Here is a 120,040-nt window from a genome sequence, read left to right as displayed (position 1 = left end):
TGATAGACTTGAGTTTGGCCAGTAATCAAGTCAAGGGAATATGTACCTTTCATGGAAAACAACATTTTTTGTGAAATTCTCTTTATATTTTCTACTGTTTTCAATACCCTACATATGTGACATGGGTAGATCCATAAAATAGGGACCCACTTTGTGACTTGCCTATTTTGCCAATAAAATCAGAAAATCAGATTTTTGTTCAACATAACTTTAAAAAACATTCATATTGAGTAAGTCCCTTGAAAACTGACTAACAATTAACATTCTAAACTGAAATTGAAGGAAGTCCGCATACCAAATTGCAGTGTATGGGGAAAAACTGGCTCATTATTGTAAACGGGACACCATTGGTGTCCCCCTTATACGGTATTTCAAACTAGTTTTATGTTTGTTTCAATAGAAGTGATTATTTTGAAATAAGAAATTAACTATACTATTGAAAAAATGACACAACCCTTATTTTTGGTCAGGAAAAAGATTCTTCAGTGTTTCGCGTGTAAGGGGGACACCAAATATTATTTTTGCATTCTTTTTTTTTCTTCAAATTAATAGAGTGGTCAATTTTTGATACCTGTTACAAAGAAACCACAGCTACATTGTAAAATATGCCAATGAGGAGCAATTATTGTTGTGATAAGACACAAAATATTAGCTATCACCGTGCCCCGACGTAATATTTAGGGGGACGCCAAAGCCACGTGTGTGAAAATTATAATTTTGTCTTTTTTTTCAAATTTATTTATTTTACCCCAATTTTCTCTTGAAATCTTTTAAACTATGTGATTGCTACCAAAATAACAACAAACAGTTCAACACTGGTCCTTAAAGGGACTGTACAGTACTGATTGAGGTGGGGATTCATGTTTTGAACATTCCTAAGTGAGATAATGAAAAGCCTCTTATCATATGAAAGAGCATGTAATTTTAAGAAGGATTCAACGTTTATTTTTATGAAAATTGGTTTTCAAATGGCTGAGATATCCAAAAAAGTGAAAAATAGAAGGCGACATGCCACAACTTTATTAGGATCTCTTTGTTTCACCTTGTTTTTGGATATCTCAGCCATTTCAAAACCGATTTTCATCGAATAAAGTTTTGATACCCCTTAGAACTGCATGCTCTTTGACATCTCATAGAGTGGTTTCTGAATATCTTGCAAAACATTAAAAGCTAAATCCTCACCTTGACCAGAACTGTACATACCCTTTAATATGGATTCCACACTCATTTAAGGTTTCTCGGTTAAAATTGTAATTATGGGGACACCAAAACCTACACGTGAAACGTCTTTCTTGGGATTTGTACGTGCAGAAAAATGTGTATCAATTGATGCATGAATTATAAATAGTGTTCAAAATTTGCTTGTCTTTTATTATTTTTGACCCCTTAAAACAGAGTTTAATCCACAAACAAGCTGTAAATCTGTCTATCTGGTGTTACAATAAAATGTCACAATTTTGCCCAAAGACGTTGTGATTTTGCACTTTTTGTCAAAATTCATGTGAAACTTTGAAGAAGCGATTTCTATATTTTACTTTGAAAAGGAAGATACTTACTTACCTGAATAAGAGTATTCAGAAGTAAAATTGATTTCGGGTATGTAATCTTTAAGCAATGGCAATATGAAGCAAATAGGCATTTAGACTGGGACCCTTTTTAATGGAATTACCCATATACAATGTACATTTATCACAAATTGTAGTGGTCTTGGTATCCAGTGATGGCTGCACCAAAACTTTACAAAGTCAAACTTTTCAATGCATCATCTAATTTTCTACAAATAGACACTGCATTGATGTGCATACATGTACCTGGGTTTAATTCCCTTTTTCATAACTCCTGCAAGATATTATCTGAAATATTGTTTAACTGAGAATGACCGGTAAGTATTATTTGACTAAATATATGCACAGCTGCAAACACCTCCATTGCCAATGAATTGTTTACACTTTTGTAGTGTGGAAACTTGAGCCAAAAATACATAAGGGCTACATACTTTTTCATTGTCTAGATGTATTTTAAAAATATTTTATTACTACTGTATGCTGTATCTTGTGTGTATTTTTGATATTCATGGTCCTTTGTTAACAATGTCTGTAATTCAGCCTCCGGGCTGCAATGGTTATATGGATCAATAAAACACCTTTTCAATTTCCTTTTCAACTTGAATTTCAATACTAAAATTATGCATTGACTGTACAAACTAGTTGTTGAGCACACAATCAGAATGAAATCAGGTACTGCCAGAGAAGTACTACAGTAGCTGCAGAAGGTACAGTGCATACAGATGTAACACCACACAGACAAACTGGCAATCAGAGCAATGCTTCCGCATCTGGTTCTTCTGGTATACAGTGCTCTGTATGTACAATACATGGATGGTGTATGCTGTGATGGCAACAATAATTTGAACTGATCACAGGATGAGTTCCCCTCAGCCTCAACCAATTCTCCCACTATCATGCTCTGACTATTAATTGCCACCCTAATGTATATATTTAATGCATGTTTTGTGTGTTTTTGCTGATTTTAACTACATGAAAATGTAAACAGGCAGATGCACACAAAACATCCAATATCATCTTAGTCTTACTCTTTTATCCCCATTCATACACCCATATCATACATTATACACTGTGTGCAAACTTGGAGACTGCTCATGCTGAATACAATTACCGGTACACAGTGGGGCTGAACAAATACAAATCCTCACGGCAAACACAGAACCAAGCATTGGTTCTTCCCTGCTCAAGTCGTAATACAAACAGAGATATAAGCTCATTTCCTATTCTCTCTCCTAAACAGCCTACAAATTTTTCTGGTGCTAGTCATGGCTTGATGAGCATCACATCCATGCTATAGATATTAATTTGCTGACTGCATTAAATTCAGCATTTGGGATATTTTTTTTTTTTTTTCGTGATATTCCACGTTGGCACTGTTATCTTTCTTTCTCAAATTCTGTTTCCAGTATTTAATACCTTGGGCATATCAAGTTCTCTAGGTGACACAGATTGCCAGATATATGCAGCTGTACGTTGATATTTTGCAAAAACCCACAGGTAGTACTGTAAAAGTGGACATTTTCAAGCGACTAATTTTTCGTGCTCGGCCAGGTAAGAAGAGTTGAACTCATGTTTTTAATTAGGTGTAACCAAGACACCAGCTACTGGAACATATGGCAAGCAAAAATATTTGCCTGCTTTTAATTTTGGGCTAGTTTCTCATTGCGCGAAAATTTCTACACCGTAAAAATTTCCACTTTTACAGAACAAAGTTCACTGGCTCAGCTGTATTAAATAATATTGTGCAGTACTTAGAGAATGCTTATAAAGTGCATTACTTCTCTAGATACCGGTACTATATTTTTCTTCATTGTGATAAGATACATTTCTTGATGATCACACACGAACCCATACTGTATGTGTAATTGCACAAGTTACGCATGCATGCATGCATTACAATACTGTATGGACGTGCAATTGCAACCAATAGGCCTACTACTATTTACAAATTATATGCTGCATTTATTAAAATCCCCAAAATTTGTACATGAAAGTATTGAAAATTAATGTTTTTGTAACAAACTTATTAAAAATCTGGCCAGTTAATTGTTATGTTTCACTCCATCATCCCTACACAGCTGTAAAATTACATAGCAGGAGCCACAGAACGTTTTTCAGTTTGGGGGGGGGGGGAGAGGGGTATCAAGGTCACCCCCCCCCCCCCCCCCCCCCCTTAGACGCACCGGCGTAGCCTGGATAATGATCTTCTGATCTTGGGAGGGTGGTGGTTACTATACGAGGGAGCCAAGCGACCGAGCCCGAGTGAGCAGAGGGAACAAGGGGAGGGTGTGGGAGGAGGGTGTTCCCCCTCCCACGGTGGTGAGAACTTTTTGCATTTTTATGTTGTAAATGGTGCAATTTGATGCATGTTTTTCCATCTTTTATCGACTTGAAACAGCCCCACTTGTTTAAGGTAGCAGGATATTTTGATGTGGATTATTATCGAACAATTTGCCTATAAAGTGGTAGCATGCATATAAATAAACTTCTTATATTAATTTATTGTTACAATTAATTTCATGAACGTTGTCTGTTAAGCAATCAAACCGAAAAGGCATGCTCACAAGGGTGTATAAAGGGATATTTCTCCTCCCACATGAAGGTGATTTTACATTTTCAGACCTGAAATTCAGCGATCTGGTGCAAACTTTTGGTGCAATACTTGGATTATTTTCTAGCTCCCCCAGCCCCCCCCCCAAAAAAAAAATATTTATGGAAATAATTTAGACTTTTTTCAGGAAAGTGTCAATAGCAAAATCACGGCATTTAGCTCGTATGCCGCGTGTGCATCATGTGTGTGTATGTACACAGTCTAATGAGGTAGAGGGGGAAGGTGTGGGAGGGGGATGCCCCCTCCCACTCGACGGAGCTTTTGCGTTTTTAAAATCAAGATAAAGTGATCTGAAGCATACTTTTTGTGAGAAATTCGGGTAGTGTGATTTTCCCCCGATTTTTCTTTCTTTCTTTCTTTCTTTCTTTCACGATCCAAAAGTGTGGGGGGGGGGCTGCAGCCCCCCCCCCCCCCCCCCGTTTCGCGGCCCCTGCATAGTGTAGATTCTACACTGTAGTCTTCTATTAACTCACTTTGTATGGACATGGCTCTTTTGATGAATGACATCCATAAATTTGTATTTATTTTAGATCTACAAAATGTAGATTAATGGCTTCATCAACACTTTGGTTGTTCTCCCTTTTTTTTCAACTACACTGTATAGTAATGGTGAGATTAATCTAATTCTTTATTGTTCATTTATCTAACAATAACATTAACAGACAAAAAAAAAGATAATGGATTTCGAATACAGCTCAGGTGGCATCCAATTCAAGGTGCACAACGAACATTCACCCTAAACAAAACACTGTTGTAAACTTACCAGGTAAATCATCTAGTTTTGCCTTGACTTGTGTAACAGTTTTACAGAAAAATTCATGTGGCTACTAGTACTAGTGCTAGCTACAAAGTAGGCCTACATGTACTACAACTAGACCTCTGCTCGCATGCTCTCATCTACTGTCTCCATGTCTAGCACTCTGCTCCACCGGTACACGGTTGACAGCCAGTGGACGTGGCCCGTGGGTGGGCTTGCGCAAGTTGATGAGAAGAGAACCAAGTTGGATTACTCACCTGTAGTATTGAACAATGTCAATGCATGTACGCAAGTTGTATTCCCCGCATCATCAAGACGACGGCATACTTCTCCTACAAGACGATAAACAGTACGCTGAAATCGACCTCCACCTCCAGCTCTTGTCGATGACTCTAATAGTGAAGTTGGGAAGGAAGCAGGCAGGCACACCGTCGAAATAGCGGTAAACGTTGGGAAGTAGTTTGGATATCGATAGAATGCCCAGCAGTGCCTTCCATGAACGACTTTTCACTTGATGCACCGCCTGCACTCACCCGTGTGTTGGAGCTCAGCAGCTAGCAGCGTAGGCAGCGCAAGCGTGTGTATGGTCGCACAACGCGTGCACATACCGCACGGTTTCTCGCTTGCCACATCAACAAGCCAAAAAGCGAAGTCCGGTCAATGCGTAGGCTTAAAAACTAGCGCAGATGTGCACTGGTTACCCGAGTCTTTCAATTTTATACACGGACTATGTGATCTATTATGATGGTACTCCAAACCCATAACAATAACGACAATTTATATCGTAATGACTCACTGTCAAACTTCACACTAACCATTATCTAGCAAATCTACCGAAACTTTACTCGACCCCATATTTGTAATGTGTCTGAGAAATAAAGACTATGCAAAGATCAACTGCAGTACTGTACTGGTACGAATGAAAGCTAGTATTTGTCGGCCCCACCCATATGGAAGAGTAAACTTTGAAGGGATTTAGTACTTTCTACTCTATTAAATAAAACACTCTGATAAACTCTTATAAGTATGTCCTTGACATCACTACAAAAACCATTTATCTGTGTCATGTCGTGCAAACAAACGGCAACTCGAGCTCAAAATAAAAGAATGGGGGAATTGAAGCGAAACTTTCAGTGAGGTTTATTGGCCATCCATCGCCAGTAGTGCATCAAACAATACCAGTATTTGAGCCTATTAGAAAATTGAAAAAGTTCACCTTGGATATTACTCCTTTTTTTTTCATTCTGTTACGACCAAAATCACTCCGAGAATGATCGCACAAAAGAAACAATCAACTGATGTTCAGGCGGTTTATTAACAGTGATATTGTGGGTACAGACGGGTAATCGGCGTCATATCAGTACAACAATGATCAATAGAAACAATTACAAATCGGTAATGGAATCATTTACATGCGTCCAAACTATCACAAAGTCGCTACAGTTCCCTGATAGTGTCCAGATACGATGTTCGATGCACAAATGAATGATCCGCGATGCACCGATGAATGATTCCTGCGACGTAAATCCAGAGGCACAGGTTACAATAGTCCGCGTTATAATTCCAGGGTATGTCCACAATAGATCCACAGTATAATGTTCCCAGCAAAATGTGCAGAATCCAACGACCACGTCCAGTCGATGCGTTGAATGATGATTCACTTTATATTGTCCAGCTAGGAATCCAGCCCGTCACAGCTTTGCCGTAGCAATGTCCGTTGACATTAAAATATGGAGTCCAATGAAGGCACATTAATTCTCTGCAGGCAAAATGTCTCCCAGGCCTTATCTCCACAAACATAACCGGTCAGCAGGTAACACAGGACTGACTATAACAAGTCGCTTCAGAGCCAGAAGTGACGTAACTCTCAGAGCAGAGGTGTTGGGTACTCTGCCTACTGCAGAATTTCTCTAGCTTATATACTATCTATTCACCCCTTCTAGCACATTCTATAACTCTCTCCAACCTACTAGCCAGTCTAAGTTCCAGGAAACCTGGATGACTCACTGCCTAACTATGTACAAAACATCACTGCCAAGAATAACTACCAATCACATTGGGCTACAGGGACAGTGCCTCACTCAGCCAAATATGTTAGCACTTCCCAGAACTTTCTAGAATGGGTGAAATCATTCTAGATTGAGTGAGCTATAATGTATTTCCTGTTACATGCATGTACTGTATAGCTACATTGTATACCACCTAGAAAATTCTCCACTTATCTGGTCAGCCTGTATGTACTATATCTATACCACATAGAATGTTCTCCATTAATCTGGTCCACCTGTGTACATACACATTAAAACAGCCAGGCATACAGTACATCATACATGTATGTGTATATAACTACTTGTGTGTACATTTGTGACACCATCCCCCATGGGAAAAAGAAAGCCTTGCTGTAGCAAGGGTTTCTTTTACCTTCACAATTTCTCATTGTTATTTACAATGAATGTGAGGTAAAATCCAAGTCAAGCTACAATAATCACATACTATCACATGCCTTTTGGATAGCTGTATTAATTCCATGTTCTCTTTTTATGGATACCATTTACAATGATATAGCTTGGATGCTCGGAGCTTATACAATCATGTCAAACTGTTTTACATACATTAATGGATATGCTAAACACATACACTGGAAATGATATGCGGTGAAAACTTTTCACCCTTAAATTCTACTGTGCTATCCACTATCTATGTCACACCAACTGACTTTCTGTCATAGCATTCTTTCAACAGGTTGACATGACACACCCTCTGATCTTTGCATCTGTCTAGCGTACTGATCACATAGTTCACATCATTGAGTTTCTTTTTGACACAGTATGGGCCACTGAACATGGCTTTCAGTGGTTCACCTTGTATGGGCAGCAGTACAAGAACTTTGTCACCTGGTTTGAAAGTTCGGGCTTTGGCATTTTTGTCTGCCTTTCTCTTCATAGAGTCTTGTGACACTTTCAAGTGTTCCCTAGCTACCTCACAAGCCTTTGAAAGCCTTTCACGAAACTTTGACACGTAGTCAAGTAGGTGGACCTCATCATCCTCAGTCATGAATTTCTCTTTGATGAGCTTCAGTGGGCCCCTGACTTCATGACCGTACACCAACTCAAATGGGCTGAAACCCGTCGACTCATTTGGGGAGTCCCTCGTTGCAAACAGCAGGAAAGGGATGCCCTTATCCCAATCCTCGGGATACTCCTCACAAAACGCCCTAATCATTGTCTTTAGGGTCTGGTGGTAGCGCTCCAACGCACCTTGGGATTGGGGATGATAAGCTGACGACTTCAGCTGCTTCACACCCAAACGATACATCACCTCTTGAAATATGCCTGACATGAAATTTGACCCTTGGTCAGACTGCACTTCCTTGGGCAACCCATACCTAGTGAAAAACTGCACTAGAGCATCTACCACAGTCTTAGCAGTGATATTTCTTAATGGGACAGCCTCTGGAAACCGTGTAGACATATCCATGATTGTCAAGAGGTACTTATGACCTGACCTAGTCCTAGGCAAAGGTCCAACACAGTCGACTAGAACCCGACTGAACGGTTCTTCAAACGCAGGAATCGGAATCAATGGCGCCGGTTTCACTGAATGCTGTGGTTTACCAGCCACCTGACATGTGTGACAAGTCTTACAAAACTCAGCCACATCCACATTCAACCCTGGCCAATAAAAATGCCTCATGATCCGATCCTTTGTCTTTCTGACGCCTAAATGGCCGCCAACTGGTAACTCGTGAGCAATCCTCAAGATCTCACCGCGGTAACTAGGAGGGACAACAACTTGACGGACCACCGTCCAATCCTCATCAGCTGGCCTATGGGGAGGTCTCCACTTCCTCATCAAAATGCCATCTTTGACATAATAGCACTCAGGGACCTTTTCAGCCTCAGCCTCAGAACACGCCGTCTGAGACAAGCCATTCAACTCAGAGTCTGCCTGCTGTGCTTCAACCAAGGAAGACTTGCTAAACAGCCCATCACTGTTAGCCTCGGAGCCTAATACAGCAACCCCATCATTCAAATCCTTGAAAAAGGTTTCTGCCAACCAAACACCGGAATTCTCCTCCACATCAACAGAATCCGCATCATCTTGAACAGCTCTACGAGCCTGAGACCTAGTCACAACACAATCTGGGAAAATCCCAGGAAACTCCTCCTGCAACTGCTCAGTTTCAGCAACCACCACTGGTTTATCCGAAACAACTGGAGACGCAACCACCTTGTCCCCAGCCAAGTCATTCCCCAACAGGAAATCAATCCCTGCCATTGGCAACTCAGGAACAACTCCAACAGTAACAGGACCAGAAACTAGGTCACACTTCAAATCCACTCTATACAGTGGCACTGACATATAACTGCCATCAACAGTCTGAATCAAGACTTTTGCATTCACTGCACTATCTGGTGGAAAAATCATAGGTATACCACCATCCACCATCAACGACTGAGAGGCCCCCGTATCCCGCAGGATGACTACTGGCTTACCTGCCTCACCAGAAGTACATGGGGTCACCTCACCATCAAACAAAAAGCTACGATAGCTCTCATCCACCTGCTTCAGCCTATCTTTGAATTTGGGAGACTGACTTTCAATGGCCTGTGTTTCACTGAACGGGACACTGTTTTCTGGTAGGACACTTTTTGACATGACAAATCCCAAGTCCTTCTTTGTTTTGTTTTGCAACTTCCAACACTGTGACTTTACATGCCCTGTCTTGTTACAGTGAAAACATTTGATGACATTTGCACTTGTACTGGACCCTTTGTCAGATTGAGGCTTTGGTGCCGATGAACTTTCAGAACTCGTGCCTTTTTCAGGACCAGCATTCTTTGGATTGCTCGACTGATTTTTGTCTCTCTTATTTCCAGAGAAATTCCTGAAAGGTGGTCTGTTGTCATTTCTGTGGGTCAGCTCATACTCATCAGCCATCAAGGCTGCTTTATGCAAACTTGTCACTTTGTGATCATCCAAATGCGACCTCACACTGAAAGCAACACTCTTTTTGAATTCTTCCAAGAGAACAACCTCACGTAGGTTATCAAAATCCTGATCCACTTTCAGGGACCTGTACCACCTATCAAACATCATTTCTTTATCACGAGCAAACTCAACATGTGTCTGGCCTGGTTTACGGTACGAATTTCTGAACTTATGTCTGTACGCCTCTGGCACCAACTCATAAGCATTCAACACTGCCTTCTTGACTGTAGCATAGTCACGTGATTGCTCTTTTGAGAGAGATGAGTACACATCGGCTGCTTTGCCGACAAACACACTTTAAAGGAGCATGGGCCAAAATTCCTGTGGCCAGTTCAAACTGTCAGCCACCTTCTCAAATGACACAAAATATGCATCAACTCTGTTTTCTTCAAACTTTGGCACCAATCGAATGTTCTTGGCCAAATCAAATTCAGATGGAGCCCTTTCCTGAGTTCTTACAGTCTGTGCATGAGTCAATTCCATCTCACGCAATTTCAGTTGTTGCTCCATTTCCTTTTCAATTCTCTTCATTTCTATTCTTTCCTTCATTTCTAATCTCATCTTCTCTTTCTCCATTTCCAATCTAGCAAGTTCAAGCCGTGTTTGATCAGAAATTTGAGCTTGATCTGGAGTGTCAATTTCTTCTTTGAGCTCCATGTGACCAGCTACTAAGTCAAGAATCTCTGCCTTTCTTGCACCTTGTGGAACATCTACATTCAAATGCTGTGCAACAGCAGTCAAATCACATTTGCGTAACCTTTGCAAATCTTTGAGGGACAAATCTGTCCTCTGAACAAATGCCTGAACATCCATTGTACTGATTGACATTGTTACAATGTATAACACACAATATACAATTGAACAATCAACTCAACTGGTATTTTGTCTGTACCAATATTCTGGATTCCGGAACGTTCCAAATTCTATATTTTGGCTTTAAATTCAATTCCCGGACAAGCCCCCAATTTTGTTACGACCAAAATCACTCCGAGAATGATCGCACAAAAGAAACAATCAACTGATGTTCAGGCGGTTTATTAACAGTGATATTGTGGGTACAGACGGGTAATCGGCGTCATATCAGTACAACAATGATCAATAGAAACAATTACAAATCGGTAATGGAATCACTTACATGCGTCCAAACTATCACAAAGTCGCTACAGTTCCCTGATAGTGTCCAGATACGATGTTCGATGCACAAATGAATGATCCGCGATGCACCGATGAATGATTCCTGCGACGTAAATCCAGAGGCACAGGTTACAATAGTCCGCGTTATAATTCCAGGGTATGTCCACAATAGATCCACAGTATAATGTTCCCAGCAAAATGTGCAGAATCCAACGACCACGTCCAGTCGATGCGTTGAATGATGATTCACTTTATATTGTCCAGCTAGGAATCCAGCCCGTCACAGCTTTGCCGTAGCAATGTCCGTTGACATTAAAATATGGAGTCCAATGAAGGCACATTAATTCTCTGCAGGCAAAATGTCTCCCAGGCCTTATCTCCACAAACATAACCGGTCAGCAGGTAACACAGGACTGACTATAACAAGTCGCTTCAGAGCCAGAAGTGACGTAACTCTCAGAGCAGAGGTGTTGGGTACTCTGCCTACTGCAGAATTTCTCTAGCTTATATACTATCTATTCACCCCTTCTAGCACATTCTATAACTCTCTCCAACCTACTAGCCAGTCTAAGTTCCAGGAAACCTGGATGACTCACTGCCTAACTATGTACAAAACATCACTGCCAAGAATAACTACCAATCACATTGGGCTACAGGGACAGTGCCTCACTCAGCCAAATATGTTAGCACTTCCCAGAACTTTCTAGAATGGGTGAAATCATTCTAGATTGAGTGAGCTATAATGTATTTCCTGTTACATGCATGTACTGTATAGCTACATTGTATACCACCTAGAAAATTCTCCACTTATCTGGTCAGCCTGTATGTACTATATCTATACCACATAGAATGTTCTCCATTAATCTGGTCCACCTGTGTACATACACATTAAAACAGCCAGGCATACAGTACATCATACATGTATGTGTATATAACTACTTGTGTGTACATTTGTGACAATTCTGTAAAAAACACAATGCGATGATAAGAAGCTGTTGTTTGTGTGATACCAACTCGGTCTCCGAATTGTATTCGCAAGTTTAGGAATCTATGATCAATGCCAAATAAAGGAAGAGGAACTGTTTGACAGAAAAGATCGACGTAATGCATAATAGGGACTGACAGGTGGATGATAGAAATTCGGAAGACTATATACATAAATTATGTGTGAAACAAAAGCAGTCCTATCACTTACATCCGTACAGAACGTGAAAGGAACAGCAGTACACCGTGTCGCGTAAAACCGACAGGCCCCTATACTGCACTTCCCAGGATTAATGGAATTCATTTTACGTATTAACTGCTAATTATTGTGACTGGAGGCACGCTGGATGATTTTAAAACGGGTGAAAAGCCATTTTTTTAAACATAAGTCTAGATCTTAGATAGAGCACCAATATTTTCAGTGATACCTCACTTATTGGTAACACCGGGGTATTCTTGAGGTTACGACTGAAAATGTTTTTATCATTCTCTGCTTTAGGAAGCTTTAATCGCAAATAATAACACGAATTGAGTTAACGCTTCATTTAGGCCTATATGCTGGAACATTTCTGGAAGAGGGGTTTTTCTTTTTCCATGGGAGATGTCACTGTTGACCCACGTGTATGAATGCAGTGGGTATACCTGGGAATGCTGCTATGGGGCAGACGAGGTGACCCCCCTTGCTATAGGGTAATGTAATGGCAGGGGTCCTCTGGAAGAGCATGCAGTGATAAGACCGAATAGACTATACTGTATTGCAATTATCATTACTGTTATTATTATTAGATAGGATCATTATAATTACTCGGAAGACCAAAGAGAGTATATAGGGGGCCCGGACGGTGTTATCTCCATAGGGGACGCTTCACTTGCTCAAAAGCCAATTACCGAGAGTGTTGTGTTGAAGGGCGTCGGTGATCACTTTATTACATTAATACACATATTACATTTTCTGACTGAATGGGGTATAGAGGAGGAACGTGAAAATCATCAATTAAAAGCACATTTCATATGCCTTAAAAGGATGGTACAGTATTGGTAGAGATTAGATTTGGGCTTTTAACTTTTTGCGAGATAGGGCCAAAGAAAACACCATTAAATAGTACAGAGCATATGCCATTTTAAGAGGAAATCGAAGTGTATTTGATGAAAATCGAGTTTGGAATGACTGAAACATCCAAAAACAAAGTAAAACAAAGCGATCGTAATAAAGTGTGTGTTTTTCTTTGATATCTCAGCCATTTCAAAACCAAGTTTCATCAAATTAATGTTGAATTCCTCACAGAATTACATGTTCTTTCATATTTCATAAGAGGTTTCTCACTTTATCTCGCCAAAAATGTTAGAAAGCTGAAATTAGGTCTCAACCAAAACTATACGATTCCTTTAAGCTAAGAGGGGGCATTTAAGCTTCTCACGTTTTCATGAAACACAAATGTCACAATTACATAACAGATCAGGATGGGATGATTATGACGCTATATATCCGCATACATATACCCACTTTGCAAACCAATTAGGCTTGTATAGTTCACTTCACATATTCAGAATTCATTCAAAGAGAAAACAAAATATGTTCTTCCTTTAATGGCCATGCAATAATTCAACAACACGGTGACTATACATGGTATGTAATGATATGGTAATTAATGCTTTTGAAAAAAAAATAAGCAAAACTGCAAATCTATAACCAGCCCTCTATCTGTAAGTAAAACTTTATACGACATGATAATGTGCACTCGAATGTGATGCACATATCAGCTAACTTTAACTCGTAACAGATCAGTTTAGCCATCTCCACTTAAGTGGGTGGATAGGCAATAATAATGTACACCCATTCATACGGTGACAATGAAGAAAAAGCAAACAAACAAAAAACAGCTGAGAGAGAGCTTTTTTGAAATAACAAAAAGATTCGCACCTCTCACATAATATAGGAGAGCTATAAGCTATAAGATTGTTAAAATAATAACGTGTAATGAATGACACAAAACTCATGGAGGACAATTTACTTTTTACTTTCAATAAACGCTGTCCCGTTAAAAATTTGCACATCAAAGAGGAATTGATAGCCAAAAAGAATGAAAATACCCTAAATTTGCAAGTACAATAGTGAGGATTTGATGAAAATCGGATGAAATTCGGAAAGCTATGAAATCGCTAAATTTTACGAAACAATTCTTGAATATTTTAGTCAATAATTATGATAATTCAAAATAGGAATTTATATACAGTGAGTTGATGATATCATTACCTCACAACTTGCCATTTATTTGTACATGAAATCTTGAAATATTGAGGGTTTGTTTGTGTTTTTTACGCAATATGGCCAAGTCTCCAATACTCTAAATAAATATGACTGTACTGTAACTTGATTTATTCAGCCGGGAAAAACATTATCTTTTACAGTTTTTACAGCGGAAGAACTGATTTTGTACACCATTTATGGAAAACACTTGTGAGGTCACGGCACATCAGCTCAATTATTCGCAGATTTATATTTATTCTTCGAGAACTGTTTGCAAAAATTAGCAAGTCAAGTTAAACATATAACTATACCGGTATCTTACTTGATTTTATTTTGACCAAACTTCCACGCACGTTTTGGCAAATTGTTGGTCGTAGCCTATATAGGCGCAAGTCTTATCATTGGAAGCAGTTTGCTACGTCAAACCTACTACATGAGAGAATACCAAACAAATCGCCTAATCATTATAGTAAAACCAGGGGAGGTGGAATTTCCATCTCCCTGATAAAACAGTGAGATACAATGTATGTAATACGAGAGACGATAGTTACGTCAATGCTAACGACAATAGCGTGTATGGAAAGTGGGGATAGTCATTCAAAACGTTTGCTGGATATCTTTATGTATCTATTTGTGTCTGTAGAAGAAGGAAGAGTTGAAGCAAAGCGTGATTATGAGGGCAAACTCGCTGTGAGTTAATAAGCAACGGAAACCGCGCATTACGTGTCAGGTGTTGAGCAGAGATTCGCCGTCATAAAAATAACGATTCCAGTGGCGGATCCAGAGGAGCGCACTGGGCGCCCCTACCCCCTTTATTTATTTATTTTTCTTGGTTAAAACAAAAGAAATAAAATGGAAAAAATGGGGGGGGGGGGGGGGTCGCTGGCACCCCCTTTACGTAATTCCTGGATCCGCCCCTGGATTCTACAGGAAAGTGGATGGAAGTTAAGTGTAATGCTGCCAAAAAATCAGACACGGATCTTATTGAGAGGCAGCTTCCGCTCCTTTCTGATCAGAAAAGCTTGATGATGTGTGCTACCTCGCGTAGCTTCGATTTTTTTTCAATTATGTTTCAGAGGAGTTAATGTACAAAAACACAGGACGCAAAGCTTGTACTTTCGACTTTACTTTCGACTTGTGAGTTGTATAATGATAGGCACTACTTTGCAAAACGTGTCCAGACATTACTTCGTTTTAAGACGAAATCAGGAATCCTCGAAATCCGTGACGAATTCTTGCTGCAGTTTGCTATACAGGGGCGTCACCAGCTTTTTTTCAAGGGGGGTGCGTTTTGACACTAAATGTTTACGAGATTTTTTTGACAGACATTTGGAATATAGGAAGCTCTCAATCCCCAGACTTTTACTGTTTTTTTAGGGAAACCAAGCGGGGAAAGGGCACCGGCGTAGCTAGGATTTCATCTTGGGGGGGGGGGGGGGGGGGGTTAGTATGCGAAGGAGCGAGCAAGGGTGGGGGGAGGGTGTGGAAGTGCCGGAGGGGGTTGTATACCCCTATAAATGGATTATGGAATGACGGTGTGAAACGACAAATTACTGGCAGCGATATCAGGAGAATGGCATAACGACTACATGCGAGCGAGGGGAGCGAGCGAGCTTGAAAATTTTGACATTTTACAGTCCAAAAACTGCCGTTTGTAGCCATATTCTTTTGCTTTGTAAATTAAGGGGGGCGCACCGGGCGCAACTGCTGGCAATTACTGGCAGCAACATCAGGTGAACTGCATAGTAATTAAATGCGAGCGAGCAAAGAGAGCGAGTTCGGAAATTTTGACATTTTACAGTCCCAAAACTGCCATTTGGAGCCATATTTTTTCGCTTTGGAAATAAAGGAGGCGTGGGGGCGCAACGGGCGCAACTGCCGGTAATTACTGGTAGCAACATCAGGAGAATTGCATAACAATTAAATGCGATCGAGCGAGCGAGCGAGCTTGAAAATTTTGACATTTTACAGTCCAAAAACTGCCGTTTGTAGCCATATCTATTTGCTTTGGAAATTAAGGGGGGGGGGCGCACCGGGCGCAACTGCTGGCAATTACTTGCAGCAACATCAGGTGAATGGCATAGCAATTAAATGCGAGCGAGCGAAGAGAGCGAGCTTGAATATTTTTGACATTATTTTTACAGTCCAAAAACTGCCATTTGGAGCCATATTTCTTCGCTTTGGAAATAAAGGAGGGGTGGGGCGTAACGGGGCGCAACTGTCGGTAATTACTGGCAGCAACATCAGGAGAATTGCATAACAATTAAATGCGAGCGAGCGAGCGAGCGAGCTTGAAAATGTTGACATTTTACAGTCCAAAAACTGCCATTTGTAGCCACATTTTTTTTTTTTTTTTTTTTTTTTTTTTTTGCTTTGGAAATTAAGGGGGGCGCACCGGGCGCAACTGCTGGCAATTTTACTGGCAGCAACATCAGGTGAATGGCATAACAATTAAATGCGAGCGAGCGAAGAGAGCGAGCTTGAAAATTTTGACATTTTACAGTCCAAAAACTGCCATTTGGAGCCATATTTTTTCGGGGGGGGGGGGTGGCGCACCGGGCGCAACTGCCGGCAATTACTGGCAGCAACATCAGGAGAATTGCGTAACAATTAAAATAATGCGAGCGAGCGAGCGAGCGAGCTTGAAATTGTTGACATTTTACAGTAAAAAACAAACAAACTGCCGTTTGTAGCTATATTTCTTCGCTTTAGAATTTAAGGGGCGCATCGGGCGCAATTGCTGGCAAATACTGGCAGCAATATCAAGAGAGCATAATGATTACATTCGAGCGAGCGGAATGAGCGAGCTTGAAAATTTTGCATTTTACAGTCCAAAAACTGCCGTTTGTAGCTATATTTTTTCGCAGCAACATTAGAAGAATGGCATAAAGATTAAATGCGAGCGAGCGAAGAGAGCGAGCTTGAACATTTTACATTTTACAGTCCAAAAACTGCCGTTCTTAGCCATTTTCGCTTTGGAAATTAAGGGGGGGCGCACTGGGCGCAACTGCCGGCAATTACTGGCAGCAACATCAGAAGAATGACATAAAGATTAAATGCGAGCGAACGGAGCGAGCGAGCTTGAAAATTTTGACATTTTACAGTCCCCAAACTGCCGTTTGTAGCTATATTTTTTCGCTTTGGAAATTAAGGGGGGGGCGCACCAGGCGCAACTGCCGGCAATTACTGGCAGCAACATCAGAAGAATGGCATAAAGATTAAATGCGAGTGAGTGAAGAGAGCGAGCTTGAAAATTTTACATTTTACAGTCCAAAAACTGCCGTTCTTATCCATATTTTTTCGCTTTGGAAATTAAAGGGGGGGGGGGGGGCGCACCGGGCGCAACTGCAGGCAATTACTGGCAGCAACATCAGAAGAATGGCATAAAGATTAAATGCGAGCGAACAGAGCGAGCGAGCTTGAAAATTTTGACATTTTACAGTCCCCAAACTGCCGTTTGTAGCTACAAGTATATTTTTTCGCTTTGGGTACACTGCGCACATCCTGCTTATATGCAGAATGCCAACCAGGAATCACAATCTTTTGTCGGGTCCGGGCTTTTTGAACAATGTTTCACACTATATACCTATTTAATTATGGTTAAAAGAAATCATAGAAAGATATCTTATTTCTGGATCACCCTTTCATTCAAAAGCAGTTTACTAACACTTGAACCACTATTTCGGGAAATCCTTCTGTTTTTTTAACCAGCGGATTGGGAGGGGCGCACCCCCCCCCCCCTCTCCGTAGTTACGCCATTGCTTTTGGGTGAAATAATTGGACAGATTTCTTGAATTCTAACAAAAAAGCAAGAAAATCTTTTCATCGCGGGAATTATGATTATGTGGGGTGGGGCAAATGGTGCGCTTGCCTTCCAATATTTTCATGGGGGCAACATTTTTGTTTTCTTTCAAAAGCAAGAAAATCTTCTCATTTCGGGAATTATTAATTACGGGGGGGGGGGCAATTAATATGCTTGCCCCTCCATTTTTTTTTTTTTTTTTAATGAGGCTAAGGCTCGCTCTTGGGCTGGCAATATGGATTGGTCAGAAGTAACGTACATAGACCCTACATACTTGTAAGTAGCACACGTACATGCAAACGTGAATAAGTGCTCCGTATCGTACGGATGTACAGTACGGTCGATAAATAGTAAACACTGTAGAATACCAATAGATATGTATAAAATCAGTGCTGCCAGAACCAGGGGTGCGAATTGTTTTTGCCAACGAGTTGTGCGAGTGTGTGTGTGTGTGTGTGTGTGTGTGTGTGTGTGTGTGTGTGTGTCCCTGGTGCAAAATATATTAAAAAAAGTAGAAAAGAATAATTATTTAGCGTCCGACGTTGAGGTCGCTCGCAGACTGATTTTTTTTTTTTTTTTTTTTTTTAAGGATCTGAAGGGGGGTGCGTTCGCACCCAACGCACCCCCCCTGGTGACGCCCATGCTATAAAATATGGACACACTCCTCGAGCTCTCATCCATCCCTTTGCAGATCAACAGATAAAAAGACGCATAGGACAGTGGGCGAGGGGGAGGGGCTAGCTCTAGGAGCCTCGAAAAAAAAAAGAGGAAAAAAAAAAGGAGAGAGAGAACTCCATCAATGCAAGACAGATGAATGGATTCAAAAGAATTGTTGTACCCAGACGCGTGAATGGATGTACACTGTATTTCGATTTCTTTTGTCATAACGATACTGTGTATGTTGTGTTCAATTAGAAGCCACCCGAGAGTGCAGTGATTGGGATTCAGCTGAATGCTTCAATTCTATTCTGTCTTTGATGAAGCCCCTCTAGATCTCCTCTCAAAGTTTCCGGTCCTTATGGAAGTTCCCCCGTTAAACTCTCTGACTTGCAATCAATCATTCTTATCATGTCCATCGGCAAAATGTTCATCGATGTTCACGTAAAATCTCGATTAAATATCACATTCGAACATCGTGGTTTCGATCTTTATCGTATACTTGATGTTGGTCTTTCCAAGGCTATTCTTATACAACATTTTTTACCCATGCAGCCTAAGATGTTTCACTATTGATGTCTTCATGCAGATCATTGATCGACATTACAAACATATACAGTTTATAACGTATATTGCAAACATATACAGTTTATGACGTCTTAATTTGCGCGATCGTGCCGCGATGCAATATTGATGTACACTTTATGTATTTGGAACTCATTACACTATTCGTCTGCCCTTGTTCAGTTTGAACTATACACACAGCCCTGTCGTTGCACGGCGTCTGGTCGGGCTACCGCTGTTGTATATAGCCTAATTGACACAACAATGGGAGTAAATTGCATGATTGAAGACTTACCCCGGTCGAAGAACTGAATCTCACAAGTCACAAGCTCTATACATCTGCATAGATAACAAAAACAAACAAACAATGTCCTCAAGTGCTCCAATCTTTTATTCAACTTTTACCAAATCCCCGGAGACACGCAAAAGAAGAGGTTTTATGTACGCAAAAATTTCTAGAATGTGTGAAATTTTAACTCCATGGGGAAAATATCATAATCAACGTAATGATGATCATAATGGTGATGAATTGCTCTTTTCTGTTCAGAGTAAACCTCTTCAGTGTCAGCACTGCTCTTCCGAAGGTTCGTTAATCCAAGAATGATACATGTATATAATAATCTACTAGTAATGTTAGTTATTCCAAAGGTTCGTTAATCCGAAAATGAAATGAAGTTTGTTATTCCAAATGTATTATACGTTCATCCGAAAATGAAAATAGGTTCGTCATTCCCTTTATAGGCTGGCTAATCTAGATATGAAATAAGGTTCGTAATTCCGAAGGTTCGAACTTATATTAATACGGACCTTCTTTTCATTTTTGGATTAACGAGCCTTCGGAATAACGAATTATGTACTAGTTTCACCTTCGGATAAACGAGCTTTTGGAATATCGAACCTATTTCATTTTCGGATAGACGAACCTTCGGAATTACGAACCTTCGCAATAACACCACAAATTTATGTTCGGATTAATGAACCCTATTTCATTTTTGGATTAACGAGAACATCTATGTATGGATAATTTGTGTTTCGGAACAACGAATCTTCGGAATAATGAAGGACATCACCCTCGTTTATACTCCAGCACGGGCAGGTATCAATTTTACATTTTGGTCGAGAGGGATATGATGCCTACAAACACCCCGTCCTGGGACGTAAGCATGTTTATTATAATCGGTAGGATTCGAACCTGAGACCTCCGTTCGAAAATCAAGAATATCATATCCACTAAACCACTATTACCATAGTGCGCTCAAAGTGATTCAAGCTCATACACACAATCGAGATTAATTTTGTCGCTAACTCGCAGGGCGGCATTTTTCACAAACATGTATTATGATATATCGATAGATTAGTAGTAACAATGACTACCTGGTACACAGTTTCACCTAGGCCAATATCTTATTCGCAATATAGGATCACTTATGTAAAGTGACGTGATCCAATCTTGAATGCAATGAAAGATGTACAAATCTGAATGAAGTCCAAGGACTCTGCCAGTTAAATTGTTTGTACGTTTGTCTTTTGCGTATTTTGTATTCGTATCAGGCTTCGTTATTGATTCGTACTCAGCTATTCCCCGTTTTCCATGACAAACTTTCATATCCACATAGGCCACACCCTGGGACTTTGTTCGTAAAAGTTGTTGTTGTTGTTGTTGTTGTTGTTGCTGTTGTTGTTGTTGTTGCAGTAGTAGTAGTAGTAGTAAAGGGGCCATCCAATGATTGCCAAATATTTTACCTTCCATCCATCCCTTGTGATGCAGGGGGTGTTTCATCAACGTTTGTCAGCGCTGACAATTTCAGCAAAATCCTTGGTTTTGATTGGATGAGATGCTCTGGTCACTGACTGTTACTATGGTGATTGTCAGCGCTGACAACTTGTTAGCGCTGACAAACGTTGATGAAACACCCCCCAGGATTTTGTACAGCAATGGTGTCATCCACGCAAACCTCATGATAATCGCACATCAGTTGTTTAATAATGTCACTATTCACTGAAAACGTGAGAAAAATCCAAAATTCTTTTATTTTGATGCCTGATTTGATGAAACTTTGGCCACCGTGTTCCTCAGATTTCATATTAGAGTCAATGCTGCCTAAGTTTAATCCAAAGGGAAGAGAGAAAATCCTTCGGCTTATGTGAAATTTAACTTACATAACATGATTATGTTCATATCCAACTGCCTTTCACGTCGTGCAAGACTAGGCTAAATTAGCTGTATTTATCAAAACCCAACTTGAACTTGCTCATTAACCAGGCTTATGATTAAATCATTATTACACCAACACAAATGGACATGCAAACAGAATCATTGCAAGATTTATTCATAATTCATATGAACATTTATTGTACTGTTTCCAGGTTCAATAGAACAAACGTTGATAAAAACGGATACTACTCCCGTGCATACATCCAAAATATTTTGTTTAACTCCTCCTGTCTAAACCTGAATACCTTGTGAAACACTACTTAACCCCTTTGAGTGCTTGAAGTGCCGACTGGCACAGAATGCCCCATAGCATTGTACACACTGTCCACAGTCCCTGGCAAAGATAGAGTTAAATATCTTTCTGTCCCAGATAGTATAACACATCATAATATTGACTTTGTTGTTTCATCTATGAATAAACAAGCGTGGTGTAGATTCTTTGTTTTCTCTCTGCAGAAATGTGTGCACACTGGTGCAGATGACATGATGAACACACTGAGCTAACCCTTTCTGAATGAGATTGCCTCTCTACACTGAATTTTTCAAGAGTTCTATGGTTAATCTTTTAAGAGTTTCCATGGCAAAGTCTATAATGCTCTCCAGATTTAATTACATCCGTGCATTAGATGCACTTAACAAAAGATGTCACAAGGTAACACACTTGATTAAAGGCAATGAACAGTACAGGTAGCCTTTCCTCACAGACAGCAGTAGTGTAATGCATATAAAAACTGGGACAAAGACGAGAAGCAGTTTCTTCGTCGTAATACAGATGGCAAGCACAAGGTCTGAAAAGCACAATGTAACAAAGTCTACTGACAGGCTACATGATGGGAACATACATTGTACTTAAAATGTGCACATAATTGATTACAATCTTTAAATATGACGGGATCAGAAATTAAAGTAGTCACTGGTTAGGTTTTTATGCATGATCATGTGTACATGCCCCACATTGATTACACCAGACATTAAAAAGGATGTTTGTTACAAAATGGTTGCTATGTGCATGGACCTACTACACAATGGACTAGAAACGAAGGTCTTTCTTTGATCCCATCATCACCGCCGCCACCCGATTATGTGCATCTTAATGAGTACATTCAGGTGCTTGGATAATGATGATTGTGCAATCGTACATCGTCACTGACAAAAGACCAATTTCCCTCATTGCGGTCTTATTTTGCTGATGTGTCTTTTCACACTCAACTGCCCTTGAATAAACACCGATGACAGGGAGCAGCAAATGCGAAAATATGACAGTTTTCCTGTCACAAAATTTGAAATTACTGAAGTGGACACTTGTGGACAAGCATGTAACATGGCTTAATGATAGGACATACTTGCCATCTACGGTTACTGCCCATGTTTCCTCTGGAACAATGAGCGAAAAATGGGGAAAATTAGATTACAAATCACAACCAACCTGTCAAAATAATTGCTTTCTCTCGTAAAGTACTTGCATTTCGCAAATGAAATTACCTGAAAATGAAAAAAGAATACACACCACCAATCATATTAGGGCACTAATATCTACAGTGATTTAGAAATAGGATTCACAAGATAGTAGAATATAAAAAAAGAGTACGTGGTATTCCTTTTTGCATTACCTGGTACTGTATACGCCATATATTTCGCGAGTCTAATTTTCGCGAATCGGGAGTTCCCGACGATTTCGCGAATGATTAAATTCGCGATCATGGAGTCCTGTACTGAACGGAGAAATGTACACGCGTACGTCACAACAACATCGGGATCAGAGTCAATATTTTCGCGTGTCTTTAATTTCGCTAAGAGCACCTGACTCGCGAAATTCGCGAAAATAAAAACCTCGTAAAATATTCGGTGTACACAGTACTTATCGTAACTGTCAGCACTACATAGTTACAAGCACTATGAAAGAGTAAAATCAAACTGTGCGTAGAATCATAAGCACATAATGAATGTAGTATCTCACATTTATTCTGGGCACACTCAGATGGCATCAGATGACACTAGAACCCCCAAGTGAAACACAAACAGAACAAAAAAAAAAAAGAAAGAAGAAAAGCAGGAGCTGCTTAGCACCTATATTTGGCCAGCATCATTAACAAACCACACAGACCTCTACACTACAACACAATCCACAAACATAAATATACATATACTCTACTCATTCCAACAGCTTCTTTAAGGCGTTTAAATTCACAGGTGAAAGCTTGTTGTATAGGTTGATGGGTCAGATTTTTCATTCCATTGGACACATATCATATCATGAAATTATTTAAAACCCTCAAATAATGTATATATGATAGTCGAGAATTGAGAATACAATCCATTGAGTCAAGAACATACTGTGCTTTCCTATAGTTGCCACAAAGGCAAGTACAATGTACAGTAATTTGAAATATGAAGCATAAATTTCTGTGTAGTTAGATGGCTTATTATAGATATAATATATATCTATATAAATATATCATTAGTGAACTATGCATGGGAGTCCTAAAAGACTAAAGTTGACCTCGCCCAGCAAGTCAACCTTGCACAAGTTGAAAAATTGGCTAAGTTAAAGTGAAATTCTGCCTTTGATTGATGCAAACAAGTGTTAATTCTATTGTGTATGTCAACGTTCACCTGAGTCAAGATATTTTCCTGTCTCTTTGGATTCAATGGTTGACTGTTTTATTCTAGGTAGAAAACAAGCTGCCGAAAACTGCTCCGCCAATAGTAATGAGCCAAAGGAGTGAAATGGAGTCAAAAGGGGGCTGAGCTGACACCCCTCTTGACTGTTTGATTCTTTCTCAGTTGAGCTGCACTAAATGGGCCGAATGCATAAACGCTAGCAATTGCTTGTGCTAGCCTTTTACTCGAATCCGTATGCATAAAAACAAGCAATTGCTTGCGAGCAGAAGCTTTTGCTAGCAAGCACAAGCAATTGCTTGCTGCCCTCAAGCATTTGCTGAGAGACCAAGCATGTGCTTAAAAACGTATGCATAAAGCATACCTTTTGCTAGTTCTTGCTAGCAATTGCTTACGATTTTCCAAGCTCTGTAAAATGAGCTTGAGCTTTTGCTTAACCGGAACGTTCCCTTTTTTAATCATTTTCATATTCATGAAAGAAAGACCACACTTGTGAAGGAGTGGTATAAATCTACAAGAAATTACTCCTGAGTAGTGTAAGACACTTTTTCACTTCAACAACGGGAATGTTCAGTGGTTAGCTGAAATGTGATGAAAATCAGGTAGGATGTCTGACTTCGGTGGAGAGCAAGGAGACCTCAGCTCTCCGTGTGCGATCTGGCAGATCCGGGCTACTATAAGCTGCAGTGATGGGAATCAGCCAGTAATACGTGTGTGTGTATGGATGTGTGTGTATGTGTCTGTGTGTGCATTTCATAGCTCTTCTGCTATGTCAGGAAATGTTTCCACACACACATGCCCTTTCAAATGCATGCTGTCACACTCGCCTTTGTTCTTGTGTTCGCACAGGCGTGAAGTCCCTTTTGTTGAAAACGCAAGCAATTGCTTGACGAGACGAGACGAGCTTGTGCTTTTGCTTGAAGCAATTGCTTACAAGCAATTGCTTTTTTTATGCATTCGGCCCAATATCTTCAGTCCTTTACAAGACCTCATACACGGCGTGCTGATTTTCTTTCCTTTAGATATTAAATGCCGCATCAGTCCATGCAATGAATAAAACAAAATATACAACACACATGTTGTCAAGTCAGACCACTTATTTGTTCTTCAAATTGTGCACATGTCAATGATAACAAATATTAGTAGTGGCATGAGGCAAGTGCACCAATGATATAAACATCGCTTAAACTAGCCCTTAAACTCATGTAACACTTGAACACTTCCACATGATAACAATGGATAAGTGTCTTTGATGTGAAAATGTTTGTTTTTCTTTTAGATATTGTGCAAATGGTCAAAAAGCCTTTCCCAGCCTCCTTGCAGTAATTCTAGAATGCAGAAAAGAAAAAAAAATCTCGGTGCCTTGATGTCACTAACTCAAAAACAAAACTATTGACAACACAAATACACAATACTAGTTAGACAGAAAACAAATTCAAAATATACACATCCATATCTCATCTACACACTTTTCCTAATCTTCCAAAATGTTTACCGAGCATCAACATGTCATAAGCTATGGACAACATATACCGTAAATTCCACATTGCACCACACATATGTACACATTTCAAGGTTGATGGTTTATAATAATGCGTGTTGATGACATAAATAAATCTTATTATGTATACAAACTGAGCATGTTGTGAATCGAAGCTACACTGATCTTGAAAGTGTACCAAAAAATATATATATATATTCTACTGTATTGGTTTAACACAAGGGCATTTCACTGATTAAGCAGGGTAACTAAAGGTAAATCTACACCACAGAGAACACTTATTGTTATTTTTCCACTTTAACATGGATTAGCCAAATTTGAGAGAAAATCAGACATTATGGGAAGGTAAAGGCCATTTGAATGTTGGTAAATCATCACACATGTTATCAAGCTGGTGCCCAAAATCAACAGATTTTTTGGTCAAGTGACTGTGACATTTGTCAGGTGACTTTGATATTTGTCAGGTGACCAAGCTAACATGAGTAACCTAAACCCTCTCAAGAGCTCTTTCTCAGAATTGCACGTCATTGTACAGGGGAACCTTGTTATAAATGAGCTATATAGGGCTACATAAATTTCCTCGTTATACAGTGCACTCCAGTTATAAGGAACACGGTTATAACGAAATTCTGGTTACCACGAAGTAAAAAATTAGGCTGCAACATTATCTGCTCTATGTTTTTATCGATATTTGTTCGGTTATAACAAAATTTTGATATAAAGGGTCGGTCGGGCGGATTTTTTTTTTTTTTTTTTTTTTTTTTGCTACCTGCATTTTACGTGTAAAACTCGTGCTCAGCTCAGTAAACAGTTACAACTGCTGCACCGAATGTGCTGTGTTCATCTATTCTACAAATCATTTATGAGGCCGATATTACTGGAATTATACCCCTTCACAGAATTTAAAGATGTTGAAATCCCTATCCTGAATGTTTTCACTTCATATTTTACTATTTTGACTTCGATAAGATAGATGCAAATTGACCCATATGTACGATCTTTTCATCGCACACGGCGATCTCTATTACAGTCCCACATATACAGATTCGTGTAAGTTCTCCACACAAGAAACCTATGGCAAAACTGTGCACAATACATCGCAGTCTGAATGCTACGTATACACTGAATAAATCTTGTTAGAGTACGTGTCCGTGTTGGAAACAGATGACGTACTGATCAAGGAAGGCTTATGCGAGGCGCTAGATCTCTCCCTCGTACATCCGAAAGAAAACTGCCAGTCCCGAGAACTTTGTTGTAATGGGAATCAACTGTATCGCTTATCTCATTATATCGTGGATAAAAACAAAAGAATATAAAAAGAAAAGGGACCTGGAATATTGTCTTGTCATATCAGGTATCTAACCACATCCAACCTCATTATAACAAGGTTCCACTGTATGTAACCAGCTTGCGAATGAGCATGACAGGTTTACATGAATGAAACAACAACAAAAAGCAGTTGAAGGGCATGAAAGTAATGGTAGCCCATTCAAAGACCTTCAAGAGTCTTATTAAATGAAAACGTAGCCAATGACAACAACCAAAATGTCTCGATATTTCAATCAAGACATTGCAGTGACATGGACAGGACTCTAACGTTCCAAACACATGTCTGATTTCACTCAAACTTTGCTAAACTCATTGCTTTTTGCATCAGTACTTTACTGATCTTGATAGTACCATCTCCTGACATAAAACGCACACACTTACGACGAACTTCTTGCTTGCCACATTCATACTGCATTATTGCCGGCATGTCATGTGCATCTAAGTCTACATCCTGTAGAACTGTATCTACATCAAGTGAGAACTACACTACAATTTGCATACTACTTGTAAAATATTAAGTGCTTTGTCCCAATGGCAACAGATATGAATAAAGTTAGTTCTAAACTAGGATCCCTCTTACAATCTCATATAGATTAATATTGTATGGGTTTTATGTCTAGCTTGTTTGCTTTATTCTTTAGCTCCACATAACAACAATAGGGAGAATGACACAAAGTTTCCATTATATGCGACATAGCAATGCCCATGTTCAGACAACTATGAAATCTAAAAAAATTGGTACTTCAGTGAAATATGCAGAAAAGAAGATTAATTTGTCCCTTGGTGATCTCTTCTGCTGGTGATCATTAGCAAAACAAACTGTTTGAGATGTCGGGGTTAAGAATGTCTGCTGTAGTTAGGCATTCAAACTGTTCTGTCACATAGCCAGTCAGAAAAATGATTTTGCAAAACTTTTGTATAAAGAAGCCTTATGTACATACATATACATTGTGACTGTCTGTGAAATATAGTGATAATATAAAATACCTCTTATATATCTGGCAATGTCAGTCATTGTCACCTATCTTGGTTCTCTCTTAAATTTACACACACCAGTACTTAATGACTACAGCATTATACATCAATCTAGACCAGATCAAAAGGGAATGTACAGAAAGTGTGCTATAGACTACAATATTTGAAACAAATTATCATTGAAGTAAAAAATCTTGGTTTGTGGTACTCAAACACACTATACCTACAGTGTTGTAGCATAAAGAGTACACATTACCTAAAGTTCTGGCCAAACCATGATCTATAAGCAGAATTATTAGTGACATAAATCTTTAGAAATGAAACAGAAGTCTTGACAACATTGACCACAGTCACATATAAACTTATCCATCTAACAGTGCAGTTAGACCCGACTTACCCAGCGTTCACATTGGACCCCGCATTGCTGGGACAGTCACTAGAGATCTCAAATCTTTTTTACGACTGACCGTCCACATTGCTATAGCATCTGTCCCCGAGCTGTGAGGGCAATTGAGGCTTGGGGCCAGCTCTACCACTTGAAACCAGGCACAGCGCATGGGCAGATTTCATGAATACGGCTGGATGCTATCAATTGTGCTCTAAGGTCACTCTCCCCCTCCAAATCTTGCCCCCGGACTCAACTTGTTTTGAGGGGACAAGGGGACAAGTCCCAGCGAGTGTTCACATTATGGTTTTTGAGGAGAAAGTCCCACAGCATGGGATTTTCCCCGCTTTGTGGGGACTTATGTGAACGCGGGTTGTAAGGTCAAATCAAAGGTCTGTCCTTGAATTACTGATACACATACCAAGATGAGACAAATATGTTACTAAAGCTACCAGTATGCATTCAATGGGAAGGCAGGTAATTGCACAGACTTAAGCACAGCTACAGGACCAATTGCGATTGTATTATCTATTTCTTTTAATCTCCTGTTTTTTCTCTCTTTTTTTTTTTTGGGGGGGGGGGGGGTGGGTATTGCCATAAAGATTCCTACTCAACATTTTTACACTGATGAAACTCAATAGAGTACCAAAGTGTGATGTTATAGCCATTCATTGCAATGGAAACTGGTTCTAAACAACCTCACCTGGCCAGAATATCTGTTAACATTGTTGTTGCTATTACCATGCTTGCACCTGGCTCCAATTCAAGCTATAACAAAAGACTGTGACATCATCACTTTGGTACTCTATTGCCTTGACCCCTTTCAATCATTTCCCTTAATCTCCCCCAATGTGGAAGATACCTGTACATGTTCACCTAGGAGCAATTATTCCTACAGAGTTGCCTTTCTCCTTTAGAGTCAAAAGCATTGAATCTTACCTACTGTACTGGACTAAAAAAGGGGGCGGTGAAGCTTTGACATCGTATTTCATTCCGTCTTCTGGTGCCCAGAGGGATTCGTCTCACCGACCTCCTCGATCATCTTCCCGTCCTTGTCGGCCTCATTGGGGTCATCGTCCTCCTCTTCGTCTTCGCTGTCCCTGATGTCGGCGTCCTCATCTATGGGCTCCGCCGTGCAGATGCTGTAGCAGATGAAGGAGATGAGGATCGTCGGCAGGGCGATGAGGAGGGTCATCAGGATGGGCTGGCCCAGCCACATCATCTGGGGAGGAGAGACAGGGAGATGAGAGGAAGAAACAGCTGGTCAGCACATCAACAGAAAAAATTCTTCAATTACCCACATCCTAGACATGGACACTATGTATGCACTTTGGTAACTTTCTACTGTCCAATTCCACAGCATCCCTCTATCTGCTCAGAAGCAATACATTTTTGATTGGTCTGTTGATGAGCAACTTACCCTCGTCAAGTAGTCTGTAGAAGCATTACGCTTGGCTGTCAATGCAGTAAACAATTATAAGTGCTGAGGAGCTCAACCTACGTAATGCGATTGTGTTTCTTAGGAGATGACACAAATTGTGCATGTTTCAACCAAACTGAAGTGAGCTGAGCTTAGAAAATGTTTGCTGTTGTGCAGCGTGCTGGACACCACGAGACCAATACATGCAGAGTGAGTACACACCTGGCATGCCTTGGTCTCGTTTGTCCCTGCGGAGGAGGGCGCCCTCTACCTCCCGTCCTCTCTCCCTATGCCCTCGTGTCTCACACAGCGTGCAACTTGAGCCTACGTCTACCCCTCCCGCGCCCCCTCCTCCGGGACTGGGCACAGTCGTAGCAGCAGAGCGCAACAAGCCCTAGGGGGAAGCACAGGGCTATGCATGCCACTAGTGGCATCGTTTGCCACAGTAGCTACAAGAATGAAATTGTGGAGGAAGAGGAAGAACATATTGATGTCATCACTACAAAGATACCATCACATACCATTCTGGATAACACATTTCTATAAACATGAAACCCGGGGGGTGTTTCATAAAGCTGTTCGTAAAGTTACGAACAACTTACGAGCGACTGGTGATCAGTTGCGATGTGCTACACTTACTAGAATTTCAATAATTCACCACAAGAACTGATCACCAGTCGCTTGGAAGTCGTTCGTAACTTTACGAACAACTTTATGAAACGGGGCCCTGGTCATATTGAGCTCGCTTACAATGAGATGAATTCCGCAGTCCTGATTTTGCATCACTGTATTAAGCTGTTTAGTTTTTTATGTAAGTCTACATCGAGGTCCTGGTTATAATGAGGTAGGGACCTCATTATGATGGGGGCGTCCTCGTATATCTTTATCAAAATTATGCTCATGCAAAGACCCGGTTACATTGACAAAGAAGCAAGTGGCACTGACTGACAATTTCTGGTTTTATTCATTCAGATTAAGCCACATTTGTTAGTTTGTTACATTAGCTTGAAATACTATACATGCAAAAATATGGAGTGTGATGTATTAGGCACGCAGAAATCTGGACTGTGATGTATTAGTTTTGTCAAGCAGTAGATGACAGAAACATATGCAGTAATGTTATCACAGTGTTGATATCAGCTGCCCAATTTCAAATGGAAATTCTCATGACTTCATATTTATTCTATACTGGTATCAAACTCTATATGTTACATAATTTTTCCATCTTGAATTGATCACAACAGCAAACATTTTAAGTTTCACATATTGTAAGTTATTTGGGATAACAATAATAATTCATTATCAAAAGATTTAAATGACAACTGGACATTTGCTTCTAGTTACATCAACATCACACTTGTGAATGACATGCAATGTTCAGTCGCTTAAAGACTATGTACCTGACAGGGAAATACCTAATGTTGCAGTACAACACAGGTGTATCAAGCATACATAAGCATCATGAAGCTTGAAAGACTTCCATAAACTTGTCAAGTGTCAGTAATGACATATCCCATTGTTTGGTGCTATATTCTGCTACAACCTTAATTATAATCACAGCATTTTAGGAGATAGCATGAAAAAAAGAAGAAGATAAAAATCATCTTCAGATTGAGTCCTATTTTAGGTCATTTCCCATTATTCACTAAATCACTAAGTCTATAACCTATCCTCAAACTGGCAACACATTAAATTAAGGTGAATATTTCTCTCAAATGGGCAAATGTTTCTGTTTTGGGGGTATGCAAATATAATGATCTCAGCTAGTCCCACAACAGCCTTTCGCCAATATCATTTAAATGAGAACAAGACAATATTTTTTTTTCTCTCTCTCAAGATATGATGGGTTATTTAGCTGAATGGATGGTGGATCTGGTGGAATGTCTCAGAATGCACAATACTGCATCAAGTGTAAGAGCCTCTTGCTTAACTCACCACAATACTCTTGACGATTTCATAGAATACACGGTAGATCTTTCTCAGGAAACTGTTGCCTCCTTTGGCCTGGGTAAAACAAAAACAGGCAAATGTCATGTGAAATTTTGAAGACATCAGTACTTATAAGTGATATACAATTCCAAAGAAATTAATAGACAAAAAATAAATGAGTAAAAAATACAGAACATTTCTCCAGTCCACGAATCCTTGTTATGTTCAGGATGATTTGCTGTGACTAGGAAACTAATAACTCTACATACTGAGTGTTCTGTGGATGAAATAAGCTGATATCCAACATTTGTCCACCTTGCCAAACAATATTTGTCATCGTTTGTGATGGCTGGTCTCAATTACATAGCTCTTTATGGGTTAAAACACACTCGTATTCCAAACAGGGTGCTTGCTCACTGTCTTTCGCTAAGATTTCAACAGTGTGCCAATCAACCCTTTTATTATCCTTTCTGTATCCCTTTCACTCAATCTCTTTTTTAAACATGGGCACATGTCATCAATGCTTGTAAATGTTTTCATGTACATCCTCCATGTTGGTTGACATTTGACAAGTAATGATAATAACAATAATAGTGGCCTCTTATAAAGTGCTGAAGTCCGTTAAAATGATGCTCAGAAAGGGCCTACATGCTTCTAGGCAAATGTGACAGAGGTTTGGCTTTGTGAAACCAAGCCCACATGACACTACCTTCCTTTATTTCCTTTTTTATATAATTTTTGCTGGATAACTGATAACAATAATGATATGTTTCAAAAATGGGCAGCATTGCACGAACTTGCAGAGGATGGGGTTAACTGAGTTTCTTGTCTGCAAAACGAACACGGAGAGGAGGAAGTGCATCATACCTCGGCAGTGCCTTCGATGATGGAGTTGATAAAGCTGACGAGGGATTCCTCGGTCTGCTCCAGCGGGTTCTCCAGCTCGTAGTAGAGGTAGGTGACGGGATCGATGACAAAGATGCCCGGTACCTCCACCGATCTGAGAAGGTTGAGGCAGAGTATAAAACAAACCTAATTGGGGATGTGGTACTTAAAGGGGCAGACAGTTTGCCTGCAGCAGCCAAGGTCCTGAGCTCAACGACCTGATGATGACAACTGAGCCATCTCTCCTTTTTTTCATTTCATTTTGTTTAAAGGAGAATTATACCACAACATACAGTGTATGTAAATGCAGAGAATGCATGCAAATTAGAACAGATCAGAGAAGTTTAAGGAAATGGGACAATCCTTTCAAAAGAAATTAATTTCTAAAATTTTGGCTAAATCCATCTGCAGTCATCACTCAAAAAGAATGTTACGATTCCTCATGTCATGGTAATGGAACAATACAAAGAAAATATAAAGAGAATTTCATATATTAATTTTTTTAAATGAAAAGTACACATTCCCTCAAATTGTCACTGAAAATTGCAAAAGCACATAATTGGTAGGTGACAGGTGGTATCAACAGTGATGTTAATATTACGCTGGGATGCTTCCACTGCTGTAGATCTCATAACCCTCTAGAGAATATTAGAAAATGGTAACAAAACCAGAGGCAAGTCATGCATGCACAACATATTGATGCACATGTTTAGTGACAAGCTTCGTTCAACAGTAGATGTTGCAAACCCTTTTGAGTACTTCTCAAACTCATATATCAAAAGACTAGATATTAGTCTGGACTAAGACTGGATATTATTGTACCTTTTTCTGTGAGATGTTTCTGTGTATGTTTTATTGTTATTATTGTTGTTGTTAATTTCCAATCCCTTTCTCTGATTGCTCACCTTAAAATTATATCACTCAGAAGATTGCTGTCTTCCATGTATCCAAACTGGACTCTCCTGTGGAAGGAAAATGGACAAATGAGATAATTTATATTCTGCCCCACATACTGAGATTTGCACAATGTGATTGGTCAAGGGCCAGTCACATGACCCACGATATGTTTTTCCTGTCAAGTCAGACGATCTATTCTTTGACATTCTGGGACTGCCTGTGATATTGTTACCACAGGATTGTTACCTTCAGCATAGAACATTTCCTGGGGGCATTTCATAACACAAAGCATTTCATCAGATGTTTTTTTTTTTGTGGACAAACTGTTACAAGTTTCTGAAATCCTTGCATCTGATTGGCTGAGAGCAAATTTACTAGAACAAAATATCTGACAAAATGTTTCATGAATGCCCCCCTGTTCTGCAGATGCAGCTCAAGTCCCATGGGCCCAACAGATGCTTCTGGTATGGGAGTAGGTAATTCTTCCCGTGAGGCAGCCTTTAAAATCATTCCCAGTTTGCTACTGACCAACAGGAATTTATATATCTCCCTGCATCCTAAATTTTCTAAAATCAGTGACAGTATTGGTCCTGTAGAGCTGTTTGCCTTGACTGGATCTGTATCTAAGCTGCATAAAACATAAATATGCTGGCAACAAAAACAATCACATACACACATCACAACCACTATCTCCCAAAAAGGAGAAACATAAGATTATAATACATGCAGGTCTTTAAAGGGAAGATGGTTTCTTCTATCTAATCAACTGACTAGTCACTGCAGCACAAACTTACGACAAAAATGTTCCTTTGTTATTTTGAAAAATGAGGAGTCAAATTCTTACTTTTGATATGTGTCTCTGTAGTCGATGGCTACATCCCTGAGTTTGTCCAGCATGATGCTGTGAGGATGACTCTTGTATACGTTGGCACTTGGGTAGACCAGGCCCACAGCAATTAACTTTTCTGTCATGGGAAAGAACACAGTGCATTATATTCAGTGATATTTGTGCATTAAACAATACAAACAAACAAACAAACAAAACAAGCAAGCAAACAAAAGACATGCAAACACTCTAGTGCCAAACAGCATATTTCGATTTGGGTAAACCACTGTTCATGGACTGACCTGCAAATAGATTCAAAGTTGATGTGCCCCTTTAAAACAAAAGTTGTCCATAACAACCAGAAAGCTTGCTTGAATCCAGACTGACACAGCAAATGCAAACTGGATTCCAAGTAGTACATAGCATCTACTATGTGCAGCTGATGTGACAGCTTGTTAAAAGGACCTTACAGGAATAAAGCCCATAAATTTTACTGTAAAAGTGGTTTCTTTCGCGGTGGTTTTATTTTCGCGCTTTTCGCGCTTTGAGGTTGAACCGCGAATTTAACATCACGCGAAAATGTTTTGAACCCGTTGCTTGTTACAATGCTATCATTACCGACCGCGAATTTAAACACACGCGAAAAAGTCGGCACCAATGGAAACCGCGAAAGTTTCTGTATGCGAAAGAAACCACTTTTACAGTAATACCTTCTTTTATAAAGCTGGTATGTTCATATAGTGCATTTGGTGAAGTTTCCCAGAAAATAGTCAAAGTTTTCTTTGGTTATCATTTATCCACTTCTAGTCCTCTCTTTCTTCTTCTTTTTTTATCTGAATGCCAATAACCATGTGAACTTTATAGCCAGTACACAGATGCCAGCTAGAACTACGACCCCCAAAATCATAACTTTCCTGTGTGAGGTGAATCACAGTTTTTAGGATGTTCTGTGTAAATGGTGATATACAAGGTATCATCAACAATAAAATCGGAGAGGAAAAACAACAGGGGAACTTCAACATATGATAGTTGGGGCAAAAGAAACTTTTTATCTCAAATACATCATATATAAACAAACATATATAAGCAAATAAACATGGCAGCCACAGCACTAGAACAAATGGTATCGCCTTTCCATTGATATGCCATGGTGGCTTCGTTCTTGGGGTTAGGCAGCTAGGAGTTGGACAGGTCATTACTAGACTAATCTATCTAAATGAATAATCCCTAAGAGTGATTTTCAACAAAAAGTGGCATACAAGCTTTCGTCAACCCACTGACAATATTCAGTCTGCACATACAGGCCAATACACTGGACATGGACTGGACTAATGGAAGAGATTACGCCACGGCCAGACACAACTCTAGTCTGAGGGTCCTTTTTGCTCTCACCTGTCCTTCCAATAGGGTTGATATTATCATTGCCAATTCTGAGAAATGCAGGGAACATCTCACTTCCAATCCAGTTTGACAGATCAGATTCTGACACACCTCCTGCTGGAACTGAAACACACATAATCAAATAATATAAACATACCAGTACACACTTTGAAAATTGTTAAGTACAGAAAAGAATGAAGGAAATAGAGGCCCTGCAAGCATTAAAAAATTACCACCACCATCAAAACCAACATAGTTACTTTTATTCCATAATAATGCTAAACAGTTATTATTTGACATGTATACGCACAAGCACAACTTCTAGCATTTCCACGATCAAATCATTCGCTGTGATTTGAAAGGAACATTTAAGCATATCTGAGTCCCATATTACCAGAAACTAAAACATCTTCAAGACCCTTGATGCAAAGGCATGGGGGGGGGGGGGGAGAAATACTGTTGACACCAATAATGGGTTGTATCTCATATGGCTCATTTTCAGTAATTTGCCATTGCTGTAAATTTGAATGAAAAATATATGGGTATTCTGCAAACTGATAAAATGCAAAAATAGAGAACAGAACTGTATATTAAAGGCATCAAACAGTAACTAAACATGACACACTCACAGAAAGACAAGCAATTTTCAATTAGGCAGAATTTGACACATGCAACATAAAGCAGCTAACATACCTTCCTAGGTGACCTAGGTGATACATTCAGTGTGACGGCCCGTATGAAGGGCCTTTTCATAGAAACCATACCCTATCCAGAGACGAATAGATCGCGCCAGATAAAGGACAAGTTCACCTTCATAGACATGTGGGTTGAGTGAATGCAGCAATATCAGTAGAACACATCAGTGAGAGTTTGAGCAAAATCGGACAATCCGTTAAAAAGTTATGAATTTTTGAAGTTTCTGCTTAGTCACGGCTGGATGAAAAGACTACTATAGCTTGTGATGTCACATAAGTACAACGATATAAAGAAAGAATAAAGAAAATTCAACATATTTCCATTTTTCTCCCATAACAAAAGAACACTCAACTTCTCTCTTTCAGAAGGCAGGGGGAATAATATTACCCTTAACATACATCAGTAGTAAGTCGAAGAACTGTGCACTTTATTCAAAAAGTAAAGTTTTGTGAAATTCTCTTTTTATTTTCCTTATATAGTTGTACGCATGTGACATCATACACTGTAGTAGTCTTCTCTTCCAGCAGTGACTGCGCAATTACTTAAAACTTTTGAACGGATTGTCCAATTTTCCTCAAACTTTCACTGAGGTGTTCTACTAATATTGCTGCATTCTCTCAATCCTTATGTATATGAAGGTGGACTTGTCCTTCAAGGCATATGAACGTTATCATATATACATACATTAACATATAGCCTGATTTTCTCCTACATTCTTACGCCTTTAAAAGCTTGACTAATAGGAATGAGACAACTCATATTCCTGGGGTTGCAATACTGGTATATCATGACAACCCTGCCCCTAACACCATCAATGAGTGAGTGTCAGGAGGGGTCATGATGTTATATGATGACTAAGCACCCATCAAGACAGAGAAGAGGGTTGGCTTACCCGAATACTGGTAAAATTTATCATCTTTGAAGACAAGGAGAGCCGGTGTTTCCTCAGGCCTGAGCTTGTCGGGCAATACGTTGGGCTGTATGTGGTAGTAAAATGCATCTAGGATCCTTTTGTCGGCTACTTCTGAAAAAGTTTTCTTCAGAAAGATAGGAAAAAAAAAACACAACATAATAGTATTTCTCAATTATATTACTGCTGTCATAAAATGCATCAGACAGGGGTTTATGCACCAGACAGAGGGTTATAGAAAACATGACAGAAAGGAGAATTACATTTAATGAATGAGTGAACTTACAAAAACTATATATCCAATTGTCATTATCTGTTCTTTTTCATCTTAAAAGTTTAATGACCATGTGACGCCACTACTTTGCATTAAAAATGTGATTTCCTGAAACAAAATGTGACCTATAATATCTCAAATCAAATCTCTCAACTGTGTTTCCCTGGCATCAAAAAAAGAAGAAGACAAAGATATTTCAGATGTGAAGAGAGAGACATTTATCTTGCAAATGGTCAATTATTTATGCATATTATTCTTTCACCCCCCCCCCCACTATATGCATTTATAACATGATGGACTGAATCTCCAATTCTCGCTATTGCCAATGACGTAAAAAGTACCCGGATGTTGATTTAAGCGTCATTTACGGTGCATTATGGGATAGTCCGGTAGCAAAGTCACTTTCGTTCGTACGCGCGTGATACCTGACTAATGTTATTTACACACACAACCGACTGTATTCTACGTGTACTTCCGGTTTTCTCGACTTGAATTACAGCTTTAATATGATTTGAAATTTCTCCATTCTTAAGAAATTGCTGTTAATACGACTATTGGTTGTTGCTGCGAAGCTGCCATGTGTTGTTCGCACGACAATAAATGAAAAAAATCTGCAGAAATAGGACCCTTACTGGCATGCGAGACGTGACGTGGCTGCGTGGGTGAAGTTTGCGGGTGACTCCACAGCGCAGTACGTGCACGCGCGACTTACTAGTAGTGGTACTAGTAGTAGCACTAGGTAGTAGGCCTATTGCCTACGTACTACGCACGGTATACATTGTACGTACTTACTTGGAAGAAGTTGCTTCGGAGACAGGATAAGTGCGAGATCACTGTTCGTTCCCGATTGTGTTCGCGACATTTCGACAGAGAACAAATTAAAAAAAAAAGATGGGCATTCCATGACGATATACTGTATATCCAGGTGGGTAAATATTTTCCAGCATATTTTCAGCGTATGTAGAGATGACTGATCTGTGATGTGCACATCGATCGCCGCATGATCAAGCAGTACGCTGTACCGGTACCGGTACCGGTATGTGTTACCTTTATGCGCTGCGTGCAGTGGTGCATGCTAATGCAACGCCGGCCGCCGGCGGGGACTACAGTGTACGAGTATGACAGGCCTGGCCACTCGCTGGCTCGGGCGGTTACAGGGGCCTACTGTACTAGTATCCGTGGTCGGCGCTGCGCTATAGGTAAGGTACACGTACGCGCACGTTAGCGTTGTGCAAATTATGCTCCGCGCCGGAAGTGCCCTTGCTACCAAGTGCACTACATCTTGACGAAAAAGCCACATCCGGGTACTTTTTACGTCATGGGCGATAGCGAGAATTGAGAGCTTTGCAAAGAAGCAATAGAGTCATTCAACTGTCTTGAGCAGACACCATTCATTTTACAGTTTCTCTCGCCTCACTCCACCTTACCTGCTGGCCTTTGTTTCACACAATGACTAGAAACATTCAATGACTTTTCTGAACAAATGTGATAATCTCACAAAGTAATTACATATTTTATGTCAACCAGTGTGTCCTTTATGCATAAAAATATCACAAATCTCTCCCCCCCCCCCAAACACACACATTCCCAGCTTTGCTTTATACAATTTTTCAGTGAGCTTCATAAGCATACTTACAGCAAATTCGCTGGACATATCTTCAGCAATGAATGCAAAGAAGACATCCTTTTTGGCCCGAAACTGTTCCAAACTGCTGGCACTTGTTAGCTGTTTTACTGCTGGTCTGTGGGAGGAAGTCAAAATACAGTGGGCTCACATCAACAAATGCATGTAACATGTATAACATTTGCACATAATAATTATGCTCACTAATGGTGCATAAGGCAAACAATGAAGATGAAACTAAGATGCAATTATGATCATACAGTTTAACATCAGGAATAAAGTATCTGGAAGAAACACTGCTTCTTGAGAAAACTGGCAGTCAAAGTTTCAGTGGATTTCTGTGTATTTCACATTAAAATTGGTGAAAGACATCTCATCGTTTCCACACATATGATATGAACAGACTTCCCTTCTGACTGACAATATCTTCAGCAAGAAGAGCAGCAGAGTCCACCGACTGTTGATCTCATCTACTTAGCCATTTCAATCAGCCAGGTTCCAAAACCTGCTGCTTTTTACTAATTGTCTTTCATTCCATTACAATGCTATTGTTCTTAAGCGACATTAATTTAACATGACATTCAAAGACAGCATGAATAACAATGCAAACAAAAGGTTTATTCTTGACTTTATGATATCATGATATTGTTCCGGCACACAAAAGGAGGGTACTATCTCAGCATTCTGTCTGAGTAAAAAAAATGTAGATACATACAGGTTAGCCTATAATCTAGGCGGATGATGCAGCTATTGTCTTTAATGTTACCCTAAAAGTCTGATGCGGTGGGACTATTGTATTTGCTAAGCGATAGGTCTGATGCGAGTGATGCGGCAAGACCATGAACAGTGGCAGCACCAACCACCCATATCCACTCATCTTGCTTTTGCTGTTTTCTTATACTAGACTATGAATCGGTAGCAATTTTTCGTATGAGACTGCCAATGATTCATAGGCGATAATAAGAAAACAACAACTAAAGCAAGACGAGTGGATATAGGCAGTGGATACGTCGCACACATCCACTGTTTATAGTCTTGCCACATCAGACGTTTAGCATATCCTCTGCCTAGATTATAGGCTATATACAGGTCAATACACTCTGAAAAACTACTTCACTGTTTCCATCTCATTTTGGCTGTCTTCATTCCTCCAAGTTTACGGTCAATTTCATCATGTAGAGTGATTCTTCGACTTACCCTTGAGCTTTGAGTGCAAAATCGATGATATCTTGACTCGTCCTTCCACCATTGTGTGTGAAGACTTTGTCACCTTCAATACTGCGGTGGAAGAAAAATGGACAGTGAGCCTCAAAGTCGTACTGCAGCATGCCCTCACAATAGACTCATGAGAGCTTGTAATGGAAGCTGCTACTTATTGTTCAAATCTACATTCTCACTGGGCCATTGATTTTGATTTTTTGTCGTGATCGCAGCAATATCTTGAGCTTCTTGACTTACGGACATATCTGTAAATGAGCAATGCATAAACCTGAGATATCCTGACCACCATTATTATCTAGATTTCCATTTAACTAGATTGTCATGATATTAGACAATGTGTTCACAATCATATTTTTGAAATGTCCGCTTGCTTTACACATTATAAGTGTTGTACATTACAAACGCACACAAACAAAAATGCCATATGATATTTTATTTTTATGTCAGTTTCTGGTTGCATGAAAATTTCCACTTTTACAGTGTGTAAGAAATGAATCTTTAACCGGTAATCTGAAAAGACTTACTATTTGATGGATGGGAAACCTCTGACATCGTAAGCATCCATTACCCCTGTTCGCAAAGAATAGAAAAGAAGTGAAAAATGTTAGTAACTGTTACTTGTGGTCCATACATTAATCTATGGAAATCAAGGATCCATGGTACTAGTCGAGATGAAATATCATAAATCATTATGCTTTCTCATGTCGATCAAGTGAGAATTTTCAACTTGCTTCCAATGAATCTTAAGCTAGTATTAAAAAAAGTTTACTTTAGCAACAAAGTGTTTGCAAAAAAAAAAAAATACACAAATACTTTTCGAATATCTCAGACGCCTTATACAAACAAAAATTTGATACAAACATATTTAATGGACATACATTTTCAAAGTGGCATGTCCACAAACTTACAAGAAGAAAAAATCTTAAACTTTAAATGCTCTTCAAATGAGATCCCCCCCCCCCCCCACCCACAGAAAAAAACAAATCATGCAGAAATCAGAGGGCCAGATAACCCAGGCAAGAAATTGTATAGATGATTTTTACATTTTTCTTTTCTACAGTGCGTATAAAAAAAAAACGCAACAAGGTGCATTGATTCTTGCAGTGCCTTAACTTGGTCCCAAGTCCACTTTGACCCACTGTCCAAAAAGAATGATTACTCAGCCATCCATGATCGTGTAAGAATGAATAAGATGTCACTGGAAAGAGGAGATATGTGGCTTTAAGATGTTGCTACTCACTTTGGTGTAAAGTTAACAAAATCTTAACAAATTGAAACTAAATCTTATTGCTTTTTTTTATACGCACTGTATATCTCTCTCTCTTTCCTAAAAGGGCAAAGTTGTAGTTCTGCAGTCCATGAACTAAACATCCGTTTCTACTAGATAGCAAATCAGATCAGCGGAGTGCATACTGGCTGTGCTACTCACTGGAGAACCGTGTGCCGTCCAGCCTTGCTACATGGAGCCTTGGATGTGTCTTCATGAGCTGCAGCCCAACATCAGCCCATACCGGCTTCAGCTTCTGGCAATGCCCACACCACGGGGCATAGAACTGTTGAAAGAACACAATGAATAACTCAGGGCAGAGTTTCATATTGCACAAAATGTGCAAAATTTCAACAGCACCAAAATTCACACTTTTACAGTACCACCTAATCATAGTTCTGATGGAGATGGGGACTCATATCTAAACTTTTTGCGAGATCCTTAGAAACCACTTATGAAATACTAAAGAGCAGACAATTCTACAAGGAATTCAAAGTTTATTTGATGAAAATCTGTTTTGAAATGGCTGAGATATAAAAAAAAAACCACCCAAAGTAAAACAAAGTGGTCTTAATATAATAAAAGGTGGGTCCCAACTTTTATTAGAACCTCTTTGGTTTAGGATATCTCAGCCATTTCAAAACCAATTTTCATCCTATAAACTTTGAATTCCTCTTATAAACGTGTATGCTCTTTCAGAATTCAAGAGATTTTTCATTATCTCACAAAACAGTTGGAAACCTGAAGCCCCATCTCAACCAAACCTGACTATACCATCCCTTTAATAGAGAGTTATGATTGATGTTTTGGCCTGTGATCAATCTTCATTCTACATTAGACAACAGGAAACATGAAATACAACAAAGAGTACAACACTGTCATCTACTTGAAAATTGAGATTCCCAATAAGACAGGTTACTGTGAGATTTTACAGCATGAGGACAAATGTTACATCTGTTTCTGATCAGCTTGCTTGAAATAGCAATGTGTGGGTTTTTTTCACAAGCTTGATTAGACATGAGTATCAATTGGATGTAATACTCAATAGCTTGTTACTAGCACTCTCTCCATTCATTCAAATAGGTACTAGTAATATGTTCACATTCATTATATCATTGGCTATCTGTCTAGCTAAGATACAAACACTGGTCATAAGACTCACCTCCACCAGCCATTTCCCCTGGTTTTTTATATCCAGGAATCTGCAGTTAAAGAGGTAGTGACATTCATCTTTCATTCAATAAATGAACTTTAATAGAATTCTTTTTATCAAATGCTGAGAAATGTAATTATATCAGCAGGTTGTGATATAAAAGTGATGGAAACAGAAAAAAACATATTGTGACAGTTTCGACCAGTCAGAATAAACTGGCCATAGAAGCACAAAACTTGAAACTTACACTTAGTTCTACACTTAAGTCAATAACTTTATAGGACCTGAAAGCTCAACAAAATAAATTTTGCCCACATACCCTCCACTTGACAGTGCTTGCTATGGAAGCAATCATTTTAAACTTCAATCTTTGTATGCAAAATATCCCAAACAATTTCTGGTGCTGCTGATATTTTCTTTTAGCATAAAATTCCTTTAAATACAGATTAATGGCTGTCAAATGCAATGATCATATACATGTAAGTTTGATTAATGTGCATGCAAATAGGTGCACTGTGTACAATCTTAGTTGTTTATCACATTACATTACCAATTAAGATAGATTATGTATCATTTATATGCATCACTGATTGACTCGACTGATTGTTTGAAATTTTTCATTGATATAAATTGTCATTGTATACTTTGTATTTGTCTTATGTATTATCTTCCTTATGTAGGAAAATATAGAAATAAATTGAAAATGAATTGGAGAAAAAAATAATAAATGCTAGGAATATGTGAGACCTGCATTGTATTGTCATAATGTCTAGGCAAAAAATTTAACCAAATCAAGGCTCTATATGATAACACATCCATTTGGCTTCAGCCAATATCATTGCAGAAAATACCATGGTACTATTGTTGTATTTTAATCTGTAATGTCCTAATCACTTCATCTGCACATATGATGCACAAAGAGCATTGTGTGTCACTTTATCTCTACATGTGTAATAGGTGGTGCCAGGATTAGCCTACAATGTACATGTTGGAAGTATGTGTGCTTTCAACAACCATGTACATGATTTAATGTGAAGTAAATTGAAGCAGTTCAACAGCACATGATCACAGTGGTATGCTACAATTGTATTCAACAATGAAATATGGCAATAATGCACTACTCAAACAGAACATCCACTACATAATAGAGCAGGTTAATAAACCAACAATATCATCTCCATGAAACAGATCTAGAGCACGCTGGAAGGATATGGAAGATTTTCAAAAGATAAATCTGCTCTCTGCTTCCTGGTTGCTCAAGATTATTTCCTGGAAGTACAAAGTGTAAGTTTGGGCAAACTCATTTCCTGGTTTGCTGGAGGTCCACGTGCCATCCCCATGTGGTGCATTTTATAATGCCGGTAACACATAATTAGGTTACAGTCTAACCTTCAAATACTATATTCTTACCACACAGCTATCAGCTATACAGCCTACATTTCCAAATGAATACATGCAATGTCATTATCAATAGTTTAGCTCCCTTTCAACAAAAATGTAACAGGTACACCATATTCATGAAATTTCCCTGATAACAATAAACCCAGTGTAATTGAGTCTTTGGTCCATTTTGTATATGATTAAATCTAAACACACTATGACTCAAAAAGATAAGAAAGAGCAAGAATAATAGTAATGATATGAATATCAAAATGAAATGATGCAAATACGAGCTCATCACTTGCAAAACTATGTAGAATATAAATGATAATGTTTTCATGTGATGCAATATCCCTGGGTCACATTTTTTTCCTGCTTTGTTTCCAAGGGTGAATGACTGTTCAATTTGGATTGAAGTTTTTTTTTCTCCAAATTTTCTTGTCCTTCCATCATATCACATTATCATATAGCATACTGCCAGGACTTGATACATATTGGAAAGTAAAAATACATCAAGTTTACTTACCTATCATCTAATTCAATTACATTCCCCCTGACAAAGTCCACAGGCACCAGGAACACTGATAAGGAAATGAATTAGAAAGTATAAATTCAATCAACATATATAAAGAAAGAAAATCATGTCAATTTACACTCATCTTCGAGTGATGCTGATTGAAGTCAACTAAATTGATTTTAACTCCTAGCAGCATACATCCATTTCATCAATTTCATCAATCTGCAAAATTGTTATCAGCCATTGTTTAACAGATTTACAATATGTCACATGAGCCAAAGAATAAATGGTGGGTATATATCTGGGTCTTTACTTGGATTTATACAATGGATCTTGTCAATATGTATCATTCACTATACCACAATGAAATCATTTGAATTGCGGCAGTGTGAACAACAAAAAATTGTGCGTCTTTTCCATCCAGTTACACTTGTGTCACTGCACTGATGTATCCATGGCTTGAACTACATAGATTTGTTGTACAAGTAAACTTTAGAGAGGGTGGATATGGGGGTAGGCCCCTACTGCACATCACACACATCACCATCAGCAACAAAATAATGTTATTTTCTTTAAATACATTCTGAAAAAAAACCCACATGTTTTATTCATGTAACAATTTGGCTTCCTCTTCATTCTCACTTGTCTGAACATTCTCTGTCCTTTTCTTGTCTTGTCACAAACATTTGTCTGTTCAAAATTATTGAGCTTACAGCAACACAGCACTCACACAGCGTCATTTCTGTGAGGGCTGTGTTAGCTGTGTGTGTCTGTGAGGCAAAGGGGACTCATTTCTGCATCTATGATTCCCAACAACCCATAATTAAGGTTAGGTATCAGATCGTTGGACTCTGAACATGATTAGCTTGTTAGAAATGAATAAACCAAATAATGCAAAATTATGAGAAAACAAAAAGATATGGTTGGGCTTGTAGGTTGTAGTTTGAATGGTAATCATCATATTTCGTAAAACAGTAGAAATCTATTTCTCATAGTACTCATACCATATGTTTGTGAGAAAAAATGTACATCACATGACTTGATTTGCTTTGGTAGTAAGTGTCAAGACCGTATATATACATGTTTCTACTTCTTGACTTCGATTCTAGATAATTTTGCACACCTCCGGGGACAGTAGAACACATTTCTCACTTCGGACAACGATCTCCATGAAATATTTTGTATTACTAACGTTAGGGCCTAACGTTAGGCCTAACGTTACAGAAAACTACAGAAATCATTTCATCCACTCTATGATCATACTTAATGCGTTTAATACCATAGTGATCCACTCATTCTTACTATGCCTTCTAGAAAACAATGCCCTGTGTGGCCTTCAGTATTAAAACACGTAGAGTCTACAACTTACAAGATGCTGAGTTTCTATAGCATTATTGTCATTAATTTGTGTAGATCTAACTTTAGATGATGTTAAAGGGTGTGTACAGTTCTGGTCGAGGTAAGGATTTAGCTTTTAACGTTTTGCAAGATATTCAGAAACCACTCTATGTGATGTCAAAGAGTATGCAATTCTAAGGGGTATCAAAAGTTTATTTGATGAAAATCGGTTTTGAAATGGCTGAGATATCCAAAAACAAGGTGAAACAAAGAGATCCTAATAAAAGGCGTGGCCTGTCGCCTTTTATCATTATCACTTTTTTGGATATCTCAGCCATTTGGAAACCAATTTTCATCAAATAAACATTGAATCCTTCTTAAAACTACATGCTCTTTCATATTTCATAAGAGGTTTCTCATTATTTCACTTAGGAATGTTCAAAACATGAATCCCCACTTCAACCAGTATGGTAAGTACTGTACTACCTATCGGAAGGGTACCTTGACATCAGCACCCTGCGTATCATGGCTGTTTGCATATATAGAACGAAAAGGTACGCGCGGGATTAAGTGTCACGAAGAAACGAAAATCAAACTCACAAACAACCCAAACTAAACACATTTCAATTACACATCCGCTCAGTAACAACGCATGGCTGTGAAATTCATGTGTATTACCTATGAGTGACTATGGAGGGAAGGGGTGCCGATCGCTAGGTACCCTTTTTAAGCTGCGCGAAGAAAACGGATTGCATGCACTAAAATTGCGCTATTTTAAAACAGAGATTCATAATCAACGAGACGTTCACAACATTCAAAACTGCAGTATTTATGGTATATTGAGGTAAGAATTAGGTGAATTTGGGTATAATCGTGATATTACATATAGTCCCCAACATAGGCCCCACCGCAGTGCGCGTGCACCCATGGACTAGGGTTAGGGTATAGGGTTAGGTAGGGTTGTATTTAGTAGTGTACGGACACGCAGCGGTGGGGACTATATCACGATTATGCCCGAATTTGTTTTATATTTTTGGAATAAACAAGCTACAGATGCTTAGGGTGACGATAGGTGGTAGGGTTGGACCTTGACCGAAAGATCGGTCTGTATCTGTCCGTCGGGGAATGTTCCGCGGAGACTGCGTCTGGCTTCACGGATCCCCTCCGTATACAGACCGAAGTCAATGATTGCGGCTCCTGTGTGGAGCAGTCGCGCACAGATCAAACGTTACGATAAACCAAATTTCAGACAGCTTTTTTACATTCAAACAAGTATGACATGACATGACACATTATGCAGCAATATTTGGGATAAATTTCTCACATTGTGCAATCGAAATACTCACATAACCTCGGTTATAATGCAGAAATTTTATCGATATCGCAACATCGCCGTTCGCGAGCAGTAAGTCGCCATTTTGAATCTGTAACAATTGCTAAGCCAATCACATGCGAGGTACGTGTTTTAGTAAAACAAACACGTAGAAACTACCTCGCATGTGATTGGCTAATACTGTAATAGATTCATAGTGTATGTTTCTGCAGTTTGAATGTGACGACGCGACAGGCTGTGTTTTACGTTGAAAATTCTCCTAAAATGTTGGATTATTCATTAATCTGGTGAGTGTAACGTATTCTTAAAAAAATTAATTCACCATACAAGCTTAAATTTGCCGACCTAGGGCCTTGAATTAGACGCAATCGAGAAGGGTGAGGTACCTCACCCAATTTTCCATAGAGACAGTGGTTAAGAACATCCACACAGCAATGGGTACTGCAACCTTCCGTCTGTCTACGGAGGACAGCGTTAATGGCAAAATATAAAAGAGTCCTCCGGACAGACGGATCTTTCTGTCTAGGTTGGACCTACTACTCATCGACCGCCTAATAATGTTTATTTGCTTGATAAGAATATTTAACACTGAAATTCACGTAAAAAACTTGATCTACGTGATTGAGAAAATCCAGCTCTATCAAATGCCGTTGTTCCCTTTTTGATTCGAAGTTTCAGTGCAAAAATGTCGCCGACGAACCTGCGTGGCCTTTTTTCAGCTCCCCGCGGTAAATCGCGTTATTAGGATCGACCGCTGTTTTTGCATTGACAATGCACGCAAACCGAGTTGTATTGAACACCGTGTTGTACGAAGCTTTTTAGAAGCCTAGAAACTTCCATAGACATTCATTACATTGTGCTGTCATTACGATTCGGTGAAAATATTTATTCGAAATTTTGTCCTTAATTAAAACCGGCCTAATGAACAGTGAATTATCGCGTTTTCCCACACCATCCTAATCTACATTCAACCAAGCCAATCCATATTTATGTGCTTTGCGCGCAGAGAAGTGCGTACTAAATGTTCAGTGCGCGAATTATACGCGGTCGGTTTAAAAGAAGGTGGTCAATATGTAGTAGGGCTACCATACCCTCAATCACAGGGCAAGTCCAAGATAAGGTCCCCTCAGAAGGCAAAATTTCATCTTTGCTCAATATTGACGTGTTTGGTATCATTTTGAAGCTTATGAGTTGAAGTTTTGATTTCCATGGAGGAAAAAATGATATTATGTAAGTTTATGCAAATTTCAAGGGCTTCATTTGCATAAATGTGAAATACAGCGTTACGTATGGGACATTTATAAAAATTCATATTAATTCAAAGGAAAGCATATGATATTTGATTAATATGTGGACATAAGAAGTTCATCAAATAGTTTAACTTGGTATAAAAATTTAGGGATTATGCAAATGATTATGCAAATTAGCTCGTGTCTTATCATGAGATGTCCCATACGTAACAAATTGAGGTCATTTTTTTAGGTTTTTTCTGAAATTGCTATGGATATTTTAATGCCCTTTTGGAAAGTTCTAATTTATTGTTTAGAGAAACTAAATACCATAGAAAAAAGAAAAAACAGTAAAAGAAATATATTCTATTAGGCATTAAAATAATGTTACGTATGGGACAAATGCGTTACGTATGGGACATCCCCATACATATTGCATGTGAATGCATGTAGCTAGCTGGGAAGGTCTCTCAGTACACAAATGGTCAATCATCCTGAAGAAAGCATCCCAACATTGTAGCTACTTTTTGAGTTTTAGACACTTGAAACAATGCATGTACTTGACTGAACAATTTTCAGAAAGGGGGAGGGGAAAATGGCAAAATGCACAATGAAAAATCAGCATTAAAGGGATGGTATAGTTTTTGTAGAAATGGGGATTCAGTTTTCAACATTTAATGAGATGATTGGAAACCAATTATATGAATTACTAAAGAGCATACAATCCTAAAACTAGAGGAATTCAAAGTTTATGTGATGGAGATCCAATTTGAAATGGTTGTGATATATACAAAAAAAATATATAAAGTAAAATGATTCCTTTTTATTGCAAGTGATACACAAATAGTCCTTATTCAGTTTCAATAGTACAATGTAGCCACGACAAAATTCATGGGTATACATACCGAGGTGTGACACGAATCAATGACCTGACTGCTAGACAGACATATATCTACTCGATCACTGGGGTTCCACGCAGCAGGTATTGCTTATTTATTAAAATTAATATTTCTTGTGTCAAGTCATTTTTTGTTGAAACTAAATGGCAAACTGCCCTTCATCAATGGAAGTAAACACTTTAAACTATTCAATTTTTCAGTAGTAACTATCCTGATAAAAATAGGGCATACATACTCAGGTTAGTCATAAGAAATATAGAATATTATTAAATATGATTATGATGGTAAATACACGGGGAATATTGTTCCCTTGTCAATCTGGAACAGCATTTGAGTAATTTCAACTGATTCTACCTCAATATTTATGCAAAAATTTGTTTATGGCTATTTAGCAAAATTATTTTGCAAAATACCCATATAAACTTGGTTCTCCACACACTAAACGAATGGGGGACAAAGGGCATGCATACTCAGGTTGGTCATAAAAACATGAAAATATGATTGAATATGATTATGATGGTGAATATTCAGGGAATAATGTTTCCTTGACAATCTGGATCAGTATTTGAGTAGTTTCAATTGATTTTACTACAATAATTATGCAAAATTCCCATAAACATGGTTCTTCACACACTAAATGAATGGGGGACAAACTGTCCCATACGTAACTGTCCCATACGTAACACGTCATGTCTGTCTTTAATTAGAACCTGTAATTAGAGCTTTTTGCCTAATGACATGAAACTTACCTGTGATAATCTTGAGTGTTGTGACTTTTATCACAGTGAGTTACAAGTTATAGAATGAAATACTTTCAGAGAGTTTTGAGGTTGAAAAAAATGTTCAAAAAAACAAAAGTTTTCTGGTCCCATACGTAACGGCACATATTTTCTCTTCTAGAATATAATTGTCAAGGTCATTTTTCTCAATCTTTTACATGTTTATACTTCTCCTAGATATCAATCACCATGATGAAGTTCAATATGATCAAAGGCCATTAACACTATTTTTCAGGTCATAAAAGTCTCTGAATGTCCCATACGTAACGCGCGCATTATCTTGGACTTGCCCCACACTGTAAAGTTTACAGTTCCTTTAAATGTCTATCGCCATCGGACCGGGTTAAAGTTTACTCACACTAGCGTTACACAGACACACACGAAGACTAGACTTCACAAGTTCAGCCAATTGTAAATTTACAGCCAATACAGGTGAGCTAAGCAACACAAATTTTATCGAAAATGATAGAAATCATACATCGTCGCTAAAGTAATACTTACAACCTATAACTGCTAAAACTTGAGATAACATCATGTTTTTCTCTGTTCTGCACTCGACAAGGCACCACCGCTTCCTCTTGACTGCAATGGCCAATGCAATGCTTTCTGTTCAGTTTCTATTACACACACCAGTACACTGTACCGAGGTTCCGGGATCCGCTTCGATACTGTAATACACGAGATCGAGAGCAGTCGTGCGTGCTGCTGGCTCATCATGCAACTACAACTGGTAGTGCGCCATCTACTGGCGTAACCAAGCAAGGTCTTGAACCGCCACACACAGGCACGGTGTCCCTGTGTAGTACCACACTATAAAATCCATGCTGGTTTAGTTTTATGCACAGAAATATCTGTACATAACCACTGCACTGTGAAACTGGTGAAAGAAACACCGCGCAAAAACACACTTGAAGATAGAAAATGGCACTCTCAATGAAAAAGGCTCCTGGTGGGGTAAGCTTTCTATAGTATGTTCTCATTACATTTCTGTGTAACATACATGTTAGGTGAAAAATTGGTGAAAAATGACGGTAGATAGATCGGGGTGCAGACTGCAGCGCATGCAGGGTCTTCTGGGAATGTCAGGGTAGGGCGGAGAATCGAGCTCGCGCTCGAGGAGGTGGCCATTTCCTACCTGACAAGGGGGTTGTTCACTTCATTTAAGATTGAATTAAAATGTTGGTATGCCACAGGTTTCCTTACCCTGTTCAATTTATTTAGCCTAATAATCATCACCCATTTCAAATTTAATGTTTAACGCTACAGCATAGGCGTAGACCTAACCCCGTCGCGGGGCGCTGTAACACAGCCCTTTACGGTACGTATTTGTCCGTATGGGGTCGCTGCTGCGGTTAATAGCGTAGACCCTTTTAGAGTATGTCTATGGCTATATAATAGAATAACTATAAATGTATTCTAAATTTATTGTAGTATTGACGGCATTTTTAGATAATGTCTTGATGAAAAAATTATTTTATCTTGTATTTGTAATAACTAATAACAAACGTTAAAGTCGTTAGTTGTATTGACTATTGTCAATGGCTAGAAACCATCTATTCTACATGAAAAAAGGTCTCCAACAAAGTCTTCATTTTCATTAGAAAGTTGAGCAACATTGAAGACACAAACACACATCATACCATAATTTTTAGTCAATCTCAGATTTTACTTAAGTGCGACTTAAATTCTTCGTGAAACACCCCCTGACAAGGTACGCACGACCAGCCCAAACAAGAAGAAGTGCATGTTATACACTTCACGTTTGGGCCGGCTGGTCATAGTTAAGGCCCCGTCACACTACAGCGTATAAATCAGCGAATGCCTAGCGGATGGGCAAAATTTGGCAAAGTCCAGATACACTCAAATCCGCTCGAATTCGCAAGCAAAATGTGGTTGTTGAACGTTCGCCTAACGAATGATGAGCATATGCTAACCATGTTACGAGCGGATAAAGTAACGAATGAAAGCGAATGCGTACAGTCCATCCAACGGATGCTGAGCGGACAAAGCGAATGAGCAGCGAATGCCCAGCATATGCAGAGCGATACTGCGGCGATCACATGACGGATCTCGGCTGACGCACACTTCACCAAATCATTTTGAGCAGTGACAGTATCAAGTAATGTTGTGACTGTGAAAATGGCCCAAAAAAGAAGGAAGCAGAAGTCACCACCAAGTACTCCTGATGTCACTACCCTCGACAGTCCTCAAGATTCCCCTATTAAAGTGCACTTCCTTCTGATGATCACGTTGATGTTGATGTTGGTACCGGTAGTCCAACATCCTCTATCGCGTCTGGTGCCTCCAACTGGAGTCGAACTTTCACAATTCCAAATTTCCACGCAGAGATTCCCATTTACTACAGGTTGACTTTTATAGCAGCGGTTTACAATAATGTTCTCGATATAAGCACTGCAATTGCGGTTATTATCTACCATTTATTACATCATGCCAGAATACGTACATGTATAATGAAATGTCATGTAGGGGACTGTGGTATAGGGGATAAGACTCCCGACTCCCGAACCGAGGACCCGGGTTCGAATACCGCCCAGTGCTTACATCCTTGGGCGAGATTTTTTACCCACGATATCCTTCTCGACCAATGTATAGTGTATTAATGATTGGTATACCTGGCAATGCTAGGGTAATAATAACAGCAGGGCCCTCTGGTAGAGCAGCCAGTGGCAACACTGAAGAGGCTATACCCTGGGTAAATAAGACCTTTTTCTTATTATTATTATTATTATCCTTATTACTATTATGTTTGCTATGAATATAATTATATATATTTTTCCTACTATGTTTGATTAACGTGTGTTGCTGTGCAGATTTGCTGGGCGAATTTGGCGAACAGCGGACGAATAAGAAACGAACGCAGGGCGACCAAAACTTTCGATCAGCGGATGCTAAGCGAACACAGAGCGGATTGTCATTCCGTTCGTCATCCGCTCAAGATTTTGGACATGTCCAAAATCAAAATATGGCCCCGGCGGATCTCTGCGAATCTCTGCGAACAGCTAGCGGATACAGCGAACGTCAAGCGGGTCACGAACAACGAGCAACGGATGTGAGCGTATCTCCAAATTTTCGGATCCGCTGGGCATTCGTTGGCTCGATACGCTCTAGTGTGACGGGGGCTTAAGTTGCCTCCCAGTGCAGTGTGTGTGTCCAATGATATTATTACATTTACTAGTGAAAATGGGAAGATTGGAGACTTTTTCAAACAGCAATCGATGGGAGTTCTAGACACATTCTAGAATAATAAGACCTATATGAGACTGTTTATTTGTAGAGTTTTTCTATCAATTTTTATAAAAAATTTAATGAAGATTCTAAAAAAGGGAAACCCAAAATATGGAGATGCCTAATTGGCAATGCCATGGACCATTATTAACATGAGTCCATCATCATGTCCACACCATATGATGAAATAATCTCAACTTTGGAATCATCTTTGTTTTGCTTGTTTGTCTTGTGTTTGATTATTCGTCTTGCCTTGCAAATGTCGAGTGAATGATATTACTACTAATGATAATGATAATCTTAAATCCTTTGTGAAACAAGCCCTCCCTCTTCAAGTGCTCCTTCAGTCTTCATATTTGCTGTACGGAATTTAGGAAAGACTTCCATCAGTCCCCCTACTATCAATCTTGCCATACCACTCTTTACACTACATAAAAATACCCTACATTACTCTTGCCCTGATAATGTTCACACACACATTTGGCAAGTGGTGGGTTATATGGTGGGGGGGGGGGGCATATGGAAGTCTTACCCAAATTTACCCTTCTTCTTGTGTATATTTACATATTGCAGGATGATGATGTTAATGTCACATTCGAAGATCAGCAAAAGATCAACAAGTTTGCGCGCAAGAGCAACAAGATGGCAGAACTACAGGAGGAAATCAATAAGAAAAAGGTGGGGAAATAACTTTTTGTGGTGAAGTTTCTTTTTTCCATCTCTTTAAAATGTCACTAGAAGTGTAGTTTGCTATTAAGTCTTAATGTCCTTTGTTTTCCACGTGATGCAAATATAACATAGCATGATCACTGTTGTTGTCATGGACATGGTTTACCATGGTACCATAAGAATACCAACTTCCGGAAGCTAGCATAGAGGAAGCATCTAATCTGGTAAGATCAGCAAAATATATCTTTTTTTTATGGTGATGGACATCATAATTGTCAGGTAATTCTGTAAAGACTGTAATGAAACCTTACGACAACAACAACAACGTGATCATCAATAACTACAACAACAGCAACAACATCATAATCATCATACAACAACAACCACTACAACAATAACAACAACTGCAAAAGCATCTGCTCCCCAAGCTTTTGTTTGTGTTTTTGTTGTTTTTTTTTGTTTTAAACTGATGCCCAGTGCATGTAATGTAGGAAGGACCTTGAGCACGGCTGCTGCCAACTCTCACTCATTGAGAGTGAGACTCACTCCTTTTGGTCCTTTCTCACTCTAAAACTTAATTTCATTTGCATGCATTTCTATTGATCTCACTCATTTTGACTCCTAAATTATAGCATTGGCCAATGGGAGTCTCACTCTCAACTAGTTTCCAGTGTTGGCAGCCCTGCATTGAGATGTGATGAATACATAGCCCTGAAGCCCAAGAGCATGTCAATGACTCGTATCTGCAAAAATGATTTGAGTTCCTCTGAAATACAAGTGACATTGAATCAAATTTGATACCATTCAACTTTGAATAAGTATTAATGTAAGTAAACCTTCAAGATATGTTCTATCTACAAGACATGTACTTTTATACCTCAATAGCAATGTCTTGTCAGAGCGTTATGAGTTTTTCTCTCCCTCTCTCTTTCTTTCTCACAGAAAGACCTTCAAAACCTGGAGGATGCCAGTGAAGAGTTGATTCTTGCTGATGATGATGCTCTCATACCATATCCTTGCTAACCTTTGAAGTTCATGACGAGGTTTATGTAGAACTTTTTGAAAACAAATACTGGTGTATTTATATGCAGCCACCACGAAGTGTCGCCGGAGGCATCATTTCTTTGCCTTCGTTCAGCCTGTTACTTCACAATGTACATTTATGTGTACTTTACATAAATTTATCTCTATCCTTGGATTTAATTCTGTCTTAAAACGTGATGATTACTCTGTCAATGTGAAAAGAGAATGCTAGTGCACAGTCACATACACTAAACAATAGTGTCATCTCCTATCTGCTATTACAGACTGTAGCTCACCTGAGCTATTGCAGTCATTCATTTTCTGATGCTCGTTACACATCATGCGATAACATTTTGCATTTCAGCTTCTTCTTGAAAACCCTGAGACAGATTTTCGCCAAACTTGCAGGTAGCATCTTTACAGTGATAGGATCTCTGTTAGCCCCAATATTGAGGAATTTGTAAATATCTTCTTGTCTAGAACCAGAAGTGATAGAGTTAAGTTAATGCTAAAATAGTAGATCGGGGACTGTAGATGGTTTCAAATTTGTTCATGGCAGATCTGGGGGTGTTCCCATGGAGGCCCTGTGGGGTTTGGACCAAACTAGGGTCTAGTTTTCACATTTTCATCTTCTTCTTGAAAACACATGTAGATTCTTCACAAAACCTGGCTGGCATTATCGCTAGGGTGATAGAATATATATTTAGGCAACTAGTCACCATGCCCTTTCCCACCTGGTTTAGCTTATTCTTCGTAGTTATACATGTACTTTGCAAGAATGAGTAGAAGGTGAACTTGTGATCCTTGGTCGATTGCTACACCTCTGGGTCTCTTGCTTTTGCTAGGTATTGATTTAAAGGGGAAGCAGTAATATCTCCTTAACTCCAGTCCCATCACATATCAGATTGGAGAGGTTTTCTTCAATCAGACCCTGGAGGATGCACAGCAGTCGGTGGAGGATGCCAAGCAGAGGATGGAGGAGGAGATTGCTGCCGTCGACAGGCAGAGTGACGCCCTCAAGGATGAGCTGGGAGAGCTCAAGGCGCAGCTCTATGCGAAGTTTGGCAAGAACATCAACCTGGAGATGGACGACGATTGATGACGGCTTTCGTGGTCAAAGAAATTGGACGTTTGAAGAGACTGCAAAACAGACTTTGCTTGTGAATCATCATTTGAGAACTGGAAGAGAGATATTGCAGTACAACTTCCTTCTGATTCTTGACTGACACAATGCTTTTTTTTTCAGCTTTATATGTTACTGTATTTATATCATTACACATACTGTATACGCCATATATTTCGCGAGTGTAAATTTTTGTGAATCGGGAATTCCCGACGATTTCGCAAGTGGTTAAATTAGTGATCGTGGAGTAGTGCGTCATTTGTATACTGTACTGAGCAGAGAAATGTACATGCATATGTCACATTCACATCGGGATCAGAGTCAATATTTTTGCGTGTCTTTAATTTCGCGAATAGCACCTGACTCGCAAAATTCGCGAAAATAAAAACCTTGCAAAATATTCGGCGTATACAGTACTCGTTTTGTGAGCTGATAGAACACGAGAGCATTGCAGTTTGTTGACAAGGTGGCAGCCTTCTTCATACCATTAAGGTTTGGTATGTGGCAGTCACCAGTCAGAAGTCACGCGATGCAGAAGAGGGATTAATACAGAGATTACTTGTAGTTTGTTCTCCTTTGCATAACAGCATTCATCTCTCATCATACGATTGCAGCAGGCTACTGCTTTGTAGAAGCTGATGATCTTGTAGCAGTGCGTCACCCATCAGTCCCTGTTTTTTCTGTAATTCTTATTACTGTTAGATGTAATGGCATGATGTATGTTCAACTACAGTCACCTGTCCTACAATTCTCTGTGTGTTATGCAAGCACAGCATAACACACATACAAGTCTATGTCTCCTTGACATATAAATAAGCAGCAGTTTAAGTCATCAAGAGTAATCTACTTAAGGAATACAGAAGATAGATTTAAACTGTAATTCTTTCATTCTTTGATATGCTTGGATAGTGTATATGAGGCTGAAGACTACAAATATACAGTACTTGTCATCCTTCTGGACCAACATGCCCTATTTGGAAATCAATGCAAGTTTATGATTTCTTTCATATTCACCAGTCCAGTGATATCAGTATTGATGCCACACCTTTTTACACTTGATTGCAAGAATTCAGTGGCTGTTCTGTGCTCCTATTGAATATGTTGAAATGAAATGGGGCCTACAAGACGTGTGCAAAGTTAATAGCCCTTTGTGATCCCCATCAACTGGATGGCTTGTATTTTATGGACATACAATGTACAAGAAAGCAGTCTAGTAATGAACAAGTGGTGATATCGTCCAAGTGACATACTGGTGTGTGTTTGAATTTTTGACAGAGGGGAAAATTAATCGTACAGTTGTAGATTGTTGTACAGTGTGATGCCAGAAAAGCACAGGTGAAAAACAAGGGGAGAAAAATACATTTGAGTAACTTGTCTTCAAATGGATGCACATGTATTTTACAGCCAAGTGCTTGTAACAAGCCTGTAGCCTACAGACATCCAAGCAAGCTTCCTTCATTTGGTATGCACATACTAATTCAGGCATCATAGTTGGTGTTATGCCATTTAAACACACTGTACTTTAATATGTAACACATTTGCTGATTTCACTTCCGACAAACTCGAGTCTGGTGTGATTGTCTTTGCATCTTCTATCAAAACCAGAGAGGGGGGAAAAAATAAAATGTGTATAATAGCTTGAATGTGCAGAAAAAAAATTCTTGAAATTGTACTGTATCAATTTCTGAGTGTATTTTGTCGATATTGTGCTTATGTTTGTGTGTGTTTGTGTACATGTGATGTCAAAGAATGTCATGAGAATGTTCCGCATGACTAAGCCAAGGAATTATACAGTGCACTCCCATTATAATGAAATGCTGGGGACCGGCAGTTTTGTTTCGTTATAACGAAATTTCGTTATAACCGGACAAATACAATATACAGTATAATGAAAACAAGGAAACCATGCATATACGTATATCATATTCTGTTTGCTGAATACTCATACACTGGAAAGCTATGTGAAATGGGATGGGATTATTGTATTACAATATTAAACGCAAGTTCCCCTCAGAAACTGTGCGCGACACAAGGAGCGAACACACAGTGATGTGAAGCGTTCACCCATGCAGAGACGCTATATAATGCTAGTTCCGCTATGTATTTTTGAAAGCAATTCGCATTTCGTTATAACGGAGCACATTTCTTTTGTTTTTCTCTGTCAATGGCGCTTGGAAAAGACTTCGTTATAATGAAAACTTCGCTATAACCGTGTTCGTTAGAAGCGAATTTTGTACCAGACATTAATGGTGTTAATTTTGGGACCAGAAGTTTTACTTCGTTGTAACGAAATTTCGTTATGACCGTGTTCGTTGTAACGGGAGTGCACTGTACAATGTAGGTACCTGGCAGAATACTGCTATGGCTTAGGATGGGAATGTAAATGCCACATTTTCATAATCATCTTTTACTGTTTTCAGAATTATTAAAGTTGACAAAACTCAATACCATGAGCAAAGACACTGAGAAGTACTTAATTTGCATAAAACCTTTAATTCCTTGTCGACATCAAACAAACCATACTAAACATATAAAAAAAAAGAGGTTCAATGAACTGCAACACTCCACTTGTACACTTGAATTGCATTGAAAAATATGTACAAATGTACATTCGCATATAACCAGTGCTCAACAAAGCATGTGCATTTCATAAAGCAGATTGTTCACAGTTCAATATTGGGAATTGTGAAGAGACAAATTGTGGCACACCATACTTTTTTGACAACTAGAACTAATTTTTAACAGAGAAAACCACTGATAAGAAAATGGGTGATGGATATACAATGTACAATGCTTGTAAGAAGAGCATGTGGCATGTTCTGTGTATTCATAGCTTCTTACAATGGTTTTAATGCACAATCTATGTAAGCATAGATAAGTATGAAACATGTAGCGCTTTATAATCTGATCAACAAGAACACAAAACAAACTGTATGAACAAGATCTCAAAAATAAAATTTACATTCGGCTGATTTCCCTCAAAACTAAAAGCCTTTGAAAAACTGCAGATTATTTTGCAGATTTTTCAGGGTACCTTTGGTCTATCAGGACAACAACCTCCCCCCCCCCCCCCCCAAAAAAAAAGGAATTGCAGTGTGTGTGTGTGTGTGTGTGTGTGTGTGTGTGTGTGTGTGTGTGTGTGTGTGATGCACTGCAGTGGAAATGAAATTATGGGAATATTTGTGCCCTTCCAGTTCCATAACAAACAGTATTAGACTGGGATGTTTAAGAAGCTGTTTGTTTTGTTTTGTTTGTTTGTTTTTGTTCAATGAAATATACATACATTCAGATTAAAAACTGTTTGACTTTAATGTTTTAAATTCCTGTGGTTTAATATACATCTACACTGTACAATTATGAATTGCACTAAGCCAATTTAAATAACATTGAATCACTTTTGTATGTTCTAAAAACCTGTCCATATTGACAATGAAATTACATTATGACACATGCATCCCAAAAGGTGACACTTTGCTGAAATGACTGACAGCTCAAGCTTTTTATCCTTTCTATTTATGGACTCACAAGTCATTACTTGACGTACATTTCCCTTTGTAGTTCATTTTACAAATGCAACGGCAAAGTAATCGTTACTTCACCTTTCACAACACACTGCACTGAATGTTTCCACTTGGTGATTCCCTGTACATAAACAAGTAGCGTGTTCTGCATTTAAAGTATGTGATATTAAGCCTCGGATAACGCTACGTCATGGCTCAGACCTAGTAGTTACGAGTTGAGCATGATCTCGTGCTGGCATGGCTTGGTTTTGTTTTTGTTTTTAAGAAGTAACATTTTTGCGTGTTGTCAGTTTACCCCTCTTTCTATTTGTGGTCCAAAGGTGAGTCACAACATTAGCGAAAATGAACCTACTTAAATATCAGCTCATAAGTACATGTACTATACATCAGGTTCAAAATCTTTGTCTTGAAAATGGTGTAGAAAATGTAAATTCCTTCTGTCACTGAATCATTTATTATCCAAAGCACATAAACAATTGTGCACAACATGGTATAAAACTAGAAATATGTTTACCTCCCCAGCTTGTGCTTTGTCAAAAAATGTCCCAAGGAAAACACACAGCATACCTGGTATACACAGAGGGTGTATATCTTATTTCTGATAATGGAAGTTATCACATATTCCATATCTGTCACAATGGGCGAGAAAGCTAGCTGATGGTAATGGAAGTCAATCCTTCAGGTGTTGGGATTCATTGTTGGTACATTGTATCATCAAATAATCACTGATATCAACATAATACCACCTGTCTGTGGATGCAAATTAGCACAGTAATACATGCACCATATTAACTTAAAATCTAAAATCCAATCTAAACTCCTCTATCATTCTTATGTGAATTCTACACATGAAGATGATTCATTAACAATTACAGCACTCTCACAAGTTCGGAGAAAGTCAAGTACTCAAACTATTATAGCCATAGGGACAGGCTCTTGTGGGAAAAAAAAAAAAAAAAAAAAAATCTCCAAACTTGAAAGTCCTAAACAAGAATGAGGACAGGTTACTTTGGAAAATCCATCTAAACAATGTAAAGACACTGTATAAACCATGCTTTCCAGTTAAACCATTTCTTTTTTTCAGCAAGTTTGCATGTTGTTTGATAGGTCCAAGACTTTAAAACAACACTAAAAATATTGCCTCCCTTTAAGTGAATGTCATGTACAGTATATCATCTCTCCAATGAAAACTGTTTGCTTCTTCAATTGGGATAACATTCCACATTCTTTCCCTTCAGTGGCAATGACAACAGTGATTTGTTCACTCAATACAGGCATTTTTCACCATTTGCAGATGAAACAAAAACCCAGCTTTAGTGCTTCAAAATAGTTCTGAAATGTGAGTTAGGGATAGAAACAATCTATGTTAAATTGTTTATCAGTATAATCAAATCAATATAATCAATGTTAAGTATTCTTAAATACATGTATACAAAATGCTAACAATAGTTAGAATAAAATTATTTCCAGACTTAACCACCTACAGTTATGGTTTGAGAAAAATAGTGATATCTCCTCATATCTTAAGCTTTATTGCGTAACTTTTATATGGTACATTGTAGGATGTTTTGTGATACAACTGACCTACACATATGCATCAAATGTAATAACTCACATATTCTTTTCTTTAATCATTGCTGCAAATGTTAACAGTACCTTTAAATTGCCTCAGTAGTTCCCATATACAATTTTTTTTCTTTGCACACACAGAAAAATAACACTACATGGTATATTCTGTAAAATCATTGGGAAAACTACAATTTAAAAAGTCTTCATATGAATAGCAAAACCTTATATCACCCATTTTCTTTCAAATACATGTATATACAATGCTGCAAGATTTTCCTATATTTTTTTTCTGCACCCCATACTGATGAAAGCACTACACGCTTCTAATCTTCACAAACATGGCCTGCACAAGAAGAAGTTTTCAAAGTCTGAAGGCTGCACTCTTTAAGATGGTGCTTTGAGCAAACCTGATCATGCTCTACCATGGCGATACAGGGCCTACAAGCAGTTTCAGCCCAAATGCCGAGTTCTTCAAAAGCCCTTTCAAATTTGACTCTTGCTCAAATGTGACAATGTGTTTCATAAGAACTATATGTACTGCACACAGCATTTCAGTAATATGGTTCCTAGCTTTGCATGTGTAAGCCAAGTTGGCTTTTAATAGCAGATATGTTTGGTGACATATCATACAAAACTGGAGTCACCTTTTGCAGTGAAAAAATGGACAGTCTGATCAGTAATTTCAGAGAATTCTCCCTCAGGATATGTCAGTGATGGACACGGATGAGACCATGTCAGATTGGACTGCTATCGTAGGCACTGGACACCTGCTGAAGCCGACAGTGACATCATTCTTGATTAGCTCAGTAGAAGGCCTGCATACCTTCTTTATAGGCTGTGGGGCTATCTTTACACCTCTCAAAGTTAAGTTTGGTGTACAGCAGCATGATGAGTCAAGGATGCACTTACCGCCCGGAGAACAACATCCACACAGCAAAACTACTGCAGTATCTTAAAAGCACACCTGTACCATAACCCAAGGTATGTACAATTGTACAACTTGGAAATATATGTATGACGAAGAAACACTGCAGCATGCTTATGAGACTTTAGTACTCCATGGAAAACCATGACAGTTGCTGTACACAGAAAATCAAGCTTTGGGCATCTCATCTCCATGTTATCATTGACTATGAGGCATGAATGCTTCTTGCACTGTGAAGAGTTCAGCTGTGCATTCAACCAGCAGATCATTTGCTCCTTTAACGACAGCAAACTGTCTGCACATCTGTCGATACTGAAATCACATCTGGTTGTTATAGAGGGTCTTGTTTCACAGCCTGTGTTCAGACAAGAATAGCAGGATACTTGTGTGTCAAACCATGGAACACTCAGTACAACAGCAAACTCGTAGTATTATACATCATCACTCTGTCTCAACATCCCAAGAAGCATAGAAGTAAATCTGCATATCATATAACTGCACAGATAGGCATCACACATGGTTACATACAAACAACACATAAAGACACGTTATGGCTGCACGGAAACTTAGCAAAAGTAAAAAGTAACAAAAACAAGTCACGGTACAAAACTTTACAAAGAACTAAAAGTACAAAAGTGCAGAACATAGTTTCTACATACTTGAACAGCCAAACAAATAACCTGTTCTAAACATATTTACAGAACATCAAAAGTTTTTACATGCATAAGAATATTAAAATAAATAAATCTCTATATTCATAACTTGGACTGCAGTTTAATCTAAATCAGGATAAAGTGACAAAATCTTGTATGGAAAAAGTATTTTGATTATCAAACATCGTTATTTGCCAGTTACACATAAGTCCTATGTCATACTGGTGGCATAGGTGGTCATGCTCAGCACACTTCTTTCTTTTTATCCTGAACAGTGACGTGGTGCATGAATACCCTACAGTACATGTCTGATTTCTAATCAATCTGTACTCTGGAATGAATACTAATTACATCATAATACATAATCCACGCTGAGAGAGAGAGAGAGAGAGATTTGAAGGAAGTATGCCACCATCGCAGGATCAGATCGATGTGACGTCACCTCAGTCTAGTAAACTGTCATCCCCCTGTAGAGTGAGAGATTCATAAAAATAGGAAGAAAATGAGAGTACATATTAGACAAACTGTAGCCACTCATCCAATACTCGCCTATTCATCCAACATACACAGTAACAGAAAAAGTCCTCTCTCTTTATTTCCTTGTCGAGTGTCAAATGAAAATCAAAGACAACTATAGAGAGTGGGAACAATATCTATAAGAGATATAAAGAGCTGTACACTGTGGGAATATGTTTGCGTATACTCCAGACTGACACAACACATGCTTATCTTTATATCCTCTTCATGCTTCCTGCTTCAAGCATGTGTTATGATAGTTATTTCAGTTTACAAAAACATCTGTAGTAAAAGAGCATACATAACTCCATGAGCACATACCAGTATTAATGGCAGTTACAAAGAAAGTACCCCCCCCCCCAAAACACAAACACACAAAAACATCACCACACTACCAAAAAAAAAAAAAAAAAAAAGGCATGTCCTCGAATATCCCTCCCTAAAGAGCAATTATACAATTGCACCTAGACAAGAAATAATGTTTTCCTGGTTTAATGATGAAAAAGAAAAATATTTTTATTATTGAGTCATTCTCATTGAAGAGCTTGATTTGGGCACTGTTCCAACCATGTTACATAGAATGAAAGTGTTTCATGTCTGACATGAATGGTACTCAAGGAAATGTATAACATGTACAATGCTCATAATAGGCCATGTCACTAACTGTTGCAAATCAATGCCACAGCAAGCACGGCTCGTATTTGGCTGAATCACTATCACAAGTTGGGAGAGGAAGGTTTCTAATACAGTCGTATTGGTCACATGAGTGCTGCCTCGACCATTGGGTGTAGAAGTTCTGCACTTGCTACTGTGATATTTTGCATAATTTGCCTTTCACTGTATAGTACCAGTAATCTGATGATTAGTCTCTATAACAGATACCAGGGTCAAATGCTGGGGTTTTGGAAGGACACAGATTTTGTTGATTTAATATAAAGGAAAGAAAGTGCAAAAACCATGTTTGAAAATCTAGGCAAAGTTTTGGGCTTCAACCCTCACACGAGACACATACGATATTTAGTGAATTGGCATACAAAGTACATTTTCATCACATGTACACTGTATTCCTACAAAGCTCCCAATTTTGATATTTGTGATCCAAAATTCTATTTAAAATGACCCATTTAAAATGACCCATAGTCATATGACCTGGTTAGCACCCTTGTTATGTAACTTATACCCCACAGTGTGCTGCCCTAATTGCCATTTGCAGCTCCCAGCAAGTAAAAAGCTGACCTATAAATCCAGCTTAGCAGCCAATCACTGATCGAGCCCCCGCATAGGGGAATAGCTGTACATGTACAGGGTTAGCACTTCAGGGTGCTTTCTTTGACCCCCAATTCCTTCTGAACTCTCACACACAGAGGCATGCTCTAAACCCAATTTGCCAGGTGCAAAGGACAAGTTGTAAGCTGGTGTTAATGATCAGACCAAGACAGGAAGTCCTTCATCTAGACTGCAGGCTACAGCCATTACCTAAATATAGACTGCCCTGCATGGCTTCATGTGGCTAAAAGCCTGTGCCACACATGCCATGTCTGTCACAATCACATGACATGAATAATCTTACTGACTGGACTGAGCATATGTGTGTAGAGAGAAGTACACTGTACATGTACAGTACATGGCAAGACATTATCTTGATATGTTGTAATCTCCCACTCTACAGCAGGAAGATATCATTGTGCTGGTCACACAACACTGGGTATAACACTGTAGTAATCTGGCCACCAGTAGAACAGAGAAATAAATGGTGTATATGAATACTGATAAACGACATGGTAAATTTCATACACTTCAAATTGATGCAGTTCATTCTCAACAGTAATCAAATTCCTCATGGGCTAACAGACAGTTTGTGGTCCCCAACCCTTTCTCTGATGCTCTGGCCACAATGTGCATACTTGTACCGTAATCAACCTACATGGCACTGAAAACATCGCATTCAGCATGAAATGTATATCATCCATTTTGTCACCATTGTGAATGCAAGCCTGAAGTTCTGACTACATTGTGGCCTTTTCTTTGTGACATGCTAATATTACTATCACTCTTTACGGTGCAGAAGACGCGATCAAATACGTATGTCTGCAGATTCTTACCTGCCACCATACACACTGTCATCCTGGTGGAAGTAGTCGACGTCTTGCTGGTCGTCATCGTCATCAGCGTCCATCATGAGATCATCCTCCATGTTCATGGAAAGGTCTTGGCCGAGACCCGAATCCTGGCAAGCATCCCTCCTTCATCATCAAAGAAAACCATGGATGACAGGTGTTAAAGGGATGGTATAGTTTAGGTTGAGATGGAGCGTCAGGTTTTCAACATTTTTTGATGATTTTTTTTTTTTTTTTTTAAGATAATGAGAAACAGAATATGAGACATGAAAGAGCATATAATTTTAAAAAGAAATTCAAAGTTTATTTGACAAAAATTGGTTTTTAAATTGCCAAGATATCCCAAACAAGGCAATCCTAATAAAAGGTGAGACCCATCTTTTATTAGGATTGCTTTGTTTAACTTTGTTTTTGGATATCTCAGCCATTTCAAAACTGATTTTCATCAAATAAAGTTTGAATTCCTCATATAATTGTATGCCTTTTAAACATTTCATAAAGTGGTTTCCAAGAATCTCACAAAAAATTTTAAGCTGAATGCTCATGTAAACCAATACTATACCATCCCTTCAACACATCGTCATCAACAGCATTTATGAAGGCAAACTTTGCAAACGGCAAGTGTGATTTTCATTGATGTGCAACTTCACTGTCTATCTCATAATTTCAGCAAAGAAATGGTGATATTCAGTGTATAAAAATCAAGATGTGAACTCAGCCCTAGCTGTATACAACATCCCACAGTTGAAATAAATCTTGCAGCATCACAGTACATGTACAATTAAGTCTAGAGCACAATGTGTTTCATAAACACATTATTGCATAAAATCAGTGTTTTTCTGAAGTATAATGTACCACTCACACACACACATGACCATATCACTAACTACTTGTATAAACAACATGGCAAGGCTACAATGTAAGTAGATGTTTCATTTTTAGGAACTGTTTTAGAAGAAATTTGCATAATTTCACATTTTCAAAACTTCCTTACAATAAGTTTCATATGATTTTGCCTTTAAAAAGTGTTCAGCTTAAAAATGTACTCTCCCTTTTTCCTTTTTAGATAGTTTGTTAGTTGGCCCCCATTTGTGTAAATGTGTTTCCTCGTCTGTGTGTGTATGTGTGTGTTAATTGATGATCACCGATACCAATGCTAGCATGGCCATTTCTGATTCTAATGATTGAGTGCTGTCCATTAAAGTTTATGTTTATGGTCACGCAAATTTAGTTTACACATTATACAGTGGGTTGCCAGTGGCATGAAAGTGCAAATTACAGCATTACCAGTACTTGGCATGCACAGTTCCTTGTCAAACATCACACTATTGCCAAAGGCATGCACATTTGTAAGTGCCTGTGCATGAGTAATTTGTAGGATTAAAATGCCATTCTTTGCACACAATGTACCTTGTTGCTCTGCATGTGAAGAATAGAATCCTTTTCAGTTTCTTGTTGTAGAAGAAGTAGTTGAAGGACCACAGCACCCCTTCCTCGCCAAATGGGTCGGAAGACAGGTCCGGGTTGTAGCTGTAAATGCAATGGAGGAAAAACATAAACAGTGCATATCATAACTGTCACGTACAATGTACATGAACACAGCAGACCCATATGATTCATACTGTATACAGTACATAGTACTGTATATGTACATATGGACCCGATTCACACTACTTTCAGTTCTCACAATTCTAAATCCTCGCTCAAATTCTAGAGAACCTAACGCTTTATGCTGCCTTGTCTGGAGCAGTTTTGCATCATGTGCATACATCAGGAACTGTACATGTATCCAGCCAATGTTCCTGTTGACTTTGATATTAAAAGGGAATTTAACCTAAATATATGCCGGTATGTGGATTGAGTAAATGCATGAATAATAGCAGAACACATCAGTGAAGTTCGAAAGTTACATGTACAATGTATGAATTGTTAAGCATGGGTACAGCCATACGCTGGATAAGAAGTCTCCAACAGTTAGTGATGTCACATATGGACAGTGATGTAACAGAAAAAAAGTAAAGAGAAATCAACATATTTTCATTTTAAATGTACCTCTTAACAGAAGGCATGGAGAATAATATTAACCCTGGACATACATGTACAATGTACAATGTATGCATCAGTAACAAGGGGAAGGAATGTGTACTTTTCATACAAAAATGACACTTTGTGGAATTTTCTTTATATTTTATTTCTACTGTTGTCCTGGTTGTACAATGTAGAGTTCTCTTATCCAGTGATTGCTGTACCAAAACTTTAAAAATTAATAACTTTTGAACAGACAGTCTGATTTTCATCAAACTTCACTGATACAGTGTTAGTACATGTATTCGACATGACGATAAGACATACTAGTATTTGGTTTTCAGTCCCCTTCAAGCAAAATATGTTCCAGTCGAATAAAGCAAAGTCAAAATAAACAGAAGAGCAAAAGTGTCACAATAATCACAAAAATATAAATATTTTTTAAAATGAACATCAATTTCTGGGGCGGATCCAGGAAATCTGTAAAGGGGAGATCCTTTACAAAACTAAAGGGGAGGCACACGTCCCCCATTTTTTCATTTTTTCTTTTGTTTTAACAAAAATAAAGAGGGGACGTGCGCCCGGGGCGGCCCCTCTGGATCCGCCACCTAACTTGACTTTTGTCCCAGAACAGTGCTATTAGTAGCAGTCACAAAGATGCATATGAGCCTGAGGTGATGCCATTGCATTGTAGAGGATCTGAAGAATACAGAAACCTCGATGAGTCGAGATCTACAAGCATGTACAGAACCAAATTCTGAAAATGTATACTTTCATAGGAAATACAATGTACAACTTTAGATACATACACTATACACACACACACACACACACACACACAAGGTTCACGGTTATCACTCTACACTGTACTTGTATGTACAGTACATGTGTATATGTAAATGCCTATCACATAAAATCTGAGCTACAGCAGTCACACATGCATTCTCTCATGATACAGAATGAAATACAATGTACAAATTGTACATGTACATGTAGAGGATATCATACAAGTAACAGGCAGGACAATCACAATTGGCACTGCAGATTATTACCGGTGCAATACATCCATAATTTATCTACATGTACGTGTACCCATTTATCCATCATCCACATTGTCCATAATGATGTCTTCCATCTTGTCAAAGCTTTTTCTGCTTCAATGATGTAATATTAACAAACCAAGTACGATGTAATTTAATGCCAATGTACCCTTGGAAAGAAAACAATATCATTTGACTCCCAAATAGCCACAGGGAAACATTCAATCTATTTTTGTTGTGGTTTGATGTACAGTACAATGTATATGTTTATACATGTACACTGTATTACATGTACTTCCTTGTAGCATGTTTGTCATTGTGTTGAGCATTGGAACCTCACATGCCACTTTCATTTAACCTACATTATCTGTTACAAGATTATGGAATCCTCACAGACCTTTTACAGGACACATTATGTTTCTGTGGGCAATTTGGATTTACTCAATCCTCGATGGGAGTCCTACTGTACGCTAATGTGCAACTTTTGGACATGTGTACATAAGAGTTGAGCAGTTTATCACAGTTCACCTTTTTTTTTCTTATACTCTGGCTGATTAAACACCAAGATGTATCAATGCACTTAAACTATAACAAATTTCACTCACTATAAAGTTGACCTATATATTTGACACATCATCAACTTAAATTGAGTTTGAAACCCTGGAAAGGTTATTTTTTTCTAAATACCCATGATAAAAGTTGCTCAAATCCACTTGGGTGTGTAGTGTGTGTGTGTGTGTGTGTGTGTGGGGGGGGGGGGGTAACAAATTCAACAGTCTAGAAAAGGCTACTGTGACACTATAGATAAGATTGCATAATCCCTATTCACTGAAAGCTACTCTGAAGACACGTATGTATATCTGATCATTATTTTGAAGATATTAAGCAAGGAATAACACATGTAACATTTTATACTGTTATGGCAGAAGAAAAAAAATATTCTCATCACTTCTTGGTGCATGATTAATGGAAAATTGAGAGGTCATGACATCACTCATTTGCATATATTCATACTAACTGTTAGAGAACTCCTTTGCAAAAATTAGTAAATTTTTAACATTTTGTAAATTCCTTGCTTTTTATCTGATTTTGACCTAATTTTCACTGTTGTGGTTGTAACATTTTACTCTTTCTTCTCAGTCTAAGTTGTAACTAACCTGGAATTTCTCTTTGAATAATGACCTACAATGAACTTCTTTCATTCCCGCCAATCAAAAGCATCGAGCATACCTGTCAACTTTTGCCTGCAAAGCAGATCCCACATCTAAGCAAATCACACACACAGCCAAAAGAAATTATATATCAATACAACTGGCCAGATGAATACTCACCTGTAGACTTCACATTCATTCGCAGCAATTTCATCGTTGATTGCAGCCCAGAGTTTGGGCCTGATCTGGGTGGTGTAAGTTTCTCCACCACCGGAGAGAAGAATGCTGTCAACTGCATTGACAGTCCAGTCCAGGCTGGGCTCACGGCTGAACTCGTCACTCTTGGCATCACTACAGCAAATGAAAACAAGTTAAGAGTTTGACAAAAAGGAGGCAAACACAACAGTCACAGACAGTAGCAACATGTACAGCCTGTACATGTATCTTACACTGATCTGCTACAATTGGTCCTTTTCTACTCCAGTACGACCATAGGGATGACATGAACCACTTTGGATGTTGTAGTGATGACTATAGAAAGTAATCTACATACATGTACTGTATTTACTAAAAATATCGGTTCTACTCAAAAGTCAGAATTTTTTCCAATTGTATGTTAACAATTAGTTTCAGTGAGTGGTTGACCCCCCCCCCCCCCCACATAAATTAGACTCACTATTCCATAGGTACGCCTGCAACCTAATTAATGGACAAAGAAAAGCACCAAACAACAAAGTTTTTCTAAATTCTCACAAATATTCTCTTACAATATTCAGCAAATACCTACAAAAGAGTTGTATTACAAGCACAGATTAATATCATACCATGAAAAAAAAAAATATGAATTTTAAGTTAAATGACTGAAGTAAGACAAAAGCTACACAATTTCCCCATAAACTTTGTATAATATATACATTGTAGCTTGTAAAATCATGGCTTTTTGTAGCATACCAGTCATGTTTCACGATTCAGAGGATCAATTCATGAATCACAACGTTCTCTAGTTTTGTGGAATACCAAGGTACAATGTACTACTGTACCTGAAGTCATAATCTGGATGAAATGCAGCATTCAGTGTTGAGATGAGGTAGAAGATCATCTTTCTGCTACATGTGTGGCACAGCGGACCGCCCGCCTCGTCCCCACTGCTCCTGCTCACGACATTAGGGTGCTGGATGGTGAGGGTGCTCTGTGGAGGGGAGAGAGCCTGCAGCTCACTGGGTGAGTGTCCGTTCTCCTGGCTCAGAAGTTTGAACAGGCGCTTGTCCTGGCCTGCCATCTTACAGGAGTAGCTCTCGACTCTGCAACATGAAACAAGTCATGGTGTACAGTACATTATACTTGGTGCTTTTGTATCACATAAGAGAGCATAATGGCAATGATGCATTGTAATTTGATGAGCTCAGCTTCCAATTATGGACCAAATGATGAACTTTCTATTTATCATGATGATAATCATCATAATATATACTGATACTTTTCCCTAGATTAGAGATACTTTTTTTTTCTTGATTGGCATATTGTACTGTAGTTGTGGACTTTTGTGAATGGCACTTGTCTATCATGTTGTGCTCTAACTACCGCATGGTACAAAATATACATCAACTACATGTACAGTGTACAGTACATGTTCATCTACTACACACTGGAAGATACAGAATGGAGCTACAGTATACCGGTATTCAAATGAACATACAGTTGTACAATTGTACACAAATAGGTGTGCCAAGGTAAAAGGGAAATGCCCCATTAGCGAGTGTTTCTTTTTCCACTGTTTTCACAGGACAGTTCAGAACAATATCGTAATGCATATGGATGTGTACAGTTGTACACATATGCAGGTGAATACATGTTGTAAGTGTGAGGTGAAATATCACTGGAAAGTCCCTAAAGCTACACTGTTGGTTTAGCCAAGTTTATACACCATTATCTGATCACTTTTGATACCAAATCATATTTGCTAACCTTGCACACCCAAAGAGACGTTCACTTCAAACTTACCGGTAACCTGTCAAATAATACCAAGTACAGTATTGTATATCACTAACAAAATTGTATCATTCAGTGAATGACTTGATGATAACTGATGTTTACACAAATTCATTTTTCATAAGAACTGTAAGGGAATGGAACAACCTCCCTTCTACTGTAGTCTCTGCAAACACAATTGATGCTTTTAAGCGCAAACTATCCAACCAACTACTGTAACCACAAACCCAGTTAACCGAAAGTAATGACCACTCAAAGCCACACCTCCAGTTAAAATTCCCTAGTGGAATGTTCCGGAGGCTACCAATCCAAGATCCAAGATGATCCCTACAAACAGTACTAGAGATTTTTGTTTAATATTTCACAACAGAGAGTGTACATGTAAGTACATCTTGTATACAAGTGTAGAAACATATGCATTCTAAACATAGAAAGTTCTAAAATTGTTAAGGTTTATGTCTGAAAATTGTTTTGTGGTATATGATAAATATTAGTACCAAATAATATCTACTTTGTTTTAATACCACATACCGTAAAACGGGGTGAATTGGGATGGCGAGGTGAATAGGGACAAAACCGAGAAAAGTTTTTTGAATGTGCATGTTTCGTATTTGCTTGATCTTTTTTTCTTATTTTTATCACAGGATGGAAGGACCATCCAACAGTGTCCAGAAAGTGGTCCTCCTGATGTGAAAATTTTTTTAAAGGGTACAGGAGATCCAAATAAAAATTTTTCAAAAAATCACAAAAAAAATCAGGGCGGTCAAAACTTTCCTGCTCCTGTAGCCATTGATTAATGAAATTCGCTGAAAATGTTCATGAATCTAGCCTATTAGGTCCTGCAACACACCTTTAAATATGAAATGATTATTCCAACAGGAATTTGTGACAGCACATTTTTTCTTCTCTTGGGCAAAAAATCAGTTAGACTGGGGTGAATAGGGACACCATGGTGTCGTTTGATTGGCCCTTTAAATTTTCTGGATGATTAACTATTATAATGTCATAAATTGCTCTGAAATGTTTGCTATGTCCAGCCATTTCCAAAAGTGTGAATTTTTATTCTAAATCTCTTGACAAGAGAGCAATAAGATCTTTGGATATGTGGCTTCACTTTTGTATACACAGATGAGAGTGAACTTTGCTGTCTTAACCCAAACTTGAGGAGGAAGGGTCTGGGAACCCCGGCCCCACCCACCCTCTTGGGAATTTTTTTCACTGCCTAAGACAGGCTAGAACTTTTCCACTTGTATTTAATGACCATTTTCTCTGTCTTCTGCATGTTTTAATGCCATTAACACATCTGCTTGGGTCAGACCCATACTATAGGTGCCAGCTTATAATTACTGTAAGAACTCCCAAAATATCCCCGACATCGTAAGAGTCATCGTAAGAGTCAAGTTACACTGAATTTAGAGTGTATAAATAAGATTGTACATCATGATTTGCCACTTGAAGAAGAAGTGGGTTAATATTTGAGTGCAATTCAATGGATTAGTAAAGTTTTGACCTACTTTTCAATCTTAACCTTTGACCTAATGGGTCACATTTTTTTATATCAGCTCATTTTGTTGGGCTGTTGCAATTTTTGTTAAAGATTGATTTACCAATGGAATAGATTGCTCTTAAATGTTTGTATATCATTTTTAAACTCTGTAGTTGTTCCCTCAATCCAATTCATTGGATGGATTGAAAAAAAAAATGCCTCCAAACAGCTTTTTTTGGATCAAAAATAGTGTTGTCCCTGTTGACTCCAAATTTGGGGTCAATAGGGACAGTGTCATTTTATCAAAAAACATACTTTTCCTCCAAATATTAATTTTTTTTTTCACAATACCAAATTAAAGGTATTTTAGGTGGACATAAAATCCCCACATAATATTGAGTCTCTGGGCTGCATGAAAAAAAAAATACAATCATAAGAACTTTAAATTTGTCCCTATTCACCCCGTTTTATGGTACACTTTGTACTTTGATACGACACGAAGTCGTACCTCCACTTATCCTGTACTTTAGTATACATGAGATGTTCCAACAATGTACTGGGAGTACACCTTTGCACTACTGTACATTCTCTCACAATGTTAGATAAACATTACATGTATATTCCTGTACATTCATTTTACAATAAAGAAACCAAAAACAACTTACAGACTGTATATCTTTTAGTTTCAAAGCAATAGATGAATTAAGACAAGATAATGGACTCTTGAGTTCACATGATAATATACTGTACACATACATGTACATGTACATGTACATGACTTGACAAGCAAATGGGCTTCACCAAACTTTAGTGATGCTTTTCAGTTTACATTACTAGCAAAATGTATTCTAAAGTAATATTTGGGCTGCTTACTGACACCTGCACACACATGTTTAGTAACACTATGAAACCAGAAAAAGGTCATTCATGAACACTTTGGGTTTTTTCTCTGTGCTACAATTTCACACCCACTCAGTAAATCTATCTCAAATTACAGACTCTTTTGATGCCTGATACAATGTGTATGCATAATTATAGAAAATGGAAATGTTTGCAAGGGATTTCATTCCTCCTCTGAAGTTGGAGGAGTGGGGGCACTGAGCTGTCAGCAGATTTGTGGTAAATTTTTCTGGGCCATGGATGATTTACCGTACCTATACCATATACAGAATTCACAAAACCTGGACACATGTGGTGATGTACAACATGGCATGCACTGTAGCCATTGTTAGCGCAACTAGAATTTCAAGTTTAAAGGGACACGTTCACATTTAAACTTCGGTCTTGTGAGCTTAAAAGCCATCAGCCTGCCAGAACATGAAGCGTTCAGGCTGGTCGCAGACTCGCAGTATTTATTGGTAGCTGCTATAAACGTCGATATTTTTGCGCGACTATAATTTTTCGCACTGAGTGGCTCAAAAACATATTCGCGGGTTCTTGAATTCATGCTAGCCAGAAGTAGCAAGAAATACAAATTGTACACCATGCACAGTTTGTACGTGAAAATCAATGTACTGCAAGAATTTCTGCATAATACAGTATATAAGGTGTACATGTACATGGATATGTTGAAACTGTGGCTCTATTCTTATCATTTATACATTGTACCGGTACATGTACAGAATATCTGCACATAATCATCACAATCCTGTTCTCTATTTTTTGTCTCTACTTTGATTACAGACATAAAATAGAAAAAAAAAAGACTTCCATATTTGTATCCTCCACTAATAAGATTGGTAATGGGGGATTTTTTAATTGTCCAGAGCCGGGCAAAGGGTACATAGGACTTTACACGTAGGATGGTACAGTTCATCCGAAGGAAAATGGCCCAAAACTAACAGATTTAAAATACATTTTGTAACTCTGGGTCTGGAGTCCACATCACCATTCTATAAACTATTTCATTTGCACAATGCAGCAAAATTTTCATTTTATTTTGGGCCTACTGCACTTGGTCTGAAACACAAATATACATTGTAGGTCTACTCTAGCATATTATGATAAATGATTATGATTAGCATGCTCAATTCACACTCATTGACTCAATTTAGGTTTTTCATTACTTGATGTACCAGTACAGTTGTGATACAATTCTTGTGCTTATTAAGTTATAGTCTATGTATGTGCTACATTTTGAAGGACGTACTTTCCGAGTATTCTGCATTCTCCAGTTTCCATGGTGAGTGCTTCACTGATTGCTTCCAGTTTGGGGTTTTCCAAGAGCTTCATGATGATAGTGGTGGTAAAACTTTGTTGCACAAAAATCAGATGATTCGAATGTGGTGACTAATTATTCTTTTTACAGTCGGCTTTCTACAGATATCAATAAAATGCAATATTCAAGTTCAATCTTCAGGAAACTGCCTTAACAAAGACTGCTTCTCCAATTTCTTCTGTTAGCAGGTGGCTAAACTTTTCGATATCCTGTTAAATTGCTTATTCTTCAGATGGATTCCTCTGGCGTGTGTGGAAATTGAGACGACATTCCAAAAACTCCCCAGGTTGTGGAAGGTGATGATAACATTCAATAATGCTGATGCTGATCTCTTTATTGGAGCAGGCACAAACTCACACATGAAAAACTCGGACTAAACGGGTAAATGTTAAATTTGCAGTGCTTTTCACAGTGATGAAGAGGCAATTGATGACTGAGTCGGAAATCAACGGCGGAGAGATCGGCAGAAGATGACGCCAATAAAACACGGTCTTCCCAACAACAAGCCATTGGAGTGAGATTGCGGAAGAAACACAAAGTTAGTACGAAAATAATCGCAACCACTGCGGGTGGAAAACGGAGCAACTGATGAAGAATATCTTCGCAAAGATGTGCACATATACAGATTACAAGATAGAACTGACAGTTTCTGGTCTCCGTCAGTAATGTAAAGCAATCAACTTATCCAAGTGTGGCGAAATCCGTGGAATTATCCTTCTTTCCGTTCATCTACTACAGCAGAGATATTCAGGAATTATCCGGCATAAAGACTGTTTACTACTGTTCCTTCTCAGCCGCGCTGTGTGAAAATGACTGTATCGATTGCGAACACTACACTCGTAATACGCACACACATACGTCGTTTATACGCACTTCATTGTAGTTTACAGCTGATGCGATACTACTGCGTACCATTTTCCACTGCCATTTTCGTACGGGGGGGGGGGGGGGGGTTGACATTTCCCATAATCCCTTGCAGCATTTCGATGATACACACAACAATGCAAGCACTACTCGCGGGGGGGGGGGGGGCTTCCTCCCCAGTTTGCCCCCCTCCCTCGTTACCAGATTGTAAACATGACTTTAAAGCACGATCAAACTGAAAACAAACAAACAAACAAACACAATGATCGCTGAGTGAATTCATGAGGCTTTCGTCGCATTAATTTCTCTGTATCGGGATAGTTCGGCGCCATTTTCAACCGACGACGCGAGCAATTAAAGGTATACCGAATGACGTCATGCGTTTGCGATCACCCATACGCACAAAGGTTACGGCTTTCGCATGCGCAAAAAAAAAAAGAAAAAAAAAAACCCAGCAAAGGCGTCATATCGGCCTATGAGTCGGCTTCTGCCCGTTACCTCGACCAGGGAAGTGGACCTAGCTCCCTCCCTGCTCAGTTCGATTCTACTATGAACTACACAAAGTTCAAATTCCATCGAACAGCTAGGGGCGGGGTGAAGGGGGGGATGGGTAGGGGTAGGGGGCAAGGGTGGTAGGGGCAAGGGGGCAAGGGGGCAGCTGCACCCTATAAAATGGAAATGTTGGTGCAAACATAGCAAGTTGACCCCCCCCCCCCCTCAAAAAAAAAAAAAAAAATCCCGAGTACCTTGGTATGTGTTATGGGAATGTTCCTTGCTTGTTTTTATCGAAACTTGTCCAAAATTCTGAGGATGCAAAATCTCTACCACGATCTGAGTAGAAAGGGGATATAGGCCCCTTACATGTCCTCCCCGCATGCCATAGAATTACATATAGGCCTAATAGTATGATTTTGTGATAGACAATCCTAAATTAGTGTTCTCCATCAGATTTGTCATTTCAATTCTAAAAATAGAGGGGGATATCAAATTCCAGTCACCCTCTCCCCTTCATATAGAATGATGCAGGCCTATAATTGGCATAGTTATCGGGGTCCTACTTAGTATACACTTTGTTCAGTGATTTTAGACTATTTCCCAAATATTCCATCAAAATGTCTACATGACGTTATTTCATTCCATTCAATTCTAAAAATGCAAAGCTCCCTCGTATCATGGGAGGGGTTGAGGATACCTCCTCTCACACGGCCTCCCCCCCCCCCATGAGAATGGGGAGGGGGCAACATTATTCCCCCCCCCCCATTATACTTCCCGAGATATGGGAAATTTTCTCGCTTTTCTGATTTTCAAATTTTGAACAAGATCGCTGAATTCAATTTTGAAAATGCAAAATCTCCCCCATGCACACCGCCCCCCCCCCCCCCTCGGTTCCGTAATAGGCCTAAAGTTTGGGAGGTGTTTAGGGAATCATGGCTATATACAGTTTAGGGATTGACAATTTTCTAAACTTTCAACCAGAAGTGTACGGATCGTTAATATTGCAATCATAAAAAATGCAAAAGCTCCTTATGTGGGAGATACCTCCTCCCACACCCTTCCCCCACTTGCATGTCTTCCTCAACAGACTTCTCTGATTGACAAATTTCCAGATATTCCACCATATGCACGCCAGATCGTTAACTGAATTCCAATCTAAAGAGATAAAAATAAAAAGCTCCCTCGAATGGGAGGGGACCTCACCCCCGTCCGTCCGCTTGCTTGGGCCCCCTCAATGACTTTACTTTGGGCACTGACAAGTTTCCGAATATTCCACAAAAAGTGTATGTGCATCAGATCGTTTTATTCAAAATCTAAAAAAAGAAAATGCAACAGCTCGATGTTGTGTGGAAGGGGTATTAAACCCCTTCCACATCCTCCCCTGAAACACATGAGGAACAGGAGCTGAGATAACTGAGAATACCTTAATATTTATTTTTCTTTATTTTTTATAGAAAAAATCCAAATATGACACTGAAAGTGTGGATCAGATCGTTGAATTTCAGGCCTGAGCATGCAATCACGTCTCTCTTGATGTGATTGCAGGGGATATCCCCCTTTCACACTCTCCCTATAGGATAGTCGCTCCTCTCAAACCTAGCACAGATCTTCCGAGTATTGCCACCCTCCTCCCCCATCACGAAGACGGATTGTCGCCCTTGCTATATATACTGAAATCAAGATATAAAGAAAGTTCGTTCATTTCATTTCCAACCATTTCTACTTAAAACATTACTTGCTCGGATCAAATCTACCTTATCAATATCTTTATTCAAAAGTATAAGTATATTTGAAATTGTACAAAAGGAAATTCATATAAAGGAAAATATAGGAAAATTCATTTAAAGGAAGAAGGAAAATGAAGATTAAAATCTAGGTATGCGTACAGCTGTTAAAAACATGTGAAACATTAATAGATTATAAAACATTTGCAATGAATACTACATTATATTACCGACAAATATAAAAGGGCAAAGAGCTATTTGTTAGGCTGTGAAACATCAATCATAACTGTACATGTGCATGCAAAACATGATTCAAGATAATTGCACTTTGTACGAATTAGCAAATGGAAGCGATTTGAGGTGATTTCAGCTCACTTCCATGATCCAGTAATTATTGTATGTCTGATTTGTTGAAATTTTTAAAGTTGGTATAGATATAATTTTCTGCATGCATAGGCGTGCTCGGGATATATACTGTCATTTTGGAATTGCATTTTCATCAGCATATATCATTATTATGATTCATTATTCTTAAAGATGTGTATAGAAATGGGAATCCTTCCACTTCATTAAGTAATATCATTCTTCTTTGTATAATGCTATACGCATGCAGTTTGCCATGCAGAATTGAAAATAATATTAAATCAAAATAAGGATGTTCTATATGTAGCTATGCGTGTATGTGGAAGTGTGGGTTCTGTTGGAAGTTGCTTTGAACAGCTCAGTGTGCTGTCATAATGTAAAACTCCTATAGGTCTATATACATATACAGTGATTGGCCAGGCATTAACATTTCTGTTGGAGTTCCGTGTCAGTTTCTATTTCGCCTATTAATTTATACGTCTGCCCCTAAATGTATTCTTCCTCACTTACAAACAAACAAACGAGAAACAATAACTATAACGAACAAAATGGATGGACCTACCACTGGCACATCTTCAGGATATCAAACAATGACAAACATTTTCGTTTATCTACGCAAATTTGTATACTTTAGATTTGGTTAATCATTAGTTTCAAAAAAGGTACAATGATTACAGATTAATTGACTAATTGATTACTGTAATCCTTCATCATACATGTACGCATGTATGTATTGCGAGTTGATCTGTGATGGGGAAGACTGTCGGGATGTTTCTATCACGTTCCTCTCTCTCTCACTCTTTCTGTCTCTATTTTCATTATCCCTCTTTTCAACGAACATCATGATGGACCCCCTTCTTTCATTGCAGCGTTGCCAGATGGCTATTTTGGTAACCCAAAAAGGGTGAAATTTGGTGATTTTTTAAATTGTTTGGTGAAAATTTTTTAGCCTGGTAACCAAATCAAAATTTGATGTTTTTGTTTTGTTTTGTTGTTGTTGGTTTTTTTGGTTTTGGTTTTTTTTTTTTTTGGGGGGGGGGGGAAGGGGGTCATTTTTTAATGACTTTGAGACCAATGGAAATAATCACAATGACAGAAAACGAAAATGCATTTTGTCCTCAGATTTCCCCATCATGGTACACTTAGGCCTACTTTGCAATTTCCTGTAGAAACAATAACGTGTGTGTCTTTTGTCATGTCACACACAAACACTCAGTATGTATCATCCATACACGTGGTTTGCATATTTAGACCAAGACTCGCGCAATCATTGCCTAATTTATGTAGAATGTTTCTTTGATAAAGGTTTATTGAAATCAGATTTGTCTTGAAATTGAAGATAAATCTTCAATTTCCCAAATTTGGTGGTTTTGATGATTTTTTTTTTTTTTTGTGATTTTTCACATGCCTTTTGGTGATTTATTGTTCTCGTTGGGATCTGGCAACGCTGACGTCATGCACCGTCACTCAAAATAGCACACGGGGAAGTCCCATTTGTCAAGCGAGAGGTCCCTGTTTGAAGACTGCACTGTGTTATGACTGAAGATTTGTCTGAATTGCGCCATTGGAAAACCAATATCTCGAGATAAACAACCCACCATTTGGTAGGTTTAATACAAGTTCTTATTCCACCGTTTATTAGTCGCATAGGTATCGAATATTGTATCGTTACAACGCCGCCTGATTTTTACGTGGCGCGATATCCTTGCCGCAACGGCAATGCATGGCAATGCAAGTCACTGTGGACGTGTGGTTTATGTGGTGGCAGCCAAGGCCCAAGCCACGTATAACAGTACACAACACTCATAACACAACAGTCTATCTAACTAACGTTAGTTTACGCATCACTAATACCCAGTAATCTTGATGAGACTGACTGTAGAGTGTACCCTGTGCACAGTTTGTATAGCCTGTAGACATTTTTTATGACAATGCTCTTTAAACATGTTATCAAAGTACAAAGATCCTGTTAATAAGCTGACGCTACATGCAGCAAAGCTAAAGCCGCTTACACTTAAATTACAGGCTATCAGTATAATATTTAGGCCTAACTCCACTTCGCCCTCCAACGCTTTAGACTTTGTGGACTGTGTAGGTGAACATCCGTCACTTTGGTTTCTCTAACAGACATTAGTTTAAGTGTAGTAACACTCAGCAGTGTTCATCCCAGAAACCCTTAATATAGATATTATAGTGAAATAATCCACCACCCCATTCACCGCACCGCCTAGCCCAACCAGACGCTGTTAATACGCTATGCGAATCTCTACTTACAGCGACTTTATACGCACCGCCATTCATTTCGTCATACTCATAGCCAGTGACTGCTTTCAACCTCCATAGACTTTGCACATCGTGAAGATGCACACGGAGAACATGAAGAGAGGACCGATATTACGATTTGGCCCCCTTAATTCTCAATGGTGAATGCTTGCATTTGTGTGGTCAGAAGCTATAGCAGTTGTGTGTGTGTGTGTGTGTGTGTGTGTGTGTGTATGACACACAAGCACACTTAAACCTGACATAAACCTGCCTGTTCAGGATGATTCAACTTGGGGATAAATGCAAACAAGTACCGTTAGTGCACCAGTTTTCGACATGACCCAGATTTCGACACCCAGCAGATAATTCTTATTAAATTTTATACTCGGTACAAACGTCTGACTTCAACAATCAACCAAGTTATCAATCACATTTCTAGTCTTATATAAACACCATTTGTCACTGGTCATCATAATCCGACGGTAGAATATTTAGGAGAAAAGCAACACAGTGTCAGCAGAAATGTTGATGTCGGCCATTTTCAGGGGTTCACACAATATGATGCATTTTGTAAACATCGCCGTAAAATGAAATTCACCCATGCCAGTTATCTTACTTAAGTATCAGTTTGTTTGCCAAATCCTGATGTTTGATTTCATAATCGTCTTTAGTAATTTCATAACTAAATTCGTGATAAATGAGCAAACTTGTAGAAAGAGTTGGCTTTGAGAATGTGGCACCAGATTTCGACATTCCCATAGTAAGACACGTTATAGAGGAAACAACAAGTTCTTGCGCCGGTACTTTGCTGGTTTGCGTCCACAATGCAGTGTACGCGTACTGTACGCGCCATGTGATTTATGCGTGATGCGCGCTAGTGATTGTGTCGAAAAATGATGCTGGGTGTCGAAATCTGATGCCAACGACGGCGTGACGGAAATCGCTAAGATTGAACACAAGTGCATTCAAATTGGAATTCGTTCAAGGCACATTACTATTGGCCTTTGTAGCTCAACTTCATATCAAAATTCCGAGGTAAAACGGTACAGTATTGATGGTAAGCAAGGAAATGTGCTAAAGTGTCGAAAACCGGTACCCTTACTGTACAGGGAGCACGAAAGTGATGCAACTTTTTGAGTACCAATATGTAGCAAACACAAACAGAGGGAAACTGACCAGACATGAATACAAAGTACTGTGCAATTTATCAGTGGAAATATGAGCAAAGTCCCTGAAAGAAATTGGGATTCTATCACTTACTACCTGTAGTAGTTTAAAGCGAGAAAAGCACTCTGAGAGCACAGACCGCCGTCGAGCAGCTACTTCTTACCAATAATCTTGCTCTTCCATGTAGAGATCAGTGATTTCAACCCATACATATGCTTGCTGAAAAACTGCTCAATTTCTCAATATAGAAGCCTTTGTTACATCATAAACCCCTAGCTGCGCAGTATGCCTCGCCTTAGCAGAAACTAGAACATGCACGTTAGTGTACATATGAAAGCCTCAAAAATGCGCAGCTTGAACTCCCAAGTTCATTGACCCTACCTGCCAAAATATGGAAAATCCTTCATAAAATCCATAAAAATTTCTGGATCACTGCCAAAATGTAATCATCTATTCCTTGTGTCATTCTCAACCTTTCCTGCAAGTTTCAACAAAATCTGTGCTCAACTTTTTGAGTTATTTTGCACACGAACAAACAAACAAACAGTAACGAAAACATAGACCCCAACCTCCTCCCTTGGCGGAGATAATGAAGAAACTCTGGCACATTTCAAAGTGGCCTAATCATGCAATGGTATTGCCCTTTTTACTAATATCTCTCCACTGCGTAAGTGTATGGAGATCAGGGGGGCATTTCATCAACGAGTTCGTCGGAGGTTTTCACTGACAAATTTGCTATCAGCCAATCAGACGCAAGGATTTCAGTAGCTTTTAACAGTTGTCGGTGTAAATCACTGACAAAAAGTTTCATGAAACACCCCCCAGGATATCACCATGCTAACCCATGCTAGCCCATGCTAGCCCGACCAGACGCCTTGCTTTTGCAAGGTGCATCATCATGACTTCTGTACGGCAACAGGGCTGTGTATAGTTATCACCGCGCATGCTGCATGCACTGACAAAATGAACTGAAGTGAATTGAGTGGTGAGATACAAATTTTAAACCACAATAGTAACTTCAAAATCACTAGCCTTCCAAATTGGATCAACTGCAGAACATTAGTTCCTCCATGATGATCATATCTGTTCTACACTACAGTCTCTACACCAAAACTCACATTATTTTAGTACATTTATGTAGAGGGAAAAAATGTAGATTTATTCTTTTTGCTAGTGTACGACATGCATGGTATACAATATGATAGTCTGCGGTTGTCCATCATTACCTCCGCCAAGGGAAGAGGTTATGTTTTCGTTACCGTTGGTTTGTTCGTTAGTTAGTTCGTTAGTTAGTTCGTTAGTTAGTTACCGGTAGTTTGTCCGTGTGCAAAATAACTCAAAAAGTAGTTGACACATTGGGATGAAACTTGCAGGAAAGGTTGAGAATGACACAAGTACCAAATGAGTAACTTTTGGTAGTGATCCGAGAATTTTTTGGGAATTTATGAAGGATTTTCGACAATTTGGCAGGTAGGGTCAATGAACTTGGGAGTTCAGGCTGTGCGTATTTGAGGTTTGCCTGCGCGCATTGCCTGCGCGCACTAAAGTGCGTGCTCTAGTTTCTGCTGGGGTGAGGCGCGCCGTGCAGCTGAGTGTTTATGACGTAACAAAGGCTTCTATATTGGGAAATCTGGCAACTTTCAGCACACAATGCTACAAGTACGTATGGGTGGAAATCACTGGTATCTCTACGGAAGAACAAGATCAGTGGTGAAAATGATTTGCATGCTTGGCAGAGGTCTATGCTCTCAGAGTGCTTTTCTAGTTACTGTATCAACTTGATGCTGAAGTGAAAGTAAAAACTGAGATACAGAAAGGTAAAAGGTAACCTGACAACAGTGACGGGAACCCTAATGGTTCAGTGAGTCTGTACACTCTTATCAGTTAATCAGATTTCATGATTCAGGACATAGTTTGTTCACTGTTCAACCTGCTCTTTGCTGATTTGAGTGTACTTAGCACAATTTCTGCATATTTACAGACTCCTTTCAGTTTCACAAAGCATTTTTTTTTAATGTAAATTCATACACTGATTATTAGGCCTGCACCTATTAAAGTGACCAGTTTGTAGTAATAATGCAGTGTATTTTGATGAAACTACAAACATATTTATTAGCTTTGAATATAAAAGGATGTATCACGGTTGCAACGGACAGTTTCAATGACACAGTCTTGACATTTTTTTTTCTTGGGGTCAAATATCAAAAGTTATTTCTGTACGCAATTGCAGGATCACTTGAGAAGAACTGAACTATTAGAAAGGACTAGATAGGCCTACAGTTGATAGATGGCAGGATAATTTACCTATGTAGTACTAGTATGGTCTTATTGAAGTTTGAAGCTAGAAGCCTGCTGCTCCAGAGATCAGGGGGTTGTTTCATGAAGATGCAATCAAGTTTAAGTTTGACTTAGATTGCACTTAATGTAAGGATGGCCATCACTGCCGATATCAAATTGAAAAATCCCCCTTGTTTGTACAAGTGGTACCATTTGCCAGGCACAGACCAAACAAAGGGACATGAATGACTAGTCACCCATATACCAAGTTAACTTTAGGTCAAACTTAGTCTTAGCAAAACACCTCTAAGATATTAGAAGTTGAGCTGAAATAGTCATCAAAGTTTCAGCAGTTACATACAACCTTTGTAGGTGACTTCAATTGCAAGTTGGTCATAAAAAAGATCGATCAGTTTTGATCGCTATTAAAGGAAATGAACAAAGGAGTGTCCGTTGACATATCATTAAGTGAAAGTTCTTGTTCACATCTGATACAAAATGTCCCATAATTTTGATATTTAACCCATATTATTTATTCGTCTTTTCATAGTTCTTTTCAGATATTGAACACGGTGACTACTACTTCCTTGCGCCAATTGTGTGTGTTCAACAGAAATAGAGCTTGGTGTCATCAAGCAGTTGACTGAAGCTGAAGGAGCTCCAGTTCTGGTCGGCATAAGTTGGATTGTTTCTTGCCAGAAACTCGTATGATGCAAGCAAGTCTGTCACGAGGCTACGTATCAGGAGTAACCGTTATCATTTCCGCAAGAGGTCTCCTGAGCTCCCTGCATTCGGGACCCAGTGGCGGTAGCCATGTTGGTTCTGAAGCCACCGGAGCTCCAGTGCCAGCGAAGCTTCAATTGTTAAATCACAAGCACAGTGGCTACACAATCAAAGTAATTTCCAACAATAATACAGTAAGTACACTTTCACTTCCTCTCTTGCTATTACAGTGGACTTCCGTTATAACGATCGAAGTCCTCGGACCGGCAGTTTCCTTTCATTATATCGAAATTTCGTTATAACTGAACAAATAATAAGAATACATAGATTATATAATGTTGTTGCCTGAATATTTACTTCATTGTAACAGAAATTTCATTATAACCGTGTTCGTTATAACGGGAGTGCACTGTATTAACGAATCATATCATGCTCTCAATATAAGGAGCATGACCCCTGGCAGTCTTATGGATACCTAGAAACAGATATGACTGGCCTACGGTTAAAGAGAATACCAATAGTGCCTTTGACAAATCAGATTCAACAGAAACAAAATTTTCTTTTTTTCTGCCAGCAATTTACTGTATACGCCATTATTTCGTGAGTCTAAATTTTCGTGAATCGGGAATTCTAGACGATTTCGCGAGTGGTTAAATTCGCGATCATGGAGTCCTGCACTGAACGGAGAAATGTACACGCGTATGCCACATCCACATCGGGATCAGAGTCAATATTTTCATGTGTTTTTAATTTCACGAATAGCACCCGACTCACGAAATTCGCGAAAGTAAAAACCTCGCGAAATATTCGGCGTATACAGTAATCACATGATTCATGATGAAGAAAGTAGAGCAACATTCCCTTCTCTCACTCATACCAGTCTCATTTTTTTTCCCCAGAAATTGTGATGAGAACTGGGATTTCACAATGTTCTTAATGCTTACAAAACCATAGATTGTTGTTTTATGTTGTGGCCATCATTTTATTGTGTGAGTATGGCTATTTTTAAAGTTCGTGTCACACTAACTCCACACTTTCTTATATTCTGCAGCTCTTGCACAATACCCCGTACCAATGTGTTTGCTGTCAGGATATTGCACAATCAAGCTATCATAAACCAAGAGCAAAACATTTATTGCATCACCATTTTTAGGCTTATTTGTAATGTTGTACAGAATGACACATTTCAAAACCAGCCATTGTTCACTGTTGTGACTCTGATTAAGTCCAGCATCTTATCAAACCAATTCAGTCATCTTTCTGGGTTTCACTGCAACAAATTAGTGAGAAAAGTCATGTTGCAGCATCAACTTTTATAGCATTATCTACAGACATTTTGAAACACTAAATGAAAAAAAAAAATCTTTAAATTGCAATATGTTTTCTCTCCCAGGTAAAACTTTCTGCTACTTTGGCTAATGGCTGCTACTATTGTAAAATAACAGTGCTTAAAATCAAAACAGGCAATTTTTATTTTTCTTACTAGAATGATTTTGATTTTTAAGTGGCAAGTACTACAACTATGTATCTTATGCTGTATATTTCGTGAGGTTTTTATTTTTGTGAATTTTGCGAGTCTGGTGCTATTCGCGAAATTAACATGTGAAAATATTCACTCAGATCCAGACATGAATGCGACGTGCACGCATACAATAATTTTTCCGTTCATCACTGTAGGGCCTACATCCCAATCGCGAATTTAACCACTCGCATAATTGTCGGGAAGTCCCGATTCGTGAAAATTTAGATTTGCTGAATGTATGGCGTATACAGTAATCCTTAGATAGATTCATTTCAAGCTCACTTTGGCATATTCAGGAGATTTGTGTAATATAATACTATTGTATGTTTGAAGTGGGATGCCCATTTCGTCTTCCAAAATCTGAATCGCGACCATACCTGTACTTCTGGCACGCTGTATACTTTTTGCACTGAGAAACTACCTAGTTTGGAAGTCACCTTGGCAGTATCAAGGTGGAGGGATCTCAAAAGAGGAATAATTTTTTCCACCACAAAGGAGACAGAATTTCAAATGTATTTCAAGAATTAAAATAAAAATTTATGACATATAATAGAAAAAAGTTGTTGTTCGATCAGAATCCTATAAAGTTAGGTGATTATTCTTTCTTTTCTTTCTTTCTTTCTTTCTTTTTCTTTCTTTCTTTCTTTTTCTTTCTTTCTTTCGTTCTTTCTTTTTCTTTCTTTCTTTCTTTCTTTTTCTTTCTTTCTTTCTTTTTCTTGCTCTCTTTCTTTCTTTCTTTCATTTTCTTTCTTTCTTTCTTTCTTTCTTTTTCTTTCTTTCTTTCTTTCTTTCTTTCTTTTTTTTCCTCCCTGTGTTCATCATCTCACTTTTATGAACGCAGCCCCAGGTTCCACCGTTGATTGATGCTGACTTAAGTGGAATATCTGTTCTGAGTCACACGGCCGAGGAGTTCACATTCGCGCTTGACAAAGATGGCAGCCGACATACCATGACATTCAGCAACATCGCAGATGGAAAACAGTTCAAGGCAATATTTGCAGCTGTAAACGTCCAGAAACTTCCCAAAATGACAAGTGAGTTTCATGTGTACACACACCATGTTACTAATGCTTTGGTTTGACAGTGAGAGTGACTGTTATTAGGTCACTAGCCATTTTATAAATCTGTGTAAAGATATTTTTATCAACAATTTCGTCATTTTTATAAAGTTTTGTTATGACAGGGAGTGGTCTACAAAATATTTTGCAAACTACTCTTTTTTCAGAAAAAGATATCAACAGCTGTAACTAAGGCTATAGTTCTTGACCAGTTTTCTCTCCAATATTGGCTGAAGGTGACATTTCAGATCAAGATTCATATTTATCAGATACCCTCTATTAAAAGATGAATCTAGAACACCAAACATAATCAAAATGATATCATACAATGACAAAACAAAAAAATAAGTCGGAGAGTAGGGGAAGGTACACAAGACGAAGTTTCTTATATGGTAGCTTATTCCCTAAGCAAAAAACGACACAATGCCAATTCCAGTGCAATTTACAACACATGCCAGCACCCAAAATAAAAACAGTCTGACTTTTCTAAAGATTCAATGAGGGACTCACAAGATTTAGCATCATGAGGCAAGATATTCCCCGATTGCAAGTTGTAAATATCTCAGAGATGTTAATCTAGTTTTGGGAACCTAACAGGTATACCATAATATTCTAGTATCATAAGCATGGGTTTCGTAATATTTTGTTTTCAGTACTTTGATATAGATGCAAAGACCGTGTGATGATATGCACTTTTGTTTTGTAGGCAAGCGCAACACAACTGCAATGGCTGCAAGGTTTCCAGCTATGGATCCAGGCGGTGGTATGGGAGGTGCAGTCAAGAAGAATCCGCAACAAGTGGCAGTAAATGGCACCGAATTGGATTTGGATCTCCGTAAGTCAGAAGTTCTTCTGTGTGTTCGTCTCATCTCGTATGAAGTGACAATAAAAAATGCAGATATTTTATTTTTCAGAGTAACACTGTGTCCATTTTCCATCACATGTTGGTTATTTAGTTCTCAGCTTAGGAAATTGTGAGGAAGAAAGACACTTAGCAAAATGACTGATGTATATGAAATTATTCTTATTGCTCAAAATCATGTTCTTAAAAGAAATGATTTCATCAGGCAATAAAGTGACACTGCTGTTGTATCACATGTTGTTTCTGGTTGATGATTCTCAGGTAGACTTATTAGTGTCTGACACATTTAGATAGGGGTCATCCCACGAGACCGACACCCATGAGTCATACAGTCCACGACTCATACAGTCCACGAGTTCGACACTAGGCAAATAAAGCCCACGAGTTCGAAACTAGGTAAAAGCAGCCCACGAGTTCGACAGATACAATACGGGGTTTAATGTGTCGGTCTCGTGGGCCTTGTTTACGTAGTGTCGAACTCATGAGCTGTATGACTCGTGGGCTGTATGACTCGTTGGTGTCGGTCTCGTGATGTGCCCCCTTCGGATATGCATTTCAGAAACGTGATTACAAACAAGTTCCTCTGTATGTTTCCTCCAAACAACAGACACCTTGGTGGACCTCCTGAAGGCGTCCATTTCAGATGGAGATTTGCAGAATGCCCAGATGTATGCTGGTCAACTGGCCATGCTCTCCCCAAAACTCAGCATCATCGTGGAAAACACTGGACCTTGTCAGTCCCAGACCGACAACATCTCGTGAGCTCATTTCTCTCTTTCTTTTTCTTTCTCTCTGAAAATAAGAGCAATTCATGCACTTCACAAATTGTAAGAGTTTCTTTGACACTGTTTCATATGTATATATTGACAGGAACCTGAATATTTGATATCTCAGGTTTTTGCTCTTTTTTTTTTTTTAAACCAAGGTAATTATATGTTGTGACTGTTGTATTTAGAGAGTCTGAAAACTTTCTTTACCTACAAATGGAACAGATGTTTTCTGCAAAGAAACTTTTCAAACCATATATGCATTTTACACTTTTTTGTTCATATATTTGAAAGTCCACTTTGTGAGGAATGCATACACATGTGCATTCCAGGGACCACATCTATAGACCTTCTGCAGTAGTTTGCTGCAAATATATATGTATATATTTTTTTTTTTTTAAATCATCTAAACAGTAAAATTATGGCTGTGCGCATGTTTGTTTGTTTCTTGACAGCATCCAAATTCAAGTTGAAGACAAGCATTCGCCAAAAATGAAGCTGCGGATGTCCGTCTCGCCAAATATTACCATAGCCGGTTTGAAGAAAGAGGTGAGCTGCTTAAATCTAGAGCCAATTCAACATCTATTTTACACCAACAAAATCATCTTCCTTACCGTAGACATCACTTTTTAGTTGTGCTATCTCGTTCTCTTTGTAGATGTCTTCTTTCTTTTTCTGGATAAGATGTTTCAGATTTGATCCTTGTTTTTACTTATTACTTGTCATTTGTTGCGATAATCCCAATCGCAGCAAGCTATACCAGGATGCAGTGTGTCGTGTCCCAATGGAGGTGCCAGAGTGAAACAAGGTTGTGCACGTCTCTCTTTGTACAATAAAAGTGAGAGTGTCTGTGCAAGTAGAAACATTGGTCCCTTTCTACAGCATGTGGAACCCAGTAGGATGCTGCATCTTGTTGATGAAGGGCAGTGCAACCTCTCTGAACATGGCTGGGTTTGGAGCGAGTACCACATATCCTGGTAAATTATTCGAATACTCAATTTGACATTAGGAAAGTTGCAAATTTGAATGCTAAAGACTTGAGGTCCCACATTATCTCTATTTTGTTCAGTATTAGCAATTACATGATTATTAAAAAAACCCAACGATAGCAACCAAAGAAGTTGATATGTGTATATTGTAGTTAACCATTTTCATTAATGGCAAGTAGCATTGAAGCATTCTCTCCTGTTTGAAATCCACAGATACTGCTGAAGTATGATGTCCCCACCAAAATCCAGAACTGGATAGTCGGGAAGAAGCTCGTGAAGGATTCCGAGACCTTGGCATCCCTCAACGTCACCACTTCGGGGGCGACGCTGTACCTCTACCTGACGTCCGCCGACAGGGCGAACATCACGAGGGAAGACATGGAGATAGAAAAGCACGCTATGATTGATCAGAGGGCCAGTCAGAAGCAAAAGCCACCAAATGGTACTCATCTTCACTTGACCTTTTTCTTTGTCTATCTATGGTAGAAAATGTGTAGACCTCTAGTGAATTTGAAGAAAGGCATGCCTAATCACTGGAGAAGTACTGTATACGCTATATATTTCGGGGGGGTTTTATTTTCGCAAATTTCGCGAGTCGGGAGCTATTCGCGAAATTAACAACACGCGAAAATATTACCTTCCAAAATGAATCCCTTGCCTTGATGATATTAACATTTCAGTACTAGTATACCATGTCACGGCTTACCGAACAGACCATACTGGCTAAGCTTGTTTACGCACATCCACGTCTACTTACGAACATTGTAGAGAGCCAATCCATTATCGCAAGGGGACCACTCGTCAGAAATCTAGCGCGATGGACTTAACCACTTAAAAAATGTTGAATTCTAACTTACTAGTTCACAGAGCTTGGCAAGTCTTTTTCATGCAGTGTATAACTAGTATCATTCTTACTTGCTAGTAAGTTGAAAATTCACACTTTCTTTGCCACTTCATATTTTCTCTGGTCCCCCAATCGCGAATTTATCCACTCACGAAAATGTGTGACAGCGGCAATTCGCGAAAATTTATGTACGCGAAAATTATAGCGTATACAGTATACATATTTGACACAATGTACCGTATGTCCCCCCCCAAAAAAAAAAAAAAAAAAAAGATAAATAAATAAATGAATGAATAAATTGCAATGGTCCCCTCTGCAATGATAACTTAAAAAAAAAAATAGTGAATCAATCCAGATACAATTTCAGGGTATGAAACAATAACTCATTACCCACATCTTACAGAAAACCCCGTCCGATTTGCTTCAGTGGTCAAAGAGAAATGAGGATTTTTGTATAGCATGTCAGGAATCCCTTCCCTCCAAGTTCTGTCCATAGTGTTCACACGTTAATATGCTGTTCTAAGAGCATGCAAGTGCTAAACTTGGAAGAATCAGACTCATGATATGCTTTACAATTATCCACATTTTCTCTGTGACCACTGAACCAAACTGAATGGGGTTTTCTGCAAAATATAGATAAGATGTTATATCTTTAGACCCTGAAATAGCATTCAGACAGTTTTATCATATTGAACGTTATCAATGTGAAAATCTGATTGTATTTTTTTTTTTTGGGGGGGGGGGGAGACGTACTCTACATGATACTCTAAAAGCAGAGATTTTTGCATGCATGAAACTTATGCAAATTTCTTGAGGAGCCAAGATTTGCAAAAAGTAAAATGCACGCACAAGTGTTTGTCTACATCATACATTGAATGTCAGTGTTGATTTCATAGGGGAAAAAGTCTGTCAGCTCGAATTCACAAAAGTTTCTTGCCGCGAATATTTCTTGCTTTGCAGTAGCTGTTTCTTTGTGTCTGTGATACAAAATGTGTGTTAAAGTGAGCTTTTAGAAAGGTATGTCAACTTACACAAGAATTACAGACACTACATGGCATACATGATAGTGAACAGAAAGTTCAGTGTTTTCCTACAGGCAGTGAATGGCAAGGGAAATCAGAAAGAACAGTGAGCCATAGAATTTTTGTCCAACATGCCTTGTACAGCAAAACTATTGCTTGGATGAGGTAAAAGCATTTTACCCACTCATCTGGATTGTGCTGTGTCTGTCGTCCCAACTAAGCATTGGCAACTGTGTTACTGACAAAGTGTGAATGGTTTGAAACATCATGAGTTGAGGATTTTGACTGTGATTACATTGATTTTGTGTTTGTAGCTTTTTTATTTATTTCTTAAATAGAATTTTTCTATTTTTCTTCTTTTTTGGTAATCTAGACAGGAGAACGCAATTGTCAAGAGAAAGGGTAGTGCCCCCTTCTCCAACGGGGACCATGCAGGCTGTGAGACCCAAACAGTCGGTGCTCACCCAAAACTCACCAAGGAGGAGCCGGGAAAGGATCGGCGAACCATCAGCCGTCGTAGTTGAGCCTCTCAGGAGGTCGTCTCCGGAGACTCGGGGAGAGAGGAGGCGTGAGAATGTGCTCCCCGACGCCTTGGATGTGAGTCACACTAGTCTACAAAGGGTCATCGCCAAGAATGACCGATGAATTTCTTGCCTTCAATTAAAAAACAAACAAACAAAAAAAACCAAAAAAAAACTGACCAATACTATTTCTCTCACACCAATAAAATTCTTCATAGCATCGTCAAGTTTTGACCAGTATTCTAATCATATTTTGTATATCATTTGAAAGAAAAAAAAAAGGATGTCTGTCTTCAGTAAATACCACAATAAAGGTGTGAGGGCATGTTACCCCAAGCATCAGACTGCTGATGAAGAGTCGTAATAGGTCTCCAGACAGAGCAGTTGAGACAGATAGCCTCTCCCATGCCATTGATATTCATCATTTCTGAAGGTCACTGTTTTATTATGATTGTGACATGAAATAATGAAGTTATCAATTTGTAAAGTTTTTACACGTTTATGAAACTAATGATATTAGTTGCAACCGCACATATCGTCAGCTGAAAACCAGAAGGGCTCTATCGCGTTCTGAGATTTGAGCATAAATAAAAACAAAACAATCAATTTTCATGAAATATATAAGTTCATTTAATCAAAAGTGGGTATAGATATATAAGCATTGTTCCACATATAAGGCAAAAGTGGTTGTGATTTTTATCATTTGACTGAAAAGGAAAATGATTCAAAATTGACACCATTATGTAGAGGAGATTGAGCTATACAACATGACACCAATAACTCAATACCCCCCACCCCCTAAAAAAAAGTATAAATAGATAAATCGATAAAGCCCTTTTGGTTCTCAGCAGATGATATGCAAATTGAAAGAGGTGATTATGTCATCACCTAATAACTTGGACCCATTAGTTTGTCAATAAAATCATTGCCAGTATTAAAATCATATTTTTGCTCCTTGCTTGAGCAACTGCAACCTCTTCCACCATAAAAGTCATTGTTGCTCTCTTAAATTTTATGGTGTGAAGGATCACCCTGTTGATTTCATATGAGTCAAGGGAATGTAGTGACGATTTGTGTTTGTTTGTTGGTTGGTTTGTTTTATAGATCCAGTTTTGATGTAAATTCTACCATTCGCATGTTTGATTTTACTCTCTTTATGAGAGCCAACTTTAACATGATGGGGAATTGCACTTTTTGCTCATGTGAGTTTTTGCATCATGCTAACACTGTAAAAGCATCTAAGATATTTTACACATGCACCTGTTTGGACATCATCCTTGCTCTCTTGTTTTCATGGCAACAGGTGGGATGGGCGTGTCCCGTGTGCACCCTGGTGAATCCTCCGTTGATTCCCGGTTGTCAGGCGTGCAGTGAGAGCAGGCCAACCTCGTACTCCCCTCCAAGTCAGGTCACCTACAGATTGCATCCAACAGAGTCCATTTATCTCGAAAATCTGAAGAGAGAGGAAGAGGCGCATAGTAAGGTAGGCAGGAGCGTGCCTGGTGGAAACCTGTCAGTGTCTGTAGTGGTGCAATACACAGGAAGATATTAGATAATTTGTGTTTCAACTGTTTAATAGTTTGCAGTGGCTCAATTTCAGAAATTGTGGACCTTATGGACCAATGTAGAGAAGATTTGGGGGTGGGTGGGAGAAGTTTGGGAAGTTTTCCTAGTTTTAGTGGGAAGTTTCATTAGAAGTTTTCGGCAGGCTTGCGTTCAGACTGACCAGACTGAGAACTTGAACTTTGAGAAGATTTGCCAGTATGACCGTGGCAACTGTTTTTGGAGATAACAAAAGCAAAAGCAAAGCAAAACAAAACAAAACAAAACAAAACTTTCAGAGTTTTGTGGTGATTTGGGTTTGTTTGTCTCTTTATGTCTCACTTTAAACACCCACAATGACATGGACATGGAGAGAATTATTTCTTTTTAACCCTTACTGTGTCTCTTGGCACAGATGTTTATAAACTAATTGTCAAGGGATAAAGATAACCTAATCCTTTTAATCCCTGTTTTGTCATCATCTGCCAGTTGGACCCAACCACATTGCTACACAATAGTGGGCTTGCAAACTTCACGCCTTGGTCAAGTTTAGGTGAAATAGGCCTACTGAATGAAGGATTAAGTTTCTACCAGTAATGTATCCATGATGAAAGTGGATATTCATCTTGATGAATTTGGTACTGATCATAAATAATGATAAAAAGTAGGTGAGGTAGAGAAGGTGAAATAAATGATTCACTAGAGATCTGTCTGTGATCCGTCCCTCTCAGCTGGAGGAGCAAAAGTTATTGAACTACCAGGAGCATCTGAACATGGAAGGAAAGGACCTCGTTCCAAACAGAGAGCCGTTTGAATGCCTCATCTGCTGTGTAGATGTCGCAGAGGGAGATGGGGTCGTCCTCAGAGAGTGCGTCCACACATTCTGCAAGTAAGCAGCCAACAAGTACTATTCATATTTACCCAAGTCATGTATGCATTTTTTTTTAATTTCACTGATATTCCTCCTCTGTGCAGGATGTAGAATGAAAACGTAGTTCTCACACGCCTGCAGAACTGTCAATTTTGCTCTAAAATGTACACATATGTATAGGAATTGTGTGAGATGACATTGTGATTTAATAAAATCAAGTCAAACAAATATGCAACTTCAAGTATTTATATGACTGGAACTAGCAGAAAATCAATAAAATGATACAGAAACGTACCTTCGGGTTGTAGATTTTTTGGGCAAATTTCAGATTTGGGGAGATGCTCAGGGGGAGATGTTCACTTTGGCAGAGCAGCTAGAACAATGGCAAATCATTGAGGTCTTTGTGCACACACAATGAACTCTGTAGCAGCTCTTAGCTGGCTTGGGATTAAAGATGCAAATTAAGCTATGTGCAGGCAACACTCATGATTGAGGGGGGGGGGGGGGGGGGATACCGATCAGGAGGGGACATCTGCAGGGTGAAATATACTGGGATCAACAACTTAATTTCTCCACTTTTGCAATGTTTCAAGAGCGTAATGTTCTACCTACCCTCAGTGCTGAAAGGGGAGGGCCCCTCTGGAATAAGAGGTGTGTACCACGATACAAAATATTGTACACTTCTGATATCAAAATACTCCAAAATAACTGATCACCCGAGCAAATCACATGAGCCAGGTAAGCGTCTTGGTAGACCATCTTTTGATGTATTGCAAGCAAATTCCAGATGATGGAAGATGAATTTTGATGTCTTCTGAGAACTATGTGATAGCTATAAAGATGAGTAATGCCTGAGCCATTTTACTTTGCCCGCCACCAACAGGGATTGTCTTCGGGAACACATCCGGCAGTCCCAGGATCCCTTAGTGATCTGTCCATGGACTGACGGCACTTCGCCCTGTGATGCACCCATCACGGAAAGAGAGGTTAAGGCAGTGAGTATTGCTGGACATATTATGTTCTTGCTATAAGGGACTACGCAATACAAATACATATTGACTTCTATTGAGTTATAATACCGTGATCATTACTTATGCGGCCAAATGAATGTCTAAATTTGTGCCATATATTTTATGTTTTGTTTTTTGTTTTTTTTTACTATTTTTAATGAGATTACATGGATATGCTCACAAAAAGCTTCCAAACCAAGATTCTGCCAGTGACATCGTCTGTCAATCATTTGCTAAAATTCTACCAGCGATGTGATTAACAAGAGACGCTGGAATGCACCTTCCCCCTGGACCAAGCATTATTTCCCTGCAATGTCTATTGTTAATCATATTAAGTAGATGTCAATTATATAATAACTATATCAGTAGAATGCAGACATAATGGTGATATTCAAATTCATGATTTTCTTCCGTCGAGATGCTTTCATTGCAACTGATTGACAAATTGCCCTACATCGACGTAAATAAGCACTGAGTTGATCAGTGTTTTAGTAGTAGCCATGATAAAAAATCATGGGCGTACATACTCGAGCAGGATTCGAACCTACGACCTCCTGATCACCGGACAGGCATCATCTCCACTAGACCACCGAGCTTTCGCCCGAAAGCAAGTGTTGGTTCTAATCCTTACAGCATGCAGCGGGTACTGCTTTGTTATTCAGATTCATGATTTTCTTCCGTCGAGATGTTTTCATTGCAACTGATAAAAAATAAATGTTATTCTCAGTGAAATTGTATTATTCATTTCAATCATCTCCAGCTTTTAAGTAAGGAGGAATTTGAGAAGTTTCTGGAGCGAGGATTGCGCAGAGCCGAGTCCACCGCAGACAATAGTTTCCACTGCAAGACTGCCGACTGTATGGGTTTCTGCTTCTATGAGGACAACAACAACTTTTTCACTTGTGCCCTGTGCAAGCGGGTGAACTGTCTGACTTGTAAGGCCATTCATGAAGGGATCAACTGCAAGCAGTATCAGGAGGACCTCAAGATTCGGGCGCAGAATGACGTAACGGCCAAGCAAACCCAAGATGCTTTGCAGGTAGGATACCATTATTTACCCTGCTCACCACAGAAAGGTGTTTAGACTAGGTTTGCATGAACATGCAGGAGTGACATGGGTGTTCGGAGTAATTCGTTTCCAGTAAGAAACCTCTCAGGGGGTAAGCATAATACATAAATCTGACATGTGAACAGTGTGATACATTTTTCTGGCAGGTGTTCAGTGTAGTACAGAAACCTAACTGGTGTTAAGTGTAGTTCAGTTTACAGCACTGAAAAGAATAACTAAACGCTCTATTATAGAACTGATTGAATGGGTTAGGCATTCAAGTACACTGCCACTGTTATGAATATTAGATAGATGTTGATCGCACCATATGAACTGTGAACTTTTACAATAAAGAGAACCTTGTTACATCATCAACAAATGCTGGTGATGTGGCATAGAGAGGTAAATCAAGACATATACAGTGAATTGCAGCACCTCTACAATAATGCCTTATTGCACCAGTGCAGTACTTGAAACATCAGTCAGAGTCATATTAGTGATAAGCTATGCCACTTAGAGAACACCATCTCACTGAGGCCATGTGGCATAGAGAATTAAGCAGAAATATTAAAGGAAACCAAAAGCCCGAGAAATGTGGACTGAGTGAAAGCAGCAACATTAGTAGATCACATCAGTGAAAGTTTGAGGAAAATGGGACAATTGATGCAAACGTTATGAATTTTCAAAGTTTTGGTGTTGGACCCGCTGGATGAGGAGGCTTCTAGAGGTTATGATGTCATATGTGGCCAACAATATAAAGAAAATATTAAAGGAATTCCATGAAAATTCACTTTTCTAGCATAATGAAAGAGCATTTGACTAATCGCTGTGAGAAAGCAGGGGAATAATTGCTACCCTTGACATAATGTCAGTATCAAGTTGTTAGAATGCGTAATTTTCATGAAAAATGAATTTTTGTGGAATTCCCTTTATATTTTACTAATGTAAATAATGTGATACTCTACTAATGTTGCTGCTTTCACTCAATCCACATTTCTCTTTGGGTTTTGGTTTCCTTAAGTATGAATTAACTTTTATCCAATCGTACCCTCGAACATCATGTCAGACATTACCTCCTATACTTCAATGTTCTTGTAAAATGCTTGATTGTGACAAACCCCCCCCCCCCCCCAAAAAAAAAACCACAACAACAACAACAACAACAAACAAACAAACAAACAAACAAGCAAAAACAAAACAAAACAAAAGAACAACAACAACAACAACAGCAAGGTCTTCATTGCACACGTTTCAGTTGCACAGGAACAGAAAATTTGATAGAAGATCTACAATGCACCACACTGTGACTGTTAGAACATTATACTACCTGTGCAGTTCCCACAGCAAAACACAGAATGCCTAACATTCCCTCTTGGTTTCCCACAGGAGCTGGTCAGGACTGGAGAGGCAATGCACTGCCCTCGCTGCAGCGTCATTGTCCAGAAGAAGGGTGGCTGTGACTGGCTGCGCTGCTCGATGTGCCAGCTGGAAATCTGCTGGGTGACCAAACAAGCGAGATGGGGTCCAGGGGTGAGAAGTCTTACACAGTGAAGTCTGCCATTAAAGGGAACCAATACTTGCAGATGAAGTTTCTCTTATTCAAATGCTTGCCATATTTGATTTATTCATTGCAAATTTGAGCTAGATTGGACAAGGAATAAGGAAGCTACTGCTCTTTGAATTAATGAACCGTAGAGGGCGACAAATTAACTCAGGATGGAACTTGTGGACAACTCTCCATTCTTTTTTTATTACACAAAATCTCAGTACTGTCTGTATTCTAAAGTTTTCTCTTGATTCACATATATAAACATGGTTCAGTTTCAAAGGATGCGCATGAAAAGTGCATTCCTTCATGCCACATTTGGATTTCAGAGGAGTTACGCTCATTGTTGAGAAAAGTTGGAAAATGTGATATTTTTTTTTAGTTTTAAACCTTGGAGACATGTCCACAAATACGTCACTAGCTGTCTGCTGTCCTCTGCTGACTGTTAAACTTTGCAAAGACTTTTCTTATTCCTTGCTCTATTTGGCTCAAACTTGCAGTGATTAATTTGAACATGTCAAACTTATGAATAAGAATACTAAAGTTCACGTGATAGAAATTGGTTCCCTTTAAAATCAGATCTCTGCTCTACTCTGGCAGCGTTAACACACATGATAGATTTCAGCTTGACAGTCGCCTTATTTCAAGTGAAATGTGCTTCCTCAAAAATATCACACACACAACAGAATACTTCTGGGTTTTTTTTAAAATGAATTATTTCTATTAATCTGCTCTACTCTTGCTATGGACAAGACTATGGACTCACATCAGCCATCTTGTGAGGCTGTAATCAGTCAAAAATTAAGCTGGTGCTGAACAGACTGATAGGAGTAGAGTATTTATTTCACTAGAGAATGGAAAAATTGTGTTGAAGACACCATGTTAGTACTGTCATTGGATGAAACAAAGAAGAATGTCAACATAATATGGCAAATTGTAACATGTCATCAGCGTACTGTATACTGCAATTCATATTTCACATATTAAAGTGAGTGTGTGTCATTTTAGTCATTAAAATAATATCTCTTGTGTCAAAGTATATCTATTGTCAGGCACAAGATGAACTTTGACCTCACAGCCATATTCAACATTTTGGAAGACATCAGTGCTTCCTTGTTTGAACAGACCCAATATAGTGACAGAGTTTAACCCTATATTAACTGGGGGGAGGGGGGGGGGGTCAAATTGACCCCCCCTCGACATTTCGTGCCACGATTCCGCAATGCGCAAAGATTTTGCCGCGTCGTTTCCATGACTTTTTTCATTGAAGTCTCACGCATATTTTGAGACCAAATTTGTGATGTATGGGTACACCATTCTTAAGTTACATAATGTTTTGCATATGCGTGTCAACCCGAAAACGGCTCAAATTCATGATATCGTGTGCAAATCCAATGCAAATTGTGTTTTGTTTTGTTTTTTAAATTGATATAAATCAGATTCTTTTAATTTTAATCATAGAAATTAATCAATTCTAATGTAGATAAGCTTGAAAAAGTCCCTGCCACAAATTTTGGCAAAAAAAATTAGAAAACAAAAGGTCGAAAAAACAGTAAATAGATAAGAAATTAACAAAACAATAAAAAACAAAAGAAATTGATTTTGATTGTGCTATTTTTTTACAAGGAAATTGTTTGATATGTCTTGAGGAATTCTGACACGGTCACACGATTGGCAATTGAGATCTGAGGGGGGGGGGTCAAATTGACCCCCCCCCCCCTGTAAAAATGGTCTCAAATAGCCCAGATAACATATGGTAGGGTTTTTTTGTTTTGCTTTGGTTTTTTTTATTTCCAGAACAATCATTTAAAACACTTTAATTCCATTTCTTGGCCAAAAGAGCATTTGCTGTGCAAATAAGGTACTGTATGCTGATATACATTAAATATTATACAAATATGGACTGCTCTGAGAGGCATGGTGATCACTATTTGCCCAGAGGTGAATTCTCAACAGTTCTATAAAATGTCCCTTGATTTCTTCTCGGCATAGCGCTGTTAATATATTTTGATGGTTTCTGTCCACAATCATGGATACATGGGAAACTGAGGGATCTCAAATATCTAATGAAATATTCACATTCTGTCAAGATGACCTATGCTATGATTTTAGTCGTGGGTGTCCTCTTCTAGCATGTACTTGTTATATTTTCATATTTCATGTTTATAGGAAGCATTCCCATCAAAATGCTTTTGAGTTTATATTCAGCTGCCCCTGGGGCTAGCCCCTGAAAATGAACTTCTGTCTGCATGCCATACCTGGTTCAGTTCAGTTCAGTTTGATTTTCATTTCTGCATTTTCACAGGAATCATACATGAAAATGACAACATGTGCATCTGACAACAAAACGAAAAAAAAAAACCAAACTACATTCACAGTAAAATAATCACCACAATTTCTTGTATTTGGACATGATGCCATATGAGATCAATATTAAGTCTGCCAGGCCCGCTAAATTGAACGGATTAGAAAGGAAAAAGCAAAGACTAATTGATATACTCCTTTACATCTTTCTTCTGCTGTTCTTCCACAGGGATCTGGGGACCTAAGTGGTGGATGCGGTTGCCGTGTCAACGGTCAGAAGTGTCACCCTAATTGCCATAATTGCCACTGAACTGCAAGTCTGTTGACATTGTGCAGAAACTCTTCTTTGGGATCACGCTAATCAGGGTGAAGCAGATGATGTCACGACCTCATCAACAAAAAGTGGGGACGGGAAGTTGACCCCGCCCTTTCAAAGCGGGACGGATCGATGAAATCCAGTCTTTTCAGAAATTCAAAGTCGCTGCATAGTGCTCTCAGCTTACTTTAGTTAGAGTGCAATGACACATTGTTGTATGCACTTTTGAGGCATGCTAAATCTATGAAAGACAGAAATGAATGCTAGACAATATTGCAACACATGGCTATCAGAGCATCCATAACTTACTGGGCGCATGGTAGATTTACACAGTGCATAAATTGAATTGAATTGAATTGAAAATTTGAATTGAAAGGTGTTTTATGATCAATATCCATCGCAGCCCGCAGGCTGAATTGCAGACATTGTTAACAAAGGACCATGGATACATTAAAAATACACACAATATACATGGCTAGCCATCTCTTGTTAAGTGGACAAATGCTTGCTTAGTGTGCAAACTCTTGCTACAAGTTAGCGCTAGCATGCTTACAGTTGCTATCGTCAGCGATCATAGTGATTATTGAATATCGAATGTGCAACGTATTAAAGTCAACGCATGTCTGTCAACCAATGAGATTGCAAAAATTTTCTGTACCTGTTCTATGAAGCACTGCAATCAGCGTAGCAGATGCATTTGAATCAGCCATGATGCTGTTTGATGATTTTGGGTCTCACATCACATTTCCACACCATGTTCTTGTTTATTTTGTACACTATTTCCATCGCTTGTGGTTTTGGCTATGGAAAGCTGCTTACACATGTAAGTAGAAGTAGAATGCAATGACCTACATGGTTACTTTTGACACAAGTTCCCCCCCCCCCCTCCCCCACAAACCATTGTGTTAGGATGAAAAGGACAAAGTGTATGTTTTAGTAAATCTCCACATACTTCTGATCAAATACACACTAATGTGCAGACTTAAGATGGCAAAACAATATATGTTAAAAATTAGTGAAAATTAACTTAGACACACATCAGTTTGTTTCAATGTAAAATATATAACTCATGACCACGTCTTGAAATCACAATACAGTTCATTACTGAGATATGATGCCCCTTGCTTGTGGGAATTGTTATTATAATGATTTTGTTGGCAAAACAGCATAAGCGGTGATACACTTGCCTCTTCTCAACGTGGCGGTGGTCATGAACTGGTCAAAACAACGTACCTGTAGCTACATGCAATACATTGTTTTGCCATATACATGTTAACTCAGTAATAGGCTGGGCACCATGCATGGACCACAGAAATGCGCGCTAAATGACATTGTGTTTATACATGTACACACGTCATTGACCAAGACTTACATTGTTTTGCCATAGCAATAGCTTGGTTTCGGTTGATGCAGTAAAACGATATATATTTTGATTTATGCAAATTATTGTAAAAATAGGGGTCTAGTGAAATCAATTTGCATTTAAGATATTGTTGATACTGTTGGTCCTTTAAGGGTAAGACGTGAAGTATCAAACAAAAAAAAAACAATTTTTTCAATTTCAATTCATTTATTTTTTCATTCTTCTTTTTTTCAACAAAACATAACGCATAATATATTTGGAATTACATCATAAACATAAACATTCGACTTTGTAAAAGATAAATGATACAAATAAACAAAAGAATGCATACTGGCAAAAAAGTACAAAGTTATGCTTCAGTTGAGGAAAAAAAAAAAACTCAGAGGTCCACTAAAAAGCGAGCTTGTATGTTGTGAACCACTCAAAAAATGAACAAACTTATGAACAAACAAAAAAAAGAGCAGTACATTTGCAAACATTAAACTCCATTTACTGGAAAAGAGGTTGCATGTCCATACATTGTTTTGCCATCTCAAGGCTGTAATGGTATATAAATGGAGCTTAAAAATATCAAACAAATTTACAAAAAGGGATAGAGATTTGCTTGACTATTTTTATTATTTTGCTCATAAATATGTACCAATGGTCATTTTCAATGTCTGAAAGGGCTGTCCATGTTGGAATCTGTCCCCACATGAGGATGGTATTGGGTGTATGATTGCAAAAGAAGCTGAATTTGTATTAAGCTTTCACTGAAGGATGTTGTAACGTGTAGAAATTACACTGGGGCTATGATGTGGAAACATTTTATGTTTTTGACAAAGACGTTGATATGATTAGTGAATACCCCAGCAAAATTACAATGCATTATGAAAATTTTCTGACTTCTTACAATTTACTATAGGGCAGATATAGGGAACAAGGACATAATAGTGAGTCCATTGTGCAGTTTGAGTGAAGAAAGAAAACTGATGACTTGAATGAAGACACTTACAAAGCAGAACATTATCTCATATAACCAAGTGATGTTTTGTCTTTTCATTAACAGATTGAATTGATTTTACCTGCATTTGAATTCAAATTACAACATGTCCTTTTTTTCTTGCTTTCAGCAAATGTGTAACCAAGATAATTTGTAATTTCATTATGTTTATGTCCTGTTGGAAGGAAAAGTAATAGATCAAATTTATTCATTTTTAAACAATAATCATGAACCAGTCAAGTCATGGCATTGGATACTCTACTATACTCATTATTTGAGCACTGATATACTGGCTGATCAGTGAATTCATTGTTAAAGTCATATACCCTCATCAAAAATCATTTCCTCAAATATTTTTCAGTCTTTTAGTTTATTTTATGTAGCCTCTATCGTGATTTTTTTTTAGGTCAGTTGTAGTCTGTCACCTGATCCAAGATTGACCTGCTATTTTGCCACAAGTTTCAAGATTGAGACACAACCATTTGACTGTCCCAGACATGAAGGCTTTTGTAGCATTTAGCCAACGTGGTCTAGACTTGTATACCCTTTGTGTCTGAATTAAGACTAATCGCGATAAAACAATGATCACATCCAGAGGCCCAGACTGTCCACTAGTTGGCGCCGTAGATCACTGTTGCAAATGCCATCTCAAGTGGGCACGCTTAGTTTTCATTCAAGGCGGCAGAGGTCTTTATCCAAAGGCTAGGGTTTTTGCTGATTGAAAAATTGAATCCATTTGCAATTGCAATTCTGCAACAACAGTTCAATTTTCTGGATATTTTCTGTTCTCCGAGTTGCCTGAAAACAGTACATGACAACCAAATCTGTTTTTGACTGATCGCGTGCGAAATATATTAGCATGGCAAGAATGTGTCAATTCTAAGACTGAAAAGGCTAAATTTGTCATTGTCTTGCAGTCAGGTGTAAATACTGATACATATACAATAAAACTTTTATTTTGTTATTTGTGTATCGTTATCATTTCAAATTGTACTGAATATTATTTATGTTTTTGAAATATCCGTATAAGTTTTGTACTGCATTCCATGACATGTGCTTGTCATATTTGTTTATCCATATACACTCATAGCTCTTTTCTTTTACGTCTGTTTAAATTGTTTAGAATGATAATTCTCTTCTTTGTCAAGTACCACATACCTGGCATTCTAAAACATAACAGTGCTTAATTTACTCTTCATGATATATCATGCAATATCATGCAGAGAACATATCATCATATATTTTATGTTATGTAAGGAATGCATGATTCCAAAGACATAGTTAAATATGTGCACAACAGATGCCTAACAAGCCCAAGTGCATTTTTATTTCACCAATGCAAAAGATGAAGGACCAGAGGGATTGCTTAACTTCTAAACAGCATTGGGAGCACATGCAGTCCAGAATTAGGCCCGAAAGATCATGCATTGTTCGATGAAAAACTTTAATCAAGTGTATGTAATAACTTTGATTCCCAATGCCAGAATTCATGTTCATTGTGCATGACTAGGCACTATAATGAAAATGTTGCATAATATAATTTTCACCAGTGACAACTCATGTATTATATATACATTATTTTCTTTGCAATTTACTGATGTGGTAGTGCATTAAAGGGATGGTATAGTTATGGTTGAGATAGTGAATTCAATTTTTTTTCCCGAGATGATTAGAAACCACTTATATAATTTTAAAAACTGCATAATTCTGAGAGGAATTAAAAGAATATTCAATGAAAAATCAGTTCTAAAATGGCTGACATATCAAAAACAAAGTAAAACAAAGTGATCCTAATAAAAGCTGGGTACCACCTTTTATTAGGGTTACTTTGGTGTGGATATCTCAACCATTTCAAAACCAAATTCCATCAAGTAAACATTGAATTCCTTGTAGAGTTAGCAACACTGTTTCATATTTCATGTGAGGTTTCTCATCTCACAAAAAAGGCTTGGAAACCTGAAGCCCCATCTCAACTAAAACTATATCAAGCCTTTAATTTCTGTTTGCTATTTAAAGGCATCTATCAACATTTCATTACTAACATGAGCTCTTCAATGCAAAATTGTTAGGAGGTTCTAGAAACAGTTACTTAGATATTCTCAGATTGGTAAATTTGGAGCATTTTTATATTTTTATGCTTCTATCACAAAGTGTTGCCAAACACATTATGTTTTGGGGCAGTCCTTCTATCATTTTATCAAATTGTGGGCAATGCAACTTTAGAAATGTTTAAGGTATCCAAATGAAATTTGGCATATGTATATATGAGAGGGCAAAGCTGTGCCTTTCAACTTGTGGGTGCACACACTCAAGGTCATAAGGTCAAGGTCAATACTATAATATCACCCATCTATGTGCAATGCCTGAAGGTATTTTCATGAAACTTTATGTATACACTGTTCATGTAGTACCAGATGAATATTCTAGAGTTAATTTGCAGGTGGGAAAAAGGTCAAGTGAAAATGCTAAAATTTTACTGCTTTTTTCATATTTTGAAAGTAGCTCAAAGTATTGTCATTAAAAATTGATGTGGTTTTACCTGACAATGATTTTCATATCTGGAAAGTAGCTCAAAGTCTTACCTTTAAAATTTGGTGTGATTTTGCCAGACAATGATTTTTCATATGTGGAAAGTAGCTCAAAGTATTGCCTTAAAAATTTGGTATGGTTTTACCAGACTATTATTATTTGCCGATCATGTGAAACTGCTATCTCACATTGGCAAACTGTACCGTGGACAGAAACTTGGGGCGAGCTGTGGGAGAATGCTGGATTATAGCGGAGGCATACCAGTTTTCTTCTCTTGATGGACTGACATAAGGTTGTCTTCCACTATGGATATCTCTCTGTAACTTTGATATATTTTAAGCTGGTTTCTATGTGTCTAGGTATATGCCTGTGTTTTTGACCAAAAGAGGTATATTTTTGTTTCTTTTTCTTCATCATCATCAATCTCATTGTATGCCCATGTGCATGTATTGCACCTTGGTGATGCCTTCACAGTGTAGATGGCCTCCAACAAATTGCAAAATACCCGTCGATATGATCTGAAGCTCATCGCTAATAATACAATTGTATTGATAATGAAGTCATGTTTGTGATGAATGCTCATGTCTGTCAAAACTAGTTTTTCGCACTTTCTGCAGAAATTATAGAGAATTCTTTTCTTCACAATAAAGAACAGAATTACAAATATGTAAAAACCTAGTTTTTGTCATTTGTTTATCTTATTTATGATATCAATTATGTTTCACTTCAAATTTGTAATTTGTAATTTATAAATATTGCCTCAATAGCCATTCATGGTTACTTCTGATAACATGTAATTCAGAATTCAGGTTTTGAAGGGCATTCATTTTAGACTTTCAAGTATGTATCTACACACACACACACACACACACACACACACACACACACACACACACACATATATATATATATATATATATATATATATATGTGTGTGCTGTATATATACAGGGTGGCCCAGAAAGAACAGAAAACCAAAGATCTTTAATTTAAACAATATTGTTACAAATTTGTCATTATTTTGCATACTATTGGAAAGGCCATTCTAATTCCAATAGAATGACACCAAGTTCTTTAATTTTGGCTGATGCGTTGTGAGTTTAGGACCATTTTTGTCCACCCTTGCAATTTTCAAAAAGTGATAATTTTGCACTCTCAGAGGTACCGAAACCAGGGCGAATTCTGCTTGCCATAGAACCAGTAGCATTCACAGTGATATTCACAGTAACACTCACACATTATTCTTAAATGATAAAGGACAATGACAATCACACCGTCCGCCCCACATTCCACACATTGTGCGCTACTAGTTCTATGATTTTGATACATCCCTTTACAAACCCGATATCCTGCCTTCTGAGCGAGGTCAGTCAGGTGCTCTTTCGTCATGCTAGAAAATGAAAGTCCAGGGATTTCTCCATAGATTTTCTTCATTCGGGTAGCCTCACTAATCCAGCGTTAACGGCACATGTAGAAATATATGTATAGGAATTAAGTTTCGTGCACGTATCATACTATGTTGTATGTGTATTTCAGCAATGTAATTGTATTGTGTTATAGTTATTATATGTGATTTTTTAATTCACGGACTGGCCGAAAAACAGCCATTTGGTTGAGCCCAGTACCGTGACAAATTAAAAAATGAAATGAAATGAAATGAAATGAAATGAAATGAAATGAAATGAAATGAAATGAAATGAAATGAAATGAAATGAAATGAAATGAAATGAAATGAAATGAAATGAAATGAAATGAAATGAAATGAAATGAAATGAATTTAACCAAACTTAAACAAATCATATCTTTTGGAAGGGTCGTCTGATTTGCCTAAGTTTCACTGATGTCTATCTACTTATATTTCTTTTATTCATTGAATCCACATTGTATTCACTGTCTCAATACCCCTGTATGTAAAGGGAGGGTCATTGGCTGCTTCTCATTGATTAACGAAAAATTGTGACTTTACATCCTTTTCATCGAGACCAAAGATAAATCAGGGCAGGATATAGATTGACTATGTTCCTTTCATTCTGGAAAATCATGCGCTTGCCCTTACGTATGTGCTTCCTAGCAAGAATGATAAGACCAAAGTTAAACACAAAACTGACTCTGTTCGAGAGGCAAAGAATTACTCATTCATTTGTCACGTTGTTTACATGGCTTGGAGCTTGAGTTTGAGTTTGAGTTTTCAGTTTAGTTTATTCATTCACCGTTAGACTGAAAAAAAGAAGAAGTCTATTTTCACCTGGATAAGTGTTTTGTTCTTTCTTTTTTTTACAGCCAAGTTTTGCCTTTGGTTTTGTCCTATCAGCTGACATTTTTGATTAAACAGACCATGTTGTGATTAGCTTGATGGATTGGTTGTTATCATTAATTGGGTGACAATAACTACGAGAGAACAAACACGTCACCAGAATTTGCTTGAGAACTTGGAGAATAAAACAAAAATATAACAACACGCACGTTAATTTCCCATAATTTCATACGAAGGAAAAAAAAAAACCTGTCCTGCTCTTATGGCAACCCACTGACCCACATCCAGGCAGTCTTCACTTTCTTTTTCTTCTTTTCGAGGGTTAATAATTTATTGTTCGTTGGTATCATCATCTCCTATGCTGATGTGTATAATCTGGTTGCAGCCAACGTCGCATATTACAGTTAAAAGTGAAAATTAAAAACAAAAATGTCATAATAGAGCATCCTGTTAGCCTGATAATTGCTCGTTCATTGAAATCAACCTTCAACATAGTTTGGAATCTGCACTTCATTTTAAGCCCAGCAATATTCGCGTAAATGTCGTCCAGTGGTCTTTACGCCTTCCTTGTTCGGCACCTACATCACGTTGGCTTCGCCGTCGCTATGGTGACTCGTGTAAACATTGGCCGAAGGTCTTGAAAGAGCTTCGCAGTACGTTCTCTCTTCTTCATGCCTCATCGGTTTCCGTCTGTCTTCACGCACTGTGAGCAGGGATCTTCCCGTCCGGTGAAAAGGGGTGGACCAGCGCTTGTGAGACAGATACAAATGACATCGCTTTAGAAAGCTTTCTCCGACTGCTAAAGCCGATATTTGTCTTGTAGCCCGGGGCTATTATTTTGTGCGTCCCATGAACACGGCCGATCGTTTCTCGTGCGATGGGCCGACAACTTTACAGACAAGGTCCTTCATATTTTGATTTGTTTCAACCTCGTTGTCGAAACAAAGGCGTAAAATTGACCTGTGACTGTGGAGTTATTCGACTCTTCTTCTGGAGTGATGGAATTGCAAATTACGAGAACTTGAGCACAGAGAAACAATTTTTTTTATAAAGTGGAAATGAAACAAATGCTTAGAGTTATACATGGCTGGTCTTTTCAAAAAATCTTTTGTTACCCGTCATGAAATCTTGAAAAATCTTGAGAAAGAGAAATAGCATAAAAGTATATCAGAGTAGATACGTTTTAAAGATTGTTTTACGGATCATTTCTGCGGACCAGGAAGCCGAAATGACGATCATAACGGGAACGCCACCACCATTTGGATAAATATATACCAACTTTCTTGTTGTGGAAAAAAGGTCGATTGCACTTACAAATGCAGCAAAAGAACATTTTATATCGAACTAGGATTACAGCCCCATCACTTGCATGGGGACACGATCTCTATAATGTATAAATAAGAATTAGAGTGTATGCCAATGAGAAGTATACAATACGCCGATTATCGTCGCATTTCATTGTATATAGTACAATGTTCTGCATCGGATCACTTGACAGGCCTGGTGTGTCCGAGGATTGTTAAAAAAATGAAACAATAAGCCAGCTGCAGAAAGTTTGCCAAAGGTTTCATGTGCGAATCTTGTCATATCTGCTGATCAGATCCCTTCTCGGTATCTTTCCCTCTATTTATCTATCTATTTGCTTATTTTCATCGTCTCTCCCCCACTACCCCCCCCCCCCCCCCCCATCGGATTCTTCTCTGTTTCTCACAGACTTGGTGTAAGTGGGACTTATACTTAGACTTCAAGGACTGCGATGATCTCCGAAGCTTGCCTTATAGGAATGTATGCCACTACTACGGATTCCCACCAATAAGAAACGTGCGTCATCAGCTAGTGTCTGACGAGGATTCCTGCAGTGAAATCAACCGTCCTCATTGGTTCCTCAAGGACTTCACTGAAACAAACACTAGAAGTTTGCTTTTCTATGATTATATTCAACTCAATTTGATATATAATTGAATCACTTCATGTCCATCGAACAGAAGGCGATACACATTACAAAGTATGCAAGCAAAGTATAGCAGCTATACATTTGTACTTATAATACAAAATATGTTAGCAAAGTAGTTCGTATAAAGCTGTATATATTATTACCATGGCAACAACTTGTTGTCATCAGGATTTCTAATATGTTGGTAATAAAACAAAAAATACGAGCTTTTATGAATAATGTTACAAGAGTTTCCTGTCAGTCGTCCCTAAACAGTATAGTGCTCTATATTCTCGAGGACTCCAAAATGTCGCTGACTTTTCTTTTCCAAATAATCTTGATTTATTCTGCAATTGATTTCTCTTTTTTAGTGAAAACATTCACTTTTAAATTTGTAAACAAAATTTCAGTTACATTCTTCTTCTTTTTTTTTCAATATCAAACTGTGCAAAAATAGGGGAAGATCATGGATTGATAATAAGAATGCATAATACAAGACGGTTTGCATAATGTAAGACGGTTTTCTGCATAATATTGCATCCTCTTGGTTCGATATTGCTCCAAGTCATCTTTACCAGCTGGAATAGTTAGTTTGAACACCACCTACACCAGAAATGCAAAAACTATGAATTATCACATTAAGTCGTCAGATTGTGTACAATTATTTCAATCATTATTTTTTTTCTGTGCGATGCCTGGAAAAATGTATGAGCTGTATACCCCTGATTCCATTCTACAAAAAGAGAAGGTAAAGAAAAAAGTAACTTTCCTGAGAATCTATTTTTCCATCCATTTTTTTTTTTTTTTTTGCTGCAATTTGTAGGTGTTATTACAAGCATGATAATGGTTGGAACATAAAATAACAGAAGACACAAGTTGACATATTATGATAGAAGATTCTTGGACTCCACCCATCATTTACCTGTTCATGTAAGCATTGATTGTTTATAATATGCGATTCTTTGTCTATCTCTCTCGCTTCAGGGGCTTCGAATGAAGTTAATATGCCAATGAGAAAAAAAAAAGTTAATGCATATACATGTCGGAAAGTTCTAATCAATACTTGATCAACACGCTCAAATTATAAAGTTTGATTCGCAATATTGTTCGTAAAAAGTTAATCAAAGAGAAACATTCCGGGTCAACTGTATAAATTCTGCAACAAGATTGGTGGTGTTGGAAATTGGCTCGCCATAAAGAGAAAGAATGAAAAAAAAAGGTCAAATGTCGCGTATGCTTTGTAAGACTGCACGAGTAAGCCTGCCTTTTGTAAGTTTTAGTAGTCCGTCCTTATACTTCTTCTTCTTCTTCTTCTTCTTCTTCTTCTTCTTCTCCTTCTTCTTCTTCTTCTTCTTCTTCTTCTTCTTCTCCTTCTTCTTCTTCTCCTTCTTCTTCTTCTTCTTCTTCTTCTTCTTCTTCTTCTTCTTCTTCATAATTCTTCTTCTTATTTTTCTGTTCTTTGTGGTCAGACCATTCGGGAAAAGGAGCCCATCATAATCAGCGGTTGTTTTTATCCGTAACCTCCCCTAAACTACATCAGACTTAAGTCAGTAAAGTGTTTAAATACAAAACTTAACTGTTTTTCACATTGTGTGTTCTCCGGGGAAGTTTTAAAAAGACGGGAGAAAGAAAATAGGGGCGTCAATACATCAATCGATACATGGCTATATAGATGATGGTACTAACCGCTAATACGAATTATACAGTACAACCACTCGCGGAATATAGACGCTTCTCAGTAGGCTTATCATTAGTGATGGGGGTGTGTCTTTTATCTTCTGGAGAAATCTTGAGGATTTATGATAGGCAGTAGACCAGCACTTGGAGCAAATGCGTTATTTTAAAGTGATTCATCGTTCTAGTGCCTTTCTTTGTTGTACATCCTCTCGGTGAAACTTGTACTTGGATTGTTTTGATTAGACTTGAGGCCAGGAGTGGAGCTAGAGAGGCTACGGTGAAGAACTCGGACAAAGAGAGCGATGTACTGTACAAGGTTTCATTGATCGCTCTTACCCCCATGACAACCGCGACGAAACGAGGCCTGCTTATGCTTAGTGGACAGTTTCAGAGCGTGCGAAGGGTGGAGTACCACAGTGCACGAACAATTATTGTCGCAAATAAGTTCGGAAAGACCAATGTCTACTTATGTGTGTGATAGGACGCTGAAGGTTGGACACTCTCATCTCTTGTCTTGAAATTACGGGATTTATGTCAGTGCAGCTTTCTGAAGGTGAGTTTCCTGAAAACTATTTGATACGTCATACTCTACTCATAAGTCGTTTGTGTGGAAATGGAGTGATATCTTGTAAAAACAATCAACCCTTTTTATACACGAATGCTTCAATTTGTATGTGTCTCGATCACCGTGTTCTTAACGCTTATAATAAAGGTCCTGCGTAACCAATAAGAACAAAGTAGGCGTTCTCGCTATATTTTTTATAACCCTTCCGATTTTATAAGTTTATATACTCTGGTCATTTGTTAGGAATTCCTAATAGCCATACATTGCAGTTTATAATCCACCGAATTGTTACCAACTTTGAGTAAGTAACTAGTATCGGATATGTCCGAGACTCTTCCCGTCTAACTCGGGATGTAAACTTCTCTTCCCATTCGAATCGTAGGATGCGTATCACAACTTCCGTCACTCAGTTGATTAAACTGTATAAAATTGAGTGAAATTTGCAATACATTAATCATTTCATGGCCTGAATGACACAGTATGGAATGAAATTGAACGCTTTTAGTTTGAAAGATGGGAAGACGCCATAGTCTTTTTCAGCAATTAATGGAAAATTTTAATTCAGTATAGGGCAGTATGATAGCCTTGCCAAACTGGTTCATAGAGTCCTAAGTAAATCAATTAATGTAACTTTAGCTTAATTTCTTATAACAGCGTAAGATCGTTCAGCTGCACTGTTAAAGAGATATCAACGAACTTCTAAAGGAGAAAAACATGACATAAGACAAAAATGTGTACCAAAGTACTAATTTAATGGGCATGTCAAGAGATTAATAACACTTAAATTCTGGCTACAGATTCGATATACGTTCACAAGTTGCCCACGAATAGCAATCTGGTGATACCGGAAGTATTTCCATTCCATTGAAAATTTGGTATGATAAGTCAAATTCCTCTGTTTAAGATCGCGGGTGAAAGCGTGTATTCACGGTTATCTTAATATGATTATTATCTGTAATGGAGTAGAGTAGACATGCATATTATACGGAGAGTTACAACAGTGATTATAATTGCCTGGACAAACGTGAAATATAAAATTCATTGTTTAGGCCTGCATGTGGTTCCTGTATATAGAGTAGTATAGGAATATGTTGTTTTAGTTGTATCTATTTATTCATTCGTTTATTCATTCATTCATTCAATCAGGGTAGCCCTTTCAGTTTGATAAGAGTTCTGCCAAGGGGCCCTGCGTGCATAAAACAACCACAGAGTATACGTAACATTAAAAAGATAAAACATGCAGAAATAAATAAAGTACATATACTTAAAATGGAGAATAAATATAAATAATGAAATAAAAAATAGATGATAAGTTTTCATGAGTAAAATGAAACATTGTGTAGATCAAACATCATGCAAACACCGGAAACATAAAAGGCACACAATGATAGGCATGAAATTTACAGGTGAAAAAGATACAGTTAAAAGCTAATAAAATTATTTGAGTTATAGGGGAATATCAAAAATTGCAGTTAAAGCTATACATTTTTGTAGAGATATTAAGAGTTATTAATTTACATTTTCTTTTATATACTTCAAAGCTTTGCACAGTCTATATATTACTGGTAATTGTTCCCAAAGCTTTGGCGAGTGAACATGAAAACGACCTAGTATACAGTCCTTGATGTATTAAAATGGAGGGAATGGTTATATCTGGTAGAGAAGGTTTTACCTCTGTGATGAATCAAACATTGCAGATAATAATGGTGCTAGGTTATTTATAATCTTGAATATAAGCATACATAGGTTGTCAATCAGTAAAACCCTCTATTTTACTGATTGCCAACCTAGTTGGGATATCATAGTTTCCTTGGTGTACATGCAGATATCAATTTGGAGGATCATTCTCGCAAACCGACTTTGTAACTTTTGTAATTTGTTTACGTTTACACATCAAGCAATAAGTCCCCACAAATTGTAGGCCTGCAACGACACTCAAAATTGGGCAATATCAGGCTGTTGTATATAGAAGAGATGGAATATGTTTCTGTAGGAACCTTCTATAAATATTGTGTATCCTATTGTTCGCGCAAGTTTATCTGACATCACGTCAATATAGTTATGTCTGTTCCATATTACGTGTTGATCAATGATGTTACCATGACATGATGACATTGATAAATTCATTGGCCTACTCGTTCACCATCAGTTGTGATAGGCATAAGCTACCGTTCTTCACTTTCCCCTTGTTCAAATTCAAATTAGAATGATTTTATTTCAATATGAATTAATACAAAGTAATATACATATAACGCTTACATGAGTACGCTTACGTGAGTTCCAACGCTTACATGAGTTCCAATGACCATTACTTTCATTTTCTTTATATCGCGCAGAAGTTCATTCTATCTTAACCGATTAGATACCCTACTTGCTTCATTATGTAACAAGATCTGAACAGCTGAGAGACTTCTTGACTTACAAAATATTGCATTGTTGTCAGCAAATAAGATTACTTTGGTGTAAAAATTAAAAGACAGCATCAAAAAGACAAAATAATGAGAAAAGAATCGGTCCATGCAGTAAGAAGCCTCACAGGTATACAATAAAGTGTACGAACCAGCAGATATAAACAGAGATGGTGGCGGGTATTCTAACGTTTATCCATGACATTTGTCCCTGCGATAATTGCTCCCACGAAATATTTGCACGCTAAGCCAACCATGAATTCTACTCACAAACACAACCTTAACCCTAATCCTAATCCTCACTTCAAACTAAACCTAAAACCTTATCACAACCCTAACCCTAAGTTCTTGGAGAAAATAAGACCGGAACAATAGTCGCAGGAGCAAATGTCGTGTCATCTATATATGTTTTAATACTGTTGTCTGTTCGGAACAGAATGATGTTATGACACCAAATCCGCATTTTGACATTTTTTTCTGAAGAAGCAAGCCATGTGAAACAGAATTAAAGGAGCCTTTGACATGTTTGAAACGGGGAGGTGTTGTGGCCCAGTGGTTATGACCACGGGTCATCAATCACGAGGTCTCTAATTCGAATCCCTCGGCGGCAGTGGTTTTGTCCCTAGACACGGCACTTTATCCTCATTGCCTAATCGGTAGGGGGAGGGAAGGGGACTTGAAGTCGTGAGTATACGTCGCGTGGTATAGCTCGTTTGTACAAACATAAAAAGCAAGATATTTTCACGGCATGAAATTTTCGCGAATTGTCACTGGCATTCAATGCGTACAGTGCACAAGAACTTTTGCGTGCATTTTAATTTTGAAAATCTTGCCTCTCCCGAAATTGAAATGTTCGCGAACATTCCTTGTTCTAGGAATCGCTTCCTTAAGCGGCCACGTAAAACAAATCATGATTCAGATACAATTTTGTATATTGAAATAAAAGGTCATAAAATCAGCTTTAATAGGTCATTATGAAATATAGGTCAGCCATAACGTTATTTTGTAAGATTCAACAGAGTAGAAATCGATGACTGAATTATTCGATTATCATAAGGGGAACTCAAAAAACAAACTGTGTAGACCTACAGCTCATGGACATATTGAATCAAACTTGAATGTTAGCATAACTGAATCTTAACAGATATTCTATATGCAACTACTCAGTATGTTCTGGTTTTTTTTTATAGATAGGCAAAGTGTTGCTCTTTGAAAGGTGCAACATTTTGGAAAGATTTTACATCTGCAGGGCATGGGGAAAAATCTAGCTTTCTGCAGTAGTGATAGCCTGATAGGGAATAGGGATTAGGCTTCGTCGACACTGCTACAACCAGATAGTAACAAACAGCAACCCGGTAGATAAATGGAAGAAGAAGAAGAAGAAGAAGAAGAAGAAGAAGAAGAAGAATTACACAATGAGTTATGAAGTGTGTACAGAAAATTTGCCGTGAGCAATGCTTTATTTGTTGTCTTTTTCGAGATGATGTGTGAGAACATGGAGCGAGTTTGCTCTCGGCAAACATCCCTTTAAACTATAGTCTCAAACACACGCAAGGGACGTACAGAGGATGGGTAAAGCAGGGAATTGTGTATCGTGGCATGACAAGTGGGCCTTAACCTACTGGAGCAATTTGGTAACTCTCATCTTCAGAAGGCACGCTGCTCCAGATTTACAGAAAGAAGAAAAATCCCTTTGTGTATGGGGGCGAAGAAGGCTTTACGTTTGCACAATAGAAAACCTTAGTGCAAGGTTACAAATGAAAATTGATACGTCTATAGGTCAATACTTACGTGCAAATTGGTAACTCCCCAGTAGGAGATTACAGGTCAGTTGGGGTCAGAGAGGGGTTAAAGGCTAATTTGAAGGTACAAGTAAACATTATTGTCGCATCAATTTTGACGGCTTGATCAAAATATACCCTTAGATACCTTAAACAGAGCGGGATTGAAAGTTTAAGTGGCTCATTTTCAAAAAAAAAAACAACAACAACAACAAAGCGACGACATACAAGAATTCATAGAGTTGGAAAGGAAAACATTGTAATCAATGCAAGAACGACGATAGAGGAATGACAAAATTAAAACAGATATAGACATTGAAAGGAACTGTTTTAGGAAACGGATTATGCGATCACGGAGTGTTTATGCATGCGTTACTTTTGCTTTACACCATAGATGCGATGACGGACCGTGAAGATCGCTTCCGTGATACTAATGTCCTGCCTTGGTAACTGAGAGGGGAGCAGCCGACCACACCCAAACTTGACCCGAAGTGATGACTACTGCCGAACAATGCAAAGCCTACCATGTCACCTCCGAGTGCCATCATAGCTCGACTCACACCTCTTCGTGACAAAGAGCGGCACATCGTGCAGACGACTGCCAGGACACCAAGCTGGTTCTCCCCATCGCTCCTCGTCGCCAAGACGGCCGGCAGATTCCTCTTCATTCGTCTCATTCTGGCCTTCGTCCTTCCTTTACTAGCGCAGACGAGCAATGCAGTCGCAACAGGTGAGCCGACGCAGTTGGTGATATTTAAGTACATAATATGTCAGCTTACTTCTGGCACTATTATAGCCTCATTGACTATACCACTATTACACCATCAACCATGAGTGCCCTATTAGCACAACGTCGGCGACTATTACCACAACAACTATTTTATTATTATTATTATTATTATTATTATTATATACATATATATATTAATGACACTTCTAAAATTAATTCTTCTTTTATTCCCCTAGTTACTATTCTGCTGTAACTTACTCTATTACCATACACTATAATATTACTATACTGTTGCAATGATGTACATGACTGTAGCTATTTCTTCTATCAATATCATTACAATCTTTTCTTCTGCTACTGCATAGTGGAAAATATCGGCTTCTGAATATCAGCATCTGAAAATTTGGATGAAAATTAGCAAAAAGAAAAAAAAGAAAAAAGAAGAAGAAAGAATTGGAAGTCCATCGGGATCCCGACGGGAATCCCGTTTTCTTTGCTCATGTTTTTTATTGTAACATATTTTTGATCGGTTTTATCAACATGTTTGAATTTATCCTCTCCAAATTGTTAGAAATGTAGGCCTATGTCTGATCAAGCACTCAAGCCCATTAACTGCTTTCTGAATCTCATCTCTTGCAGCAACAACCCTGTCTCCCCCGGCCGCCAACGAGTCTACAGACCTCTCGGATTCCACCGACAACGAAGGCGTGCCCAAAGTCGCTTCAAGTCTCTTCATCATACTGGGGGTGTTCTTCGTCAGTGTTGGGGTCTCTTGGTTCGTGCGCTACTACTTCCTCAATCCCGACGCGCCACACCGCTGCAAGGCGGGGTCAAGCGTCGCAGTGTCTCCGGAGAAGGATGGCCTCAAAGAAGAGAGGAAGACGGACAACGTCCACAACATCAAGTCGGGCCTGTACGCCAACATCTTTGCCAGAAGCTACGATTCGGACGAGGAGGAACTGCGAGAGCTGGAGCTCGAGGCACAAATGCTTGCATTGGCGGAGGAGGAAGGTATCGCGATCAAGCAGGGGACTAGACCATCGAGGGCCGCTGTCTTAAAGGCACTGGAAACTGCCACCAAATATCCCAAGCTAAAAGTGAATACCAGAAGGACGTCAAAAAATCGTTGGAAAAATGTAATTACTGACCTTATTATGGACAGACGAAACGACAAGGACGTTGCCGTCGATTTGGAATCATCGCGAGGAAGCAAGCATTGTAACAATATCCACTCGGAATTGGTTGCTCCGGAACGCAGCAGCGAGAAAATGAACGGTACCGTCGACTCGAATCAGAATCTTACCACGGTTGTGATTCACCGGAGTGCCAGTCCATTGCCACCTCCTTCTATTCAAATCGTCAGCAGCTATGCTGCCGATGATCACATTTCTCAGACGGAAGATGGACCTATCTCTGATACGCCGCGGACAATACCCTCGTCATGCGGTAGCAGAACATCTGAAAGATTTTCTGCTTCAGGGGACGTTGATGTTCATCATCTAACAGGGCAACGTGGCCAAAGAGATATAGATGGATACTCCACGGATTTCGAGTCCATAAGTCTCCATTCAGAGCTATCTGTCACTACAGATCTGCATGAGAGTTCTGACAAAAGGCACGTAAAAGTGAGGAGGGATACAGTTGTCATGGAAACTGAGGTTGTGGAACATTCGCCCACACGGTCAGCGCAGGATTCCACTCGCAATAAAAATGAAGGCAAGGGAACAAATCAAAGTAATGCAGAAAATACAAAGATGTCACCCACAGCAGACGATGTTATTTCAAGAACAGAACACTGCCAACATGCTTCGAGCTCAACTTCTCGTGCAAAATCGAATGAGACTAAGAACACATCGCCAAAATGCGTCGACGTTGATGGGACAAAGGAGATTACTGTCTCGCCAGCCCCATCAAGCACCAAGCATGCACAATCCATTCAACACAACGAAGAAATTAATACACAAAATGAGCCTGAAACAGAAACGCAGAATTGGGCTACTAGTGTTTCACGAACCACTAGTAAACTGCCAGGTAGTGCCAAAACCGCCAAAGAGCCGGTGACAAGAAACGATGCTGAACAGACGCCATCTCCGCAATCAGTCAAATATGCTTTCAAATCGACGATCCCTCCCGAAAAGCCGGACACTACTGGGGA

General features: G+C 38.6%; 4 protein-coding genes across 4 annotated transcripts; 2 read left to right on the top strand and 2 right to left on the bottom strand.

Moving 5' to 3' along the window:
• Positions 1 to 26,877: 26,877 nt before the first annotated feature.
• Positions 26,878 to 50,883, bottom strand: LOC139712080 (protein disulfide-isomerase TMX3-like). The gene is made up of 14 exons (XM_071623915.1): positions 50,797 to 50,883; positions 44,727 to 44,781; positions 42,830 to 42,869; positions 41,830 to 41,953; positions 40,925 to 40,970; positions 40,377 to 40,457; positions 39,192 to 39,297; positions 37,264 to 37,408; positions 35,688 to 35,798; positions 34,314 to 34,434; positions 33,478 to 33,534; positions 32,555 to 32,687; positions 31,694 to 31,762; positions 26,878 to 29,560 (listed from the first exon to the last, which is right to left on the bottom strand). Exons 1-14 carry the CDS (start codon positions 50,828 to 50,830, stop codon positions 29,327 to 29,329), a joined length of 1,356 nt encoding a protein of 451 aa, XP_071480016.1. The 5' UTR covers positions 50,831 to 50,883; the 3' UTR covers positions 26,878 to 29,326.
• A 273-nt stretch (positions 50,884 to 51,156) lies between these two features.
• On the top strand, positions 51,157 to 56,582 carry LOC139712052 (prefoldin subunit 4-like). Its single transcript, XM_071623888.1, has 4 exons — positions 51,157 to 51,249; positions 54,115 to 54,219; positions 55,153 to 55,225; positions 56,136 to 56,582. The coding sequence occupies exons 1-4, from the start codon at positions 51,217 to 51,219 to the stop codon at positions 56,330 to 56,332; spliced, it is 408 nt and encodes a 135-aa protein (XP_071479989.1). The 5' UTR covers positions 51,157 to 51,216; the 3' UTR covers positions 56,333 to 56,582.
• Positions 56,583 to 63,263: 6,681 nt separating this feature from the next.
• On the bottom strand, positions 63,264 to 76,331 carry LOC139712076 (repressor of RNA polymerase III transcription MAF1 homolog). The gene is made up of 6 exons (XM_071623911.1): positions 75,498 to 76,331; positions 70,914 to 71,174; positions 70,054 to 70,224; positions 67,068 to 67,187; positions 65,643 to 65,783; positions 63,264 to 63,491 (listed from the first exon to the last, which is right to left on the bottom strand). The coding sequence occupies exons 1-6, from the start codon at positions 75,578 to 75,580 to the stop codon at positions 63,473 to 63,475; spliced, it is 795 nt and encodes a 264-aa protein (XP_071480012.1). The 5' UTR covers positions 75,581 to 76,331; the 3' UTR covers positions 63,264 to 63,472.
• A 4,191-nt stretch (positions 76,332 to 80,522) lies between these two features.
• LOC139712057 (ranBP-type and C3HC4-type zinc finger-containing protein 1-like) lies at positions 80,523 to 101,914 on the top strand. Its single transcript, XM_071623894.1, has 14 exons — positions 80,523 to 80,616; positions 85,269 to 85,635; positions 87,805 to 87,997; positions 88,728 to 88,856; positions 89,491 to 89,641; positions 90,106 to 90,199; positions 90,853 to 91,081; positions 92,879 to 93,102; positions 94,330 to 94,509; positions 95,300 to 95,457; positions 96,323 to 96,434; positions 97,210 to 97,488; positions 98,884 to 99,027; positions 101,577 to 101,914. The coding sequence occupies exons 2-14, from the start codon at positions 85,426 to 85,428 to the stop codon at positions 101,655 to 101,657; spliced, it is 2,184 nt and encodes a 727-aa protein (XP_071479995.1). The 5' UTR covers positions 80,523 to 80,616; positions 85,269 to 85,425; the 3' UTR covers positions 101,658 to 101,914.
• The last annotated feature ends 18,126 nt before the right edge of the window (positions 101,915 to 120,040 follow it).

The sequence above is a fragment of the Diadema antillarum genome, unplaced genomic scaffold (assembly GCF_040938485.1).
Source record: "Diadema antillarum isolate AM-2024a unplaced genomic scaffold, OU_Dant_1.0 seq00001754_RagTag, whole genome shotgun sequence".
NCBI lineage: Eukaryota > Metazoa > Echinodermata > Echinoidea > Diadematoida > Diadematidae > Diadema > Diadema antillarum.
Note: the sequence above shows the minus strand (reverse complement) of the source record. Positions and strands in the feature narration are given on the sequence as shown.

Coding starts and splice junctions, on each gene's coding strand:
- LOC139712076 (XM_071623911.1), bottom strand. CDS start 75,580: ATGAAGCTCTTGGAAAACCCCAAACTGGAAGCAATCAGTGAAGCACTC. Junction 71,175..75,497: donor GAATGCAGAATACTCGGAAA/GTACGTCCTTCA, acceptor TTCATGTTGCAG/AGTCGAGAGCTACTCCTGTA. Junction 65,784..67,067: donor TTCACATGCAGAGCAACAAG/GTACATTGTGTG, acceptor TTGATGATGAAG/GAGGGATGCTTGCCAGGATT.
- LOC139712052 (XM_071623888.1), top strand. CDS start 51,217: ATGGCACTCTCAATGAAAAAGGCTCCTGGTGGG. Junction 54,220..55,152: donor AGGAAATCAATAAGAAAAAG/GTGGGGAAATAA, acceptor TCTTTCTCACAG/AAAGACCTTCAAAACCTGGA. Junction 55,226..56,135: donor TGATGCTCTCATACCATATC/CTTGCTAACCTT, acceptor CCATCACATATC/AGATTGGAGAGGTTTTCTTC.
- LOC139712057 (XM_071623894.1), top strand. CDS start 85,426: ATGATGCAAGCAAGTCTGTCACGAGGCTACGTATCAGGAGTAACCGTT. Junction 90,200..90,852: donor TAGCCGGTTTGAAGAAAGAG/GTGAGCTGCTTA, acceptor TGAAATCCACAG/ATACTGCTGAAGTATGATGT. Junction 97,489..98,883: donor AAACCCAAGATGCTTTGCAG/GTAGGATACCAT, acceptor GGTTTCCCACAG/GAGCTGGTCAGGACTGGAGA.
- LOC139712080 (XM_071623915.1), bottom strand. CDS start 50,830: ATGATGTTATCTCAAGTTTTAGCAGTTATAGGTT. Junction 37,409..39,191: donor ATATGTCCAGCGAATTTGCT/GTAAGTATGCTT, acceptor ATCTTTCTGAAG/AAAACTTTTTCAGAAGTAGC. Junction 29,561..31,693: donor AAATCGTCAAGAGTATTGTG/GTGAGTTAAGCA, acceptor TCTCCTCCCCAG/ATGATGTGGCTGGGCCAGCC.